We start from the raw sequence: 126584 nt of genomic DNA, 5'->3' as shown, positions 1-126584 counted from the left end.
GCAGCAGGTAATCCTGTAGTCCCCATGGTCCTCCCTCCATCTGACTTTGTCTCTGTCTCTCTCTGTGTTCCCAGGGTGAGGAATCCCTCCTCAGCTTAAAGGTGGAATCCCAGGTGAAACCTCCACGTTTGAAGAGCAGACAGGGAGATCCCCAAACTAAGGCCAGTCAATATAAATGCTTTTCACATAAGGCGTAGCGGAAGTGTGTTCCAGAAGCTGCTCTTGTGGATCTCTCTCTCTCTCTCTCTCTCTCTCTCTCTCTCTCTCTCTCTCTCTCTCTCTCTCTCTCTCTCTCTCTCTCTCTCTCTCTCTCTCTCTCTCTCTCTCTCTCTCTCTCTCTCTATGTACTCTCTCCCTCCTCCCCCCTCTACATATTCCTGGTCATCTTGTCTTTGATCACTCATTGGCAGGAAATGCAACACAATTCCAAACATTTAGAAAATTGCACATTTTGTTCTTCATTGTTCAAGCATTTTTGTCTATGTTACCTTTTTCCTATATTGCTTGATTTTTTTAATCCAGAGAGCATTTTTTGAGCAGCTGTCCAATCAGAATGCAGCTTAGTGCCCGAATAACCCAGTAGCATCTCTTGATGCCTGAGTTAATCTCCTCTCTAGACCTCTGCTGACGGCTAATCCCTTGTTGTTGTTTTGAGAGTTTTTTCTCTACCCCCCCATCACTCTATCCCTCAATCACCCCATCGCTGGATCCTGATTGGCTCAGGCCCGGCTTGGTGTTTTTGGTGAGCGACATCGCCTCTCCCCCATCACTCCCCCCTATTAACTCTCCCCCACCCCCTCTCCCCAACCCCCTCTCCCCCATGGAGGGGTGTGTGTTTGTGTGTGTGTGTGTGCGTGTGCGTGTGTATGTGTGTGTGTTAGAAGCACCTCTCCAGTGCGTCGGACGATATAGGAAGAGGCCATCTGGATAATTGCTGAATGGACATCTGGATTAAGAGGAATAGAATAAAAGAACAGTGAGTGTGTGTGTGTGTGTGTGTGTGTGTGTGTGTGTGTGTGTCTGTGTATGGGTGTGTGATTTGTGTGTCGTGTGTGTGTGTATTCACCCAGATTTAAGTGATATTAAACAAGTCTGTATTGCATCATATAAATGCTGATGCAGCCCTCGTTATCAATGACATAACTCTGTATCAATTTATTTGTTGTATTAATTCCCTTCATAACTTCAACGCAATCAGGCTCGAATACAGGCAATAAACATTATGGCTCTCCTCCTCCCTCCTTCCCTCGAAAACAAACAAACAAATACCCATTTTCCAGGGGTCTCACGCTGCTCTCTTCTCCCTTCTCTCTCTCCTTCTCTTTCCTCCCATCTCTTTGCCTCTCTCCCTATCCTCCTCTTCTCTCTTCCCTAGTCTCTCCTTTTCTCCTCTCTTCCCTAGTCTCTCCTTCTCCCCTCTCAGAAGGCCCCTCTTCTTGCCCACATCACACCTCACTTATCTGATGCAAACACAGCTTAAGGAGAGGATGTATGCGACCTGCCCAGGACTACAGGCAGAAGCTGTGCATGTTGAGAACACATGCTTGATTTGAGATATTCGGAACTGCTTAAGATAAAACAGAATAGACCATTTAAAATGTGTTAAACACAGCTTATTATCAGTCTTTGTCATCTCAATAACTCAATTATTATTCATCTCAAAATGAAATATGACTGGAGGTTACACAAACTAAAACATCTCTAGCTCATCTTAAAGCTCTGGGCGTTTTCTAAAAAGAAAAATGAGTAGGAGAAAGGGAGATGGCAAGGCAGCAAAGCAGACAATGAGTTGATCAGTTAAAAGATGGAATACTAGAGTAATACTAGTGGCGTTTATTCATTATTTTTTTGTTAACTGAGTCGACTTACTTGCTAGCTAGAAGGCTGAAAGAAACTGAAAATTATGCTTGAACAGAATTTAATCAAATCATGAAATCTAGCTACTGGGTAACCTGTAGGTAATCTGAATTACTGGGTAATCTGAATTTAGTAACTTCTAAATACTTTTGACATACACTGAGGTATATTTCAGATATTGAAATCTGAGTATTAACTAATGGCACAAATTGCAGCCAAATAGAAAGTAAGGAGATGAAAAAATATATATTAGTAAGATCTCTGTGTAAGAAAGAAGTGGCTAGTGCTAGGTGATCTGTTGAGGTAGTATGATAAAACATTTTTTATACATATGTAAGAGAGAAAGACAACCTTTAGTCATATAGTTATATAAAATGTACACTTAAAGGTCTCATGGCATGCTACTTTATGGATGCTTTTATATAGGTGTTAGTGGCCCCTAATACAAGACCCATTCCCAAAATTCAGCCTTGGTGCACAATTACAGCCACTACGAGCCAGTCCCACAATGAGCTTTCTAGAAGCGTGCCGTTTCTGTGTGTGTAGCTTTAAATGCTAATGAGGCGGAGAGAGGCTGGTCCAGGTGGAGGGTGAGGGTGTGGTCCTGAGCAGCTTGCAGCCACGGTACCATGCACTAGTGTTTACAGTGGATGGATCACAATGGCTCGGATTCATAATATCATCCGGAGGAACACACAGCTTTTGGCCGTGTTCGGTAAATATTCTAGAACACTCTGGGTGCTCCGGAGGGAGTCCTGGAGCTCTATATCTAAACACTATCATATTATATATAGATTTAATATATATTATCACGGCCAAAAGCTGTGTGCGCCTCCGGCTGATATTATGAATCTCAAACGACTGCGTCAGGTTCTCTGACGTCTCTGGTACTTCCACAACGTGACTCCTAGGGGGTTATCTCGGCCATGGTTGAGTGGGAATTGGGGGAATGGAACTTTGGCTTTGACTCAAGTGCTGAGACTCAAGTGCTGAGATGAGACAAGTGCCCCGGCAACGGGGCACTTGTCTCATTGGCGGGCCAAATTCTCTGGGCAGGCAAAGCAGAGAAAGGGGAGGTAACCTTGACACTTATGACGACATATGGGGCAAATTCCAAATCGGGCCGTCTGAGCTTTCATTTTTTCAAAGGTGGAGCAGGATACCTAGTGCTTGTTTTACACCTAACGCCATTTCTAGCCACTGGGGGACCATAGGCAGGCTAGGGGAACTCATATTATTGTTAGAAAACCTCATAAAGTGAAATTTTCATGCCATGGGACCTTTAACTGAAATCAAACACAGTGAAGCTGCAAACATGTAGCCATAGGAAAACACACATTAGCAAAAATAATTGTGTTTAACACCACAACTGCCATATAGGTATGAACCATTAATCAGCCTCCTAACCCCTCCAAATAACTCTTTCTGCTGCTACACTTGTGGCTGGGTATGCAGAGGTATCTTTTTCCAATATCCGACAGAAGGTAAGTTCACCTGTGCTCTCCACCACTCCAGTGGATTGCCATTTAGGGGCAGAAGGTTTCGCTCTCTGTACCTCAGGATATCCTCGCTGGCCTTCTCTCTGGAGATTCTTGTTGCTGTTCTTACTTCATAGGTTTCTCCAAACAGCTAGTCCAGTGCTGTACTCTTCTTTTTTTTACAAGGAGGATGGCCATTTGATACGAAAAACAATTGCAGTATATTAGGCCATCGACTTGGTTTTGCCATGATGACACTTGAAATCACTTACCATACCATTCGATATCGCATTAAATGTAAATTAATGCATGACATCTACTCATAGGATATAGGAGAAGAATGCAACTCTTGGTTCTTCCCGGACCTGGACTGTGCTGTTATCTGAATCTCCATGAGCAGGGTCTTCTTGCATAGGACTAGGGTGGCTCTTCTTGTCTGTCTCTTCTGCTTTCTGAGTATTACAACATAAGAGGTATGATTAGTAACCACCAACCAGGTAGATGTTTTTAACTGTAACTCACAATTTTAATTAACTAGTTGACTAGTTCAATGCAGCAGCATATTCTCAATGCAATTCATTGACTGACACCAGTCAATGATATAGCAATATACAGCAATATAATGATGAGAGAGATGAAACAACAATACATTCAACTAAAGGTAAGCTTTAACAATGATTTAAGAAAATATTTTGAATAGAGTGCATTTGTTGAGGAGATGGGGGGCCTTACCTTATTATGCAGGGCTGTTTCTTCATCTGAGGTGCACATGAAAACCCTCTCTGTGTCATGTTCACTCAGGAAGCATGGCTTTTGAAGCGTGGACCCATAGCAGATGCAATGTACAACAAGTCCTCAACTTGTGTATTGTTTTTCATAATCATCCAGGAACACATTTTTAATTTCCCCTAATGAGTCCTGTGTCCTCAGTAGTTGCCTGAAAGTGGAAGCTTTGCTCTGAATCATGGAAATAGTGGGCTGCTTATCCTCACATATGACTGTTGTCATAACTTTAACAGGTGTCATCACTTTGAACATGTCCTCAACATTGCAAAGGTCATTTTAACTAAGAGCGCTCACATCTTCTCCTTTCCTGAGCTCCCTTCACAAAAGTGTGGCAAAAATGGCCGGTTCTTGCTGTACAAAACTCTCAAGCGTGTCGTGCGAACTGTTCCACCGGGTGGGAATGTCATAAATGAGCGTGTGGCGGGGCAATGCCATTTGCTGTTGTTTCTGTCTAAGGAGCTCAGCCCCCGTTATGTTCCGATGGAAATATCCGACCACCTTCTTCACTTTTCCAAGCACCCTTGTACCATTGCTCACACAAAAGGCCTTCTGGGCAGCCAGATTAAATGTATGCGCGAAGCACATAAAATGAGGGCTCATCTCAGCCTCCACACCATCCACAATTATGTTTCTGGCGTTATCTGTCACCAGTGCTGGGTCTTTATCAGCAATATTCCACTCGAGACAGGCCTCCTTAAGTACAGCGCCACTATTTTCCTTGTGTGTGATTCATTGAAAACTCTAGTCTGCAATACATGGCTCTCTAACTCCATACCCGAAATAACATAATGAACATGAATCGGTAGCACAAGATGTTCAGGCATCTGTTGTAATTTCCACGCGTTTGGCTCTTATAATTCTCTCCGACAGGTCAACCTTGGTTTTCATGTACAGCTCAGGAATGCATTTTTCACTGAAATGCAGTCTGCATTGGATTTTGTACCAGACTTCACGGAGCATTTTTTTCAACCGGCGCGGCATTGTCGCAGCTTGTCCAGCTTACGTATGTACGTCATGAGGTCATAGCGCTTCACGCCACTCAGCCAATCAAAGCGATTGTTTAGAGTGCGTGGAAAGAGAGGCGGGTAATTGTGGAAAGGGCTCGCTAGAGAGGAGATAACTTCCCCTGCTAAAAGTATTTTATTGCAGTTATACCCAACCGGTATTTGCGAAAAATAAACACTGAAGTAAAAGTTCTGTCACAAAACGATTGATATGTATCTATACGGAAATCCAGGAGTGTTTCTAGTGGGTATACGGCGTATACCTGCGTATCACGTAGACTACACCACTGAGAGAGGGAGAGAGAGAGAGAGAGAGAGAGAGAGAGAGAGAGAGAGAGAGAGAGAGAGAGAGAGAGAGACAGAGAGAGAGAGAGAGAGAGAGAGAGAGAGAGAGAGAGGCTTCAGAAGGGGTGTGCACAGATAGTACAGTGCACCGTCTAGTCCTATATATGTCAATATTCCATTTTTGCCTTTTTGAAGCAGACCCCCTCAAAAACTGAAAATAAATAAATTAATAAAAAATAACCGTGCTCCACAGAACGAAATGTAAACCAATGCATTCTGAAAGGGAGCGTTTCTCCGATGTTTTCGTGCTACACAGAACATGTAAACCAAATGCATTTTGCATGGGAGCGTTTTTCAGACGAGAGTGTGCGCAGACAGTACAATGCACCCTCTAGTTACATATATGACAATATTTCAGATTTCTTTAAGCAGACCTCCTCAAAAACAATTATCGTGCTCAACAGAACGAAAGGAGAGAGAGAGAGAGAGAGAGAGAGAGAGAGAGAGAGAGAGAGAGAGAGAGGGAGGGAGAGAGAGAGGCACTTCAGAAGGGGTGTGCGCAGATATTACAATGCACCCCCCTCTTATGTTTGTGTCAAAACAATAAATGCATCAAAGGGTAAATGTAGTGTACTAGAGATACTCTGATTTCCCCATTTTTTACAGCAGACCACCTCAAAAGTTTTGTCCTCATGCTCACGAAAAGTTAGTAACGAGGAAATAACACTAGTTGTGGGCCAGCAGAGGCTGAATTTTAACTAAATTCGGCCCATAACCTTATTTTTTACATCGTTTTTACATTATGAATATTTTAATATTATCTGGTATACCTGAACCACACTTAAACATTGGTGGAAGTGGATTTTCAACAGTCAGATAGGCTCCAGATCTTGTTATAACGATAATTGAATAAAAGCTACAAGTCTACTTATAATATTATAACTAAATCATTTTATATATATATATATATATGTAACCGGCGCGATCTGCATATCGCCGACTACTGCGTTGTGTTCCGGTGCACTGAAGACATGACACTGACGTTCTTTTATGGCACTTTATTCTGTAGGCTGTACAAGTTCAATGAGAGCAACGATTCAGGACTCTTATCTTCACGGAATGAACCAGCCTAACATAAGAAAAAGGACAACTGAAGCATTTGGGCTATACTACACGAAGATAGAATGAGCGCAACGAGCGCAAACCACGAGGTTAGCTACGTTAACAATCTAAAGCTCGCAAAACATAAATGTTCTCGACAAAACATGACTAAATTTAAGTGCGCTCATCCTGAAATACATATATAGGTTACCATATGCACTAAAACTGAAGTTAGAACGGGAATATTTCAAGTTCACATTGCACTGCTGCGGACAAGTACCTCTCTCAAGCCAGTGGAACACAAACTGAGAAAAGAATGCAAAAATCCTGCATATAGCCACCCCTATCCAATAGAGGGCGCAGTTACACAACAAATAAATCTCCCAATACCTAAAAACTACCATGAACAATTAAAGATTTTGGTGAAATAAAACTCACATAACCACAAAATATAAAATGAAAGGATACAAAAATATTTGTCATTCTTTAATCTGTTACATATATATAATATATATATATTAATATTTAATTACTTCAATATTAAACCAATCCATTTCAATCGGGAGATTTTTTTCGACTTCGAAAGGGCGGCGCAGTGCACGCTCTATATTGCCCCCAATATCGTTCTATTTCCCACAGTTTAGACTTGTAATTAATACGTTTCTTTTGTTATCAACGTGACTCTATTCATTTTTTTATCACTGTCTGGTGGCTAGTAGGCCTAGGCTATAACGTCACTCTGAGAGATGTGAACGGACACATTTAACGAGGCAGGGTTATTTGAAATAATTCATTAAGGTATCATGTGTGAGAGGACATTCTTCCTCCTTAGTGTGTACTGGGTGTGTATTTACAACACAGTCTCACTCCGAGAACGTCAGATACCGACTGTTGACGAGGGCACTTTAGCGTCGGTCGCTGACGGGAAAGGTACCCTTCGGCGTCTGCAGACGGAGAGGGGGTTCAATTCACTACAATGTTATGCCAACCCCGGCGATGTTTGACATTCAGAGCGGGTGCTCCAGCAGCCCATTCACCCCTGTATTAACCCGACTACGGCTCTAATAGACGCTGTGAGCACCTGGATAGTTTTTAGGATATTCATTTATTCATTTATTTATTTATTTATTTATTTATTTATTATATACGGAGACCACCAGACTTCCTCGAAGCAACAAGAATGGTCTATTAAATTCAAGATGGATGTGCGAGAATACGGATATACCGTCAATATGAATTTCATTCAGGCTGTTCAATGGTCAGATACATATCTTGTTATAACGATAATTGAATAAAAGCTATGGTCTACTTATATTATAACTAAATAATTGTATATATATATATATATATTTAAAATATATATATTATAATATTTTATTAATTACATACAATAACGGCTTTAAACATGTGACATGCCTACGTTTTTTTGGCCTGTTCTTTTCAATGGGCCTGCGTCAACGTCACGTGACTCAGCGTCACGTGAACTAGGGTCCGCTGGTTAGGAATAGACAGATATTCCAAGGTTTCCTTTTAAAGGCACTGATGGCCAAAATAACCTAACAAACACACCACATATACAGTACAGATATAGGCACACGTTAAGGCCCATGGTGAAGACATGTCCCAACAATAGAGGCCCACAACTAGATCGTCTCATTTCCTCGTTACACGCTTTAATTTAATTATATTTCAATTATGACCATGGAGCCTTTATTTTCTTGCCGTTATCATTACATCCTTTCTCGGTATACCGATATAAATTCTCGAAACACAGTGGAAAAGAGACAATGAGGAAGCCATAGAGAGGGACACTGATGCACTGCGGAGCCAAGTAACTGATGGGCTTAAGAGGGCCTCTCCTATAAAATGAATATATATTTAAACATACCTGTGTATATTCTGAGAAACGCTCCAATCCAAAATGCATGGGTTTACATTTCGTTCTGTGCAGTACGACTAATGACGGGCAATAGTGCTCTGGGACACGATTCAATAGATTACTTTCCGTGAGCGTGAGAACCAAAGGTTTTTGAGGAGGTCTGCTGTAAAAACTGGGGAAATCAGAGTATCCCTAGTACACTACATTTACCCTTTGATGCATTTGTTCTTTTGGCACATACATAAGTAGAGGGTGCACTGTACTATCTGCGCACACCCCTTCTGTGGTCAAAGAAAATGTCCCAATTGAAAGACAATGGTTTAAATTTCGTTCTGTGTAGCACGAAATAAGTCAGACAATCGTGCTCTGGGGCATGATTCAATAGATTACATTTCATGAGCATGAGAACGAAATGTTTTTGAGATGGTCTGCTTTAAAAAACTGGGAAATCAGAGTATCTCTAGTACACTACATTTACCATTTGATGCATTTATTGTTTTGACACAAACATAAGTAGAGGGTGCATTGTACTATCTGCGCACACCCCTTCTGAAGCGCGTCTCTCTCTCTCTCTCTCTCTCTCTCTCTCTCTCTCTCTCTCTTCGTGGAGCCCGTCAATTGTCTAAGAAGCACGTTTGTTTCAGTTTTTGAGGAGGTCTGCTTAAAAAATCTGAAATATTGACATATATATAACTAGAGGGTGCACTGTACTGTCTGCGCACTCTCTCGTCTGAAAAAAACGCTCCCATTCAATATGCATTGGTTTACATTTCATTCTTTGTAGCACAAAAAAATTCTGACAATCGTGCTCTAGGACACGATTCAATAGATTCACGTTCGTGCGCATGAGCACGAAATCGCGTGATACCGGGTTGTATCTGTGATGCCCACTGATGTGTGCCCACATTTGTGTGTATTGTTTTTTTATATACTTCGCCATTTTATATTGTTGAGGCGCTTTATTTCCTAATGGGTTGATCTTGTTTAGTATGGGCAATGTCTTTTGTGGTTTTGCATTTTTGCAGTGCAGTTGCGCTATCCTGCCAGTGGTAGGCACGGTAATATTGTGGTTTGCCTGAATCCCCGTGAGTTCCTCATAACTAATGAGGATTTGGAAGGACCAGTCACGTCTCCCGTGTCAGCATTCTTTCTTTGTGTTTTTCAGGTGGGTTATGTGTTCAAAATGTAAAACAAGTCGATGTTGGTGATTGGAGAGTGTGTGGTGTGATGTTTTCGTGGAGTGTGAGGGTGAGCACGTGTAGCTAGTGGGGTCCGACGCTCGCCGAGAGATTTGTAATGGCGGCGCCGTTGGAAGTCTTACTGTTAAGCTAGTAGCTTTAAGCTAGCTACAGACCACGCTCATGTCCACCATCTTCTTATATTGTAATTGCACCACACGTGGCTCACTGCTTGGGGGTTTTGTAAAGTGTTAAAACGTTTATTGATATAGTTTACAAGGTACTGTTAGAAATACTAGTCCAGGAAAACTTGGGGGGTTTTGGGAGCATTGAGGATGCATTTTTTGCAGGCTGTTTGTTGTATCAGAGACAGGAGAGATGAAGAAGCAACACTGTGAGAAAAGGTGTGTTTTGAATTGATTTTGGGTATTTTGGTTTGTTTTAAGAACATGTAAAATATGTCTAGTTAGACAACATGTGCAGTGATATGATGCTGAGTTTGGAATGCGTGGACAATGTGGAGATGAACAGTAGCCTTAAGTCGACCAACATGTCGAATGAATAAATAACTAATGAGGATTTGGAAGGACCAGTCACGTCTCCCGTGTCAGCATTCTTTCCTTGTGTTTTTCAGTTATCTATCATCTGTCCACGGGCGCTCCCACCTGGGACCCGTTACATATCCCTAGGTGAAGCCAGTTTGCTTGAGTCATTTTTCCATTTCACACGGAGGTGAATACGACTTGAACTGCAATGCGAACACAAGCAATGCGGGACTCACAAAAAACGTTATTTTATGTAGTGCCTATTGCCTAATTGTATACACAGGTGTGCCTTTAGTTGGCATTGTCCAGTAAAAGTAGATAATTTTCAAAGGCATTTCTTTTGTGTAGTTAATCTATTTGATTCTGAGCTGAGTGAGTTTTGTTTTGTTCAGATAATCAGCCTATGTACTCCATGTAGCCTAATCCAGTGCACGTTCTACTTGAATATGTGGTTCAGTAAATTGGTCGACTAGAGCAAACACTTTAATGTGGTGTTTTGAGTTGTGCTGGGGTTAGGTTGTTGCTCTCTGTTGTTGGAGAAAAGGCACAAAGTACAATACTTGAAATAACAATTGTAGCCTTGACTGTCTGTTCTGTTTGATTGTATACAGTCAGGTGTGTTAACTTGAGGCACTGTGGAATAGCATGAAAGCTCCATGCCTACTATGTTTTCTCACGTGAGAGAACTGGGGAAACCAACATTTGCCATCAAAAATATTAGTGCATGGCTACTAGCTCAGCGTTCTTTCCATTACTTCACAATCAAATCCGTTCCACTTCATCAGTAGGGGGAATACCCATATCAATAGAAATGCACTGGCCGTTTTCATGGTTTCCTAATACACACAGCCGCATCACGCACGCATTCGAAAAAGCACCGAAGCAAGCCTATGTTAAGAGTCGGATCGACGATAGCAACAATTATTAATGATCAGACAAAGTTTTGTCTGATCATTAGTTATCTACCGAACACTAGGATGCATTCAAATACAAACTGGCATTTGTTGTCTGCTCCCTCAAATATTCATGCCTAATAGCCTACTTTGTTGAATAAGGTTTAGCCTATATATCAAGAAATGTAAACATTTTCAATGGCTGTTGAAACACTCATTAATTGGTGAAAGATCATTTTAAATCTAAAATCATGGTCAAATGCACCAGAATGCAGGTAATGCTGCATTGCATGGCATCGCTTCACGGGCCCAGCCATTTTCGTTGTCAAGCCGTACAATAGAGCCGGGCAGTATATCGATATTTGAAATATATAGATATTTATTCAAACGAGATATGGAAAAAGACGCTGTTCATTTACGTTGAACGTACAGCGCATTTGCTCCTAATAATTGCCATTTCAAGCTGCACCTGCCTTCTGCTACTTCCTCACTCTGCTTATCTCTCTCCGTCCCGCTCTGCCTCCAACTCACAGTGTTGCCCGAATGGGTCAAATTTCCCGCCAAATCTGGCAAGACTGGCTGAAGCGCGCTGGTGCCAGGGTTGCCAGATTAGGTGGGGAATCTGGCCCAATCTGGCAACGCTGCTCACACACACTGCCGCAGCTCTTACACTGACACAGTCACTATTTAAATCCCGTTCAGCGCGTAACATGGAGTGTGTGGCAAACACATTTGCCACATCTTACTCTGACTGTTTTTGACATCGTTTTTGACATTCGAGTTGGAGCGCGGCAACGGCAACTATATTCTTGAGTCAACGAATATATATATATATATATTAGGGTGCATCAAAAAACACAATTCTTGAATTTTGATATGGCTGGGGGCTAAAAGTGTTCCAATATATGTAGAAACAACACATGCAAAATATTTTCCCAGTACATGATGATTTAGGGGCGCCACCGCACATCTGTTTTTGTTGGATAAAGTGGTTAACAGGGCTCAATGGTTGCCATGGAGATCTGAGGTAAACAATACTACAGCTTAAGAAAACTGAGGTGATCTTTCTGTTTGAGGTGATCTTTCTGTGTTGGGTATGTATTATTACATATTCCTATCATATCTGTAGTTGTGTCTTTGTATAGTTATTTAATCATAAGTCATTTAAGCCATGTTTATAGGATGTGGTGCTTATTACATCTAGGTAACGTTAGCTAGCAACAGTTTGCTATCTATGTTAGCTAGGCTTTTAAGCTTAACATCAACAGTATTCTAGAGTGGACAATGTCATATTCAGAATATAGAAGCCAACATCCCAATGGTGAGCGATAAGCATGCGTGCCACAAGATGGTAGACTTAGTCAATGCTAACAACAAGCTGCGGAAAATCTCCCAGGCCAAGCGCTCCAATGAGAATACAGCGAAACAATTGGAGAAAATGGAGTGCAGACTTGATGCCACATTTCCGCTGTGGCCTCCAAATATTGAAAAGCTAATTGATAACCAAGAAGACCTAGCTTTCTTGGCCAGCATGAAGATTGACAGAGTGGCCACATTTGGTGTATTGGACAAAAAGCTGCAGCTCAAGGTGAAGCGGCGAGAGGAGCGTCCAGCTGCCGCAGCAGCCAGGCAGTCCCGCTGTGAAAAGGAGCTGGAGGAGATGACGGCAATGTCCATCTTGGAGTCGGAGAGTGATGAGGAGTCAGAGGAGGATACTAACACAGTCTATCCACCATCTGAGGGCGAACCATCCCACAAGCATAAGAGTGGAACAAACGTCTTCATTCCACATGACATCCTTAGCCGACCAAGTGTCGTGTCACTGGCTACAAGGTTGAAGATGTCACCAATGCAACAGGCTGCCTTCACGCGTGGCCTTGTTGCAGAGTCAGGCGGTGAATGTACACATCTCTCTGCATCTTACGCAACAGCTGACCGAGCAAGACGCAAAGTGCTGGAGACAATCAGTGAGGAACAGCACAAGCAGTGGACACCACCTCCATTGTGCACCCTACACTGGGACAGCAAGTTAACACCGATGCTCAGCAATGTGCGCCAGTTGGAGGAGCGTCTTACAGTGGTCGTTGGAGATGCAGAGCGGCTGAAACTGCTTGGTGTCCCGGCGTATAAGAAGCAGACTAATGTGGCATGTGGAGTGATCATTGCCCGGTTGACATGCAAGTTGCTGCAGGACTGGTGCTGCGCTGACCAGGTTGTCAACATGGCATTTGACACCACTGCGTCAAACGCCGGCCATCTCACAGCAGCCTGCATTGCCATGCAGCTCTCACTGGGCCGACCACTGCTTTGGTCTGGGTGCCGGCACCACATTGGTGAGGTCCTCCTGAATCAGGTTTTCACAGACCTGAAGGTGGAGACATCACGCTCGCCAGAGGTTACCTTGTTCACACATCTGAGAGAGAAATGGAACCTGTTACCACAAGAATCCAGCAGCCAATGGTCCCGCTACATTCCTGGCAACACTGAGCAATCAATCCTGGGCAATTTACGTGCTGAACTTGTCAGGTGCACAAAAGAAGTCACAGACCACAAGCGAGGTGACTACCATGAGTTTGTGCAGCTGTGTCTTGTGTTTCTGGATGCAGATGGTGAAGAGCAGACTACAGTGACCTTCCAACGGCCGGGAGCACTCCACAAGGCACGATGGATGGCCAAGCTCCTCTATACTCTCAAGCTGGCTTTGATGGAGCAGCACATCGCGTTGCTTCCCCAGGGCACAATCACCACACGGCAGCAGGTGCCGAAGATTCGGGCATTTGCCATTTTCATTACACACATCTATGCAAAGTGGTGGTTGACCTGCGAGAAAGCTGTAGATGCTGCCTGGAATGACCTGACACTCTACCACCACCTGCAGGCATACAAGGCTGTAGATGAGGGCATTGCAGCATCAGCGATCAAGGCGCTGGAGAGGCATCGCTGGTACCTGACAGGTGAGATGCTACCCCTGGCTCTCTTCAGCAGCAAGGTGCCTAATGATGACAAGCGTGCACTTGCTAGAGCGATCTTGGAGCACAAGCCCGCTGATCTCCCCATGCACATCCCTGAGCAGCGCTTTGGCACTGGCTTTGACAAGCCAAAGTTCCCCACCCTCTTGCCAACCACCAGCTTGGCTGACCTTGTCAATAAGGATTGCTGGTTTGGGATGCACCAGCTGCACATTGATCAAGAATTCATGTATCTTGATGTGAAGGAATGGGCGACCAATGCTGCATTCAAAAAAAGTGAGGTCAATGTACGTGCAATGAACGTGGTCAATGACTGTGCCGAGCGTGGCGTCAAGCTCACATCCGACTTCGTCGCAGTGGCAAGGAAGGAGCAGAACCTGCAGAATGTGCTGCAGGCAGTTGAACATGACCGCAACCAACAGCCAAACCTTCGTCGCTGCAAACGCAAGCTAATCCCTGAATAGGACCGTTACTCTTGGGTGGCGGGTGGGGAGACATATCTGGGGGGAGACGCACTGGTTCAGGTTCCATTTCCTCTCTCTTTCTCCCTGGTGATGTTGCTCAGTGGAGCAGACTCTGGCACAGACTGAGCAATTAAGTTTGAAGTTTAGTTAGTGTCAGCTCTTACCATTAGGCCCTGTTAGTTGCCAGTGAGTTAGCCACTAGAGAGAGTTTGTTCTTTTAAGTGTGTCAGTATCGCCCCTTGTGTTTAACAATAAAGTCAATTAAACTTTATATGTGTGTCCAACATCCATCACTGCTGCACAAAATTCAGGGTAAGGCCACGTGAACATGTCCCATTGACCTCCATTAATTTTGTCTATAGAACAAATGAATGAAGAATTTTGAAAGTTGAATTCTGAGAAATGCCCAAGTTACCCAAAGGGCAAACAAACAACTTTTACTTTGATTACCCTATAGAACATGTTACTGTATAAAATTTCACTGTACTCAACATTTCCAGGTCAACCTTTTGGCAATTAGACAAAAAATTACACATTTATCGAAATTCTGCTAAAGTTCATGTGTTAGGTGGAACCCCTAAATCTCAATAGAATTCCTCAAAAGTTTGCAAAAGTCATTTTTTTGTTAATTGGAACAAAATGCAATGCCAGCCAAATTGATATTTTGCAATTAAAATTTCCCATTCAAATTTGATGCACCCTAATATATACATATATATATATATATATATACACATATATAAAACTTATATCGACATTCTGCCTGAAAATATTGAGATATTACTTTTGGTCCATATCACCCAGCCCTACCGTACGGTCAGCCTCACTGAACTCGGTATACTCCCAGAATTCCGATGAGTTTGGACCTTGGACCGACCAAAAGGAGGCGTTCCTCCGTGCAATGCCGCAAGAAAGCTGGGCGATTTCCCCACTCGCTACTTGTGTGGCTGGTGTATGAGGCATCTGGAACATACCGTCAGACGAGGCCAGAGAAATATCATCAGGGGGGATTTTAGACGAGACCAGAGCGAGAGAGAGAGAATTCTAGAATTTCCGCAATGTTTAACACAAGTTTCTAGATTTCGAACGGAATCAAATTATGGAATATTTCAAAAGTTCATACAGATTGCTGCGTGTGTAGTAAGGGAGTAAGTGGCAGGTGGGGTGATGTGTGTGTGTCTGGTGGTTAGGGAGGGAGGGAGGGAGGGAGGGAGGGAGGGAGAGGGGCTGGTGTCGTATGTCAGAAACCGGATGTCCGTTCAGGGTTAAAGTAACAGGCACAGATACAAACACCCTCACGCAGGTGCACGGACACTCACACAGTGTTACATTATTCCTTCTCCAGGTCGGTGCAGTGTATGGGGCTCTGGGGGGTTCGAAGTATTCAGAGTCCCTTGGAGCCACAGAAAGCACACGCTGCTGCTACTCTGGGAGGTGCCCCCCTCCTCCCTCTCCTCCTCCCTCTCCTCCCCCTCTCCTCCCCCTCTCCTCCCCCATCCTCCCCCTCTCCTCCCTCTCCCCCCCCTCTCCTCCCCCTCCTCCCCCATCCTCCCCCTCTCCTCCCCCCTCCTCCCTCTCCTCCCCCTAACACCAACACCACACTAACACCACCATCACCACCAGACTAACACCACCACCACCACCACCACACTAACACCACCACCACCACCAGACTAACACCACCACCACCACCACACTAACACCACCACCACCACCAGACTAACACCACCACCACCACCACACTAACACCACCACCACCACACTAACAGCAACACCACCACACTAAAACCACCACCACCACCACACTAACACCACCACCACCACCACCCTAACACCACCACCACCACCACACTAACACCACCACCACCACACTAACAGCAACACCACCACACTAAAACCACCACCACCACCACACTAACAGCAACACCACCACACTAAAACCACCACCACCACCACACTAACAGCAACACCACCACCACGACACTAACACCAACACCAACACCACGACACTAACACCACCACCACACTAACACCAACACCACCACGACCACCAGACTAACACCACCACACCACACTCACACCACCACACTAACACCACCACCACATCCACCAACCCTGCCACCACCACACTAACACCACCACTAACCCCACCACCAACACCAGCACCACTTACCCTCAACTACTTCAGCTGGATGTCTGGTACCGCCATCCCACAATTCAATAATCAAAGTCACAACCCTTCTCTGGCACCGCAGTGGTGGAACGAGCTCCCTGCCAACAGCTTCAGCAAAAGACTCAAGACTCACTTGTTCAGAGTTCACCTAGACTCTGCACAGCCTCCCTCTCCCAACCCTCCTATTGATTGTATGTTGTACGTCCTGGCACTTAATGTACGCAATAATTTGTACGTCATACTTAGTTATAGTACTTAGTTGTAAAGCATCTTAACCTAGCTATCTTTTGTATACAGGGAATGGGTTAACCTAGTTATTGTTAATGCTTGGCACTTGGTTCTATGAACATCTTTACTGTACCGACAGCGATATATTGTTTCTGTAACGGGGGGGTTAGGCAGAACCCAAGTGCACAGACTGACAATGGTGACAGGGCAATCCAAAGGTTTATTGATTGCACCGATGATCAGGATCGGGCAGGCCGAGTAAACGGGGACAGGCAAGAGTTCGAGGACCGGCAGATGATCAGGTAGACTGGGGGTACCGTAACCGGCGGGTAGTCGGACAGGTGGGGACTCGATCACTGGCGAGCGATCAGGCAGGCAAGGGCTAGTCGCCGGGCGGGTAGTCGGGCAGGCGAGGGGTCGATATCAGGAGGGCAGACAGGCAGGTGAGGAGCCGGAAACAGGGGAGCAGACAGGCCGGCAGGGACTCGACAACAGGCGGGTGGTCAGACAGGCGAGGGTTCGGCAACAGGCAGGATCAGCGTTGGAGAAACAGTTCTGGAGTTGCAGAAACGCTCTGTGATGTAACGAGAGACGATCTGGCAGAGACTGAGTAGAGAGAGAGGATTGATATAGAGGGAGCACAGGTGAAGGTGGTTGAGCTAATGAGGTGAGCTCAGCGTGGCAGACAGGTGAACGGGAAAATCAGGAGCGGACCATGACAGTTTCACCTTCTTCTTACAAATAATTAATATTAGTCGCTTTGGAAAAAAGCGTCTGCTAAATTCCCTAAATGTAAATGTCTCTATCGCACAGAGAAAGAAAGTAGAGTGGGATAGTGTGTGTGTGTGTGTGTGTGTGTGTGTGTGTGTGTGTGTGTGTGAGAGAGAGAGATAAGAGAGAGCATCAGAAAGAGAGAGACAGCAGGAGCGATGGCGATAGAGAGAGGCCCAGGTTGACCTCAGTAGTGGAGTGAGATACGTACTGACGGGGCGGTCGCTGTGAGCTGCCTCCGGCTCTGGTCAAAATACACACTCATTTGTAGCCATTGACTGACCAGAGGGGTTCCTGTTCGGTTCCCTTCTTCCTACCCTCTTCCTCAAAACCTTCTGAGTCATCCTGACAGGATCTAAACCGGATCAAGCTCACAGTGGACGGAAAGCCGGAAAGAGCCAACCATTACCACACACACATAATCACATACCCAAAAACACACCCACACAAGCACACACACGCAAACACACACACACACACACACACACACACACACACAGGGCTCCTCTACATGTTAAAGATTAATACAGTTCGTTCAGAAACTTGGAAAATGCAGTCACCGTCTGAAATAACCTCATGTCTGAATTCAGTACTTGGCCCCCGACAGAACTCGCCCATTCACACATTTCGAAGCCCACAGTGAAATGTGTGTGAAAACATGCACTGGTAGACCATCAGACTGAGGCCGAAACTCCGAAACTCAAAACATTGGGAGAAAAAACAACACAACATATTGGGAGATCTAGGAGACTTCTCACCTGTGTTGAGGTCACCCCAGGTCCTTGTCGTTGTGGGCAGCTCACCCACGGACAGGTCCCTGGTTGGGTGGCCCTGTCTGTGTTGGCGGCGATACAGGTCCCAGCTACATGTCCGTGATGTGGCCAGGTCTCTCATTGAGGTCCTCCCTTGATATGCCTGGCTGTAAAGAATACCAACTATTTAATCATTCATCAGACACTTTCAAAGGTACTCTGTGATGGAGCAGAACTTCCTTCTCATTACTGACCCCTTTTGGAGGTCTCGAGCGCACAAGAACTGATAATACAAGAACTAATAACACAAAAATAACTAATTACTGTCTGTGAGGCAAAACCAAATGTTTAGAAATCTGAAAAAGATAAAAATGCCAGGGGTCAAAATGTACTTTGATAGAATGGAAAAATCAACATGTGAAAGCTGTTGCTGTAATATGTAACCTTGAATAATTTTACTAAACCTAGGATTTGGTTGTTGTGTTTTTTTTATCTCATACAAACCACTATTATCCACACGCTGAGTGAAACTGGGGGCCAGATTTAGGCAACAGCTGATGTAATCTCACAATAATGGACCATGGGAGATCTTGCCGACGACCAAACTTGATAATATTAAGGGCCAACCTGAAGACTCAGTCCTGCAGAACCTTTTGCATTCATTAGATCAGTTGGCAATATGAAGTATCCTTCTAATTTGATTCTTCTTCTCTTCATCAATTCTGAATGGCCAATCAATTCACATGGAAACAGGTTACGGTGCACTGTCCACCTCATTAAGTAGCCTACTAGCTGGCCTAGTCAGCCGTATGTAGCTAGCCTTCTGTGGATTGCTAGCTAGCCTTCTATGGACTGCTATCTAGCCTTCTGTACCCTGGTAGCCAGCCTTATGTAGCCTACTAGATATCCTTCTTTAGCATGCCAGCAAGCTTTTGGTACCCTGCTAGCTAGCCGCCTGTAGCCTGCTGGCCAGCCTACTGTAACATGCTAGCCACCCACCGCGCAGAGAGGACACTAAAAAGCCATCTCTCATTTATCGAGTGGACTCATTGGTTGGCAAACGACCACAAAGATGCTCCCCTAGGCAGATTGCTACATGACATTCGCCACTTATTCAAATTGTACAAGTTGAAGCAGTCTGCATTTTGGTCACTTGCCATAACACCGTCATATGTTTTATCAAAACACCAGTAACATTTCAATTGAGTTGATGTAGACAGCTCTTTTGTTTGTCCGATCTTTTCAGTGTTTGGTGCCTGTTTGTGAGAAATGCATTGTTTGACAGTTAAGCCTTTGTTTTTCTTTAATTTTAATATGCTTTTAATCAACAATCGTTTGGGGTTTTATAACTAAAATTAAAGTGCTTAAATACGGGTAAACTAATGATTCAAAAAGCTTAACTAGTGGTGAACGACATTGCAGAACATATATGATACAAGTTTGTGTTGATTGCATGGAAAAGGGAATAACCAGTTACAAATGTCATGGTAAGAGCCTGGTAATACCATGGAAACAAACAAGGCTTCGTTTCACAGTACAGTTTCATCTTACTTACTGGGTAAATTGTCATGTTTTACTTGGTAACGTTACATAACATATATGGTACAAGTTCCAGTTAACTGCATGGACAATGGAATAATCTATAACAAAGGTAATGGTAAGATCATGGTAATACCATGGAAACAAACAAGGCTTTCTACCCAGTATTTAAGAAGATGTAACAATAGAAGAAAACTGTTCCTGCGGAGGTTGTTACCAGGTAAGTATTGCTGTAATTGTTCAATTTAAATAAAATAAAATCCATAGTTTTTAAGGTAAATTTAATAAACCCTTTATAAATGGGTGTAGCCATGAACAATAACTTTGTAAGAAAAAGTAATTTACTGGAAAGTAAAATTTTTATTTCTAGATAATCTAGATAATCCCCTTTAGATAATTCAATTTGGGCTGTTACCAACATAAACCTTGGATAACTACAATTGTAACATGAATTGATGGGTAATAGAAGAGGTGTTTGTAAGAATTGGTTGCCTACTCTCCTAGAAAGTACACAATTATATCTGAGTTATTACCAACCTAAAACAGTTACAACTACACGGTACTTAGTTGAATTTGAGGTTTTTCTTAGTACTTTAGCTGTAGTTCCTCTGTATTTACCTTCTTATTCCCAGTGGTAATTACCCAATAATATACTATGATTTACCATATATTTACCGGGTAAATACTTAGTAATTAGGGGACTGCAATTAGGGGACTGGGTTACCCAAAATTGTGCTCCAACACTATATTTCATCATATATTTATAGGTTATTTTGCTGCAATTGAATATGCTAATTTCAAATTAAAAAGTAAATATTCTTACAGATACACTTTCGGTGATTTGACGCGTCATCAAATCACCCAAAGGAAAATGCACGACCACAAGTTCTTAATGGGGGCTGTTCACAAAGAATGGGGCCGAGATGATTGACAGCACAGATGATAGCGCTCTTCGGTTGACAGCGGGAGAGGGAGGGAGAGAGAGAGGAGATGGAAGACGGATCCGCCGGGCTCCCTGCCAAGCAGACACATGGTAAACAGACAAATTAGAAATCTATTTTTGTACAGAATCTCCCTGCTTCTGAAATGCTTGAACATCGCCGCCCAGCGCTCGTCCACATCTTCACAATATTGTATTTATACTCTGAATGAAGGGGGATGGGGAAGTGGGTGGTAATATTCAAATGTGCCTTCTTCCTACGTAAGAGTCCGCACCGAAACTGACTCACTCATCTGGAAACTGTAGGCGGGGTTCTTTCAGAAATGCATATCTCACTCAAAAAAGCATGTAGACTTATTTCAAAGTTTGTATGCGTGTGGCACCACCAGACACCAAATCAACACCCCATATCCCAGGAAAAGGGTTTTTTTCATGATATGTCCCCTTTAAAGGGACACTTCACACATTTGCATTAAGCTTTGTATCAGTCATATTTTTGAATGGTCTTGCATCATTCCCTCATTTTCCCCTGAGACGGGAAAGATCTGTATCTACCTCACCCACTTTCCTGCTTTAAATTACGTAAAATGACTTCATTTTAAGCAGGAAGTGTAAGCTAAAAAACTACAAGCACTAGTTTGTGTGGCGGCGGGTGCACACGCTGCGGCTTCTCTCCCTCCCGTCAGAATGGTGCTTTCATGTTTGTTTTGCGAGTCGCAGTGCTTTTGTACGTCTTTGTTGCCTGTCCTGAAGCACTCATACAGCCGTGAGTATTTGCTCGAGGTCGGCAGATCCACATTTTTTGAGTCAAACTCTGAACATGCTGAAGAGCTACGAGGCTACGGTGTGCTCCGGTGGCATGCACCATCGCCGACTTCCTCTCCTGCATTTCGCCCACAGTGGAGGCGTCACAAGCGGCGCGACAGGAAGCAAAGGAGTGGTAAGCGCAGAGGTATCCGAATGAGGCTAGTGGCTAGACCACACAAGCCGGCTATCCCCACCATCGTAGTGGCCAACGTACGCTCTCTGGACAATAAACGGGTCTACTTACAACTACTACGTACCACTCGGAAGACTGTGGGAGAATGCTGTGTTTTTGTGTTCACGGAAACATGGCTCAACAACAACGTATCGGACAGCGTCATTCAGCTCGAGGGACTTACATGCTATCGAGCGGACAGAGCTCTCATTGAAGGCGGTTAGACCCGAGGCAGGGGGCTCTGTGTTTACATAAATGACGCCTGGTGCCACAGTGCTGACGTAGTCCCCAAACCAGTGTTGTGCCTGAACGCGTTCACTGAACGAAAGTTCATGAACTCGTTCATATTTTGGGCGAACGTGAACTGAACGTACTGTATTACTGCCTGATGAACGTTACTGTGAACTCGTTCATTCTGGTGTCAGTGAACGGCACGCTCACTCGGTTTAACTTCGTTCAATGGGGGGGTTATTTCTCTATCAACACGGCGGATGCGCGCGCAGATCGCCGTGTTGTTTGACCGGTTGCCATGGTAATCTCCGTGCGGTTCATTTGCAGTTGAGGTGTTTCCAGCTTACTGTTACATTAAACTGTAATCAGAAAAGGTGGTTATATGCTATAGACCCTATAGTATCTGTCATATAAAGGCTGGGACGAATTTCATATTATAAATATGTACACTTTAATTTGAAATTATAGACCAACGCGATTCCCATTGAAACGAATGGCGCGGTGATTATTCTTCAAAACGAGAGCTGTTAAATTGTGGGAAATGAATTAAACTGTAATCAGACAAAGCGGTTATATGCTATAGACCCTAGAGTATTTGTGGTATAAAGGCTCAGACGAATTTCGAATTATAAATATGTACAATCCATAACGTTAGCTCTCTGGCTCATAGCTCAGCGGAGTAGAATACCTCCTAGAATCATTGCTTGTTGGCCGGAAACGGAAAGGGGGGCTGTTCACGTTTGGTTGTAGTCTTTTCGCTCGGTTCTCCGTCTCATCAGTAGGGCTAGAACCGAGCGAAAAGACTACAATCAAACGTGAACACCCCCCCTTTCCGTTTCCGCCAACGAGCAATGAGTCTTCCAACAGAAATCAATGGGATTTACAAAATGCGCTAAATGTGCAATAAAACACGATAGAAACTGTATTTCGCTACGATACTTGATTCAACCACTCTATATCATCCTAGACAAACCACAAAGGGGGCTCAATGTTCAAAATACCGGAAAAAATGAAAAGCTCACAGCAACATATTGAAAAAAAGAACTATGAACTAGTTCATTTTTTGGAACTGTGAACTTAGTTCAAAATTTTGAATTATGAACGTTTAACTGAAGTAGTTCATTTTAAAATTTGTGAACTGAACTTTGAACTAGTTCACGAAGAAAGTGAACTTTCCCAACACTGCCCCAAACACTGTTCGCTCCTAGTTGAGTCCATGACTATTAAGTGTCAACCATTCTATCCACCTTGGGAGTTCACAGCCATACTGCTCGTTGCTGTTTACATACCTCCGAGCACCAATAACAACAACAGGAGCGAAGCACTGAATGAACTATACCTGCACATCAGTGAGCAGCAGACAGCCCACACCGATGCTTTTCTCATCTTGGCTGGGGATTTTAACCATGCAGACCCAAAGACAGTTTTTTCCAAAATACACAGACATATTAACTTTCCAACTCGAGGAAATAACATTTTGGATAATGTTTACACCACCCAGAGAGGAGCATACAAGGCCTTTCCCCTCCCCCACCTCGGCGCCTCTGACCACATCACTGTTATGCTGATGCAAGCATACAGACCACTCGTTAAGGTCACCAAACCTGTCTGCAAGCAGGTGTGTGGCCTGAAGAGTCTGCAGAGGCACTCGAGGACTGTTTCAACACCACAGATTGGAATATGTTTAAGCAGGCAGCCCAAGGATGTGTACTAAGTCCCCTCCACTTCACCCTGCTGACCCACGACTGCACTCCATCACACACTTCCAACCTGTTTGTGAAGTTTGCGGATGACACAACTGTGGTGGGTCTCATCAGCAACGGGGATGAGTCCCACTACAGGGGCGAGGTGAGCCACCTGGACTTGTGATGTAAAAACAACATCCTCTCTCTGAAGATCAAGAAGACAAAAGAGATTGTAGTAGACTACAGGAAAAAGCGCACCCAGCATGGTCCTCTGTCCATCAACGGTGCTGCAGTGGAGAGGGTGAGCAGCACCAAGTTTCTGGGTGTGTACGTCACAGAAGACCTTTCCTGGACCACCAACATCGCATCGCTAGCCAAGAAGGCTCAACAGCGCCTTTACTTTCTCAGGAAATTGAAGAAAGCTAAAGCCCCGGGCCCCCATCATGTGCACTTTTCATAGAGGCACTGTCGAGAGCATCCTAACCAGCTGCATCACGGTGTGGTACGGTGCCTGCACCTCATCCTGCCGCAGGTCCCTCCAGCGCATCGTGAGAGCGGCCGAGGAGATCATTGGTGCCACTCTCCCCTCCCTTGAGGTCATATACAGCACCCGCCTCACCCGCAAAGCCCTCTGCACTGCAGGTGATCCCACCCACCCGTCTCAATGCCTCTTCAACCTGCTGCCCTCAGGGAGGAGGCTGCGGATTCCCCGGGCCAGGACCACCAGACTGAAAAACAGCTTTATGCACGAGGCTGACAGAATGCTCAACTCCCTCCCCACTCTGCTCCTCCTTCCCCTTCCACCTCCTTCTCACTAAAAGCCATGGACTCTGCCCCCCCCCCCCCCACACCCCACCCCATCAACACTGAAATCTGTAATTTGCAAGACTTTCTTTTTTTGCGCTATGCACTTTGCACCAATACCAGTCTCGTGTCTGTCCTTGTGTATCTACTATGTATATTTTTAACATTTATTTATTCGATGTATTTTGCACCATTGGAGTTCGAGAGATACATATTGCTGAATTGTCATTAAAAATGACTTTTGACTTCCTCATTTTCAAACCCGCCTAGGGGGTGGGACGCTACAGACCTATTACAGATCAGTGCCAGTGGGTGGGACTTAGGGGTAGAAACGGTATTGAGAGTACACCGGTGTGAATTTACGCTACGGTATGGATTTTGAAATTACGGTGTGACCGGTAGATCACACAAGCGCTGATGTAGTGCCAGAGACGCAGTCGTTTATTCATAACATCATCCGGCGCACACAGCTTTTGGCCGTGTTCTATAAGATATTCTAGACCAGGGGTTTTCAAAGTATGAGAGAGTGAGCCCCACCTCCGAGAACAAATTTCAGCTGAGCCCCCCCCCAATTTTTTTCTCTAAATCCCTGTGTTTTTAAAGATCTTTTAATTATTTTACACATTTTAAACATCTCTGATCATATTTTAAACATCTCTGATCATATTTTACACATTTTAAACATCTCTGATCATATTTTTTTGAATTTTCTTGACATTTTTGAAACATTTTAAACATATTTTTGAAACATTCTAAACATCTTTGTGAGTTTTTAAACACATTTCTTAACACATTTTAACATCTTTATCTAAGCATGTTTTTGCTTAACGTTTTTGAAATACATTTGAACATCTTAATCTGTAAACTGCCAGTTTAGCCTCCTTTTTAGCTCACCTCCACTTTAGTGGGAGCAATGAGTTTGCGTCTTTAGCTGTGTTCGAAATCGTTCCCCATCACGGATATAGTGCACTATATAGGGTGCTCGCCATGTTGTAGTGGTATTCGAATTCTCAGTGGTAAATTTCACGCACTATAAAGTGGACTTAAAATACCCAAAATTTGAGTGAACATACGATGTTCCCTACATGTTACTACCTTATACCACAATGTAATGCGGTCATGTTTTTCCGGAGGAGAAGAAGCTGAATAATAACGAAAACGAATACATTTAATGATGGAGTCTCCGACTTTCGTTAAGAAATGTCAACAATTTATTTGGAATTTAACATAGAAAATGTAACTGTTAACTGCTGTTTTAAATTGAAGAAAAAAACCTTGATCAACGTCAATTCAACATCAATACAACCCCTAGCTTTCCTCGTGGGTGCCTTTTCCTATGGGCGCATCTGTCTGCGTTACACAAATACCCGGCGCATTTACTGACGAAAATGACGTTTAGAAATGTTCAGCGTAGTGTCCGAATACTCGTTTGTTCGTTCCCTATATAGTGCACTATATCATAAACACTATATAGGGAATAATGAGTGAATGAATAGGGAACGATTTCGAACACAGCGCGTCTTCGTCTTTGTGATTTTTCTGTTACTTTTTCTGGTTTATTTTTTTCTCACGTCGCGCCCCCCCTGAAGAACTCTGGCGGCCCCCAGGGGAGGCGCGCCTCACAGTTTGAAAACCACTGTTCTAGACCACTCCGGGAGCTTCAGCGGGAGACATGGAGCTCTATATCTAAATTATAGAATAGAACATGTAGATATCTATAATATAATACATAATATCATTGCCAAAAGCTGAGTGCACCACTGGATGATATTATGAATAAACGACAGCGTCGGGTTCTCCAACGTTTCTTCCCCCAATTCCTTCTCCACCATGGCCGAGAATCAATACACGGGTCTTTTTTTACAAACCCGCACCCGCCCGTACCCGCAAATTACATTCCGCACCTGACCAGACCGGCTATAAATTGATAGCAACGCCCAACCCGCACCGAAAGAAAATTAGACACATTAGATGGAACGCCGGGGAATCAAACTATCTGGATCATAGGCCTGGTGCTTTAGATTGCTGTGCAAAAAAAACACATTATCCACTGTGGACGGTTTGAGTTTACTCCTCCGCTCCTGAATAACATATCCAGCACCGGAGAAGTCTCGGTCGCAATCGCAAAACCCGCGACCGACCTGCGCTGTTCAGGCGTCCGACCCGACCCGCACCCGTGTCTGACACAGTACATTATTTTTCACCGGTTTCATCCAAATTGTGTGGGTCACCCGTCGGGTACCTGAATCTGGCTGAGATATCCCCCACTACGAGTCTTTACTTGTTGTGGAAGTACCAGGGATGTCCGAGCACCTGACGCAGTCTTTAATGCATAATATCATCCAGAGGCGGAGGCGCACACAGCTTTTGGCCATGATGTTATGTATTATATTATATAGATACCTATATATTATATTATATTATTTAGATATAGAGCTCCGGGAGTCCGTAGACGGCAACAATCACCTCTCCTCCATGCTGCAGTTCACTCTGGACTGCAGGTAGTGAACGCTAATTGGCTGTTATGTTAAGTCCCTCAAGGAGTGAACGTTGATATAAATAATAAATATAAGACATTGACAACACAACACAGTGGGGCCCATTGACAGAATACATGGATAGATTCAGTATGGCAGATAAAAATGTAAATGCCTAAGTTAATGTAAGGTGGTTAACTAGACAGGCCACCCTGTGGCGCTGTTTACTGCGACTTGTACATTGTGCCTCTTGTGCGCCAGCTTAGTTTGGGTTTGTTCGTGTGCGCGCCATCTTGTTTCATGTTTCATCTGATCTATTAAGTAGGCTAAGAATTGCAGAGTCGTCTGAGTATTTAAAAATATAATTGTGGGGGTGTTTGGACAAACTCGTTAGTGTATCAGGTAAAAAGAACAGGTGAGCTAAGACAACCTTGTGGAGCTCCTGTACTTATCTGCATAGCCCAAGAAAGACTGCTATTGACTTTCACTTGCTGTGTCCGGTTTGTAAAAATGAGTGAAACCATTTTACCACTGAGGGATTGAAATCTAGCACTCTAAGTTTCTGAAGTAATAAGTGGGGCTGGAGTGTATTGAACGCAGAGCTAAAATCAATAAAAAGTAAATGTGCATAAGATGCGTTATCCTCAAGATGTTTTAAAACATCTTGAGGAGTGCATGATGGAGATGATGGCGTCTTCAGTGCTGTGCCCCTGTTTGTAAGCAAACTGAAGTGGGTCTACTTTACCATTCACGTCTACCTTCAGCTTACTTACTACATATTTTTCTAAACATTTCATCACTACTGATGTTAATGGAACGGCCCTGAGGGTTTCTTTGGCACTGGAATAATAGTGGAGCGCTTCCATAGGAGAGGGACTGTGTGGGTGTCAAGGGACTGCTGAAGGACTGGACACCATACCGGGGTAAGCAAAGGTTTTTAGTATTACGGGAAATATCCCGTCTGGCACTGTTGCCTTATTTATAGAAACCTGTTTAAATAGGTGTTGGACATGTTTCGGCGCGATCAGCAGTCTGCCCGCGATGCAGTTGGTGGGCGGTAAGCAGTCCAACTCCTTACTGCACTCTGCCGAGTATTCATGTGTCTCAAATCTCATATAGAAAGAGTTTAATTCATTGGCCATTTTTGTATCATCAGATGTTATTAATTCTCATGGATTCATGTTTGTGATGGCCTTCATGGATTCCAACACCCTTTTTATATTAGAACTATTAATAGATCTTTTTAGTGGATAGTTTCAATTGAAACTATCCACTAAAAAGATCCTTGTTTTTTCCTGGCACTGCGCAGCTGCTGGTGTTGTTCTTTCTGCCCCAGTTTGATTGCAACCTTGTTCTTACTTTTAAAGGCAAGTTTCTTTCTGTTCAGTCAATGTTCTCACTGTGAAATATATTCCAGTCCGTGCTAAGAAAACAGCCTTTTAGGGATTTAATTTCACTTGATAGTGACCATACAGCTACTTGTTTCGTTGTTGCTTTACAGCTCTTTAAAACAGTCTTATATGAGGGAATCAGGTAAACTGTGTTGTGGTCCGAGTGGGCTAATGGAGGCCTCGGTGTAGCAGTGCAGGCAACTTGCACATTTCCACAGCGCTTATCCAATATGTTATAGTTCTGAGTAGCACATCTCACGTATCGTTCATAACCAGGTAGCATTATTTCCAGTCTGCAATGGTTGAAATTAGAGGTGGATTCAATGATTCGTTTACGTGAACCAGTTCGCGTCAGTCAGTTCGCCAAGATGAGTCGTTCGCGAATCGTTCGTTCGTTCGTTCGTTCAGCCCAGTTTCCGGTTCAGTCCAGTTTCCGTTTCCGGTAGCGGTGAATCGCATCATGCAATGCACCCATTGCATGGTTCTCAGCTGAGTCAGTCAGACTCAGTGCTACCGGAAACTCGACTGAACTGGTTCAGTCGAGTTTCCGGTGAATCGAATGGCGAATCGAATCACTTTATCCTGAAAGTTGAGTCAATATCGTTAATTTTATATATTAAAAAAATACCCGAGATAAAGGAACAATGTGAAACCCTAACCCTAAAATGTAAACACCAGGCTACTTGACAAGAAAATGTAACGGACCACCTGAGGCTTTACTTCACCTCAGAGATAATGCGTTAGTTAATAATGATATGCCTTGCGGCATATCATGCGGCATCACCTGCGCATAGTGCTGCTGCGTAGGCCTACATGGACGTTCCAAGTATGTTTACTTCATGTATCGTTGAAGCTAACTAAGTAAAGCCTAGTTATAACTATAACCTGCTCCTGGTGTAGTGCAAGCAACAGTGTGTGCCGTGAGTCGCCTCGGTCCCTCGTCTTCCTGAACGAACTGTCTGCGAGTCGTGGGTCTGGGAGGAGTCAATTCTGAGTCACGAACGACGCGAACGAGACGACCGACGCGAACGAGACGACCGACGCGAACGAGAGAGAAGAACCAGTTCGGATCGTTCGTTCTAACGATTCGTTCGTTCGAACGAATCAGTTCGCGACCGAACCACCTCTAGTTGAAATCCCCTAGAATAAAAACCGGAGCACCCAATGTGTGCTGTAGTTGATCATGAATGCAGTCAGTTACATTACACGCAGCTTTTGTTGCGTTTGTGCCCGGGGGAAGATATGCTGCACAGATGATAATATTCCCAAATTCCCTGGGCAGGTGAGGTCTTAGCGAAAGGCAAAGAATTTCAGAGTCGGTTACATACCATTGGGCCGCCTTAATGCACAGGCTGACCTGGGCTTCTTCTGCTAGCCATGGAGAAGAGGCAGAAAAGGACGAGCACACAGCAGGAGGACCATCATAGCACTGACCCCGGTTGGGGTAACACGATGGATGAACAGGTACCTGTCTACTGGGCGTAAATGGGACCAGAATGGTGCCAGAACAAACACTCTGAGCACTCTGCCTCAGAAGGTCGGTACAAACTTCAGAGAAGATTCTTCTCAAGGGCATAGGCCTACTTCCAGCGGAAGCTTTGCAATGGGGAGTATCTGCCCAGAGAGTGGCTGTGCTTTCCACCATCCAGAGGTACTGTGTTTTGCTTTGCATGCAAACTTTTTGGCCACAGCATAGAAGAATCACCATTTGGCAATTTTGGGAATTTCTCATTAGAAACATGATACAAAATTCTAGTGAATGTATTGCTGAACATGAAAGTTGTGAAATTCACAGGAAAGCAATGATTGTGTACATTAATCAGACAGCTTACCAGGGGACAGGGGAATCTAGGGGTGTAACGATACACGTATTTGTACCGAACCGTCACGGTACAGGCACTTCTGGGTGGTTACAGAGGTGGGCCGCGGTTCGTAAATGTGGCGTACATAGCATTATTATGGTGAAAATAAAGGCTTGTTTTGCGATGCAGAATTTAAAACTTGAAGTCGCAGTTCCCCCCGGACCGTCTACCCAAAGTATATACTCAGACTCCCTAATCAAACTCCTTAACTACGGAGACCCCTCGAGCGTTCGCAGTTTTCCGTCGGGATGTTGGATAGGCAATGCAATTCGCCGCCCGATCGATCTTATAGGTTGACTACAAACCATGTAAGCAGTGTTGTAAATAAACTTTCAAAGCTTTTCATATCTTATTTGGTGTTTTATTGGTCCTTAATGTTCAAAGTAAACAATGTACAAAGTAAATAAGGTGCAAAGTTAAACCGGAGAAGAGATTCCGGAAATGATTTTGTTAAAGGACCAATCACAGCCCTTGCCGTCTTCGTTGCGTCGATGGATAGTTAAAAAATATTGGATACGCACGTAAGCTACGGAGAGGGCTCTCCGTGTCGACGCACAGCACTTTAACATGCACACGCATTTGAAAAGGCACCATCCAGGTGTTACTATCACCGCTGCTGTGAAAAAAAAAACGAGCTGTGCAAACCCAGCTCACTATTTCAACAACCCCTGTCTGGGAATTCAGAAATACAAATGCCATAACCAAGTTTATTGGTGTTTTCATTGCTGCTGATCTACGGCCATTCTCCGTTGTAGACAAACAAGCAGTTTTTAAAAAACGTCCCTTTAACTATGAACCTTACCGTCCTGTACCGTACCGTGACTTCAAAACCGAGGTACGTACCGGACTTTTGTGTACCGTTACACCCCTAGTGGACTCAGAACAGTTCACTACAGAGAGTTCTACAGAGGGTTGTCAGTGTAGTCAGGTATTTGGCAGAGCGGGGACTTGCTTTCAGGGGTGATAGCCACAAATTTGGAGACAGCATTTACACATTTTTAACCTCTCAGCCCAAGGGCCTAATGACAGGTTAAGGCAGGCCTGGCTGGCACAACTTGTTGTTCACGTAGACCCCACATGCCTCCGACTTTACTTTTTCCCAGAAGCTGCTGTTTTATCCTCCCGGAAAAGGGAGAAATTACCCACCTCAACGAGGGAATCAAAAATATCAGAGTGAAGCCAGGTTTCAGTCAGCATGATTATGCCCGCTTCCCAATACTCGTAGTAGGCTTTGGTGTTATTGCGGAACTCCGCGATTTTGTTTTGTAGTGACCTGACATTGCTCGGTATCATTGGTGGCAGTGGTGGATTGTGTCCGCCCCGTCAGGCTCGCTGTCTGACCCACCCTCGTCGGCCTCTTTCTCCTTCGGTGTCTACCAAGGCCTACCAACTGGGCTCTGATTGATACGGGCAAGTCGGTTGGTGCGTGGGAAATATTTAGATACCATAGAGACAGGAGGGCTTCTCTTGTGTATGAGAGTGATGAACCACTGGTTGATCCAGGTGGTGTCTGTGCTGTCTGGCACGAAAAAGCGAAAACAATGTCAGGAGGAAAACGGGTGTTAAGCCGGACGCCATTAGTCCTTGTAGTCCTTGAGTTGAGCAACTGTGGCCAGGGTAACAATGGGTCACAGAAAGTGATCGCTGAGGACGTATACATGTACGGGTAACAAACAAATATTCAAGCGAATTGTTTACATACATTTCGCCGCATCAACAACAATAAAAGACGAAACTGACAAACAACAGCGAGAGTCCGGGTCCCTGGAATTTTACTGTTTGAAAGTCTTGAATGTCACTTTACCTAGATGGAAAAATGCGGTATGATTAGAAAAGAATATTATTCATGCTCACAATCTGCTAGAAACTGCAATATTGCACTTTATCTTGCATCGAACATTGTACCAAAAGATAATATATAAAACTAGAATAAACATAGAACTTGAGGTTGTATGCCATCAATGAAAAAAAAATATCATACTAGATATTAACAATAATGGAACTAATATTGCACATTACATAAAGGCATTAACAATCACATTTAAATAACTTTTTCAAAGGGGCCCAAATATGGTCAGTTTTAAACCATCAGGTAATGGTTCATCTTTATTTCTTCCTCTGGGTAGTTGGGCTTCGGGCTACCAATGCATATGAAGTGCCTGAGGTGGGCTCTGTGGTGGCAGTGGCACCATGATCTCCAGAAAGAAAGCATAACAGATGAGAAGGAATTATATGGCAGAACTGGGTGATATGGCCACATGTTATGTAGGCCTACAATATATAACAGAGATAGATAGACAGACAGACACACACACCAAAATAAGGGAAATAAGACGCTGGTTTGTAAAAAAAAAAACTACACATTGATCCACCATTCTCCAGGCTAATTTTTAAAACTGTTGTAAAGTTCGGTAGCTAGCAAGTTTGCTAACTAACGATTAGCACATACTAGCGATTTTGTGGTTATGCTTGTTATATAGAATATGGGTCACTTTGGGTCGAAGAATAATAATTGAAGATGGAGAGTAGGTCTTTCGTCGAATCTGATTAGGAGTTTGATTTGATGGTAGTGCGTACATGTTTGAGCCAGAATACACTGACAAAGAAATACAAGACATGGAGAGGAGGCAGAGAGAGGAGCAATTAGAAGAAGCAACTCCAATGGCACGCACTCGTAGAGACTCCTGTGAGTGTTATGACTCTATGCCTACTGAGGAAGAAAGCCTTTGCTGTAAGGAGTGGGACCTCATCCAGTCCAGTCAGGAAGTGTCCCGGGACAGTGCTTGTGTCACCTGCGCAGAGGACTTTCCTAATCTCATCCACAGGGCTGTCGTCGAGACATTTTTTTTGGTACCAAAATTAAACCGGAGGGGCCCAATGGCCAGCTATCTGCAGAGTAAGCCCATAAGTTATTATTTGAATAGCTTGAATTTCGAAACGAAACAGTCCCAACAAAATTGCATGTCCATTTATTTGTGCTGACATTAGATGGGCTACTCCTCAGGTGAAATAACCAGGACATTTGTAATTTCTTTCCCCTCCCCCAGCCAATACAGACTGGTGGCCTACCGAGTTGTTCTGGAGTGGGCTCTGAAGGCCTTGGCAATCGCAGAGCATTGCCTAGCTGTGTTTTGGCAGCAATCAGGCGAAAATACCCCTCTTCCACTGGAAATTACACCGGCTTCAAAGAGGCAGAGGCTTTTTTCTGTTTGACTTGTACAGCATGCATGTAGCTTAGTATTACTGTGGGCGCTTGGTCTGTGATGCTCAACAGTGGGATAACCAATCAGAACAGAAACAGGCAGAAACAGGGTTTGCAGTGAAATCAAACTTATGACATTTATAAAGGTGCAGGGAGAAAAGGAAAAGGGAGGGGGGCAAAAGGCAACTCAAATCTTCACCGGGTTGGCGGTTGATGTCAGGGTGCGCTGTCTGGCTCTTCCTGTTATGGGTGGCAGAGAGAGAGAGACAGGCCAAGCTTAGTGGGGTCTGTGGTCCCTGCCACTGACCTCTTCGCCCTGGCTCGGCTCTTGGCACAATTTACACAGATCAAAGAAACAGTCCTTCGGTCCACTTGGACATAATTTCACAATAAGGGTTCAGTTGGGTCGAGGGTTGGCCACAGGCCTCTTACCACGAGACTGGCCTAGTGTGTGTCTGGTCTCCACACGCTCCTCCAGCCAGTCTGGCTTCAGCATGTTCTGGCGATCTAAAAGGCCTCCTGATTGCCGGGCTAACTCAGCACACCTGTGAGTGATTAGCTGAGACACCTGAGTGGGGCGGGGTCTCTATGACACAGCTTTTAGGGTAGCACCTCCCTTCCAACACCACACCCCTTGCCTGCCTTTGTGGCCACCATTTGGCCATGTGGGGCACTGCTCACCGGTTGGGCCATCATATTACTTACTCAGAATAGATAAAAGCAACACTCATCAAAAATCCAAATTTGGATTTTGTGATTTTACTTGAACCACAATAACAGGATTACAGAAAATGGCATTTTAGTATGCGATTTAAAGAACTATGTACAATATAAAATATTAATAAAGCCAGAATGTCAGTAACAAGAAAACAAATGTCAGAACAGTGCAGATACTTGTTGTGTGGGCCTTAAAGGACAAATCCGGTGTAAAATGGATCTGAGAAATGTTTAGTACGATACCGAGTTGGAATGTTCATTTGGGAGCAAGAAAAGTGTCTATAGACGCATTCTTAAGTTAGCTGTTTTTAGCCAATTCTACCAAAACGCTATAAACTTGGAACGATGGGGGCATGTGGTAAAAACTTAATCGTTATTTTAAACCACTTGAAAGGCTAGAAGTAGCCCGACTCTTCTTTGGTAGTATAATAAGGATCTTAACATATAAAACGAGGCATTGATAACTTTGTAAGTGCACAGATTGTTTATTAAAAAGGACATTTTATACTCACAATACCATCAGTAGTTCACCCGTCGACACCATCTTGTCTTTAAGACTCGATAGGTTGATTGACGAACACAGAGCTTGTGACATCCGTGAACAACACGCAGCAGTGTTCGCCAATCTACTTATCGAGTCATAAAAACAAGATGGCGTCGACGGGTGAACTACTGATGGTATTGTGTGTATAAAATGTCCTTTTTAATAAACAATCTGTACACTTACAAAATAACGATTTAGTTTTTACCATAACACATGCCCCAATCGTTCCAAGTGTATAGTGTTTTGGTAGAATCGGCTAAAAACAACCAACTTAAGAATGCGTCTATACGCACTTTTTTGCTCCCAAACGAACATTCCAACTCGTTATCATACTAAACATATCCCAGATCCATTTCACACTGGATTTGTCCTTTAACTACATGACCATAAAGTGAGATTTGGATTTGGCAACTAACTCAGCCTTTTCTGGCCTTGGGACAGGGGCTATATTTTGCAAGAGTTTCCTTTCCTTTCCTGGTTGATGTTGATGGTGGGGCACGGTCTCAGAGAAAACCACACTCCTGTGTTCTCATCTCTTCATTGACGAGGTCGATAAGGTCATCCCGAAAGGACTGTAGGGTAGGCACATACATGGGCTTTGCAATCCCATGTTTGGTCTGCTTTGAATAAACAGCTTTGTGCTGTGGTTGTCCTGACACACACACACACACACAAACACACACACACACACACACACACACACACACACACACACACATAAAACTGTAGTATTAGCAGAATGGATTTTTTTTGTATATAATAGAAAATATTATTCCCAAAAGGTTTGAACGATAAAAGGTTTACCAATGATTCTTCCCATAATGGAGACCGTGCTAAGTATAACCCGGATAATGAACGTTTGGTCTTAATTTTGTTGTGTAGTTGGTGTTTCTGGACTGTTAAGCAAAAGAGTCAAAGATTAAAATGCAGGTCTTTCTGTCTTCTTGGGAGTAGACTGGGCCATTGCATCAGACTCCATTTCAGACGTACCTGCACTCCCCTGAAAGAGTAGAAGAAATACAATTGTCTTTTCAATGGAAAAACAAAGCTCGCCTTCCCCTTGGGGGGGAGGGGAATCCCTTGTGATATCTCCTTCCCCCTCTTCTTCATCTTGGGTAACACCAAACTTCTCATTAGATTTGCCAGCTGCTTCTCTACTGAAATGTCTCACACAAACAAAATGTAAATCCCAAGTTCTCTTGGGATTTACATTTTGCAACATCAGCAAAAAAAATAAATGGACAAATCCCCACAACCTCAACATCACAATAAACGTCTGCCAAACAACACAATCATGTAGCCTAGTAGGCCCCTAGTGCCAGATTTTGAAAGAAGATAGAAACATGAACTTTGGGAGATAATACATTACCTCAATGGTGTCTGCAGCTGAAATCTTCGGTCGTGGAATAGAATTTTTCTTCAAATAACTACCATTTTTTTGTCGTAGTAGTCCTCTGTCAAATTGATCGTTGCAAACAAGGTAATCTTTCTCAAGCAGGACATGTAACAGAGTTTGCATATCAAGGTGAAGTGCAACTAGCCACAACTGCAATGTATCCAAATGTATAGGTAGACCTGTGGTTGTCAACAGTGCTACTTACTGTTACAGACGTACTGCAGCCCTCCAAAAGAGCCAAGCAGAGTGATCTGTACCTCCTAAGAAGAGGTTTGGGGGACCCTGCTATAAACAAATAATAGCTTAGTTTAAGGGTAAATACACATTCATACACAACAGCATTACGCTGTATATCAGAGGAACATACTATAGTTCTCATAGAGTTCAGCTGCTAGTGCAGTCACTGTTAACGCACACACTCAATTTGAGTTACATTTATTGACATTTCTGCATTAGTGCTACTATGGCTATACATTTTAATTTTATAATTTCCTCGTAGTAATCCTACTACCACATTATTGCCCTAACTGTCAAACTTTGTGGTGGATGTTATCAGGCTGGTTGAGGTCATCTGCTCAATGTTTTAGCCTGGCATCACAGGACGAACTGCAAACTGCAGAAGAGCAAATTAAATATTGGTCTGGTTCCCAGGCTACTATTGTATAGCCTCATCAAACAGAATGGGCCATGATGTCTTATTCCTACTCCAACACGTTGTGGGCTTCGGCCAGGCTGTAGAAGGGCTTTAATTGGAGAGGCTTAGCTAGCTCAGGCTACTGAATAATCAATGTAGTAACTCAGGATACCGTATTACTGTAACACAGGGGGGTCTCAAACTCGCGGCCCAGGGGCCAATTGAGGCCCGCGGGATGATATTTTGTGGCCCCCTACTTGGCATCAAAGTTAAGTGTTAGTGCGGCCCCCGCGTTGTTGTCAAACGCACATTTTTGCTAAGTGGCTTGCCACGCTTTTTTATCACTTGTGATAGGGTGACCAGACAGCCCAATTTTGAGCTGCGTGTCCTGAGTCCCGACAAAAGCCAAAGGACGCAAAAATGTCCCGGTTACCACCAACCACTATGAAATGTCCCCTGTTGTCAGCGATTCCATTGCCAACGTGATCTAATAATAGCCCGATCATTATCTTAGATTGGGTCAGTTGTGCTCTTTTTTTCTGTGGAATAATTGATGCAGCCCAGCCTGACCCAGACTCTACCTCCGGTGGCCCGCAGGTAAGTTGAGTTTGAGACCCCTGCTGTAACACATAATATATCAGTTGGTTTGACTTCTTCGCACTTGCTGGCTCTCCATTTTCTGTTATTATACAATTCATTGTTCATAAACACGCTGTAGAACACTGTTTTTGAAAATGCTGGCAATGCTCTGTAGTGTAGTTATATAGCTAGGTTAAAACAGATGACATAAAACCAGGGATGTTTTGGCCTGTGGCATTACATATACCTTAGAGTAAAATATAAGCCAACTCATGATTGGTGCTGTGGTAATCAGTTAAGTCAGTCAAGCTAACAACTGCTACCAACTGCCAAAACCACCACATGTATCAACCCCTAGTGACCATAACAAAATCACAACAAGAACAAAAAGGTGCAAATTACAACAAATAAACAAAAAAACCTGAAGATAAAACCCAGAGTGAAGACCTCCATCGGGCATCAACAGTATCATCCTGGTAATGGGAACTGGCCAGTGGAAGGTAAATCCAGCAAGGTATCCTCCATTCAGCAAGGACAAAACAAAGCCAAGAGGCCGGAGGTAATTTGATACAAGCCAGCAGGGAAACACTTTCCCCTGGCACACACTAAGGGCTATCATGGAGGGCTGGTAATCAACCTCAAACCCTACCCACCTGGTGGAGGCACACACACAGACGCACACACACAAACAAACACACACAAACAGATGCCGGCGCACGCACACACACCCCACACACACACAGTTAAAAATGTATCTTTCAATAACATTAAATACACAATAACTAATATTTCAATAACATTATTGTCTATCCAGCTTATTCAATAGAATAATGAGAAGGTTGGCCAGCCAAAATGTGCATCATGTTCACCACAATGTTTATCTCCTCTGAGGAGTCAATGGGGACTCAGTACCTCTTCTCCGTTTACTGGCCTATCACTGCCTTTCATTATAATACATTATAATGTTGGCCTTGGTCATACCCTAGTTGAACACACGCGCATGTGTGTGTGTCTTGCAGTGATATGGAGCATGGCGGGTGATGACACACACCTCTGTTAGACCACATAGACACAACAGATTTGCTGCTTATATTCTATATATACTATTGGTGGCCTGTGTTGCTACACACACACACACACACACACACACACACACACACACACACACACACACACACACACACACACACACCTATTTAAGGCCCTTCTAGAGCTTGACGTCCTGTGAGAAGTGGCTGCAGGCAGAGATCCAGCTAAGACCTTTAAAGCCTACTTTCTCTCCACTTATTGTACACAAACTGCCATAGTTTCTCCCCACTTTCCGGGTTTAACACATGCTCCGCTAGCAGCAGCCATTGTTTTGTTTGTCATCCATGTTACCTTTTAAAAGATGTGAATGAATGGCTTCAGTGAGCAGACAAGAATGGATTTGATTATAGTTTCAGTTTCAAAACAAACAGCCAACGGCCAACTAAACTGAACTGAACATCTGTGGGACTCATCTGTGCCCAGAGCAGTCAGATATCGACTGTTGGTTGTATTTGAGAATTTAGGCTGTTAAAACACTCAGTACGTTTACATGCACAGCTTAATCTGATTAAAGCTATAGTTCGACTATGCTCCTCAATCGGACAACTGCAATTGTCCGAGTATACATGGTGGTGAGAAAATCGATTTATTGGCCGAAGCATTTCGGTACGATAAGTGGCACTGTACCCATTTCAACAAGTGGTAATAGAGGTCACCGGTTGACCTCTTTACGTCACTAGCAACAACCAACTCAGGCGGCATTCAAGAGAGATTTTTTCAGTAGACAGCTGTCAGTTCACTTCGGGTCTATGTCATTTCTCCTACGCCCAATTGCTCCGACCCTTCGGTCATATGCAGACTCCTCCGGCGGCGGGAGTCCGCATGCGGCAACAATCCCTTTCTTCTCTATGTCGAGTTTCAATCTGGACTTCATAGAGTCAAAGCCAAAGTTCCTGTCCCCCAATTTCTTCTCCTGCATGGCCGAGATAACCGCTCGTGGGAATTTTCTTAACCCAAAGTTGTCCTGAGGGCAGAAACGTTTTTGATTGGTTCAATCTGACAACCAATCCCAAGACAGGAGAGAATTGTGGAGGCGGGGCCGCTGAACTTCTAACTCAACAACGGAACAAGCCACCATTTGAATCCACCGTCATTATGTTTGGAGCAAGGTGAGCAATTTTCTTTGTGTTTGTTTGTTTTGTATGTGCAGTTCTTTTTCTAACTTCGTTCAGTGTTTCACTATGGGAGATCGCCTCGGCGTGACCTACTATGGAAGCTCCAATTACACCACGTCTGTCCTTGACAGACAGGTCGGACTGTGCCACGGGCCCCCGCCCCCTGCACTTATACAGTCGACCATCCCTCCTCACACCATTCTCGCTTTCTTCCCGTGAGAAAGCTACTCAAGCTCCCTCAGCTCATCTAGGCTAGCTTTAACTGCTTTAAAGTTCACAGACGTGCCGTCAAGGATTCCGTCGCTGAACGCGGTTACAGGCTTTTAACCTGGATCGGTTGAGTAAGTACTTCGTAAGAAGTTATCTGTTTGCTACACTGTATTCTCCGGGCAGTGTCCGCGTAAAGGCAAGCTGCTATTCCGGCTACACTGTATTCATTTACCGGTGTTGCTGGTTACGGTGTAGTTTACATTTTACGGCTAACGTGTCAAAACGAGCCTAATGCGGCACAGTTAGCATTAGCTTGTTAACTGAGCCAAAACACCAAGAGTTTAGCTAACGCATCACGGCAAGCAAACTCCGTCTATACGTTGTTAGCATCGGGCTGAAACCCGTTTACTAGCACTATAATTTACCGACAGGTTACGCATTACGGTGCGCCTAGTTCGGCTACATTTTTCAACTTTTCTCTTCTCTTTCCAGTCGCTATGTCTTCATCCACTACCCCCGCCAAAGGGTTGGGGCTGAAGGTCAACGAGGCTGTATCCCGCCTGTGCCCCGCGTCATGCGGGGTGTCCATATCGGGCAGGGACCCTCACCCAATGTGCATAGCTTGTATGGGCATTAAACACGCTCAAACTTCGCTAGCTGACCCGCATTTGTTACCGGTCCCAAGTGGCCAGGACGGGAGGTAACAAATAGATTGTTTGAGAGCGGATTTTCCTGAAAAGCAGGTAGACGTTAGTACCGGAATGAAGCAACAAAGCTTTGTTCCCCTTTTCCGAAATCCGTCTGGCGAGGAACCGGAAGTGCCCGTCAACCATAGAATTCTGGACTATAACCCACTTTGGTTCCGCCCTTCCGTTTCCCAGTACTAACGCTTTGTCTCACAACAAATACTTACTCCCGGTCCCCACAACAAATATAGTACCCAATAAGTACTCAAAAATATAAATTAATGATCGCAGATTTTACATATAAACTCTTTCAAAATCACATCTTAAATAGTGGTCTGGTTTTGAGTGTACCACACATTCATGCACTCACTGTGCATCAATGCCGGAGAAAATACTGGAAGGAGGCTGAGGGTGACAGTGGCTAACAACCAGGACCCTTCCATGGCGGTTACCACTGCTAAAGCGTCAATGAGCACCCATCAGTCCCAAGCCACAGCTAGCTGGGCGGACATGATAGAGGCAGTATCCCCGCTCAGGCCTCCGCTATTCGAGGAGTTCCTCGAGGCAGGACCGGGCGCTGAGGACGCAGAGGGCGATGTCAACTCTGACCTCCTCAACATGGACGAAATGGAGGAAGAGGAGGACGATTCCATTTTTCCTGCCCAACAGTCCAGACCCCCTACTGCCTCTGACACTGTGCCACCAATGGACAGTAACTTGTATGAGGTTTGCAAGCGGGCTGCAGCAAAATTGTGCATTCAATGGCCTGCAACCCCGGATGCTGAAGGGGAGGAGACAGACCTGTATGACGGCAAAAGGCTCCCACCAGCAAAACCGCCGTCTAAGCAGCTCCTGCCAGCAATTCCCATCTGCATGAAGGAAATGAGCCGCTACTGGTCCAGCCCATTTAAGAGCAAGCTTCCAAACAAGGGCTGTTCTAAGCTGGAGATCCAGGGGATGGGTGAGCTGGGGTTGGCCGAACCCCCAGCCGTTGAGCCTTCAGTGGCGTACCACCTCCACCCAAACCGTCGCTCTCTCTCTGCTTCTTCGGGCATCTCTCTGCCTGATAAGATGGACCGCCTCACTGCATCCACTTATCGAAGGATATATACACACGTGGACAAAATTGTTGGTACCCCTCTGTTAATGAAAGAAAAACCCACAATGGTCACTGAAATAACTTGAAACTGACAAAAGTAATAATAAATAAAAAATTACTGAAAATTAACCAATGGAAATCAGACATTGCTTTTGAATTGTGGTTCAACAGAATCATTTTAAAAAAACAAACTACTTAAACAGGCCTGGACAAAAATGATGGTACCCTTAACTTAATATTTTGTTGCACAACCTTTTGAGGCAATCACTGCAATCAAACGATTTTTGTAACTGTCAATGAGACTTTTGCACCTGTCAACAGGTATTTTGGCCCACTCTTCATTAGCAAACTGCTCCAGTTGTCTCAGGTTTGAAGGGTGCCTTCTCCAGATGGCATGTTTCAGCTCCTTCCACAGATGTTCAATAGGATTTAGATCAGGGCTCATAGAAGGCCACTTCAGAATAGTCCAATGTCTTGCTTTTAGCCATTCTTGGGTGTTTTTAGCTGTGTGTTTTGGGTCATTATCTTGTTGGAGGACCCATGACCTGCGACTGAGACCAAGCTTTCTGACACTAGGCAGCACATTTCTCTCCAGAATGCCTTAACAGTCTTGAGTTTTCATTGCACCCTGCACAGATTCAAGACACCCTGTGCCAGATGCAGCAAAGCAGCCCCACAACATAACTGAGCCTCCTCCATGTTTCACAGTAGGGACAGTGTTCTTTTCTTGGTATGCTTCATTTTTGCGTCTGTGAACATAGAGCTGATGTGCCTTGCCAAAAAGCTCCAGTTTTGTCTCATCTGTCCATAGGACATTCTCCCAGTAGCTTTGTGGCTTGTCAATATGCATTTTGGCAAATTCCAGTCTCGCTTTTTTATGATTTGCTTTCAACAGTGGTGTCCTCCTTGGTCGTCTCCCATGAAGTCCACTTTGGCTCAAACAACGACGGATGGTGCGATCTGACACTGATGTACCTTGACCTTGGAGTTCACCTTTAATTTATTTGGAGGTTGTTCTGGGCTCTTTGGTTACCATTCTTATTATCCGTCTCTTCATCTTGTCATCAATTTTCCTCCTGCGGTCACGTCCAGGGAGGTTGGCTACAGTCCCATGGACCTTAATCTTTTGAATAATATGTGCAACTCTAGTCACAGGAACATCAAGCTGCTTGGAGATGGTCTTATAGCCTTTACCTTTTACATGCTTGTCTATAATTTTCTTTCTAATCTCCTGAGACAACTCTCTCCTTCGCTTCCTGTGGTCCACGTTCAGTGTGGTACACACCATGTCACCAAACAGCACAGTGACTACTTTTCACCCTTTAAATAGGCAGACTGACTGATTACAAGTTTGAAGACACCTGTGATGCTAATTAGAGGACACACCTTAGTTTAACATTTCCCTATGGTCAAATTATTTTCAATCATTTCTAGGGGTACCATCATTTTTGTCCAGGCCTGTTTCATTAATTTGTTTTTTAAAATGATTCTGTTGAACCACAATTCAAAAGCAATGTCTGATTTTCATTGGTTAATTTTCAGTAAATTTTTATTTATTATTACTTTTGTCAGTTTCAAGTTATTTCAGTGACCATTGTGGGTTTTTCTTTCATTAACAGAGGGGTACAAACAATTTTGTCCATGTGTGTAAGTATGCAGCACAGTCAGTATGCTCACTCAATGCCATGACACTGCTGTCTGCATATCAAGCTGAAATACTTGAGGAAATGGGTCACCAGCTGGACTCTGGGTCACCTAACCCTGCCCTCTGGGATGAAATTTGCATTGTAAATGATCTCGTCCTGCGCTCCTCACAGGGCGCAGTTCAGGGCTGTGGCCGAGTTATTGGACTTGCAGTCTCAGGTGAGAGACCGTTATGGCTCAATCTCTCCGGACTGGGTGACACACAGAAAGCTGAGGACATGGATGCAGCATATGACCCAACCAAGGGTCTGTTTGGTCCAGCTCTGGAGAAGATGAGAGAGACCAGCACTCAAACAAGAAGAAGAAGCCTTCGATCTCTGCCTTCCCAGAAAGCAGGCTCCCCACCCGCCCCAACCAGCGAGGTCAGGCTTTGCGGCCTCCGCAGCGGCGGCAAAGGGAAAACAAGGGGGAAGCAGTCCTCAGAGGGCCTACAGACCAGCCCACACAGCTGGCCCACAGACCAACCAACAGCCTATGTCAGAGAACCCAAGGCCATGGGGCAAACACTCCTTTGCTGCTGCGGCAGCCAGGAACCGCTCTCCCCACCCCGGGGATGGGAAGAAGAAGCGTGCAACCTAACGCTCCCAGCTTCTCTCTCTCTCGCACACAGGACTGGCTGGCTCCGCTTGGCAATAAATAACATATTTGTGAATAAATGTTTTGAATTCTGAATACTGGTCATGGTGAGCTTAAAAACATTCAAGTGACCATTAGGGACAATAAAAAATAACAGACAGGACAGATAACGGACCCCCCGCATTTCGCACACTGGTCACCACCACTCTGGTACAGACATGGCGATCTCTGCTCCACTTCACCGCTTTTTTTCAAGGGGAGGATAAAAGCATCGAAAGAGGTGAAAACCATTATAAGTCGGGGCATGTGTAGATTTTCAGTTATGCTGATGAGATTGTCGGTCTTGTCCACGCCAGTCGCAGTGAGCGTGACGTCACATACGAGACGTGTAGTCTTTCTCATTGTGTTTTCTCTACAGCCTTTAACTGAACAATCGCACCAGAAAGGGTCAATCTCTTGACATGAAAAATTATCATTTAAATCCACAAACAATTTATGTGTAATCCAGGGGATATAAAGACTGGGACCAGAAAATAATTACTTTATCTCCATTGAAACCCAATCATATTTTAAGATCTCAGCGGTCCCATGGGGGTCTACCGGAAAAGGACACGATTCGTAATAAAGTCTTTCCCAATGTGCAGGCTGCAGCCTTCACATTGGGTAACAGACTAATACTGTTGTCCTGCGATCGCTTGGCTTGAGTTATAAATATATTATTGTTTTAAACAATAAACTAAATATATGCAGGGCAATCTATTGATGTAAAGATATGAAGTATTTTATGGTAATTCATCTTGGTATTTTAATACAATTTATTTTATTTTGAAGGATCTAATAGACGCGGGAGTTTTCCCTGGGCTCGTCATCGACTCAACCACTTCATGCCGTCGAACTTGGCATCAAGGTGGGTGAGTGCGTCCAGAAATTCTATGGTTCCAGTATTGTTTTATTATTAATTGTTGGGACGTATGTTAACAGTCCACACTGAGACCAAACACGGTATTTGCTTGGACGGTGTCCGCAAGCTCTAAATCACTACTTGCCCTGAGGAATTCAACCGAAAAGAGATGGCTAGGAGGCTAGGAGGATTAGCGGGTTCTTCTCGGCTTGTGGTTCATTTTCGAAGCGTATTGTGGATGGTTGGTGAACTTGCACTAGTACCATATGTGCTCACAGGCAACCGACGAGGCAACCGATGATTTGCGGTGGAAAACACTTGCATACGCAACCAGTCCTCGGGTTGAACGGGTATTCTGCCAAATTATGGTGTGTTCCTGAATCCTCGGACGCCAGCCTTCCGAGTCGGAAGTCGGAAATCTCCCAGCTTTCTTGCGGCATTTCTCGGAGGCACGTCCCCTTTTTGTCTTAATCTCTCAGAATTCTGAGAGTAGACTGAGAGCAGTGATGACGCTCTCAACAAAACTGGCTGCGCCCGTTATTTTACCACGTGGGTCGTTTTAATGTCAATTTTAAATGCTCTTACACGCTTGAATACATTGCTACTTTATTCCGGTCACCAATTTGTGCGTTGCACGGTCTTGCTGTGCCTGCAATACAATGTAAAGTTGTGTTGATTGTTTTCGGGCTGGTTTACTTAAGAGCAGGGTGCGATTTTCCGGTGGGGATGGTGGGGATTATCCCCCCCTCTGGTTTACACGTCCTACCCTCTGCTGAATTATTTTTATCCTCGGTGGGGATAAAAATTATCCCCCCCACCCAAAGTATTTTCACCATTACATCGTAATAATTAACAACCAAAATACACAGGGTCCGTCTTCATTTTGAAACATTTTAAAATGTTTCTCAAAATTATCCCCCCCTCTGGTTTTTTCACAAATCGCACCCTGCTTAAGAGGCTAATGTAGCTAACAATAAACAACGACTAGCCAATTTCATGACACAATCACAAAGTCGAAGGAGAACGCTATAATAATGCGAGATCGGAAATTATGTCAAAAATGCAACTCGGAAGGCTGGCGTCCGAGGATTCAGGAACACACCATAAGGCTACCTATATCAAATCGTGCTACCTAGTCAGGGCTCCAAACTAACTTTTCTCACTAGGAGCACTGTTGCCCCTAACTGAAAATTGTAGGGGCACAACCAGTAATTCAACACGGACGCGGGTTTTGCGATTGCGAGCAAGACTTCTCCGTTGCTGGATGTTATTCAGGAGCGGAGGAGTCGACTAAAACTGTCACCAGTGGATGATGTGTTTTTTTGCACAGCAATCTAAAGCACCAGGCCAATACCACATAGTGTAATTCCCCGGCGTTCCATCTAATGTGTCTAATTTTCCTTCGGGTGCAGGTCGGGCGTCGATATCAATTTATAGCGGGACAGGTTCGGAATGTAATTCGCGCTACCGCCAGAACACGGGTCAAATGCGTTTTTTGCACATGTGCGACCAGATGTAAAATTCAGTTGCACATTCAAATTTTGGTGGCAAAATGTCTGGAGCCCTGTACCTAGTGGTTCTGCGAATGAGCATGTCGACAATATGGATCAGCGGTGTAGTAGTAGGATATTATATCTATTTTGATGCTGTATTATAACGTCTTTATTGGAGATCTCAGGGGTACAGTAAGTGGATTTTGCACCGCAAATCAATAGAGGTCAACAGTGCGGTTCCGGAAGTAAAAATCCCATTCATTTTCCTCATACAGGTTTTGATTAAAAGCCATTATGTCGTAACCATCCAAAGTATACGTATTACGGGTTGTTATATTGTGAAACAAAGGTATATGCTCCTGTAGGAGCCACAAGTTAAAGGCGTAAACATTGAGGTTTTAGAATCCTAAAGTGTAACACGGCTGGTGATGATTGGTGGAGCTCGCTGTTAGCAGGAAACGTTTACTGCAAAGTCAATTCATCGATGACTGCTGCCCAAGAACTGTCGCAGGATTTCCCTTATGGAAAGTTAGAGTTGTGGTAAGAGCTGTAGAGGAAATGAGCTCCACATGTTGGCTAAATATGTTGATATAGAATATATGATAAAAAAAATAAAAGTACAAATATAAGAGATATTACAAGCAGTGCTTTTCTGTAATTTTGGTAGCATTAAAGCTAGGAATACAATGCATAACAGTGTTTCCCCTAGGATGGAGTTGCAGCAGTGGAGGTGCAAAGCGCACCCTGCCGGGAGGTTTCTATGTGTCTGCCGGCACCATAAGGGTGTACATACAGTATATTTGTGCACAGTAATGAGCAGGGGAAATATGGAGAGATTGAACATAATACATGTATAATCTTAAAAACAATTATTTACATTTATTTAACAAAAAATATATTATATCAACAACCACCCTATACTGTAAAATCCCATAACACAAATACAACAATCGAAAAGGTCTGTGCCTCCAACCAATGCATCTTCCCACTTCCTCCCCTCTCCCCAGTGTTTCCCCCAGCCTTAATAACAATAGGGCCCCGCCATGACTGCCAATGTATAAAAAAAGAAAAAGAGAATTATTTTTTAATTATTATGAATTAAGAAAGTACAAAACTCCCGTAGGGAAAGAAGACATACTTCCATCAATACAAAAAAATAATGAATAATGCATCGGTGTAGGGCTGCTCGATTTTGGGAAAAAATTGAATCACGATTTTTTTGGTCAAGATTGTAATCACTATTCTTCAACCGATTCTTTTTGAGTTTGAAAATGAAATGCATTTATTCGGCATTTAAAAAGAAAAACATGGTAACTGAGTTTTCAAAATTCTTAAACGACACAGTACACAAACTGTTCAAATAAAAATATAGAAAATGTTCAAATTGAAAATAATGTAAAAATAAATATGTATCCAGCTGTTCTGTAAATTCTATAAAACTTTCAATGAATAAAATAAATATTGTAGAAAATTAAATAAGACAGAACAATCGGTTGTAATCGACGTCTGTCCTGCTGTCGTCGGGGTTGTGGTCTTGTGCTTTTGTTTCTTTGCCAATTCGTCGTTAGCGACTTTGTGATTGCGTCTCAGGCCCCGTCCACACTAACCCGGGTAAATGTAAAAATGCACATCCGCAATGAAAACGATCTCCGTCCTATCGTTTTCGGAATGTTTTGCATCCACGTTCCAAACTGAAATTATTTTGATAAACAGTTGTTTGTCATGGTTACGCAACTCCGCCACACCTCTCTGTTTAGGTTACAGGCGCGCGATCAGCTGATATTTACAGTTGATCAGCTGGTTAATCATTTTTGACCTGGTCTTGTCCAGAAACGCCACTCCAAGTACGCTTTGAACTGCCGTCTTTCGGGTTTTTTACCATCACTTAAGAACATCAAGTACAGCGCTCGCTTCCGGCGTTGAAGCAAGGAATATGTTTGAGCCAATATGTCGAGTTGTATCTGGAGATAAATTAGTACATTGTACAGAGAGATCATCATTTGCATTTCACCTGCAATTTTTTTGATGAGCGTCTCGGTCTCGAGCGCAAGCTTGTGGCAGCGTCATGGCACAGTGTCATGGCAACCGAACGTCATCGTTTCTGGAAGCCTCCGTCTACCCTGTCCACACTACAACGTGAACCCAGCGTTTTCACATTTATCCACCTCAGCGATCGTTTTCGAAAAGCAACGTTTTCAGTGTCGGAATTCTCAGTTTTAGTGTGGACGGAAGGGCTGAACAGATAAATATTTATGCGTTTGTAGATTTACCCGGGTAAGTGTGGACGGGGCCTTAGGTGATTAAACAAGTTTGTCGTGTTTCCAAGGGGTGCAGATATAACATTGTAGCACTTTTTGCACATTGTGTGGGCTTGTGCCTCGTCGGCTTCTTTGAATCCGAAGTGCTACCATATTAGAGAACTTGTTTTACCCTTTTTATCGAGTAAACGCGGCTGTCCTCCCTCTGCCATCTCTATCGCCCTGTTTTCTGAATAAGGTCGCCACACACACAGCTTGCGGGGCCGCGTTGAATGCTCTTTGGCAGGGACTGAATTGCGCATGCGCGTCTCTTTCACGAAACCTCATAGACAACGGAAAATTCCAAAAGAATGGTTCCAACTCAATTTTATTAATTTGGAGATCGTTTGACCCAAGAATCGAAATCGTGATCAAAATGTGATTAATTGCACAGCCCTACATCTGTGATACTGTTCAAAACAATATCCGTTCGAACTGAAACCCTCATTGAAGACCGCAGCCACTCCCTCTGTTCACTAATTGGACGCACAAAATTTGGACGGAGAAAACCCACTAACATACCGCAGACCCAGACGTAGTACTGAAGGGAAATTAAAATTGAGCGGAAGTACTTAGGTAGGCGGAGCCAGGCTAGTCAATAATGGCAACGCTATTGAAATTGTTCCTGAATAAAAAATCCTCAAAAATAAGAAGAGATGTGTCTTTTAAAACTAAAGGTTGTAGTAGGACCATAAAGAGGCCATGCCTCTATGGAACGAGCTTTAGGACTGTAGAGTCAATAATGGCGACGCCTTTGGAATTTTACCATTTGTGGTACCATTTCAGGTTTGCACTTTGCAGATGGTCCCTAAGCTCGCAGCTGAACGCCGACAGCTCATAGAAGCCAATGCAATTCACAGTTCGGTAAAGACGGCTCGTTTGGATGAAATCAATGTTGTAGATGGTTCTCTAGGTCACTCATTTAGCTTGAGGTGTCAATTGTGTCGCAACGATGTTTCACTGATGATCTATTGAACTGCAAACTCAGAATCTGCCAATTTATTTCCAACTTTACGGAAGTTCCTCTCCGTTTATATGCTTTACTCACAGGTGTGTGAATTTACCTGGATATGAAGGGTCCGTAGCGCAAAATAATATTTGTTCTAAAGAGAAGACGGAGCTCTCCTCTTCTCTCTGTTTATATGCTTTACTCAGGTGTGTGAATTGACCTTGATATGAAGCGTCCGTAGCGCAAAATAATATAACATTCTTTTTTTAAAGAGATAAGACGGAGCTCTCCTCTCCTCTACTCTTTGTTTGTATGCTTTACTCACAAGTGTATGAACTGACCTGGATATGAAGCGCATATCCAGCGTCCGTAGCGCACGGGATGTTATATTATTTGCAAAGCGCCAAATAATATAAGATTCGTATTTAAAAGAGATAAGCTGACGCTCTCCTCTCCTCTTGTTAAAAAAAAGAAATTCAACAGCGGCGGTCATGCTGCTAGGTGCATATAGGGGAAACACTGCATAATGTTGAATGAAATATGTAACTGAAATATTAAAAAAACAAGTAACAATTTACGTGGTGATTACAGTCAGGAACGTACCATGTCGATGACAACGCTATACTCTATATGAAACACTATACATACACACACACACAATATATGACATAGGGGTGTACGGTATAAACGGTATAGAAAGTACACCAGTGTGAATTTGCGCTACGGTATGGATTTTGACGTTACCGTGAGACCGGCGTGGCCGGTAGACAGTATTGTGTGTAACGCGTTACAAAGTAAGTAGCACGTTAATACAGTAACTTAACTACTTTTTCATGCATGCGTAGAACCACACGCATGCGCCGAACCACTTGGTAGCAAGATTTGCTAGGTAGCCTAGACAGCGCTGTGGCTCTACAGCCACAGCTCTTCCGCCCTGGCACGTTGTGTTTCACCTCACCCGCCCTCATGTGGAATATTCCACACAATACTTTCTACCCGCATTCTATTTAATTTTAAAATGTGCGATTGTGTATTTATTCGCTCAGACTTTGTAACTTGGTTAAGGGAGAATGATGAAATGCATTCAATATTCTTACTTGTATTTTGTTAACATTGTCCATCCATCCTGTAGATATAATGCCACTGCCGAGGATGATGCCACCTCCACCAGCCAGAACCAGGTGTAAGCTGCCTGTATTGGTTTCTGAAAGCAATCTGCCCAAAGTTATTGTGTTGGATGAGGAAGTTAAGAGGGCTGTCAACACCTCATTGGACAGGTTTCACTACAGTAAACAGAGAGGTATTTTATTTCAAATAAATCTCTATACAAATTGAATTTTCACATTTGCACATTTCTCTTTCTCTTATGATCTAAATGTTCTTCTCTCATCAGAAATGGAGTTTCCATCTTCCCTGTCGAGCACTGAGAGGGCCTACATCCACCGTTTGGTGGTGTCCTGGGGATTCATGTCCAAAAGCAAAGGGTATGAGTATTGTTTCAAGTTTTTGTTGGTCCTCAGAATGTATAACTGCCATTAACAATATAAAAATAGAGGAAATCGAAAAAGAAAGATACTGGAAGCCATGTTGTGTTTCAGAATATTGCCATCCGACGATGATCTCAACTCGATCAGTTTTGTTTAGATATTGACCAAACTGTTGGCATTTGGATGCCGCTGTTTTTTTTAAAATGTTAAACAAAGCTGATTTGTGCTCAGTGTCAACTGGGGTCAAATTTTTAAATAGTTTGAACTTCAAGCGCAGTTTCAAGGTGGAGAACTAAGTGGTCCACTATGCTGAGGTATCAATCTTAGGTCGGGCTTTGACACTCCTCTCTATAGATAGCCATGGCAACACTGGCATCCCTGATGCTGATGCTGAAAAGTATTGTGGGTTATGTAGGGAAGCAGTAATAAGGGTTTATTAGGCCAATAAAAAATATTTTGAATGTGTAATCAGCCGATCCGAACTGTTTAATATTGAAATATATATAAATAGGATGTTTCTTAAGAAAATGATTCTGTGCCGTTTAAGATCCTTTACGTTATTGATACCTGTTTATGCGCTGTTTCTAGGAACTGTTGAAGTCAAAGTTTTTTTCCCCTTTGACTTCCATTGTAAAAAATTGCTTGGAGATCGCCAGGGGTAATTAGAAATTGACCCTGTGACTAGTTTGTTAGCTATCAAAAGATTCCCTATTACCTAAGGGGGAGGTCCATGATGGGCACTAAACATTTAAGGCTTTGGGGTTCTCTGAAGCAGACTTGGTTGAACAATGGCAGGTAATTTGCATAATATTTTATTTTGCCTTTAACGCAGGCACTTTTTATAGAATATAAAACCCAAATATTACCATAAGTTTAAGTATAAAGTAGTATTTGTTTACGGGTCAGTTTTTACGACTTTGTTGAAGGTTTTTGAAAACTTTCAAGGGACAGCAAAATCCATCCCGATGGAAGGATCGATGCATAAATATTCAGCATGTCAAATAAGGCCCAGATACCACGTTTCAATTTTTTTTTACAAAACGGGGTTAAAATACCCATTTTGCTGCTCTACACTATCAAGTTTTACTATAATTTATATCGATTTATTTCACCATATGTACTCTCTACTACAATGTGGGAGAGTTACCATATCCCATACATTTTATGCAGCCCCTTATGAATAAAACAAAGAAAGAATAGATTGCCACAATTATGGTGTGTTCAAGATGCCTCGTACACCACCCGCACGAGTTGTTCTTGCGACGTAATTTCCTGGCTCGTAGTACTTGTAGTGTTCCCGTTTTTCTTTGCGATTGTGTCATGTCATTGGCTAGTCATTGTTATTGTTAGTTACATTAACCTCTTGAACCTCTAACAATTGTTATTGTTAGTTACAAACCAGCTCGAAAACAAACAACACAACTTTACATTGTATTGCATGCATAGCAAGACCGTGCAATGCACAAATTGGTGACCGGAATAAAGTAGCAATGTAATCAAGTGTGGAAGAGCATTTAAAATCAACATTAAAATGACCAACGTGGTACAAATACAAAGAAAGTAAATCTCATTACGGGCGCAGCATTTTTGTTGTGGAAACGTACTGTCAGCCTCACTGAACTCGGTAGACTCTCAAAATTCCAAGAGGGACCGACCAAAATAGTCGTTACTCTGTGAAATGCTGCAAGAAAGCTGGGAGATTCGTGCGGTCTGTGTACTAGGCATCTGGAACTGATTGATTGCTGATTGATTGAAATTTATTTCGAACATGTAAAAGAAAACAGAAAATATCATACAGAAAATAATGATGTTACACAAAATAGAATGCATAGTTAGATACATGAATGACAAATGCTTGATAATTGTAACTACGTGTTTGAAAAGGAGTGTGAAGAAGTTTACACTTATTTAATCCCACCCCTTCTCCGTAACTCATTGTAATTAAGCTTCCTTAGTCACTATAATAATTATTAATAACATTTTCATTTATTATTATTAATTATACATATCTTGATATATATATTATTTTTTCAACGTATCCAAATATATCATTTTCTAAAAATAAAATGTGTTAATTGTATGTTCATATCAAATATATACTTGTATTGTATGTCAAATATATAATATATAAAAAAAACATTCATGTATATTATCTCACTATTGATATATTTTAGTATCAAAACTATAATTGAATTCTGAAATTCCCCAAAAAATTATTTAAAAAAACATACAAAAAAAGAATAAATAAATAGCTAAATAAATAAAACAATAAACGTATGATCCCTATACCCAGCATTGAAAATGGTCTATATAGCTCTTTTCTGCAGAATAAACAGTGAATGTAATGTACTTTTATAATTATTGGCCCAAACCTCCACAGTAACTTAAATAAGGTGAAACCAGTGAACAATAGAGGATGTGTAGTGATTTTTGATCCAGAGCCTGTTTAGCTTTATAGAATACTGCAATGATTCTTGACAACTTGGAGTGTATATGTTTTATGTGAGATTTCCAGTTTAGTTTCTCATCAATTGTTTCACAGAGGAATTGTATTTGACCAACTCGTTCAATGTCTACGCCATCAATCTGTATCTTTATTTCTTCATTTTAAGTTTAACAATAATTTAATATAATTTAATTTTATATTAAATAATAATTTTAATATCAAACCATAATTTTAATTTTCTAATTTCTATATTGATCACCTCTACTAATTGATCTAAATCATCACCTGAAAAAAATATATTTGTATCGTCAGCAAACAATATAAGTTTCAACATATTAGATACAAATGTAATTTAAAATTTGGCCCCAACACTGACTTCTGGGGGACACCACAATCAATGTCCAAACACAGAGGAGCAATCACCAAGTGTCACAAATTGTTGCCTGTCACTCAAATAACTCCTCACCCAGTTGCCCACTATACCCCTGATGCCGTAACGTTACAGTTTTTTTCTTAATCTGTCATGATTTATTGTGTGAAATGCTTTTTTTAGATCTATGAATATCCCTACTGATTGTTGTTTTTGGTCTATATAATTTGTGATTTCTTCAATTGAATCTAATAAAGCCATTGATGTAAATCTGTATTGATTATCAGTGAGCAGTTTGTGTTTATCTATTTTTTTGAATCGATTATTGAATAGTTTTTCAAGAATTTTGGAGAATCGTGGTAATAATGAGATCGGTCTGTAATTTGTGAAGTAGTGTGGGTTCCCAGATTTGTACAGAGGTATGGCTTTTGCTTTTGTTTGGAAATGTACCAGTTTGGAATGATAAGTTACAGATGTATGTGAATGGTTTTGTTATTCCATCAATCACTTTTTTTTACCACAATCATATCTATCTCATCACAATCATTAGATTTTTTACCCTTACAATGCAAAACAATATCAACAATTTCCCATTCATCCACTGCTGTGAGAAACATAGAGAACTCATTTCTACTAATTGATTTTTCCATATTTAGCTCAGATGTCCCTTGATAAGGAATTTTTCTTGCTAGGTCCAGACCAATATTAACAAAAGACTAGTTAAAGCAGTTGGCCACAACATCCATATTGTACTCCTCCTTTTCATCAACCAAAAAATACTTAGGGTAATTAGGAGTCCAGAACCATTTTTTTTAACACTGTTCAGTATGTTCCATATTCCTTTAATATAGTTTTTTTTCTTTTCCAATATATTCCTATAGTAGTCTTTTTTTATTAGTTCTTATAATTGTACTTAACTTATTTTTAAATGTTTTATATTTGTTCTCAGCATCTTCAGTTTTCAGCCTTATAAAATTTTGGTACCGTGTATTTTTCTTTTTACAGGCATTTTGTAGACCCTTCGTGATCCATGGACATTAAGAGTATTTAATGTTTCTTGTTTATTGTGTTATTGGACAGTTTTTATTGTATAATGTTTTGAATATTCTGAGAATTTTTTATATGCACCGTTAATGTCTATTAACGGTTAAGTCTATTTTCTGATACATTTCATTCCAGTTCTGTGCCAGCAGTTCATTTTTAAAAGCAATCATCGATTCTTCAGATATAACTCGTCTGTATTCTTTATTTTTGACTGGCTTATTGTTCTTATAGTTCCTGTCATAAACTGTAAAAACTGGTAGGTGGTCGGTTATATCATTCATCAATAGTCCGCTTAGTGTACTGTTTTCAATGTCGTCAGTGAATATATAGTCTATTAGAGTGGCACAATGTGATGTGATTCTGCTAGGTCTGGTAAGGACGGGTGTGTACTGTGTACTGTTTTCAATGTCGTCAGTGAATATATTGTCTATGAGAGTGGCACAATGTGATGTGATTCTGCTAGGTCTGGTAATGACGGGATAGTAGCTCATGCTGTACATTGTGTTTATAAATTCATCTGTCATTTTGTGTTTATTTGTATTAAGTAGGTCAATATTGAAGTCTCAACAAATGAAAAAATGTTTTTGTTACCCTTGTTGGAGAAAATGTCTTCCATCCAGTCTTTAAAAACCTCTATATTAGAGCCAGGTGCCCTATATAAACAACTAATCAGATTATTATTTTTTTCTTTGCAGATTTCTATTGATATGCATTCCAAAACATTGTCCCCTACTGTTGTCATATTGTCCAGCACCTTGAAGTTTAATATATTGTCCACAGATATGGCTACTCCTCCTCCTCCTTTATTTAGTCTATTTGTATAACTAAGTTCATAACCATCCATGTTAAAGTCCAGTTCTCTGTCCTTATTGATCCAGGTTTCAGATATTGCGATGACATTGAATGGTTGTGAAAAAGTATCTAAGTATTCCCTGATAGAAAAGTTTGCGTACACGCTTCTGCTGTTGAAGTGAATAATTGACAATTTGCCATCGGTCTTAATGCTCCAGTTGAGAACTCACCATTAGAATGCTGTATTACTAGTGTGGGGCTTTTTTGATGATTGGTTTATGTTGTTCAAACCTCTTGGAATTTGCATTGGGACATGCTCTTATGCTGCTTTAATGCTACTATGCTACTATTTGTTTTAGGGAGGGACCAAGCCGTTTCCTTACTGTCTGGAAGAAGAACAGTTTGACAGCCCTCCAGTCTGCCATGACATTAAAAATGTCTCCCAATTCTGTGCATGCCTTATGCCGCCTGCTCCAGAGATATCCCGTCAACAATAAGGATCGCGCCGACCTTCAAGTGACCTCAGAATTCAGCCCATCTGCTACAGCTGCAGGTTAGTGGTTAGCCTCGCTGGTGCCACAGCACAAAGGTGGAGGATTATTTGCATACCGACCTTGACCGATCAGTGTTCAGATAATGTGCTATCTGAGCGACAAGAACTCACAGGCTGATTCCATGAAGGCAAACACCATTCACCATTTATAAGCAGTGGCTTAAGGCTGTACGCTAAAATTGGAATAGTAGCAGGGGGTTCCAGACTGCGAACAAATGTTTGCATTTTGCGACCAAAATTTGAGAGTGCGATTGAATTGTACGTCTGGTCGTGCATATGTGCGACCAGTAAATTGTCCCTTTTTTATTTTTCTATTTTGACATGCTAAACGTGGAAGGGCCGCGTCAGTAAATCCGGAATCTGGCAGGCCAATGAATATGAGAAGGATAGGGGATGGCCACTGTTAGTGGCTAATGTGTGGAGGGGGAGGGTCCTAAAGATTATCGAGCGCGTAAACGTGAGAAGGAGAAAGATTTGACAACCTGCTACGTGCATTTGAACAATGAGCAAGCAAAGACTCATACTTCCGACCTTTGGCAAGTGTGCCAGTTCTATTCAGAGTCCTGCACAGGTGTAATTTTGCAAACCCTTACCCGCCCTTACCCGTAAAACTGCATCCGACCCGTGTTTCGACAGTAGCGCGAATTACATTCCGCACCCAACCAGACCCGCTATAAACTGATATCAACGCCCGACCCGCACCCGAAGGAAAATTAGACTCATTAGATGGAAAGCCGGGAAAGTACAATATCTGGTGTTTGGCGTGGGGCTTTAGATTGCTTAGTTGACTCCTCCGCTACTGAATAGCATATCCAGCACCGGAGAAGCGTCGCTCGCAATTGCAAAACCCGTGACCGCGACCCACGCTGTTCTGGTGTCCGACCTGACCCATGTCCGACACAGTACATTGTTTTTCACCGTTTCATGACCACTGGTTCCCATAAAGGGCTTTTCACACAGAAGGCATTTGTCGCGCCTGCTGCATTCTCAATGGAGAGGCGAGCGGGCAGACAGGAGGCGCAGCGTCCTGTCAAGCGGCATGACGACAAGCGGGCGCATTCCCGTGAATTTGAAACAGCACATTGTAATTTCTGCATCTTTTATCAAAATATTTTTCAGTAATACAGTGAAAATTAGGAGAAATGTGAATATTTGTATGGCATGTTGATTTACAGTGTGCGCCCCTAAGATTTCTGGTTGTGCCCCTAAAATTTCCAGTTGGGGGCCACAGTGTAAATTTTAGTCTGGAGCCCTGAGTAGAGTCATCGTTCAAAGGAGAAGATGAATAGTGTAGCAGTAGTGCTAGCACTATCCTGTACCACATGAAGAACAGTTTAGTATTAGTACTAGCAGTACGCTGTACCACTTTAAGAACAGATTATTAGTAGTACTAGCACTATGCTGTACCACGTTAAGAACAGTTTAGTAGTAGTACTAGCACTATGCTGTACCACGTTAAGAACAGTTTAGTAGTAGTACTAGCACTATGCTGTACCACGTTAAGAACAGTTTAGTAGTAGTACTAGCACTATGCTGTACCACGTTAAGAACAGTTTAGTTGTAGTACTAGCACTATGCTGTACCACATTAACCTGTTAAGCCCTAGGCCTATTTCACAGGCCTCCTGCCCGAAATGACATGCCCAAAATGAGTATGCCTCTACAACTACAAGGGTTATATGAATAAAGTTGGGTTACAAAAAGAAGGTAACACCTGTGAGCAGGGCCGGATTAACACTTTCTGAGGCCCGGGGCTAATTACCCGGGTGAGGCCCTTCATATCATGATGTTCTGACGCATGACCTCACACAAACCCACTAACACATCAGCGTACACAGTAGGCCTACCAATCTATGACAGACTATTTAAAGTGAACTGGTAATATGATTTCAATTTAATTAAATTCATTTCAATTCAAGGGTAGCTTTATTATAATTGCAGTAGTGTTGACAAAGCTGACAGAATGAGGATTGGGAAACAAAATGTATCTGAATTGGCCTACTTGAAAATGTAGGAAAAAAGAAAGTATGAAATTGGTGATTCGGTGACTTTGGCAAATCATTACAGAAAAAGTAATAGGCCCTACAATGCATTTGCTATCAAGTACAGCAAGTTAGGCCCAGACAACATAAATGAACTGTTTTTTGAAAGTTACTTAATTTATAGAAATGCATCCTGTTTTTGTAAACTCATCAAAAACTATAAAACAATGTAGGGCCTATTGTAGGCTATTAAACAAAGGTCAATGAAGGCCCCGGCTATGGCTCAAACGGTTTGGGCATTGAATGGTTAATTTACTCCGGGAGTAACGCCCTGGTAGGCTACATGTCCGGTTACGCACAACAAACCCCAAGCAAGAAGACAGGCAGGAATGTACGATGCAACATATTTGGGGTGAACTGTTTGAAATGTGCACACAAACAAGCTAAAACTATTTTACACATTAATGGGGCTGGGTCATATAGAGGAGGCCGCCGCGGCAAACATGACTCACCAAGGGACTTCAGAAGGTCCGTCTTCTGCTCTTCTTCCGTGCAAAATCATTAATGAGCTCCTCAAAGTCCATTTGGGCCAGCATGTCGTGCTCAATTGACATTAAAGTCAGATTGTTAAGTTTCTCCTCCATCGTTCTCAGCCTGTTCTTGATAATTCCAAGTTTGGAAAATGACCTCTCCCGCTGGCATTGCTGACAGGCAATGTAAGGTAGATCCGCAGTGCTATGTCGACATTTGGAAAAACTTGTTGTAGATTCCTTTCTCGAATGAATGACAGTAGGTTCATCGGCTGCCTGTTTACAGTGGAGACTTTTGCGAAATGCAAAAACTGTCCTAGTTCATCAGGGAAATCATCAGCCAGGTCTTCGTGGTATTTTGCCTGCAGGTTGACGCTTTTCTCGCATATTTCACTGAGAGACAATGTGTCCAGTTGCGTTAGAAATCCGAAGTAGGTGGACGTTTTTTTGTACACTGCGTGTCTCTGTTGTAATGCACTGATCAGTTTGTCTATGATGACAAAGAATGTCTCCCGAAAGCGATTTTCTCCCGCATTGGACACAAGGGTTGGTTCGTCTGTGTCATCAGCCGGGGTGGTGCGCTTCACCTGTCGAGTCACAGTGTACTGCTGTGACAGTGATAGTGATTTGGCCTGGGATTCCAAGTGTTTGTACTGGGAGCGTAAATTGGACACAAAGTCTATGAGGGACTGGAGCAATTCCACAGCAGTAACTAGGTCCAACTCCACCTTCTGCAGGGCCCTGCTTGTGATGTCAAATCTTTGCAGCATGGTATCCCATATGATGGCGAGGAATGCTGTCTCGAATCTATTCAATTTTTTTGCTAGAGACTTCGCCTCATCTCGTGCGGCTGATTTCTGATGGTCGTCTTCTGCTATCTCGTTTAAAGTGTCGTGGATATTTTTGAAATTTAAACGGAGAGCTTTTGTAGCCCGGGCGTGTGCTGCCCATCGCGTCGATGAAAGTCCCTTGACCATCTCCATGCGCTTGTTCTCGTTAGACTCCAGTCCATCCATTAATATTTTCCAGCGGCTAGGCGAAGCTGAGAAAAAAGTGAAGATGGATTGAACTAGCCTAAAAAAAGAGCTGGCGTCACAGCAACAATCCACACTACAGACCCCAACAAGGTTCAGGGAGTGGGCCGCTCATGGAATCCAATCAGCAAGTGGGTTTATTTCCTGAATTCGGGCACGCAATCCCTTGTATGCACCTGCCATGTTAGACGCGTTGTCATAGCACTGTCCCCTGCAATTTTTAATGTCTATGTGCATGTCCTGCAGCGCATCTGTGACTGAGTCAAAAAGGGACTCGCCTGTATGGCTAAAAATGGGCAGAAATTTCAAAAATCTCTCAAAGATCTTGCCCTCCTGAGACACGTAACGCACCACAAATGTTAGTTGGTCAGTGTGACTCAAATCCGGTGTAGAATCCACAATAAGTGAAAAATACTTTGCGTGTCGAAGCTGCATTATTATCTCTGATTGTACTCGCTGGCCCATGAGTGCAATAAACTCAGTGCATACAGTCGATGACAAATATGAGGGTGTCCCCCGCCCCTTGTTTCCAAAACGTTTTAAGTGTTCATCCAAAAAAGGGTCAAACTTGGCCAGCAACTCTAAGATGCCCAAATAATTGCCGTTGTGCACTGAGCCCAGTGTTTCATTTTCTCCCCTGAAAGCGAGCCCACGCTCTGACAGAAATTTTATCACGGCCACAACTCTCCTCAATACCTCCTTCCAGTAATTCCCCTCATCTTTCAGTTGATCCTGCAGGCCCGCGTCGATCCCACGCACCTAGGTGCGCGCAAGCCAAGTAAGAACAGCCTTTCTGTGGGGCTGACCCACTTCGTGCATCTCGACTCGGTCAACTGAGTGTTTCCAATCAGAGAATCCGTGCTTGAAAGCGGACGAATCGTTACTGAATAGTTTGCAAAAAAAACAAAACACATTTCCAGTAGATGGGGAGTAAGACACCCATTCTCTTGCCACCTTCTCTCCATTTCTGAGCGAGCGACAGAACAATGTTTTGCTCAGACATCGCTTCTGATTTTTATAGCTCCTTTCAGAAGCCGAAAAATCGACATCTTTATGTTGACATTGTGTAGGTGCTTCAATTCCCTTTCCGACCCAATAGCTTTGCGTCTCCTCATTAACTTCTCCCCAGCAGGCAATGTCTGTTGATATATCTGTTTTCGCCCCAGCCTCAGAATCAACAGGCTCATCTGCTACATTACCCACTGCTTCTTCTCCATCCCTTGTTTCCTCAGAGATTGTAGCACTATTGCTAGCAGACTGGCTAGTTGGGCTGGTTAGTTGGCTAGCGGTGGTTGGCTGCTCTCCGTCACTGACAGTTGTATCTTTGTTGGTGGTAGCTGCTACAGCGGGCTGATTACTCCTCCACATGTTGGTTAATTTGGGTGTTTTCTGTAATAATTCTTTCGCTCTTTCCTTTTTTATTTCATCTAATTTTCGTTTTTTTGCTCCGCTCTCGTGTTTCCTTTGGCCCGGCATTTTCGCTCGTTTTTTTTTATGGATTTTTGTCATTTCACCTTCAGCGACCGGAGGCCCCCCTAGCGGCGAGGCCTGGGGCTACAGCCCGGTCAGCCCATTCGTTAGACACGGCCCTGCCTGTGAGGTGGCTGCAGAAGTGTCAGAATCAATACAGATGTTACTGTAAATTCAGTAAATTCAGCTAGAACATAGTAAGAAATGTCAATTTTCAATTTTTGCCTAGAGAAAACACATTATTTAGAGTGAATACCACCTTGAAACTATGGGATAGTAGCGCAGAACCTTTAGGGAAACATATAACAACATCTGATGAGTACCCTGTTCCAGGATAAATGCTTATAAAGTGAATAAAGTGATTTTAGAGAGGTTGTAGTACAGGTAGGACCAGGTGGACTAAATGGGGCCATTTGGGCACTTTTGGGCACCATCAGTGTCATTTGACCTTTCTAAGGTACCAGACTGTAAAACTAATTTTATTTCACTGACATATCACTATAGGTATTCATTACATCCAAATTCAACAGTTTTGACTTGTTGTGATTCAATTCACCCAGACCTCTATACATTTCCCATGTCAAAGAAAACCATACAATCGAAATGAAGTTTGACTCCAGCTGGAGCAGATATATTTGAGAACAACATATAATAAAACCAAACTGTAAAAACAAAGGTAAAAACACAGCTAAAGACTACAATAACTAGGGATATATATATATATATATATATATACGCTGGCAGCAACTTTGAACAAATATAACTAACTAACTAAAAAACTATATACACTAAGGGCTGTCATGCCACTGCTGGTAGCAGTTCTTTCTGGAAGTGAAGCACAAAGGGACCTGGCACTTCCTGCAGTACAATTAATCCGTGTCCAGTTCTGGCAACAGCAAGTCACTGTCGTCAGATGAGGAGGTCTTTCTCCTGCCTGCCATTATTGATTTGAAAAGAATAACAAATGGAAAAAAAAGGCAAGAAAATACAAAATAACTAGCTAACTACTAGCTAACTAGGAATGCAAACGTTGTAAGAAGCGTGTTGTAGGAGCGTATGTCTCTATCTAGCCGAGCGAGTGTCTGCTCTGAGAATGTTCTCGGCGCTTCTTGCGCGAATTATGCTGACCTTCCAGTCAAACGCGGGAAGATATATTAGGTATGCATTGGTCAATTTGGATGATTGACCCCTCTACCAAACCGTCAGAGCCAATAGGGTCGAGGGACAGTCAAATCGAGGGACCCAAATCCATGTAAAAAAACACCATTCGCCAATCAAAAGTATCACACTGTATAACATTTTTTATTTGTTTATTTTGCTCTTCTTTGGCTGCTAGTTCAGTGAGTTTTCGTCGTAGAGTGATGAGAGTGATATCATTGGAATCCGTGGAGCAGCTTTCATATGACATATAGTTTGTTTGGGTGGCATGAAGTAGCGAAATCGGCTGCGGCCAGTATGCGCGCATGCACGTTTTGCGTGTTCTGCTACGGGCTCATTTAGTTGCTTGGTGTTAGAATTGTGTTTTGTTTAGGTAAAAATGGTTATCATGGGCTTTTAGCCGAGCTTCTTCCCGTTACGTGGGTATGCACCATGGACATGTTGGAGCATGGTGGTGCTGTTTACAGCTGTTTACAGCACATGTTGGGTTTAAGAGGTTAAGAACAGTTTAGTAGCAGTACTAGCACTAGGCTGTACCATGTTAAGAACAGTTTAGTAGCAGTACTAGCGCTAGGCTGTACCACGTTAAGAACAGTTTAGTAGCAGTACTAGCACTAGGCTGTACCACGTTAAGAACAGTTTAGTAGTAGTACTAGCACTAGGCTGTACCATGTTAAGAACAAGCATCCGGGCGGCTCACGGCGCCAAAGCTCATTGAGTCAACGGAGCGCTGAACTAAAAGGAAAGTGCCACTTTCTTTTTTCCTTTGTCTCTTATCATTATTTCTGAAAAAATAGCTACTGGTAAATGAGGATCTACATTTAGGAACCAAACATTGCTGACTTTTTATTTTATTAATAATATATATATAATTATTAATTATTGAAAGTAAATCGGTCAAAAACGCTAAATCAACCACTCCAAACCTAAGCACTCGGGAGTTGACTGAAATTAGCTTATGTAGACCGGATGTACGGAGGTCTCCAAAAAGTTTTGTCTCATTATGACCACAGGCAGCGCTATAACTCGTAGTGAAACCAACTTGTGATCAAACCTTATCTTTTTAGGGATGTTTCACATGACTGCTTTCTCATGATTTTAAATGCCTTAAAACTTCTTTGCAATTGTGGGGGAGGGGCTTTACCCCAGATACAGGTTATTTCGGGATAAAGAGGTTAATCAACAAATGTTTTCATATTTTTCTGCTGTATAGTTTGATCAACATCTTCTCATTTATTATCCCCTTTGTAGATGGAAGCCAGGGCAAGAATAGAAGTGGCCGGCTAAACAATGGCGTTCCACAGGTGCCCCAAAAAGCAGTTTCCTCTGCGCTGGACGACCAACATGGCTCCCTCCCTTTACATGCATACCGGGAAAAGATCCTCAGGCTAGTGAAGGAAAACAGTGTGGTTGTGGTGGTGGGAGAGACCGGCTCCGGGAAAACAACACAGGTAAAACAGTAAACCGCATGTCAAGAATCACATTGCAAATTGAGCTCCTGTGTAACACACAGACTGATTATTATAATAATACAGATTCAACTGACCAAAAATTTTCATACCAAAAAAGGGCCGTTCCAGGTGTCCAAATCGATCACTCTGTGACCAAAACTGCTGAGCTAGAGGACTAAAACTATCAAGTACAAACTCCACTTTTCATAATTACAACCAAATATTATGTCTTTCCTTCATTTTTTTGTCCTCAATGTTGTATTTGATCCCATAAAACCCACAGTTATCATATAATAGCCAATTTAACATCTATTTAAATCAAATCCTTCTTTATGCTGTCTTTTAGTAAAATTCTGCCTTTATTCACTCTAGCCCGTGACCCAGTAGCATCTACATTGGATATTTTGTTTGCACAACAATATCACATATTTTGGTACCAAGATAACACATTGGAACCTTTGTTGTTGTGGAGATATCTATATCTATAGATACTCTATTTAATTTGGGTATGTTGTTTTCAGAAAGAACCTGACAGAGGCCTATTGATAATGAGCACTATTGGCCAAGGCTTAAAGGGACACTGTAGGAATTACTCCCATCTAGTGGTAAAATTGTACATTGCATTCAAACGATTTCTTTCAAATGTGCGTTGCTACCTGGTTGCAACTACGGTAGGTGGTATGTGCCAAGAAGCTATGACATCATGTAATCCAATACTACCTCATCAAGTTTTCTTTCGGATGATGAGATAAGTTATTTCAAACAAACTGCAAACTGCATTGGATCATTAGTGTGAGCATGTATAAGTAATTACTCTTCGAGCAAGATAGTGAATTATGTTGCTTAGGACAGAGAGGCAGTGGATCTGTGGGAGGAAGTAGGCATGAAATGCGACCTTTATTCAATCAAACATAGCCTATGCTGCTATCCACCAACGAGGCTGTTGAGGCTTTTAACTATACATGTTCTTCTGTTATGCTGCCTATGTAATGAATTAAACAACCAAGAAATGAGAAAAGCTTGTTATTTAGACAGTAACATTGACCTACCTACCTATGAAAGCAGGCAACTTCAGCGTCCCTTTGAAAATCGTAATCCTTCATTAGCTCTTAGGTATTAGGAAAAGCTACTCCGATGTTTACCCTTGTGGCAGAAGTATGATCTTGCATTATGAACTAAAGTGCAGTGCAGGCTTTCCAATTTGCTGGGGCAGTGACAAGCGCGTCCTGCTGAGCTCCTTCTACGTTTCACTCATGCCGGCTCTGAGCGAAAACGCTTTGAGCCTGCTAGTACCACCTAGTGCTTTATTTCCCTCTTGGCCGTTTTAGTTTTTCATAGTCAGGAAGAACATGGAAGCCTAAGTCCTTACCCGTGGAATGGGTAAGGACTTACCCGTTCAATGTAAATAATCTAAAATTAATATTAGAAATTCTTCGCGCTAATACATTACTTAAAATGCTACAGTGTCACTTTAAAGAACTTTATGGGTTAAATTTGATTTGTGCATAGCCTAGTGGCTTAAACAGATTTCCCTAACATTGGTTATGTTTAGTTATTTATGAGTCCTCACTAAAATAATAAGGTAATGCAGTTTAAAAATAAATAGTTCTGATAAATAAAATGTATTAATGGCTTGGGTAGAGGTGTTGCTGCGCTGTCCCCACAGAGACAACGCAGCGATATCATCATGAGCAGTTCTAACTGGAGAGAAAGTGAAACCGCGAGCTGCTGATCATGTGAGAAGATGATGTAGTCGAAAAAAGAAAAGACGTTGAAAGATTGTGCGATCACAACCAAAATTTGGAATTAATCAAATAAATTACAGATAAATAATACTGAAATGGCTACTTTTTGGTTGAACACATTTGAATTAAATATTTATGATCCCCCAAGTGGTAGACTGTCGGAATGGTGGTAAGACTACTAAAAGTTGTCCGAATTGGGGCATGTTGGAATGGCCGCATGTAACCATAACAAGGGTTATAGCCAACGTGTACTGTGGACAGTACGGGACCGGGACGAATTAAGGCCGTGACGTACAAGTTGTTCTGTGCTGTGTCCTGATTGGCTGAAGAGAAATAGCTACATCGTTGCGTTCTTTAACTGGACCTGGCAATTTGACATCAGTGTTCCCCCCAGCACTGTATGGTTAAGGCCGCCTTAACAACAATAGGGCCCCGCCTTGACTACCAATGTATAAAATAATTAAAAAATAATAATGATATATTATTTTTTTAAATTATTATTCATTAACAAAGTACAAAACTCCCGTAGGGAAAGAAAACATACTTCCATCAGGTACAAAAAAATAAAGATAAATAATGCATCGGTGATACTGTTCAAAACAATAGCCGTTCGAACTGAAACCCTCATCGAAGACTGCAGGGCCACAAGACAAACCACCCCCCCCCGCTCTTTGACCACCTTGACTAAGACATTTTCTGGGGGAAACACGGGTTAACACTGCTGCAACTTTTCCCCTGCGACGTTCCAAAACAGTCTCGTTGCGAGGCGAATCTTTGGTCTGAACTGGGCTAAGATATGAAACTCAAAGTCCTTTGAACAAAAATACAATAACCCCAAATTATTTATCTTTTGAAAATATTCATTAATTGGCCATTATAAATGCTGATACAGATAGTTTGGAAAATGCCTAATATCGGCCGATAATATCGGCTGGGCTCTAGTCCAGAGTCTAAGGGCGTATTCACACCTGCCTTGTTTGGATCGAACCAAACCCAAAAAATCGCTGATGCGGACTAGTAATGCGCAATATAAACAATATACGATATAAATGATAAAAAAAATGGCCTGCGATAATGCATGTTGATGACGCAAAATACAATGTTTAATTTTTGGTTTGGTGCGGTTCCATTTCACATTGCAATTTTCGCAACAGTGCCAGAATTTGTCAACAAACCCGCATGTGTGCAAAGAACGTTGAATCATTGGACAAAAAGGTCCGGGGGGTGGGAAGCACCGGTGAAAGTAAACAATCATGGATATCCAGCGTGATAAACATTGATCTGCGGAGCGATCCAACTCCTTCTCCCTCATGTGTTAAATGCATCTGCATTTTTAAGTTATGTTTTCCAGCATACTTTTTACTTTCTTTTGTCAGACCATCGGGTGGTGGCTCAACATGGAGCAAAGAGGAGACGGAATGTCTTTTGGATATCGGACCCAAATATCCAATAGATGTTCCGTCTCCTCTTTGCTCCATGTTGAGCAACGTCTCCGAGACCACCTCTCCGGCTGGGTCAACCTCCTTTTGATCCATAAAAAATATCACGTAATCGACAAAAATCGTAACAATCAATGATCGATCATCAATTAATCATGCCCATCCCTAATTGTCAGTGTCTGTTCCTTATCTAAAAAGACACCAGTTTTTCCTGTTCTCTGCATCTTGGGTGGCATTTAAGAACCAAGGACTTAAACTAAGTGTAGTGCCTTTTAGAATGGTTTGCACTTAAGGAAAGAAACCCAAATTAGTTTTATTCATCTGCAACATTATGTTGAATGATTACAGTGTTTCACAATAAATGTTCTCGAAATGACTCTTCTCTTTTTTTTAAATACATTTAGCAGTTTGGCTTTCCTTAGAGTCTATGTAACCTGTTTTGAAACGGTTATTTTATGATTTTATATCGTGATATATATCGTTATCGCAAGATGCTGCAATGTATATCGCAATATGGATTTTAGGCCATATCGCCCATTCCTAATGCAGACCTTTTGGGCTGGTGTGAATACAAACCATCGAACTCTGGTGCGGACCAAACAGCCGGTCCGAGACCCAGCCGGAGAGGTGGTCTCGGTTCACCTCCAAACGAACCCTGGTGCGGTTCGCTTGAGATGTGAATGCGACCGTGCTCGGCCCAACCCAGTTCTCAAAATAATATGACTTATTGGACGCAACAGACTCCCATTGCTGCTTGTTTATTCATTTATATTGTTTGATTATCGCGGTAAATTCAAAGATCAACGTGACGTTATCAGACTGGCACCACGTTATCAGACCCGTTAGAATGAGTCGTGGTTCAACATGGAGCGAAGAGGAGATGAAATGTCTTTTGGATATTTGGGCAGACGCCAACAAATAAAGTATGTTGGAGAACAAAAATTCCAATGCATTTATTACATTCAGTACAAGGTCTGCAGATAGAATAACATCATAAAATCGCTGTGTGCCAAACGCCTCTGATGCTCCAAAAGTACTGCAAATATTTGTAACTGAATGAAACCAATCAGTATAAGCACAACGAGGGAAGCACGCTGAATCTCCATAATCTCCATAGTTTGTTTACCTTTTTTTTTTGCCTTACCCCGTGTTACGCCGCCCCGGACCTTCTTGTCCCAATGATTGAACGATCTATGCACACACGTGCTGTTGACAGATTCTTGGACTGTTGCGAAAAATTGCAATGTGAAAAGGAACCGCACCAAACCAAAAAATAAACATTGCGTTTTGGTCCGTACCAAAGAGATCGAACTAAGGACTTTCCTGGTGTGAATACCCCCTAATACTAAACCTCCTCTTCTTGGGAAGGAGTTTGCCACACATTTTGTAATGGGCTAGACATCTGAGAACACAGTCATCATGTTTCTAATGTCTTCTTATGGATCTTGACCTCAAAATGTAGAAATGTAGTAGATAACCCTTGTTGATGTTGACCTATTTGGTGGCAGTGATCTTTAACATTGATGCCATATCTCCCCTTAGATCCCACAGTTTCTGCTCGATGACTGCAGCAGAAATGAGATTCCTTGCAGGGTCTTCTGTGCACAGCCACGGCGGTTGGCTTCAATTTCTGCAGCAGAGCGGGTTGCGGAAGAGCGTGGGGAAAAAGTTGGTCAGACTGTTGGCTACCAGATCCGATTAGAAAGCAGGTAATTCAATTTCAGCCTTTTTACAAATGTTGCATATGAGGACATTGGGTCAACAATTAAATGCATCAGTGTTTCATCTAGAATATCTTTTTAGCACCAGGTGAAATGGTTTGTTGTAGGCTCGCCTGGCTGGTGTGTGGGTGCTGCTAGTGGTCAGAGTGAATTATATCTAATTCTTAAAAAATATACAATTAGGACACTTGACTGCAAAACAAATATATTTATTACTGCAGTTTCAAAGCATACACACTACTATTACTGTGTCTTATTAGTGTGGTTGCAAAGAAAGACACACTACTGTTAATATGTGTCTTATTAGTCTGGTTGTAAAGCATGGCACACTATTGTCGCCAGCAGATAGTACGAAATCCCACACAAATGGCATCTACTACTAAACCATGTGTGTTATTAGTAGTAGAGTAGTATTAGTAGTAAAATTACTGACTACAGAATACTGACTTGTCAGTATTTTTATATGTAATTTTTTTTTAAATTTGGAAAAATTGAATTGGATGCATTTATTTAAAGTTGGCTTATCCACACCATAGCCTCCCTCCAATGCAGGCTTTGCCTTAAGGGGTTACACACTAGAGCATGGAAACCCGACCCAAGCCCGACGGGACCCGTTGGTACCCGACGAGCCGCGTCGGGTTCTGACAAATATTTAGAAATTATACTTGGGTTCGGGGCGGGCTCGGTCACATCTGCGCAATAAGGCGTTGGACATTGGAAAATTAAAACAGCTTATTATGCGCTTGTTTCAGTTGTTGCATATAAGAGTTTATTTTTATTTTAATAACCTGCTTTTGTGTTAACGTTCATTTTACTTGGCTGGGGACACTCGTGTTAATTCGAATTTCATAGGCTACCTGTCCAACAGAACCCTCTTGTGGAATTTTTTATCGTGGCCTTTTTTGTGGGCCTATGTGAATTTCAATTGGTTATGATTGAGCCTCTTGTGGTCGGTGTGAACCCACGCTGGTTGCGCTCATCGGTTGACATTTCCAAATGCCTTGCAGTTGTTTAATAAAGGTGTGCTTTAATGCACACAAATGTAAACATGTCATTAGTATGAGAAAACATTGACTTTAACTGTAACATACCTACCTTAAGGAAGACTGCTCCATCCCTTCAAAATATAGTGTAATTTACTCATGGAATTATGCATGTTCATGGAGTGCATCGTTGGCCACATAGACATCGAGACACCGGTATGAATCCGACCTCGACCAAACATTTTGTGAGACATGGCATGAAATCAAAGCATTTTTACTGTGCAAAACCTGGGATTTTCTTGAAAAGGGCGGACACTGGGATAGGGGATGTGGGCTGTGAATGCCTCTTGGACTGCTTGTAGTCCTAGTTGTTGTTTATTATTCTTCCCAATATTTTGGCAGACTACTCCTCACAATCCTTTTAATGTTCAGCCTTTATTAGAATTACAGCACCTACTTTTCAATATAAAAGATTGTATACTTTTTGAAATATCCTACTTTTAAACATGACATTTTATAATGGAAGTCCAATGGAGACTTTAAAGGGATACTTCACAGGTGGATATTTGAAGGTTATATGAAGTAAATAATCATATGTATTATAAATGTGCTAAAAAAATTGAAACCGGTTCATCCTAGCCTGAGAAAAGGCAGAAAGTGTCTCTCTGGCACAAAAGTAAGAAATCCTCCAACTAACACAGTGCATTGCGCTCACCTGTTTCCATTTGGAGGGGGAAGGACCCATGGTCCTAGCGCGAGTGTTAGCGCGAGCAAACTTTGTGTAAACATATCCCCGTGATACGTCTTCTGCCCTCGTTTTTTCAAACGCATCATTTGTATATTACTGTACATCACAAAAACATTTGCTAATTGCAGTAGCTCAGCATAGCAAGTATTTGTACTCAACCTTTTCTCCCCAGTTGAAATAAGTGTTTGTCTTATACAGTAGGCCTACTTTAGTATAACAGCACTTGGGTTAGTAAACAAATCACAACAACCAACATGAATTCGAAGTTTTATTCGTGAAACTTCATCAAACAATTTACAAAAATAAAACGTGTAGTCCCTGAGACGGGACTTTTGAACCAAAGAGACACTTTCTGCCTTTTCTCAGACTAGGATGAACATATTTAAAAAAAAAAAAAAACATTCACATTTATAATACATATGATTATTTACTTGATGTAACCTTCAAATCTCCACCGGTGAAGTATCCCTTTAAGAGGTAACAGTGTCAGAATGGGCAGACGTCTTCAATGAAAACAGCTGAAAACGAAGCTGGTATGAAACTAAAACTGTGATTCTGAAGAAAGTTTAAATGATATCGAAATTCCGTTTAGATATTATTGAAAATACAACTGTGTAGATTTGTGAAATGGTTTCAACCAAGATAAACGGTTAAAAATTGATTAAGTTACGTCTTAAAGAGTTGAAGTACCAATGGGAGGATGGCTCCGCCGTCCTCCCATTGACTCCCCTGTTAAACAAAAGATAGTATTTTAAAAGTAGAATATCTTGAAAAGTATCAAATATTTAAAAAATCTTGAAAAGAAGCTTGCGATTCCAATCTATTCTGAACATTTTAACATTTGAATGGAGTCTCTAGGTGAAAAATTGAGGAAGGAGATAGGTCCCAAAGTTTGTAAAGAATAATAAAGAGGAAAGAAAGAATAAAACAGTATACAGTAGTAGTTGAGCGCTGCATGCAGCCGTCACCTAATTATTCTGCCAAATCAGTCATAATTTCACATTAATATAACAATACTATTTCTCTCATTTACCTCCCTTTGAAATAAGTTTAGATTGTTTCTCTTTAGTTCAGCTATTCTATGTTTTTGAAGCTATTAAACCCTTTAGGCTAAACATTTTTCCAAAATAAATAACTAACACATCAACGCTGATACCTGTAGAAGACAATTGATGAATTTAATGAATGAATCCAACAGACAATTATTGATGTATTATACACTTAAGTCCAGTCAATGTTAATTGTAGAGCCCTTAATCACAGTTACTGTCTCAAAGGGCCAGTCTCTTCATGGCTACATTTTATGACATTGCCCGAAAAAAAATCTCCCCTAATGAGTGAAAAAACGTAGGGAAGGAAGATAGAAAGAGGGATCCCTGCCTCTAGGGAGGGTTGGGAGTGCAATGGGTGCCACAATGTCAGCATATTGTTAAAACATGGAAAATAGAAAATAAGGAGTGTCTGTGGTGGTGTAGACGTACTGGTGCGTTTTTTGTTTCGTCATTGTGTAACTGTTATGAGCGTTTTAATAAGCGCTATTGGAAATGAAATGCCCCACACACCGTAAACCTAAAAAAATGCTAAACATATATTTATTTGTATATACTAAGTACATACTCTGATGACTTGCACTGAATGGAGTCAGCCAAGGTTGAATAGTCCGGTAGTAGTAGTCCGGTAATAGTACATTAGCTGCTGGTAGCTAGTCTCAAGCAGGCCTTGAACAACATGGTGGAATGGCTTTTAAAGAGCCGTATGTGAGTAACCATTTCCTTCAACATTGAACAAGAACAAAAGTTTTGGCCTACAAGATGCATGTACTATGTATCTGCTGCTCCGGGTATGCCGGTGTGCATGTGTTCACCGGCTTCCGGATGGGTCAAAAGCAGAGAAAGAATTTCCCCCAAAAAGGGACAATAAAGGATTACTTAACTTAACCTATTTAAAACTCTTCCGGCTTGTCTCTCTTTTCCCCACTTGATAATCTTCTTGTGGTAAAAGGTTGACTGGCATAAATAAGTAAAGCCGAATAATGCAGTCAAGGAGGTAGAACATTTCCCCATGTTTGGATACTTTTCCTTTGTTAGTAAGTTCCAAAATTATCCATGAGCCTTGGACTTAAGCTCAAGCACGCGATCTACCCACACTACCTTTGCGATCAACCGGCCGATGACAAACAACGTATTGGGCACCCATGTGTTAATCAATAGGTGTCCGGGAAGCCTAACCCTCACTCGAACGCGGACATTAAACACATCGCTGCTCAGACGGAGCACTCATCGTAACGTATGCATATCTCCCCCCCCCCCCCCCCCTCTCAATAAATTTTTCAAAAGCATTACACACTTTTAGAGAGAGATCGCTTCAGTCAGATCATTCAACATAATGTTTTGCTATGGTAACAAAGTTATATTTCTGGAACAGTTGTTTACAGAGCCAGTTCCGACATTGAGTTCTGGAGCTCTCAATGTAGTGCCTCACTTATTTATAATCCAATTGGCTGGTTGGTGAGTTGGGAAGTTGAAGAGCAGAATCGGTTTGACAAATGTCTACCAGCTGACATTATTATTGCTCTCATTTAGATCGATTTTATATATATATATATATATATATATATATATATGTGCTGGGTGATATGTTTCTTCCATTGTGATTAAAAAATAATCTGTTATTTTGAATCCATCAGGGTTTCTCCTATGACCCTGCTGACGTTCTGTACCAATGAAGTACTGCTCAGGACTATGATGGCTGGAGACAACACTTTGTCCACTGTAACGCATGTGATGGTGGTGAGTATAAGATACATGTCTTTTTACATTGGTGTACTTAATATTAACAGTATTTTTATTGAGAGTTTTGTAATATGTGAACGTTGAATTGTTGTGCAAAAGAACAATGACAATCTAGGACTGCAAGCAGTCACACAAGGTATTAACTAGGGATGTGAATAATTCTAATTTTTCATGGTCGAATAATCGGTGGTTGTTATGAACGAATAATGGATTATTCGATGTGTGCCGACATGTTGCGTTTACTTCACACAAGAGCAGCCATTTCCCCCTGTTGCCATGGGAACGTTATGAAGTGACGTAATTACGCGACGTCAACGTCATCGAAAAGCTGCATTTTTCGCAAGTTCCCGCATTTTTTCGCATTTTCCCCCAATTTTTGCAAGTTCCCGCAATTTCATCGCATAAAATTGCATAAATATGCCACATATTTCATCACATTTTTTAAGAAAACGTGCCGCATAATCAAGGTTTTTTGGCTGCAACAATCACATAAAAACGCTGCATTTTTCTCGAGGGACTGGCTAAGTAGTTCCAGTCAAATTGTCTGTTCAGCCGTCGAAACGAAATGCATTAAACTGTAATCCGAAAACGCGGTTATATGCTATAGACCCTATAGTATCTGTGGTATAAAGGCTGAATCGCGACGGTCTATACTTTCAACATAAAGTGTACAATTCGAAATTCATCCCAGCCTTTATACCACAGACACTCTAGGGTCTATAGCATATAACCACGTTGTCTGATTACAGTTTAATTCATTTTTCACAATTTACCAGCTCTCGTTTTGAAGAATAATCACCGCGCCATTTGTTTCAATGGGAATCGCGACGGTCTATACTTTCAACATAAAGTGTACATATTTATAATTTGAAATTCGTCCAAGCCTTTATACCACAGATACTATAGGGTCTATAGCATATAACCGCGTTATATCAATGAATCAAATGGCGCGGTGATTATTCTTCAAAACGAGAGCTGGTAAATTGTGAAAAATGAATTAAACTGTAATTAGGTTTGTTGATAGGTAAATTCGAACCATTAACAATGTCCAAATGTGTGTTGTTTGAAGTGATTTTTGTTCAGACATGCATATGCTTAAAGTCCTTTTCCACTTCTTTCATTAGGATGAGGTCCATGAGCGGGATGGACTCACAGACTTCCTGCTGACTAAGTTAAAGGCGGTGGTGCAGACGATTCCCACATTGAAGCTCATTCTGTCCAGTGCTTCCTTAGATATCCAAGTCTTCAGACGCTACTTCACCTCATGCCAAGTCATCAATGGTAATACTCTTCAACAATATCTTTATCCTGAGCCTGTTGTATTGTTTAACTTGTTTGTCGTTCTTAAATGCCATACTTATGTCGTATCTCGATACAGTAGTAACATTTGATTATATTATATCTAGTTTTAACCTAAACCTCTAAATGGCTTGGCCAAGTATTGGATTGACAGATACAAACAAGCAGTGTTGTTCAAGTTCACTCTTCCAAAGAGCTTGCTTAAAGTTCAGTTCACACAGATTAAACTGGAGTTGTTCACGTTCATAGTTCACAATTTAGAATTTTGAACTAAGTTCACAGGCTCAGAAAATGAACTGTGTTTTTGTAGAACCTCCTCCTACCCATTCACCCCCAGCTCCCAAATCATTGCCACTGCCAAAGCTAAATTAATTAATGTTTAATGCTATAGCATGGCAAGGCAAAGGCGTAGTGGGTAGGCACACGTTTAATCAGTCGTTGTTCAGGCAAACAATCCGGCATGGAGAAGGCAAAGGCCTAGTCGGGAGTCAACAGACAGGAATCAGGAACCAGGAACAGTGGATATCGCTTGGAAATTCCTGGGACGCTTGATAAAGTGAACGAAGACGAACTGGCACCGAGGAGGGGAATCACAGTGACAAAATGCACCAGGGCTGTTTCCAAATGTGAAGGAAGAATGCTCAACAGCCGCCCTTTTAAGGATGCCGCGTCATAGAACGCTGACAAGCACTGTTCCAATGTTGAGAACACTCGGAAATTCACGCCCTTTTCGCATCCTTTGTTTTTTTACAATTCAGAGAATTTTCATGGATGCATCGCTTGATCATCAACTAGCAAAAATACGCTCAATCCTCTGCCTTCACATGCTGCGCAGGGTATTTAAAAATTGTGGCTGGAAAGCAATACACATTGATTTACACAAGTTAAGTTATTTGAAAGTTTTCAGAAATATTTTGTGTCGTATTGTTTTTTATAGATTCACCATGTAAATGCCAAAATTAAGCTTTAAGACCTGTGCGATTTTCAAAAGTTTTTGCAACGTAATGATAGGCTATATTTTGCTGATGGATTGATTTGTTTTAATATGTACGTAGCTGGTGTTTAAACAAACTACTAACAATTTCAACAATTTAAATATTAAAATATTTACCACTGGAGTAGTATTAAAAAGCGGACGCGCTTCCACAATAGCAAGTCGTTCCAAACTCTGAACGCTCAGAAACGCCAGGACAAGTACTCTAGCCAGCCTCATCTCCATAGAACGCGTCTCAAAGTGTTTTAGCGAGACTACAGCCTTCACATTGGAAAACAGCCTAGGAGTGGATTATTGATGAGGGACAGTTTAAAAAAATTGAGGTCATTGAGGACAATCACAGAAACATAAGGACAGGGAGTGAAAACAATTAACGAAGGGGGCAAGATGTTACGGCTTAGGGCTTGACATCTAATACAACTGTTAATAACAATAGGTGCTGAGCACACTGAGGTTGGTTCCCAAACAAGTACAGTAGGGTGCCTCGCACACTGGTTGTGCTTCTAATAATTAAAATACTAACCAATACAATGGGTTTCCTGCACACAATGCTTGGCCCCCACCTAATAATAATAATAAATATAGTTGCAAGCAACCATGACGGGGTTCTACGGTATGACGGTATGACGATGGCCAAATGAATACATGATGGTAAACATTTGATGTCTCGGAGAATAGTTGGTCATGAGTCCGACGCAATACTACTACACTACATGTACGTGTTGACTGCCAAAGGCTGAACAGAGTATATTTTGAGAAAAATAAGTATTCTGCTGGAGTTATGGTGAGCTTGGTTGGTAAGGTAATATGGCATTGGTATGCCTTAAAAACTGGTTTACCACTTTGTCGGTGGGCTTTGTCAAAGCCCACCGACAAAACAGACATTTGCGAAAATTATGTGTGTACCTCGTTAAGGCCCAGCCTGCATTTCAGAGAGGGCGCGGTTCAGAACGGATATCCTGCACATAAAGGTGTTGAGGGCAATGAGGAAGCAGAAAAGCTTAAGTTAAGCATTCCACTCAGTAAATCAGGAATCAAGGTACTCATCAAACATAAAGTTAATATAATGTGGCTGACTGAGTGGGATAAGGAGATCTCAAGATGCCAGACCAGTTACATAAATAGACAGGAGATTGTCTGGTTCTCTAGAATGAGTATAGGTCATACTGGCCTAAACAGCGGCTTATTAGTCATAATCAAACATGACGATTGTGGATGATTTGTGGGGTAAGAGTGGATGTGGAGCATGTTCTCTTAAGGTGGGAAAATTTCTCTAGGCAAAGAGAAAAACTGAAAAGGGCAGTTGCCATAGCTGGTAAACGTGTTGTAGAGCTGTTTAGAAGTGAAGAAAGTTTTTTTTTTTTCCTGGAAACATTATTGGGTGAGCCTAGATCAGAAGATATCACTAGTTCCATAATAACATTTATGAAAGATACACAGTTAGCAAAGAAGATTTATTATTCTTTGTTTTGTTTTTATTTGTGTTTTGTTTTATTTTGTTTTCTTTATATTTTTTATTTTATTTTGATTAATTTTCTTTGAAAAGTTACCCATTGTATTGCACCTCAGTAGATGCAGTAATACACCTTGCTTGTAAACTGCCATTAAACATCACAGAAGAAGCTATTTTCCAGCTATAGTTTGGCATGGGTATACTATGGAATCACCTCTTAAAAGCCATATTTGATAGCTGAGCCTACGTGTTTTTGATGCAATGCTAGCGCTGTGTGGCGACCCGGCCCCAGGAATGTCTCGGTCAGGCAGGAATTACCACACGTGACTGCTCGTTCAAAGCCCGGAAGGGCATTTATTCGTGCTTGAACAGAAAAACGCGTGGATGAGGGTCCAACGCGGGGAAAACGACAATCATACTATGACTCCGTGAGACATGAAAAAGGGTCAATGTTCTGGTCTCTCCGGACCAGCCGGTCTCGTCCCGGAAGAGAGAGGTCGCTCCGGTCTCCTCCTGTGTCTCCAACTTCTCCCGTTAAGAACACGAGACACAGCCTTTTAAAGGGTACCTCTTCCTCCTCGTTCTCCGCCGCAAGTGTTCTCCATTCGGCCGATTAGGGTGACGTAATGGAGGCCCTCTGGCTCCGCCTGATGGATACCGGCGGCACACGCCCTCCATAACCTCTACCCTGGGCCGCCTGGCCCGAGGGGTTGAGGCCGGGTTGCCACAGCTGATAAACGTGTTGTAGAGCTGTTAAGAAATGCATGTATTTCACTTTCAAATGTATATCTTTGCCGTCTTTCGCCTTAATGCTATGAATTTTACACCATATATTCCCACAGCACACAATGTGCGCAGCTTTTCAATTCAATTCAAATATATATATTTTTTCCGTTGGGGAACTTGAGATGTGGAGGAGCAGCAGGGTGTGTCCAATACCCAACAGTACATACAATAAACAAAAACACGCACACGCGCACACACACACCATCAGCCCCGCAGAAAAAAATAAAATAAATCCTTGCCTAAGCCTAATGAATAAAATGTATTACCTCCATAGTGGAGGAGAAATAAATAATTAATTTTAAAAGATTACAGGCATTTAAACGAGAGGATACAGTTCAAAAAGATTACAGGCATTAAAACGAGAGGATACAGTTCAAAGAGGGGTTCAACCATTCAAAAGTCTTATGGATGGCGGGACAAAGCTTGACAGGGCTCTGTTTGTCCTTACTGTAGGGGCTGTATCTGCGGGCTGAGGGTAAGAGGGAATACTGGCTGTGTAGAGTGTGTGTGATGTCAAGGGTGATTTGTGTTGCTTTTTGCTTAGTCCTTTTGTCGTATATATTGATGAGTGATTCCTGCTTTTGTCCGATTATTTTGCTGCTCAGTTTGATGATTCTGTTTAGTGGATTCCTATGGATGTTGGACAGTGCTCCAAACCAGGAAGTGATGTTAAAGGTGATTATGGGTTCAATGAAACATCTGTAGAATGCTGTCAGAACGGATTGGTGGACCTGGAGTTTGCGGAGTTTGCGAAGGAAAAATAGACGTTGCTTGCACTTGGAGTTGTGAAGTTGAGTTTGTGGTCGATTGTTGTCCCAAGGTATCCATATGTGTCAAGCCTCTCTATCAGCTGTTTGTTAACAGTCAGAGTGGGGAGGGTGGAGAGGGCCTTACGGAAGTCTATTAGTTCTTTTGTTTTGGTGATGTTGAGATCAAGGCAGTTTTACCATCTACCAGCAGATATGTTGGACTGTGGGTTTTTTGTGAAGTTTTGGTCACTGTACTATATACAAATGGTCTGACCATATAGGTTGTGATTTGACAGTTGTTCATCATGACGAATGGTAGAAGTATAACAAGTTTCATACATATTGCACCTTCCTAGTGGTAATAGCAGCCTGCTGCGCAGGACACCGCATGCATACACTGCAAACACGCACACACATGCACGCCAACCAGCCTGCAGCTCACACACAGCACGCGCGAACGCACGCATACACCGTACGCACGCACGCACATACACACCGTATACACACACAAACACGCACACACGCACGCTGACGCATACGTTTCAAGACAAAGGAAGCACAGGGCACCACATACACACACCGCGTGCACGCTCGTACACACATGCATGCCGAGCGGCCTGCAGCTCACATGCACACACAGCATGCGTGAACGCACACATACACCACACGCACATACACACCACAAACACGCACAAGTGCACAAACACACACACGGGCGCTGACGCAGACGTTTCAAGACAAAGGCAGCGCAGGACACCGCAAACCCGTCCTTCCACTCCCAGTTTTCTCAGTTAAACACAGAATACAAATGCATTCTTCCAAGTGTAAGTTATATGTGAAATGAAGCCAAAAAATATGCTCTCTTTCTCCTGTAAAGCAGTCGTTCACAACGCCTTTCTTCTTAGTCGTTTCTTCTATTTGTCTCTAACTCATGCTCCAATCTTTCATCAATCGATGCTTCGGATGTTGTGGATGAAACGGAATATATGATGCATTTTTAGCAACAATTAAGATGATTGCGATGAGTTCTGCCTGTTCTGCCTCCATTTTGTCTTGTCAAATCAAAACAAACTACAGTGACAGCGGCCACACTTACCCCGCCTCTTGCAACCTTAGACGCTACGTAATATCCCGCCCCTTGAAAGCCCACCCCCCTAAACCCCTCGTTGATTCTACTGATGTCTAAGTGACATCGATGTCTGCATATAAAGCATCAAGTGTGAATCACCCTCAGGGCCGAATCTCCTGATATACAAATGCGGCAAAAATCTGTGAAAACGGCTTATAAGTAGAAATTGATTATGCTTGCTTCATAACGTAAGGAGGAAATGATTATGCTTGCTTCATTACCTAATAGGTGAACCAAAATGTTGTAACATTATGGGCAAAATGTTATTTTATTATGCGCTCAGAAATTTGTTACATTATCAAATGGGGTTTCCACATTATTGCTATGGGTTTAATCACAATTAGAGATTGAGCGTGCGGAAACTTTCGTAATAATAATAATAATACTAACGATTACAATACAGTTCCTACGGTTTTCGTAGGACCCCTAATAACAATAGGACAAACTGGCCTCTGACTTTTCTCCAACCTTCACCTTTTATCTCTACATCTCATTATAAAAACATTTTATCCTTGCCTGACACCCTATATCTACAACCAAATGAGTGTGAAGTTAACAAGTAGTGGAACATTAGGGCGTTGAATCTTTCCTCAACTCAACTGACTATATTCAGCATACTCCTGCTTCCTTTTCTGTATTTAAAAAAGATACATTTCATAAAGGATTAAAAGTTTGTACACGCCTTGGTTTTCGCGAGAAAACGTTAGTTACCATGGATTCTGTTTCAATCCATCAAACACACAGATTATTAAATAGTCTTTGACAATTTCTGACTGTATTTTATATTGACATTTATATTAAAATTTGTGAAGACTGGAGACAGCTGTGCTGCAGTGGTTTTGAGGTCTCAAACAATGCCCACTGTTTTGAGAATGTTTACTTAACGGTTTGTTTTCAAATCCAGATTGTTTGATTTGGAATAATTTACCCCTCAGCATCAGGCTCGCCTCTGCATTAGAAACTTTAAAGGAGACATATTATGGTGTTTTCCCAACAAGTAAACATAGTATGAGTTCCAGAAAACATGTTTTTGAAGCTGTTTGCTGGAAATAGCTTTTAGGAAAAAAAATCTCGCCTACCGCTATTCCCCTCTGATTCAGTCCCTTCAGAATGCGCTGTTTCTGGTGTCTGTAGCTTTAATGCAAATGAGCTGCTGCCCATTGACCAATGAGCTGTCAGACTGAACCACAGCATGGAGGAGAATTGATTGTTCCAATTTGCGGACTCCTGGCGCTCTATATCTTTATAATATAATAATAATAATAATATTAGATAATATATCGGTATTTATATGATATATCTAATATCACCGCCAAAAGCTATGTACGCCTCGGAAGATATTATGAATCATAATAGTCAGACTGTGTCTGACATCTCTGGTACTTCCACAACAAGCAAAGACTCGTAGTGGGGGTTATCCCGGCCATGGTTGAGAAGAATTGGGGGAAAGGAACTTTGGCCTTGACTCTCTGAAGTCCATATTGAACTGTGACATGGAGGAGAAAGGGATTGTACTCCGGGAGCTGACGGACTACTGCTGAGCTCCCCCCGCCGGAGCTGCTCGTCCGCTGGTCCACAAAATCGTAGCTATGCTCTGATTGGAGGGGGGTGAGGAAGTGGAAGGTAACACTCAAATGTGCCCCCTTCCTACGTAGGAGGGGGCACCAAAACTGACTCGCTCGTTTGGCAACTGTAGGCGGGGTATTTTCAGAAATGCATATCTCACTCAAAAGATCCTGTACAAAATTCTTTCAAAGTTTGTATGTGTGTGGGAGCACCAGAGACCCAAAACAACAGCCAAAATCCCAGGAAAAGTGTTTTCATAATGTCCCCTTTAAAATATCTAAGAATACTGCACAAATTGCTTCATTTGTAATTCTTTTTTTGATACAGTGCAGAGGAGGATGTTTGACGTTGAACAACTATTCCTGGAGGACATCATCAAGTTGATAAATCATCCAAGTGAATGTGGGATTAATCCCAATAAGAAGACTCAAGGAGGTAACTAGCCTTTGCTGTCTTAAAAAACAAATAATACTGTGGTAAAATTATACTGCACAGCGGTATTAATCATTTATTTACATTTGAATACTGTCTGTGATTTGTGTGGATCAAGCTACTAGTTTATCTATTTTGATGAAAGTACAGCCCAATTTAGACTAGATGGGGGACAATGTAATAGTTTAATTTATAAATAATCTAAACATTTAGAGCCTCATCAAATCATTATTTTCTTTTGATACTGCTCCTGCAATTAAAATGTATTTTGAATCAAGGAGGTAACCTTTGCTAGCTTAAAATACGAATAATAGTTCTGTCAAACTTTATTGCAATGCTTGAAAGGTTGTATCAGTGATGTTGGGTGATGTCACTTCTGTTGGTATTTGAAGCGAGATCCCAAACCAACAGATCCCACTCGACCCTCCCTTCTGGGTTTTGTGCATCCAGAAAAAACTATGATATACGCAGCGCAAAACCGACCACCCCTTGTCCGTGATTGGTTGTAATACAATTAATTTTGGTTTTGAGTGGTTGGTAGTACCATTTATTCAATTCAATTTTATTTGTATAGCCCTTAATCACCATTACAGTCTCAACGGGCTTGACAGGCCAAATATTTACGACACCCCCCTTTACCCAAGCCCCCACAAGGGCAAGAAAAAACTCCCTTGAATTAGCAAGGAAGAAATCTTGAGAATAAACGCATAGTGGGGGATCACTTCTTCCAGGGATGGTCAGGAGTGCAATGGGTGCCATAATTGACATACAGGTAAATATATGCACATCGTATTAAATTGGTGATGTGGTGTTGGCCGGTTAAACATGAGGAGATTCCAGGCATCCAGTCCAGTCACCGCAACACGCTAGAACAGACGGATTAGTGAATTAGAACGGAAAAGTACATAGTGGAAATGTATACTGCTATTAATTTAGTAACTGTATTAACCACGGCCATCGCCTGCGGCTTTTCCACCTCCAGACAGCCCGAGGCCACACCACTGACACATAGGTACAACGTTATTTTCAGAGGGAGTCTGGTTAATACTCGGTTCTGAAAGGGTTGTTGACATGCGACCCGACATTAGGGCTTTGACTCCAAACTTTGTTATTCGAATATAATAAGAATATCTAAAAATAAATCAATATTCGAACGAATATTAGGCAGCCCTTAATATTCGAACCTGTTATGGGCATTATTTTTTGTAAATGTCTTTGCTTGAACATTGTTTTCATTTCAGATTCCGAGGCTTTTTCACGCCTGGTGAAGTTGTGAATCGCGAGCTCATTAGCAAGGCTATCATTGGTCATCTGGGCTCCTGTAGGTAGCAAACTAGACCGCTGTCAAGGAAAGTGGATTTGTTGCCTGATTCACGTCTTTCTTATCACTCCGCAAGTAGTCCGGTAACTTATCAACCCCAGCGTGTCCGGTTGCTAAGCGACGTCAACATCTTTGGCAGACTATTCCTCTGCTGATCAACACTACGAATGGTAATTGTAAAAAAGACACACCGTGTGAAGATATTGTTTGGTTTTGGCAAGGTGCCGTGTAATAAGCGGGACAATGTATAGAACGTCGCCGGTCGTTATCGAAAATTATACCCTTCAGGGTGAAGCAAGACACCTCCGCTTCGCGTCGGGGTCCGGTTCGCCCTGTCTGGGCTTATTTTCCCAATAATGACCGGCGTTCTGTACAACATTATCCAGAGGCAGAGTGGCCATCGGGAAGATCGGGAGTTTTCCCGGTGGGTCGGTCCATTTATGTGGGCCGCGACAGTAATTTGGGGCACCCCCTAGCGGGCACCCCCTAGCGGCCGCTGTACCATAGGTCACGGGAACGAGCAATCGCAAAATGCACGAGAGATCCCCGTTAGGGCCTCTTCCAGAGATGCTGACACATCTTTCTGGCGACGTCACAAAGCCTAGCTAAGTTGCCTTTTGTGACCTTGGTTTGTCTCGTACTAGTTTCGTTGGTGCCGACATGAACTACGATGTTGTCGAAACTAGTGTTGGTCTTTGGTGCATCTAATCTAACTCCGTATGTGGTCTGACCACAGCCAGCACCCTAACATTAGCTTCAATGTCGGGAGCCCAGGCCCCAGGTAGGCAAATAACTTTTGCTGGCGTAAGTCGCCTATGACTAGCAGTTTCACCGCCGAAAAAAGACTTAAGTGGTGCTGCCGACAGAGTTGCCTTGACGGAGTTACTGTGTATGATCTCAGAGCACGCAGGCAACTAGCGGATCGTGAGGAAAGATCAGATAAATGTGATCATTTATGTTTCGGCCTAGCATCGCTGATACAACCTTTAATTTTAAAGGTCCCATGGCATGCTACTTTGTGAATGCTTTTATATAGCTTTGAAGGTGCCCCTAATACAAGCTTTTTTGCAGAATTACAGCCACTATGAGCCAGTCCCACAATGAGCTTTCCACAAACGTGCCGTTTTTTAGAGGCGGGTAAAGGTGGAGGGTTGGAGTGTTGCCCTGAGCAGCTTGTGGCCGTGGTACCATGCGCTCGTGTTTACTGTGGATGTATCTTAATTGCGAGCCGCACACAGCTTTTGGCCGTGTTCTGTAAATATTCACCACCACTGCGAGTCTACCGTCTTATTAAAAGGGTAAACATATTTTACCCTTTTAATGTTTATTTCAACAACTGCGCCATCAACATTCAACATCAAAATTATTTCAACGTGCGCCATTTATTTTACTGAACACAGCCTGCATGATGGTGAACTAGACACGTCTTTAGCATATGGAAACTGGTCAAAAAAATAACTTCACACTGTGTCTTTTTACAATTTATTTGTTACCAGCATTCGTAGGGTTGATCAGCAGAGAAATAGTCCGCCAAAGACGTTGACGTCGCTTAGCAACCAAGGACGCTGGGGTTGATAAGATACCGGACTACTTCCGGAGTGATACGATAGAAAAGAAAAATCCACTTTCCTTGACAGCGGTCATTATATGCTTAGCAACGGTGAATTATCAAAAAATTATTCTCCACCGGAAGTTGTGAAGGCCCATGCAAGTGAACCGAGCATACAACAGCATTGAGAAGAGCTGTGTAATAAATAACGATAGTCACATTCATTATTTGATATTCTACATGACACCAACTATTCGACTATTTGACCATTGTTGCCCATCCCTAATGGATATCCAACTTCACCAGAAGCTTTTGCATGAATTTAAAGATGCATTTGATCCCTTTTGATATCTTGATAACTTGGGTTCATCAATGTAAGATGTTTTTCAATATATTTTTCAAAAAAGGGAATAGTACAATATGGCAGAAATACCTTTTTGTACATTCAAACACCTGGGATTGGATTGTAAGACATGTAGACTGTATTGTTTTCTCAATTTCTTTCTCCGCCTGTCATGAACATGTATGTTTAGAAGATCCTCAAGGACATTTGAAACAATGGTATGGGACCTTGGAGGATGCTCCTCAGTTGGAATGGCACCATTCAGTGCCGGATAAGATTGTTGGGGACAACAAAATGGTAAACTGGATTTTTGTTCACACAATCCTCACCCTTAATAACATTTGAAAGTTTGGTATCAATACATTAAAGTGTAATTCTGACAATTTCATTCATACATTTTTGTGATTAAAAGTAAAAAACTACAGTTATGTTACCAGGTATTTAACTGTCAAAGGGTTTGTATACAAATATTGTAATCGATATTTACACATGCAATGACTCGACCTTGTGTTGTGGGTTGGTGTGGTCGAGCTTCATGCATGAAACAGGAGGGTAGTCGTACAGACGAGTGTTCGGCAACAGGAGGGTAGTCGTACAGACGAGGGTTCGGCAACAGGATGGTAGTCGTACAGACGAGGGTTCAGCAAAACTGTTCACAGGGAGGAAATTGTTAGGGCAAGCAGGGGCTAAGCAATCTGATCTTGAGGGAGTTTTATTCACTCACTCAGTGTGGGTTGAATGGGAAACTTACGGAACACCACAGGTTTGGGAATTGTAAGCAGCAGTTAATAAGTGAAACTGTAAACCAACAGTTGCTATAAGTTTAGTTAAATACAAATAAGTTAAATGCACCACAGATTTGTCACTTACTGCAAGTGTTAATTAATGTAAAGTAAGTGGAACTAAAAACAAAAATGTTTTCTGATATGAATGTTGACAATCTGTGAGAAAAACCTTTCAAAATCATAAAAGAAAGGATGTGCGTTAATGCGTCAATTGTTATTAACAGGGTTAAAATAAGATTGCGTTAACGCATTAACGGGCTAATTTTGACAGCCCTAATATATATCTATATCTATATATATATAGATATAGTTATACATATATTATAGGCCCTTTTGTCATCCCCTGCTTTACCAAAAACTTAACATACCAAACTCAAAACCGCGACATGAATCGAACAGTGAATTTTATGAACTGTCACAGACCTAACATACATAAAAGTTTGATCCTTGTTTTTCTTTGGGGGTTTGAAATCTTTTCTTCCTTTGAATGTAGTATGGAACTGAAGCAGCGAGTTTGGACCTCCAAATTGAAGCCGATGCCTGCATTTCCAACATCTATTCAAACGAAGACCCCAGTGCCTTTCGCCATCTGATTAATCTCATCCTAAATCAAAACCTTGGTGGTTTGTTGTATTAATGTCTACTTTATGTGAATTCCAGTGGAATTGTTGTGGCTGCCAATTTGTCCAAAATAAACATGTATTTAACTATTTAAGTAAAATTCAAGTAGAAAGTGAAATGTGGTTTTGATTTTGACAGTAGACTACAAGCACAGCAAGATGAGAACCACATCATTGATGATCGCTGCTGGCCAGGGATCTGTCAGACAGATGGAGGAGCTGCTGGACCTAGGGGCCAGAATACATCTCACAGACTCCAACGGCTGGTATATACGGCAGATTATAACACAAACACAATGGTAGCATGAGCCAACTCTTCGTGTGCGCAATATTCAGTGAGCATGCTAACTACCCTGGTCATTAAAAATTGAGCCTGTGACGCAATTTCTTAAGCAATCAACACAAAACTCCACATTACCTATCCTGGATGGGCCCACCAAATCATAGGTCCCTGGGCTTTTCTTAAGTGGGTTTGTGAACGATTGAATAATGGCGAATAATTTGCATAATTATATTTGCGCTTATGTCAGACATTTTTTCAGGGTTAAAAAATACTTTTCAGCATTAATTTCAGAAATGTAAATGCATTTGGGCGGCGGGACTGATGTTTAACTTTGACCGTGAATTATACAGATAGCAACCCCAAAACGCACACGCAAGCACAAACCCACATGCACATAAACATTAACACTAATAAGCTGAGTTTACATACAGGCTGGGAATCAATAGATTAGATTGGAACCATGGAACTGGTTAATATATTCTTTATATAAATTTACATACAAGTGTACATTCATACATATACATAGCTAAACATACGTACACATACTCATACATACGTACACATATTTAAGCTATGTACACATATATAAACAAATAAACAAACGCAGGCACACATAAGCATGTAATGGCAGTGGAAGTACAATTTCAATCTCAATCACACAAATGACATGCTCAAAAGTTGTATAAATTGGAAGGTTTATAGAACTCGCTAAACGAGTATGCAAGGGATTCAACCAGCCCTGGTTAGTTTAATATATGGCTACATGGCTTGGGTGTTCTCATGGTAGAAACAGGGTGCACACCAGCTCCTCCTAACGGTGGAGCTTAAACAATGACATCATTTTTACTTTACAAAATATTTTAAATATTAATGGCTAAATACCTTTTAAGACGTAGTTATTACATGACTATTGCATTATGATTATTATACTCATAGGGAAATTATTTCCTACATTATGATCTTTCCTCGACAGTAGCTACGTTTTGGCTTTAGCCAAAGATAAAGAAGTACTTTTACATTGCCATTGGCTGAAACGTTATTTCTCAATACTGGACCAATGAAGAAGTTGTTGTCCAGTTAGTCATTCAATTATGGGAAAATAGAGTTTATTTTTTTACAAAAAATGGATTGTACTCATATATTTAAAATGTGTTTTTTCTATCTTATGCCTTTGCTAGATTTCTATAGGTTTTGCCTGAGCATTGTCATTGTTTCAGGACAGCACTGGACTGGGCCAAGAACTGCCAGCAGAAGATGGCCGAAGATCTGCTCAAGTCCTACATGTAAAAGCACTGTTCAAACACGGATATAGAGTCAGTCCATTAGTACTTATCTTAAAATATAGTTAAATATAAAATATAGTTAAATATAAATGTATTTATATTTAACAAAAAAGTGATTGTTTGTGCCTCTGACAGGCTCGGGTCATATTATGGCACAATAGTAAGTATACCCTCAAAGGAGTAAAACTTGTGTCTTTAGCTTTCGCTGGTCTGTTTGTTATTAGGCATTTTTACACAGTGAAGCTGAACGGCTTGGCACACCGTTCAGCTTCACTGTCTTGCCTGTGTAAAACCGTGGGGGGTATATTCTGCCTTCGTCAAGGAGCCGGCTTTCTTGGTTAATTGGAGTAGGCGGGGCTACGCATAGAGAGTAAACTTCTTTTGAAAAATGTGCATGTTTTTTTATTATATTTATTCAAGCCCCTCGCATGCATGAATGAGTAGAGGACATTTGGCAGTGTAAAAACGAATATTGTGTCCAACGAAGTCTTGATCAAGAAGAAGTCTCAGCCTGAAATCTGGTTGTTGCGTTGTTGAGGGTATTTCCCTACTGTCATTAGAATCTCAATTTTCATTCACCTTAATAACACTAAGCTACACTTTCTCTAGTCCAACACAACACACTCTACCCTCTCAAGCTCTCCCTAAAGTTTTCACCCTTCTCTTCCTGCAAAAACTCAACCTTGTGAGACTTCTCTTTGAGCGAGACATGATTGGACGAAATATTAAATGGACTGTGATCAAGTAGGGCTTTTCGAGGATGTACAATCCCTTGAGGCTATTGCCTCAAAGGATTACATTGCAGCCCATTCTCACGGATGAAGGCTGCAGTGTTCTCGCGGAATACAGGACCAATTCAAAATTTGTCTGTATTAGTCCCAAAATGATTCGAAAATAGGGTCCAGGTTGTAAAGACTTGAAAAAAAAGAAAGTTGAAATTGAAGTATCCGAGAAGCCTAACCCCCTGTCGAACACGCCTCATATAGCCAGTGTAGACGAGTTTATGATCAGTCCTTTCACCAAAATGATCTTTGTAATTAGAGGATTCTCAATTGAATCCTCTAATTATGATGATTCTTAACACTGGATCTTTAAGGTATGCAATAAGTTCCTGCATTTTGTGAATAATGAATAAATAGGGGAGGCGATCCGGAGTCATTGAAGGAGCCCCGAAGGAATATGGAGCTCAGCACTCAAGACCGGAACTACCTTCGGGATTACCACTGCAGCTTAACGAATGACGAGATCCACCTGGACATCATTGTTGACCTGCTCCATCACATCTGCTCCAGCTCTGACGATGGTGAGTAAGGAGGCAGTCTACAGAGTGAGATACAACACCAACATCACCAGGAATAAACCAGTCAACACTGGTTTATTAAGAGTTTGACGGAGGTTATTAACATGGTTCTTTATTTAGTTACTCCTTTACTTTAATTAACTTTAAAGTCGAATTCCAAGTGGGATTGAAATCCTTCTGGCCAAGTAATTTTCCTGACATAAAATTCCCTATGGGGGTTAAAAAGGTATGTGTGTATGTGTGTATTTACGGTAGCCGGGTATCGACTTGTGTGGACTTCCTGGAAACATGGACCTACCGGTAAGGCACAGACTTTTTAAGTCTGTGCCTGTGGAAAACAGTATTTTTTTAAAAACTCCTGGTATGCCAACAAAGTTGTTGATGCTTTGTTTTATGTGTAGGGACCCTAGTTATGCTACTGCAGAGGTTTGGTGTAAGGCTGTCAGTGTAAGGCTTTCCTGCAGTTGCAGCTGTCAATGTTACATCAGAAGAACCGGTTCTGTCACCAACAGTGCATAATGCCAGGGAAAATTGTTCTACTGATAAGTAGCATATATGACATGATGTACAAAAACCTCCTTCGTGGGCACAGGTTAGCTTCCAAAAGACATTATCCAAAGGTTAAACACATTTAATAAGTGAATTGCGTGAAAGCCTCCAATACGTTGATGAGGTAGCTAGGCTGAGTGGGAGGCCGCGGTACAAAAAGTTATTTCTGACAAAGTCAAAGTTACGGGTATTGAGCTGGAAAGAGTGCATTTGACTGGACGACAAACTGCTGAGAACCCAACCGATCGCAAAATCTCGAAGAGGGCAAAGAATTTAACAGGAATGAAAGTTTAAATCAACAATGAATTTTCTGAAGTTCTTAACTAAATAGAGTATAGAGAACTCATACCAGCTTTGAAGGCCGAGATCAAGGGGACATAGTACTCCTATGCGACAACGTTATTCTTTACCCTGCCTCCCAAGAGTGAGTGATCCCTGTGAGCCCAAGGAACGGGCTTATCAACAGTGGATACATTTGACCCTTAAAAGGTCAAGGTGAATATAATTGGAGGATACCAAACCAAGCCATTGCAATTGCCCCATATCTCCACCAGATAAAATTTATGACAGTGTGTTCTGATTGAAGGCAATTTATCCATGTCCTGTGAGACTCATGGCTACTATACATAGATTGTTAACACCTTGTGAGGTTTCAAAATAGTGTCCAGACACTGGATTATCCGTAAATGGTGGTTGCAAAAACACCAAAGGTAAGACATTATTTGTGGTTTTAACTAGGTATAGGGAAGTTTGTTCTTGAAGGTTTTTAGCCCAGAATAAAGGTCCTCTTGGAATGAACATCTTAAGGATTTTAGGTCTGATATTAACATAACAACGGTAGATTGCAGATTTGCCAAAGCTGAAGCCAGCCATGGCAGGAGTAGCAAAGACATTTGCGATATGCTGTCGGGGGAAATGAACCAGATTATTGAAGGCATTGATATCACGATATAGAATTGATATCACGATTCTCTGCCACAACTTTTTTCTCACGAAATGTAATTGTTATTGCTACGGAAGAGGATTAGGGCCACACATAAAGAAAAAAGTCAGAATTCTGACTTTAATCTCAGAATTCTGACTATAATCTCAGAATTCTTAAAGTCACTTTAAAGTCAGAATGACTTTAAAAAAACTGGCACCAAAACAACACACTCACCAAAAGGTGAGTGAAACTGGAACATCTTCTGGAACCCCTCGAACCCGCAAGAAGTCGCTAAGGGAAGACATTTTAGCACAAGTATGCTAGGGCTACTGTTTACTCTGCCCGTGGTTTCTTCCAACTGCATAAAGCAAAGTGTCTCTCCCAGGGAGGTTGGTCCTTACAGGTAGTTCTGACTTTAAAGTCAGAATTCTGACTTTTTTCTCAGAATTCTCAGATTAAAGTCAGAATTCTGAGATTAATGTTAGAATTCTGAGTTTAAAGTCAGAATTCTGACTTTAATCTCAGACTTCTGAGAATGAAGTCAGAATTTAATTTTTTTTAATGAATGGCCCTAATCCTATTCCATATATTGTACACATGAACCATTACAATAAAAAAAATGGCAGTACCAAACATAGTTGTTTTTTTTCTAGCACGTTGCGTTTCATATGGCCCTTTATAACTGATTAAAACGCAGTATCAAAAGCAGATTGATCTATTTTGTACATAGCAGCACAAAAGGGCGAGAGGGGAAGGGGGCGAATCGAGATCGCGATTTTATAATGATTTATTGTGCAGGCCTACCCCCCCCCGTTGACAATCAAGTGCCACCCCAAATATAAGACTGGCCCGAGCTGGCCGCAACAGTAATAATGTCCTGGCTACGCCCCTGACAACGATGATATATACAAATGAGTATTAAACAACATAGAATTAATACGCAATAATAAGAGTTAAATGATTTGTAATACAAGTATTCGTGTTGAAACAACAATACATAATGCACCATTTGCCTTTGTGGTCAACCTGCTTCCTTTCTGTATAACAGTGAAGATGTATTTCCCTCTCTGAAGGCGCTGTGCTCATCTTCCTGCCTGGGTATGATGAAATCGTGGCACTCAGAGATTGTATTCTGCATGATGACAGGCGATTTGCAGACAACCCTGAAAGGTAATTGTACATTGTTAATCAATATCTTCATGATAAACAGGTTTTAGAAAAGCTACCACCACTCTTGACTCTCATGGTCACCCCATCATAATGTGTTATTATTATTAATGGGTCATATGAAATCCGTAGGAATCCTTTTATATTTGTAAGTACTATTATTATTTATTATTAGGGGTACTACAAAATCCCTTGTAAAGAAAAAAAAAAGGAACCCTTTTTCTATTTGTTAGTATTATTATTTAAGGAGAAATCCGGTGTAGAATGGGTCTGGGATATGTTTAATATGATAACGAGTTGGGTTGTTCGTTTGGGAGCAAAAAAGCGCATGTAGACGCATTCCTAAGTTGGCTGTTTTTAGCTGATTATACCAAAACGCTATAAACTTGGAACGATGGGGGCATGTGTTATGGTAAAAACTAAATCACTATTTGAAACCACTTTAAAGGCTAGAAGTAGCCCGACACTTCTTTGGTACGCCATCTTTAAGACTCGATAGGTAGATTGACCAACACAGAGCTTGTGACATGTCTTAAAGATGGCGTCGACGGGTGAACTACTGATGGTATTGTGTGTATAAAATGTCCTTTTAAATAAACAATCTGTACACTTACAAAGTTATCAATGCCTCGTTTTATATGTTAAGACCCTTATTATACAACCAAAGAAGTGTCGGGCTACTTCTAGCCTTGTAAGTGGTTTAAAATAGCGATTTAAGTTTTTAGCATAACACATGCCCTCATCGTTCCAAGTTTATAGCGTTTTGGTAGAATCGGCCAAAAAAGCCAACTCAAGAATGCGTCTACATGCGCTTTTTTGCTACCAAACGAACATTCCAACTCGTTATCATACTAAACATATCCCAGATCCATTTTAAACCGGATTTCTCCTTTAAGGCTCCTGGGAAATCCTTAGGAAGCCTATTGTATCTGTTTTATTATTATTTAGTTGTTTTGCCTCACAAATTCGGATATATAAAGAAGACGACATGGTCAAAAGTTGTATGCATTGGCAGGCTTGTAGAACTTGTCAAATGAGTCAGGGATCCATAGGATAGGCCAGACTTCCCCATAGGGGGCGCAAAAATCAATGCTGGAATGTAACGAGTTAAACTGCCATTTCCACTAGGAATGTGCAATAGAGTGGCGAAGTTACGCCCCTCCCGGTAGAGTCCATAGGACCTATGAGTTCGAAAAATATAATTGGGTTTCAATGGAGAGAAAGTAATTATTTTCTGGTCCCAGTCTTTATATGCTCTGGATTACACATGTTGTTTGTGGATTTAAATGATCATTTTTCATGCAAAGAAAACTGAAAAATTTCACGAAGAAGTTTGATAATGTTAGGTTTTGTGTGAGGCCGCTTTGTGAAATACAGCTCTTCGCTGCTCTCGACGTGAATGTTATGTCACCACCCACACTTAGAACTCCGGTACAGACATGGCGACCTCTCTGCTCCACTTCACCGCTTTTTTCTGAAGGTAGGATAAAAGCATCGAAAGAGGTGAAAACTATTATAAGTTGGGACATGTGGAGAGTTTCAGTTATGCCGATAGAGAGATTGTCGGTCTTGTCCACGCCAGTCGCAGGGAGCGTGACGTCACATACGAGACGTGTAGTCTTTCTCATTGTGCTTTCTCTACAGACTTTAACTGAACGATTGCACAATAAACAGTTAAACTCTTGACATGAAATATTATCATTTAAATCCACAAACAACATATGTGTAACCCGGGGCATATAAAGACTGGGACCAGAAGATAATTACTTTCTCTCCATTGAAACCCATTCATATTTTTCGATCTCAAAGGTCCCATGGGCTCTACCGGAAGGGGCGTGACTTTGTCACTCTATATGAATTAACCTTTGTGTACGTTCAACATTACTCATGATGAACAACTTTCTAAACGCACCCCACACCCACCATGACCTGATTCCGAGGCGCTACAAGCTGCAAACTTGTCACACATGTAGGTGACACTGGGACCATTTGGACGAACAATCAAAGCAAAAATAACTAATATGGGGGAAACTGTCGTGGATAATCACAACTAGGCCTGTTTCGGGAGTTGAGTATCATTAGAATAGTAAAACAATCTATACTATTCAAATGCAGAGATTTCTATTTGAAATATATTTTATTCGATTTTTATCAATGTGTTGGCTAATGTAAGCAAATCTCGCCCTTCTCGACTTTGTTTCCCTGTTCAATAACTTAAACAGGCTATCACCCTTTTCATAGAAAGTCTGATCCAAAACTAAACTGTTGCGAATCAACTGCACTTCATGTTCTCAAAGGCAATTTGTTCACGTAAATTGTGTAATTAAACAATTGCTTGTACTGCCGACTGCTATCGAGATGAATGATCAATACATATAACAGATGGTGATAATTATAGGCTTATGATTGTAGTTTACCACTATGGATGATCAATACATATAACAGATAGGGATAATTATAGCTCTCTGATTGTACTTTACCTCTATGGATGATCAATACATATAACAGATAGTGATAATTATAGCTCTAGGATTTTATTTTACTACTATGGTTAGTATACCAAATAATAACAATATTGTGGCAAACGGCACAAAATAAAATGCAATCTGCAATGATATATATGATAGGGCCATGGTAACCATACTCGTCATACCATGTAAGACCTATGCTGTGTCTGAAATCGCACACTACTATACTTACACTTACTTTTTGGGTGCACTTTGCGCAAAAAAAAAGAGTGTGCCAAAACGCAGTGCACTGGAAGTACCTCGGTGGCGCACTCAAAACAATTTAAAACTTGAGTGTGAACCGATGGACACTTTCCACCCTCAATGGCCACCATCTTGTCTACGTTGCGGAGGGGGCGGGAATTTCAAATCTGTAAATGGAGGACATTGTAACAGTTGAAAAAAAACCAATCTAAATATTTACAGTTTGAGTTGATTAGTACTATACAGCTCTAAAATAAATACAGAAAATCGATAGAAATTGATTGTTGGTAAGTGAAATTGATAACTATTAAAATGATGGGCGAATTATGGAAATGATCAAGCAGAAAAAAAAATACCACCGAAGAAGAACCGTCAAACTACAAACTCATTTCTGGTTGGTGCGCGAAGGCTGTTTTGACAGTGCACTGTAGAAATGAGAGCATTGCTCCTATAAGTAAGTGTACTGCAGGGATAATGAAGTGCAGTCAATGTAAGTGCACTTACGTAAGTGCACGATTTCAGACACAGCACTATATATATTGATATTGCTGTCTTCCTGTATTTAAATTGTGTCCCTGGCTGCATAACAATTTCCCTTTTTAGGGACAATGAGTAACTTGAACTTGATCTGAAAGAAGCCTTGTTTATAGTGCATCTTTTTTAACATTCAATATTTCAGCCTACTATGAACCATAGCAACCCAAACCCTTTCATTGACTTCATGTCTTGCATGCTACCATCTACCATCTAGAAGGGAGATGTTTGCATAATAAGTTCCTGACCATTTAACAATAATTGTCACAGAAGGTTTCATTCCAACTGTTAGTTTCTAACAACTAACTTTATGGTTAGTTATTTTAGCATTCGTTTGTATACTCCAAATTGAATGATTAATATGGATTACAAGAACCAAAAAATAAAAAGTATTCAAATGATTTATAATGTTTGGATAGGTGAATGTAATCTGTTACATTTACAGGTACCAGCTATTCACACTCCACTCAAACATGCAGCCACAGGACCAACAGAAAGCCATGCAGAACTCTCCAGAAGGTGTCCGCAAATTGGTAAATATGCATATTTGTGCCAATCCTATGCTGGAAAGTGCATTTAATTGCATAATCCACCTAACCTGCCATTTAGCCGGGTGATATGTTCTTCAGCATGTGGGATGCATTTTTGTGCCTTGCTTTTGCATGAATAACTTTAAAGGTCCTATGGCATGCTAGTTTATGGATGCCTATATATAGGTGTTATTGGGCCCTGAATACATTATGTGAAGACGTTCAAGAAATTCAGCCGTGGTGCAGAATTACAGCCACTATGAGCGAGTCCCACATGAGCTCTCCACAAACCTGCCGTTTTTTAGAGGCAGGTCAAGGTAGAGGTTGGTGGTGTGGTCCTGAGCAGCTTGCTGCCACGGTACCAGGTGCTCTGTTTACAGTGGATGTATCGCAATGACGAGGCGCACACAGCTTTTGGCCGTGTTCTGTAAATATTGTAGAACACTCTGGGTGCTCCGGCGGGAGTCCTGAAGCTCTATATCTAAATAATATCATATTATACATAGATATCTATATCATATAATATATGTTATCACGGCCAAAAGCTGTGTGCGCCTCCAGATGATATAATGAATCTCAAACGACTGCGTCAGGTTCTCAGACGTCTCTGGTTCTTCCACTTCCACATCAATCTGAAGTTGACTGAACCACTTCATGGAGGACAAAGGGATTGTGCCTGCGATTGTCTCCCACCGGTGCCCTGCTGCCTCGCGGCGGCGAGCAGCAGGGCTCCGGTGGGAGACAATCGCGGGCAACAATCTCTTTCTCCTCCATTTCACGGTTCATGTTCTTCAGGGTGGCAAAGCCAAAGTTCCTTTCCCCCAATTCCTTCTCAACCATGGCGGAGATAACCCCCACTACGAGTCTCGTTGTGGAAATATCAGAGACTTATGCGCCATAAAAAGCGGTTATCCAAATAACAAAGAAGTGTACAACACTTGCGTTACAGTGTATTGTCTGTGTGTATTCACACACAGACACACACACACACACACGTGGGGCTCGCACAGTCGTAGCTCATTGTCTCATTGGCGGGCCAAATTCTCTGGGCGGGCAAGGCAGAGAAAGGTGAGGTAACTTGGCCCCTTATGACGATATTTGGGGCCAAATTCGAAATCAGAGTTTATTGAGCTTTCATTTTTCAAAGGCGGAGCAGAATACCTAGTAGTCGTTTCACACCTAACGCCATTTCTAGCAACTGGGGGACCATAGGCAGGCTAGTGGAACTCATATAAATGTTAGAAAACCTCATAAAGTCACAATTTTGTGACATGGGACCTTTAAAATGTATATTTTATCATTTCAAGTCGTTCTTCTCAATAGTGTTGCACGGTATACCGGCACTACAACTGTATCACAATACCCTGGTACAAAACCAAATTGTATTAGTACCAGTACCGGAATGAGTCCAGAAAACGTAACGTGTCTTAAGCCTTATTTGGTGTGTGTAGCGCATGTCATCAGTAATTATTTTCTCTCATATGCGTGCTAGAGAACCAGAGGCAATTCTGCAATTAAGTAAGCAAGTTTGTCCTAATGAAGCACTGTGCTTATTTCAATCACCGAACATCCAGTCTTGAATATCTATGAAAAACACAGAAAAACATGACTGCGTTTGTTGCGCTGGCAAGTACAGGAAATGGCCCTGAATGGTACAGAAGCATGCTGGATTGCACCTGTTATCAACAGGTGCAATCCAGCATGCTCAGCATGCTCAAGTGGTCATGTGAGCTGTGAATTAGCATGATCGATGACACAAAATACAATATAAGAAGGCATTACGCCCTATTTATTCGGAAGCTCCATTTCTGAAAGAAATAGTTGAGTGCGAAGCTGGCCTTAGAGCAACAGACTTTGGTAAAGTAGGTTACAAAGTCATCGGCTGTGAGGGAGGAAGGAACGTGATGGGTGGGGGAGGGGAGAAGAGAACACGGAAAACAGTTTCCTTGGGTAGGAGTTGATTTCGGTCTGGTAGATGGCAGATTTTTCTGTTGACACAGTGGAGGTGAAGTCTGAGAGGAGTTGAAGGTAGTAAGAGAGATCATCAGGACAGTCTGATCTTTCCCATTTCCTCTCAGCTGCCCGCGACTCTGCTCTATAAGCAGAGATTTAGACAGCCATGGGGGGGGGGGCAAGGATCGTGCTGGTCTAGAGTAGAAGGGACCGAGGGAGTCCGAGGAGGAGAGGGAGGATATCATTCTGTTGGAGGCTTCCGCGGTGGACATTTGAGAGAATCGTTAGTGATGAGAGATGGAAGTGAAGACAGGACAGTTGATGCAAAAGTAGAGGAAGAGGATTAAACCTCGCCCTAACATAAGGGGACTATCGGTGGTGGAAAGGCGAGCCGTAACTGATCTGCGCCTAGCCGCACCTACACTACCGGACCTAATCGCACTGGGCCTTACCGCACCCGCTGGTGGAAACGCGCCATAATTTCCTGTCCTCGGATAACATGCTACGTGATAAATGGTTCCCCAAACTCATCTATTCCTTTTCCAAAAGGGATAACGTAAAGGAAATGACTATAAACATATACGTACTGTAGGATTACTGACTTAAGCTGTTGTACAAAGGTCTGGGCTGGTTAGCAGTCAAGAAGAAATGAGAGAGAGCGGATGAAATATGCATTAAGTCAATTGACTGGAATTATTGGGTGCAACCAATCATCCAGGTGGCATCTGGATCCCTATTCTGAATGCTCTGGATATTTACAGAGAGAGCCACAGAAAACGAAAATATGGGAAGAATAACAAAAACAAAGAAAGTGAATGATAAGAGGCCCTGCATGTAACACAGAGGCAGCCCGATGTTGTATGTATTGTGTTAGTGGGTGGGGACTATTTCAAACAGGGTTAATGATTTCCCTTTCGATGTTTGTAAAACATGACTCAAATGATAATAATGCATTTGTGTACTGACACTATACAAGTCAATGAAAGATTTAAAATAATTAACTTGTTGAACTCCGGTTTACAGATTCTTTCTACGAGTATAGCTGAGACAAGCATCACCATTAAAGACGTGGTCTTTGTCATCGACTCAGGAAAAGTCAAAGAGGTCATATAGTAGATTTTCAAGGAGATGGTTTAAAAAAAGATATGGTTTATACAATTTGATTTTTTTTGTTTATAGAAATTGTTTGGGTCCATGGCACAAGTGATTTGGATATCGAAGGCCAGTGCTCTACAAAGAATGGGAAGGTGAAGTAATCAACCTTGGTTATTATTTATGTCTTGCATGCAAGATCTTATTTTTTGAGCTGTGAATCTGACATATTCATTTGATTAATCTAGCTAATCCATTTCTTATTTGTTGACAGGGCTGGGCGATGCAAGTCAGGTGTGTACTTTTGCCTCTACAGCCAGGCCCAGTTTGAAAATATGACAGAGTTCCCGGTTCCGCAACTTCAAAGGATGCCTATGCAGGTAGATGATGTGTACATACCATTGTCCTTTTGGCACATTTGAGTGCTAGCCTATTAGCCTGCTAATAGGCCAGAGGTTTTTCAGGCATTAGGTGTACAAGGTCTATGCATTACATATTAGCCACCTACTCATGATGGTATCGCCATAAGAATCTTGCACAATAAAACTCTGGGCAAGATTTGAGGACTTGAGTAATTTGATCCTATTTTGTCAACCGAACAATTTGTGTTTGTCAGGAACTATGTCTCTACACTAAACTACTGGTTCCTGTTAACTGCTCTGTGGCCGAGTTCCTGTCCAAAGCACCAGAGCCGCCACACATTCACATCATCAATTATGCTGTTCAGATGCTAAAGGTACGTAGAGGTAGCGAACATGTGTCCGAACAGCCCTGTTTATCAAGCCAATGTGATCACCACTCTAATCTGTGCGTAGCGGTCTCGTCAGTATGCCAAAGGTTAAAGGTAAGTTAAGGTAAAATATTACATTTCTGTAGGGAGGGGTTTCTCAATCAAAACAGAAAAACTAAACAAAATACATTGTTAAATGACATTGTGAAATAGAGTGGAAACATGGGAGATGTCCTTGACCTTTACTGGTGAAAACCTGGTTGCCATTGGCCTGCTTGCAATGTTGGTGCCATATGGGGCATTAGTATGTGAGATTGAAGTTGTTTTAAGGTGTGAAAATCTGATCCAGGCAGAATCCTGTTCATGGATGAGTTAATGTATTAAAGTTTTATTGAGCTTACATTTAGTCATGTTTATTCACCTTAGGCCTTTTCATTCTAATGAAAAAGCCACAAGTATCACAACTTGCATTAGAGTTGACATACCACACAGCTGTAGATTGTTATGTGGGGTGGCCCAGCCCTACCATCCATGTCGAAACAATCATAGAAGAAATAACCGATTCGTAACGTTTAAATCGGTACATCAACAGATTCTTGGTCATTTTAAATCAATTCAGGGTCCCATGTACCGATGTAGTCGCATCTGTGTTAATCCAACCGGCTACCGATTCGTATCAGTGAATCGTTACACCCAAGAAAACACTATTTAAAGCTCTATTGTTCTAAATAGAGTCCTAACTGTGGAACTATGGAACAACTATACCGTTGGTTATATAGAGAGCTGCCTCCATGTAACAGAGCTAGGTAAAAGGCATGAGATGTAAGAACAGAGGCTCAGAGTTTGGCAAGTTATGTTATATAACTCCATTGTTTAATCACTTATTCAACCTATTCAGGTGGGCCTTAAGCAGATCATTTGAACACTATAATGGTAGGTATTAAGTTAGCCGAGACCTACAGCCAATAGCTACCTTGTTTGTTATGTTATGTTATGTTAACAGAACAAATCCAAAACTAAAGCAGACTTACAGGTTGTCATGCTAAATCTACAGCTCGCGTGTCTTCAACGACCTGTCGTGCTGGCCGTTCTTTATGTTCATTCGCAGTTAGATAATTAAGAGTTTCTTTATGTTCAAATGCAGTTACTACGCACAGAGACCTCTTTAGAATAATTTGCATACTCTGAATGATTTATTTATATTTTTATTCAAGGCTCTCGCATGCAAGAATGAGTAGACTACATCTGAGTGTAGGCTACAAACGCCATTAACTATTTCCAAGTGCAAATTCGCCAAGTGCAGTGCAAGGCCATGATTCAGTGTAGAACTAGTTAAGCAGAACTACTAGTAGAACATTTAAGAAAATTAAACGGAAAAAAACGACTACCCAAGTCCTGCCCCTGGAACCTGAACGCCGTCTAATATGTGTAGGGTTCGAGAGGGCCCATTCGGGAGTGAAATCAAGACGGTATATTCATTCGGACAGTGTAAACACTCGGACCATGCCAGGAAACAGTTTCAAATTAGAAAAAAACGCTTTCTGTATCTCCTTCAGTTTTCTCGACAACCATTCAATCAGCCACGAGTGTTCTAAAAAACGTGACCAAGCCTTGTTACCCCTCGCTACCACGGCTGGGGCAGTGGTAGCAAACTGTCTCCTTCCTTCTCTCTCCATCCCCCCAAAGCTTGCCAATTATGTGACCGCAGAGTCTGAGAAATGGACCTAGATCTCTAGCCTTCCAATGAGCATTTTTAAGAAACAATGTGTTTTAGAGTTTTTTTAAAAAGTGCATATTGTACCTTCAATTGTCATCAAATTAAACACTAGTTTTAATTGGAGAAACAATATGGACAATATTGTCCTACAATAATCAGAAAAATGAAGTAGACAATTACAGCAGAGCAACAACACCCATTATATTTTATAATAAGCGTATTGATTGAATGTGTACACAATCTCCCTTTAAATTCAAGGCTTAGGTAAAGTACTTCTTGTAAAAGTGTCTCTCTGTGCTCCCCTGCAGAATATAGAGGCCATGAACGCATGTGAGGACCTGACCGACCTCGGTCACCATCTGGCTGATCTCTCCATAGAGCCATACCTTGGCAAGATGGTGCTGTGTGCCATAGTGCTCAAGTGCTTGGATCCTGTCTTGACCATCGCCTGCACATTGGCCAACAATGAACCATTCACACTTCCTACTCAGGCCTCTCAGAAAAAGGCTGCTTTTCTCAGCAGAAAGTGGTTCTCTGCCAATACCTTCAGTGACCACATGGCGCTTTTGAGAACTTTTCAGGTCAAATAAATATTGCATATTAAGGGGAATTGAATGTTCATTATCAATCTAAATCCATGTAAATTTGAGGGGGCTAGCATTGAAAATAAGTTGTATTTAACCTTTTGGTTTGATTGCTCATAAACGTTGCTCATTATGTCTTCTGTACTTAGGCATGGCAGAAGGCCCGTAGTGATGGCTGGGAGCGATCATTCTGTGAGAAGAATTTTCTGTCACAGGCAACCATGGAGATCATCATTATGATGCGAACACAACTGCTTGGACAACTCCGTGCAATTGGTAAGTGCTATTTTTGTCTTTTTATCTATAAACCTAATCAAGATCATAAAGGGATAAAGATATTAAAGCTAGATAAAGATATTGAGTATCAGCCTTTTTGTCAGCACTACAAAAAGGCGGCAGTAGCTCAGGAGGTAGAGCGGGTTGGCTGGTAACCGCAAGGTTGCTAGTTCAATCCCTGGCTCCTCCTAGCTGAGTGTTGAGGTGTCCCTGAGCAAGGCACCTAACCCTAACTGCTCCCGACGAGCTGACTGTCGCCTTTGCATGGCTGACTCCGCCGTCGGTGTGTGAATGTGTGTATGAATGGGTGATTGTGAGGCAATATTGTAAAGCGCTTTTGGTGGCCACTGGTTACAGAAAAAGCGCTATATAAATGCAGTCCATTTACCATTTACTACAGGTGTGTCTTGCTGCAAACAGCTGATTTACAGCAATTATGTTTATTGATCATTCAGTTGTAAAATATAGATTGCACGAAGTTGAGCGAGAAGTAAACTGAATTCCTACAACAAAGAAAAGATTAGCTTGGTTGCCTCTGAAAAGAAAATACAGTAGCACAATCAGTAAATCTTAGCATGAGTAGGAGGATGCAGATTTCGATTGCCCATTTTCACAATTAACGTCTCCCAAGTGTTGCATAACCTCCCAAATTCAGATCACCCATAATTCATATGCAGAGCATCACGTTAGCATTTACAGGGTTTCCATGGGGTTGTTAAAGGTATTAAAAGGTAGTTAATGAAATTAGCCCAAATTAAGGCCATTAAAAAGTATTAAAAAGTAATAAACGTCATCTGACGAGGTATTAAATTTACAACAAGGCCTATGAGTTTTTCAATTTGTGTAATTTACGTGCAGGCCTATCTCCTAAAATTACTAAAACTCGCGTGGATTTATTTTTATGTTGCGAGTAGGACCTGAGTGATATCAATGATACCACGTGGTGCGTGCGCTGAAACAAACTGGATATACCCGGCTGGCTTGCTGCCAAACCACTTCGCGAATTCGCTTCTGTTAGTTCAAAGTCATTTGAAAGACAATAATGGGGAAATGCACATTTTCGGACCTCTGGCTGAAGGAATCAATATTTAAAGACTTGTACGGTATAAACATATAGGGGGATTATTTGTTCATCAACACGGCGGATACGCAAGCGGAATGATCGCAAAAAGAACATTTGTTTGACCAGTTGCCATGGTTATCTCTGTGTGGTTAATTTATAGTTGCGGTGTTATTTAGCGATGTTGTCAGCTTACTGTTACATTAAACTGTAATCAGAAAGCGTGGTTATATGCTATAGACCCTATAGTATATGTGGGATAAAGGCTGGGACAAATTTGAAATTATAAATATGTACACTTTATGTTGGAAGTATAGACCGTCGCGATTCCCATTGAAACTAATGGCGCGGTGAATATTCTTCAAAACAAGAGCTGGTAAATGGTGAAAAATGAATTAAACTGTAATCAGGCAACGCAGTTATATGCTATAGATCATAGAGTATCTGTGGAATAAAGGCTGTGACGAGTTTCGAATAATAAATATGTACACTTTATGTTGACAGTATAGACCGTCGCGATTCCCATTGAAACGAATGGCGGGGTGATTATTCTTCAAAACGAGAGCTGGTAAATTGAGAAAAATGAATTAAACTGTAATCAGACACCGCGGTTATATGCTATAGACCCTAGAGTATCTGGTATAAAGGCTGGGACGAATTTCGAATTCTAAGTATGTACAATCCATAACGTTAGCTCCCTGGCTCATAGCTCAGCGGACTAGAATACCTCCTGTTGCCAAGTCATAGCTAAGGTCCGTCCTATTTATGTGAAAAACTTTATATTTGGATTGTAAAACGCTTGAAAATATAAATCAATGATCTTCATTTCTTTTCTTTGGCCAGTAACCATGGTATAAGCGGAATAATGCCCTTTGAGGTGTCAAAAACATGTTTGATCGATCGTAATTAAAGGGGACTACTTTTGAGGGAGATAAACTCAAACAGAGTATACATTTAATAAGCATGCAATAAGACTAAGAAAAATCATAATTATTAAAGTATTTGAATTGTTTTATGTCGGCAAGAAAGAAGTAGAATAATGGGATAATCAGTCTTATTAAAAAGGTTTGTGCAACCAACCGCACAACAAGACATGATTGCGGCTCTTATCGCTCTCGTCTCTTTCTGCATATGACCTGCGCGTGGAGCGGGGAGTGACATATACTGATAATCCCTCTATAGAAAGTACACTGGTGTGAATTTGCGCTGCGGTATTGATTTTGACGTTACCATGGGACCGGTAGACAGCCACGTTGACATGGACACTTCTGATCCGATTAGAAGTGGAAGAACAGCTCAATCTGAATAAAAAAACACACCTGCAAACTTGTCGCTTTTCGGCGACAATCGCCGTTTTCTTGGTCAATTGGGTAATTCACGTAGAGATGGAGTTTTTTTTAAGGGGGGGGGGGGGGGGGGGGGGGGGTGCGGGGAAGGCTGTCCTTAATATGAAACATTATTGGATAATTGTTATAATTGACATTTCTCTGGGCCAATCGGAATCTCAGCACTTGCTTCAGAATCTTGAAGCACACAGCGCCAACTGAGACGCCTTTGGCGCCTTTGGATGAGACGCCTGGCTAGCGCGCGAGTCTGATGGAAACTCTTAACGTCAATTTGAAGTAGGGGCTTAGGCCTACGGTATTAACGGTATAGAAAGTACACCAGTGTGAATTGTGCTACGGTATGGATTTTGACGTTACCGTGAGACCGGTGTGACCGGTTTGCGCAAGCACGCAGGCACGCAGCAAGCGCTCCTGCGTGCCTGCGCAGTAGTCCCTTCACAAGCTGTCATTCCACACCGTACGAGACGGACGCTGGTAGCGTGAAGCTGTCTCTGCAATCAGACATTGCTTCCGCAGGTATTTTGAAAGCCAGTCCTTACAACAAAATGCCAGCGGTGGAATGTGATAACAAATGCGTCACTGTTTACCTGTCTAAGGACATGGTTCCCTTTCAAAATGTCGATAGAAAGGGCTTTAAAGAGATGGTCAAAACACTTGTTCCCAGATAAGTGTTACCTGCCCGCACACACTTCAGCGAAATTGAGATGCCAAAACTCTACGGCAAGGTCCGCAAACAAGTGGAGAAACAAATCCATACTATTAAACATTAGTGTTTTTCAGAGATTGAAGTAACTTGAGAAAATATTTTAATTTTTTTTATGCAGTTTTGCTGCCTTTCCAGTATATACAGTGGGGCAAAAAAGTATTTAGTCAGCCACCAATTGTGCAAGTTCTCCCACTTAAAAAGACGAGAGAGGCCTGTAATTTTCATCATAGGTAAACCTCAGCTATGAGAGACAAAATGAAAAAAAAAAATCCAGAAAATCACATTGTCTGATTTTTTAAGAATTTATTTGCAAATTATGGTGGAAAATAAGTATTTGGTCACCTACAAACCAGCAAGATTTCTGGCTGTCACAGACCTGTAACTTCTTTAAGAGGCTCCTCTGTCCTCCACTCGTTTCCTGGATTAATGGCACCTGTTTGAACTCCTTATCAGTATAAAAGACACCTGTCCACAACCTCAAACAGTCACACTCCAAACTCCACTATGGCCAAGACCAAAGAGCTGTCAAAGGACACCAGAAACACAATTGTAGACCTGCACCAGGCTGGGAAGTCTGAATCTGCAATAGGTAAGCAGCTTGGTGTGAAGAAATCAACTGTGGGAGCAATTATTAGGAAATGGAATACATACAAGACCACTGATAATCTCCCTCGATCTGGGGCTCCACGCAAGATCTCACCCTGTGGGGTCAAAATGATCACAAGAACGGTGAACAAAAATCCCAAAACCACACGGGGGGACCTAGTGAATGACCTCCAGAGAGCTGGGACCAAAGTAACAAAGGCTACCATCACTAACACACTACGCCGCCAGGGACTCAAATCCTGCAGTGCCAGACGTGTCCCCCTGCTAAAGCCAGTGCATGTCCGGGCCCATTTGAAGTTTGCTAGAGAGCATTTGGATGATCCAGAACAGGATTGGGAGAATGTCATATGGTCAGATGAAACCAAAATAGAACTTTTTGGTAAAAACTCAACTCGTCGTGTTTGGAGGAGAAAGAATGCTGAGTTGCATCCAAACAACACCATACCTACAGTGAAGCATGGGGGTGGAAACATCATGCTTTGGGGCTGTTTTTCTGCCAAGGGACCAGGATGTCTGATCCGTGTGACGGAAAGAATGAATGGGGCCATGTATCGTGAGATTTTGAGTGAAAACCTCCTTCCATCAGCAAGGGCACTGAAGATGAAACGTGGCTGGGTCTTTCAGCATGACAATGACCCCAAACACACCGCCCGGGCAACGAAGGAGTGGCTTCGTAAGAAGCATTTCAGGGTCCTGGAGTGGCCTAGCCAGTTTCCAGATCTCAACCCCATAGACAATCTTTGGAGAGAGTTGAAAGTCTGTGTTGCCCAGCGAAGGCCCAAAAACATCACTGCTCTAGAGGAGATCTGCATGGAGGAATGGGCCAAAATACCAGCAGCAGTGTGTGAAAACCTTGTAAAGACTTACAGAAAACGTTTGACCTCTGTCATTGCCAACAAAGGGCATGTAACAAAGTATTGAGATGACCTTTTGTTATTGACCAAATACTTATTTTCCACCATAATTTGCAAATAAATTCTTTAAAAATCAGACTGTGATTTTCTAGATTTTTTTTTTTTCATTTTGTCTCTCATAGCTGAGGTATACCTATGATGAAAATTACAGGCCTCTCTCATCTTTTTAAGTGGGAGAACTTGTACAATTGGTGGCTGACTAAATACTTTTTTGCCCCACTGTATGTATATACACACTAAGAAATCAAGGTACAGGAATTGTCCTAAAAGGGTACAAATGCTTTGTCCCCCCAGTGGTACCTTGGTGGTACAACACTGTACCTTAAACATTGGTACATATTTGTACCTTCTTGTCTGTACCTCTAAAAGAACATTTCTGTACCCCTAGTGACAAGAATGTACCCATTGGAAAGGTACAGAATTGGTCCCTAATGAGGTACAGCTGGGGGACAGGCCATTATGTACCTTAAGGAGGCAAAGTATTCCCATAAATTCAAAGACAAAACCAATTACAATTATTCAGAATACACGTTTATTTAACAGTCAAGTTTACTTTCTCAATTCATTGTGCCTTTCAAGCAATTTTTTTTTAAAAAAAAACATTTAACCAGTTTTAAAATGCTGAACAAGCAGTGCAAATTACACTAGTTAAAACAGAAATAAATTAACTTCATAACTCAACTTCAGAGCTTTAACTCAAAACTGAAAGCATCAGGGCCAATGAGCTGCTCATAAATCAGTTTTGAATGAAAAACAATACTTTAAGGTGGGGTCAGTGATTCTGGAGAATGTTTGTTGACAAAATCACTGTTTGTGAAACCACTGGATATTTCCTCATGATCCACTACCTGTCTACATTGTGTGCTGAAAAAATATCAAGTGTTAATACACAGGCTTTCTAGGCTTTGTAAACTGTTATGTAAACATAGGAAATGTAAAGAAAAAGGGGGCCCATCGAAGCAAGCAACATTCCCGTTTACAGAGCCTAGGCTGTGTATCAACACCAGATTCTTTTTCAGCACACACAGTACAGACAGGTAGCAGATTGTGAGGAGATATTCATTGATTTTGACAAAAAGTGATTTTGTCAATAAACATTCTCCAGAATCGCTTACCCCACCTTCAAGTTGAAAACACATTTCGGGTGACCGGAGACTTATGTTTACAGGTGACATATTATACCACCAGGTGTGACTGTGATTAGCAGTTACAAGCCGTTGTGAAAATCTCCGTCTTCTGACATCACTAGTGGGTGTGTCCACCAAGATGTGTGCTGGATAGATCAGTCTACCAGCCTACCCAGTGGACTGAAGCAAACATTGCTCATCTATCCAGCTCACATCTAGGTGGACAAGCCCACTGGATGTGCCAACATTTCTAAATGAGGACAAAACCAAGATAATTGTATTTAGTGCTAAAACGGAAAGGCTTAAAGTTACCCAACACCCTCACTCTCTGTCCCTGAAAATCTCAGTCAAAGCAAAAAAACTAGGGGTCATTATGGATTCAGATTTACATTTCGAACAGTCAAATGTAAATCTGAATCAGTTACAAAATCTGCCTCATATCAGCTTAAAAACATAGCAAGACTTAGAGGGCTCATGTCCACCCAGGACTTACAAAAACTTGTACATGCCTTCATCCCTAGTAAGCTTGATTACTGCAATGGTCTCCTTACAGGTCTCCCAAAAAAAACTAAAGCAACTACAGCTTTTTCAGAACGTATTACACCAATTCTTAGATCGTTACATAAGATCTTCTGAGACTTAATTATTTATTAATTATCCCCTGAGTAAACCAGAAACATGGGAAAGCAGGATTTAGTTACTATAGCTGCTTTCACACATACACGTAAGTCCTGCTATTCTCCCGCTATTCTCCCGATGGGCCGCATATGTGAAAGACATATCCTGACATTGGTAACCTGAAGACATCCTGAAAAAATACTACGCCTGAGGTAGTATTTTCGCCGGAGGAAATGTCAATTAGCTTATATGTGAATGTGAAAGTCGGCATTTTACACCATTTGACGCTTCGGCCTGCAATTGCATGTCATTGAGTGGTCCCCTAAACGATAATCAACCTTTTGCCTTTTGTTCGCTGAATGTTTAAAAAATATTTTAATGTTGCCACTGCTAAGTCATTCGTTGTGAACGCTAAAAGATCAGTCTTATCATAACCTTAAAAGTACACATCATGCAATAAATTACAATGCATGAGTTCTATATACGCTGCACGCGTATATAGAAAATGTTTTTTATTGTTATTATTTACAAGTTAGCTGAACCTTTTGGGGTCCTGGCCTTCCACTCCCTGTTTTCTCAGTTAAACACAGAAATCAACTACATTGGTCCCAGTGTCTGTTAAATGTGAAATGAAGCAAAAAAAAGACACAGTCGTTCGTGAAGCCTTTCTTCTTTGTCGTTTCTTCTGTTTGTCTCTATCTCTTGCTCCAATCTTTCATCGATCGATGCTCCAGGTGGATGCAACGAAATATAAGATGCATCATTTAAGATGGTCGCGATGAGTTCTGCCCGTTCTGCCTCAGTGCTGTCTGCGGTCAAACCAAAACAAACTAGAGTGACAGCAGCCGCCCTTATCCCGCCTCCTGTGGACTTAAACTCTGCGTCATATCCCGCCCCTTGCAAGCCCACCCCCTTAAACCCCCTGTTGATTCTACTGATGTTGTAACGACATTGATGTCCACATTTAACATCAAGGGTGAATAAGTGTGAATCACCCTCACGGTCGAATGTCCTGATATACAAATGAGGCGAAAAGGCAAAAAAAAGGAAGGAAATTGGCTTATGCAACAAATAGCTGGGATAAACTCCCTGAGGATTTAAGACCTGCCCCAACTCTGATCACTTTTAAAACAAGACTGAAGACTTTTGTTTGCTTTAGCTTTCTGCAAAATCTTAAATATATTGCACTTTCTACAATGCATTTTTTTTACCTTAGCCTTTATTTTCTTTTATGTATCTATTTTATTTTATTGCGTAATTTTATTGTATGTTTGCTTTAACTTTCTGCTAAATCTTATTATCTTATTGCACCTTCTTTTAACTTTGCCTTTGTTTTCTTTTACTTACCAATTTTATTTTATCATTTCATTATATTTTATGACTATATTTTAATGAGAAGCACTTAGAGTCTGCCTCGTGTATGAAAAGTGATATATAAATAAAGTTGGCTTACCTTGCCTTCATAATTGTATTAAATAGTCTTACATTTACTTATTTACTTGTTGAAACCTTCAGAAACCCTGGATAGGATTTTTTGGGGGGAAATGAAAATGTCTTCTCATGGGGAACACAAACAAACTTCATGCATTTCTATAAGATTAGATAACGATACAAGGACCAATATTGATAAGGTATGACTTACTCATATAAATTGTTTTTCTTCAGGTTTTGTTCGAGCGCGGGGCCGCAGTGACATCCGTGATGTGAACATCAACTCTGAGAACTGGGCTATTGTGAAGGCGGCCCTGCTAACTGGCACCTACCCCAAACTGGCACACATTAACAAAGAAAGCGGTTCCATCTCTTGCAGTGGCCAGGCACAGCTTTCCTTCCATTCGACTTCAGTTTTGAGTCAGCCACACTACAAAAAGGTAAGAGCTGATGTTGCCAGCCGTTAAACCACCAACTACCAATAGCGAAAAACTATTTTGTCGCTATATCCACAATTTGGAAAATGTACACAACATTGTTAAAAGATCAGTGACGCTTCATAAGGAGTCAGTACTGAGAAGATTGCAATTAAGCCTTTAGCATGGCTTCTTTATTGTAAGTGTGAGTCAATCTGAACATTGTGGGCTGATAAATGCGCTCCAGGTCCTATTTTCATTTTTTGTGTAGTAATCTACTTTCCTGCTCAACTTGATCGCTGTAGACTATATGTTACACTATTTATAAAGTGTATCTCATTTAGTGAGTAAGAACAAGCTCAAGACTTGTCCTTACTGTCTTGAGCTGTTTAACGGTCTTTCCCAGGACATCTTCCGCCATCTTGGACTTTCTCTCCGTCGAAAACTCTGGATGTCTGAGGCCTTTTATCCTCACATCCACTCAGCTTCACGCTGGCTTTCAAGTGTCAGGTTCTCCAGGCTTTTCTCCCTCAATGTCTGCCCTCAACTCGAAAATGGCATAGAGGACATAGGACGCAGTGCACAACTCGTTTCCTTTGACAACTTCTTTTGTTTATTTTCCAAGTTTTTCCAGTGTTTGTTGGAATTTTGCTGGATGTTTTCAGCAGGTTTCAAGGTTGAAAACCTTTCAATAAAACAAATAGGAAGAAAAGAGGAGAGTAAATATTCACTATTAACCTAGTCAAAATTATCAGTAATTTCATTCAATATATATATTTTTTCTTTTCCATCAAATTTGCCACATTTTATCTCCCAACATTTCAAAATAATAAAATATACCAAAGTAAGGTGTAATCATGTACATACCAATAGCGTCTATGCGGTCATCTTTACATTGATGCGCACCCAGTTTAGTGCATTTGTTCCTTTGTCTCGCCCATTCAACATATCTCAAACAAAGTCCGCGCAAATCACTTCCATCTAACCTCACGTGACCTCCAACGCTCAGTGCTGCCCTCTGGTCGAATATTATAACAATTACTTAAATGTATTAAATTAATTTCCATCCATATCTTTGACCACTGTCCTTACAGACACCAGGTGGGTTGTGTTTATTTATTTGCCCCTTAAAACATCCAAGACCATATACCATGTTCTCTCCCCGTATTTTGCCTTTTAGTGGTATCAACTCAATTATTTCTTCCTGTGGTCCTGAGTTCCCATATCGGCAGAACAGCACTATTTCTTCAATGTCGCCTTTGTCTTTGGACTTATCACAGGCGATCGCCGCAGCTGAATTGCTGTCTTTAATTTGCTGTCTGGTGATGTTTTCTGCCATTTTTATGGTTCTGTCTTTTACAGTCTTCACAGAGAGTCAAATCTCTGATTTTCTGCACAATTTTGCTGCAGAAAATCACAAGTCTGAATATATTTAATGAAATCCTAATGATTGATCCTTTTGTAAATACTCAATGTGGGAGCTAAAAAACTAGCATATGTAGTTGAATTTGCAGACTTCGTCAACCTCTTCAAATGATTTTTGATCAGATCAACCTTCCACATCTGTTTTTTCTCATTTCTATCCTGATACTTTTCAGCAAAGGCTGTGTGTTTATTCTGGAAATGTCTTGCAACATTTTACTTTTTGTTGTTTGATAATTTCTCACCATATACTAAGCATACTGGTAAACCGGTTTCGTCAGCAAAGAAAGCAAATTAATATGCCCACGTAGCATTAAACGTTCAGTTTTCTTCAAACCACCAAAGGACGAGATTGTGGGTACAAGCGGCCGAAATGGGTTTTCTCAGGAGGGTGGCTGGCGTCTCCTTTAGAGATTGGGTGAGAAGCTCAGCCATCCATGAGGAACTTGGATCAGAGCCGCTGCTCCTCTGCTTAGAAAGGAGTCAGTTGAGGTGTTTCGTCTGTTAAGGATGCCCACTGGGCGCCTCCCTAGGGAGGTGTTCCAGGCACGACCAATGGGGAGGAGACCTCGGGGAAGAACTAGGTGAAGAGATGGGCCCTATTTTAACGGTTGATACAAAACAGGTTTAAAACAACCTGCCTAACCCTAAATATAGCAGAATTAGAGCTTTGCAACAGAGACATTTGTGATCAAGCAGAGGACCTTAGTTCTGAAAATCAAAATGATCTCCTGGCATATCAAACAACAAAAAAAAAAAAAAGATATATATATACTTTCTTTTTTTATTTTAGGATAAAGCACATACATTTAAAAAAAAATGAACAAAACAGTTTTGTTCTATTGTTCTGTTGCAGGGAATATTAAAGCTTTACATCTAAAATCAATACACATGTTATGGGTTTCCTCCGTAGTATTCCTAAGAGGGGATGGGCACAAAATCAAAGTATCACCAGCATGTCATCACAATTCAGAAAAAGTCCTTAGAGTCCAAATTAAGTAAATCCAGCATTGGAAACCAAATTGGCTGATTCTTTATGGCTTTTTTATCCAAGAAGCATGCATCAAAGTCCAGTGTAAATTTGATCAGACCGGACACAGATGAAGTAATTAGGAAAATCAAATCTAAATAATAACCATTTTAACCAGTACTTCTATAATGTATTAATGCAAAATCTAAGGTTGAATGTAAGTTTTTCCATCTCGTATATTTCTTTTACAATTGCTGACCACTCTCTTTTGGTTGGTGGTTCTTTGTTTAGACACTTTTTGGTGATTGCTTATTCACCGGCTACAAGTACAATTTTGAGGAGATATCTATCTTGGTTGTTAAGTTCAGTTGTTATATTACGTAAATATACATTGCCAAAATTTCAATTGATCTCAAAGCCCAAAATAGATTTTATTTCTGACCCTACGTCTTACCAGTAGTGCTCGATTGCCGTGCAATTCCAAAATGCATGATAGTGATCAGATATTGTTACATTGTCTCCAGCAGTGTCCGGAATCTGCTATGTCATTCTGTAAGTACTTTCATCTTGGAGTAATAAAAAACCTTACAGCGTTTTTCCCGGAAAATTCTCTCCATTGCCCCGAACTGGTGGTGGAAGAATTTATTTGACATATATTTGACATAATTTATTTCAATGATATTTATATTTTGACATATAAATATAATTTATATTTAATCCAAATCAGCTTCCTCATCAATTTTAATGTTTCTGTCAAAATGATGCCTAATCTGTAAATATCTGTAGAAGTCCTGCCAATTTGTGGGATTCTTGAAGATGTAGGACGCTTTCTAAGCCTATATTGGTTGAAATTATGCAGTATGATCTGATGCCCTTCCTGTTCAGTTGTTTAAACCTCAAGTTCAGCTGTGCTGGTTTAAAATCATCATCATGTTCAACCCGTCTCAGCCTTCATGCTTTTCTCTTCAATTTTAGATTCCTACATTCTTTAAACCAGATATTGAGAGGAACCTTTGTAAATGTACTAATTTTTCAAAATAAATGGTCTTAGACTTTGTATCATCAAGCAAGGATTGAAGTGGGATATCAAGTTGGTTTGTTTCTAGTTCTTTCCTTTTTGCTTCATAATCATTTTATACACCAGTAAACTTAATATTGTAATTGCGCTACCTTATAATAGTCTTCTAGACAAGGTAGAGACATGTCTCCCTATTCTTTGGATAACCGTAGTGTTTTAAAACATACTCTTGGTTTCTTATTCTGCCATATAAATGTAGAAATCATCCGATTCCATTCAGTAAATTGTTTAGTCGATATCTGTAATGGCAGGGATTGGTAAAGAAACAGCAGTCGCGGCAAAATGATCATCTTTATAGTCTCTATTCGATTATGCATACTAAGGGCCCTATTTTAACGGTCTGAAACGCAAGTGAGAAGCGCCAAGCGCAAGTAGCTTTGTGGGCGGTTCTATGGCGATGTCGCTAGTTTACCGGCGCAAATCTAAAAGGGTTGGTCTGAAGTAGCCTAATTACTCGTAGGTGTGGTTTGGGCGTAACGTGCAATAAACCAATGAGAGTGCCAGCTCCCATCCCCTTTAAGAGCCATGAGCGCATTTGAATCTGACGAGTTGATATTTTGACAGCGCGTCTGCAGTCTCCGAAGAGACAGATGCACATGAATTTCAAACTTCAAATGCTCAGTTTATGGCCAAATAATATGGCCTAATTCACATATGGAATAAGGTTTTCTTCCACAACTTCAGAAATACTGAGTCCTCAAATAAATTTTGGCGAAGAAAACTTATAAGATATACGAAATACATTATAAACATTGTTTCTTATCAGTATTGTATGCATTATCGTTATCGACTTGTGTTCCTAATATGCATGTGTCCCCCCGTTAATATACATTGCCATGGACTGTATTATGCGTTAAGTGTTTAGTTTGCGTGTGTTTAAACAGATGGACGCCCACACACGCGCCCACATTCATTAATTCTTTTACACATACACAAACGCACGCCCTCATTCATTCATTCTTTTTTTTCCCAGAACATCTCTCCTCCTTTCGTCGAACCACCCCTTGGGGCGCAGATCATTCCCTAATTTACCGACGCGTGGCGTAGGAGGGAAAAGAACACTCTGCGCCAGTTGCAAACTAGCAACGACACATGCGCCAGTGAGAAAGTCAATTGCGCCGGATGCAAGATAGGGCCCTTGGTGATATGTCCTCATTACTATTAAATTCTAGGTAATCTTTAATTTCCTTTTTAATAAACTCACGTTGATGGTAATTTAGGAGGCTGGTTTTAAGCCTCCAGATGGTGTTTCTGGGCTGGGCATCCAAATTTAGTCTCAAATACACTCCAGAGTGATCAGACGCATCACTAACCCCAATATAGCACTCCACTATCCTATGTCTCTCGGAGTTAGACATAAAACAAATAATCAATTCTCGAGTAGACAGTGTGGGAGTTGGAGAAAAAAAGTATACTGTTTTACAGATGGGTAGAGTTCCCTCCTTATGCCAACATGTCAACATACGAATCCCTTTGAGCATTTTCCTTGCATATAATGATTCAGAATTAACCTGTTTAGATGGATTTGTAGAGTCCCTATTAGGGTGCAACTGTACGTTCCGAGGCAATTAAATTAAATATTTCTTTAATCAATAGTTTCTCCTGTCCTGTTGGTCTGTAGATAATAAGTAATGTTACTTCTCTTGAATCTATAAACCCTTTCCCCAGGACATAACGCCCCTCCTTACCTGTAATCTTTGTAGAGAGCTGGATGGCCACTTTGTTTGAAATGAGTATTGCAACTCCCCTTGCCCTTCCTGTTGTATATGAAGAATAAAATGTTTTTTTAAAACCTAGCCTTCGCTATGACTTTCCCCCTTTTAATCGGATTTAGTAGCCCGTTAACATTTAGTGTTATAATTCTATGTTCTTGTTGAGGCATACAACAGCCAAAACAACTTCCATAACTGTACTGAAGACCCAAGGTGACCTTAACATTCGAATGTGAACATTTATAACAAAGAAATTCGAAAAAAATAACAGATTCACAAATATCGACTTCCATGACAGACTTCTTCATAAAAATGTATCGAAATTGAAAAGGAAAGCCTTTGATTTACTTCAGTGCAACCCCCGTGCGGGGTTGACTCATCTCACCCTGCAGGAAGTTCAAGTTGTGTCCCCGATATCACGGTGAAATCCGCGGAGCCACCTCTGTGCTCTATCTTGGCTTGCTGTCTGGCTCCTGCGCTTGGCGTTCCCCAGCTTCCAGGAGTTTTCCTTAGCCTCTCTATCGCTGCTGGTGCCAGAGCGTTGTGTCTTTCCTCTCAGTTGCCGTCCTTTGCAACCCCCCTCTTCTTCAGATACGCCATCGCCTCGTCCGTGTTACTGTATCCATAGTTTAAATATGAAAGATCAATATTTCAGGGTTAAGGAGTCATTTTTTGGTCAAAACTAATGTCTGGGATAGAGTCAGAACCCCTTAAAAAAACCTAGGTGGACACCTCAAAAGCTAATATTAGTAAAAAAAAATATTTCAACTATTTTCACCCAGGCCCTCTGGGCACCCCAACTTTGATTGGCTCTCCAGGCAATTCCCAGAGTATTTGGCTGTGGATAAATTGTTAGGTCTTATTAGACACCTATAGGAACACATGGTAAAAAAAAAGCTAATGGTAAGACATTTTTTCTTACCGTTAGTGTGTGTATATATATATATGTATAGTAGCGGGCCAGTGGGTGTGGGGTTTCCACGCCACCAAGTTAAACAGATAAAACCACACAACACACAGAGCATTTCCAAGACAGGGTGATTTATTTACCTAGTAAACAGCAATCACCAGGGTGGGAAAAGGTCATCCACCTCCGTCAGGGCCTCTGCCCAACCAACCAAATGGTATTTCCACCTGTCTCTCTCTCGTCTGTGGCAGTACCGCAGTCCCAGACAATCAGCCACCCAATATCTGTCCTTTGCAAGCCTTTTTAAGCCCAAACACTCCAGTTTAATGGCCTTCATTTTTCACTGCAGAACAAAAAAGATTGCAATTCAATTTTTTTTTTTGACGTTAAACGGGGAAGGGGTGCGTCAACAAATCCGGAATCTGTAGCAGGAGTGTGAGAACTATAAGGAATGGCCACTGTTAGTGGCTAATATGTGGAGGGGGAGGGTCCTAGAGATTAAATATCGAGTGCACGTAAACGTGTCTGTGAGGAGGAGAAAGATTTCACAACCTGCTACGTGTGTTTAAACAATATTGCAAATATTGACTCGTTCTCCCGAACTGCAGTCTTATTTTGCAAACCCGCAACCGCCCGTACCCGCAATGCTTTAAACCGCATCCGACCCTTGTTCCGACATTAGCGCGATTTACCTTCCGTGCCCGACCCGACCCGCTATAAATTGACATCGACGCCATACCCACACCCGAAGGAAAATCACACCCATTAGATGGAACGCCGGGGAATTACACTATGTGGTATTGGCCTGGTGCTTGAGATTGCTGTGCAAAAAAAGCACATCATCCACTGTTGACGGTTTTAGTTGACTCTTCCGCTCCTGAATAACATATCCAGCAACGGAGAAGTCAATCGCAAAACCCGCGTCCCCGCGGGTACCCGAACCCGGTCAGGACTTCATGTGCCATAAAGGGCTCATCACATGGGAGGCGTGTTTCGCGCCTGCTGCGTTCTCAATGGAGAGGCGGGCGGGCAAAGAGGAGGCGCAGCGTCCTACCGCTTCCGTGCTCGTCGAACGCATGCGTGCACACTCGGAAACAGTTGGTATGTATGGAAATCACAATAAAATGTGACACTAATTTCATTGTAATTTCTGCATCTATTATCTTAATATTTATTAGTAATACAGAATCCCATTGGCATGTTGATTTACGGTGTGTGCCCCTACAATTTCTGGTGTTAGGGGCCACAGTGCTCCTAGTGGAAAAATTTAGTCTGTAGCCCTGAAGTTCAAAGCACATTTGCACAATGATCTGGTCTCAGCAGATACCTTGACTCTGTTGGTTGTTATGTCATATTTGGAAGCTCAATCTGTACATTTTTCCCAAAAGATCTCACCAGAAGTAACCATTTAAAGGGTTATTTATTTTTTAATTTCTTTCCACTGCTACCAAAAAATCGAGGGGGAAACACTGTCCCGCCAGTTCGGTCGCGGCCCAATGAATGAATAAAGATCGTAAACACGTCGGAAGGAAAATACTTTTATTTTGACAGATGTGCCCGAAGTTACTTCTTAGCGACCTTGCTGATGACCAGCATTTAGTAAAACATGTACTTTTAATTCAGCCTTGGGTGAAACCGAAGCGTAGTGTGTAGTGTACTGAACACATGCTGATGATACACTTCTTACAGGGGGTCACTACATTGGCACCACACCGGCTCCCTCCATCTTCTGCACCACCTTTTGAAATAAATCTGCGTTTCTCCTTTTCCGACGGCGACAACAACACGACTACCGTCTCCTTCCACTTCCGGCTCACGGCCCCCGGAAAGGTCTCGAGCATGCGCAGAAGGCAAAATTCAATTAACCGTAAACATGCACGCTTAATGCGACTATCAATCTAATAATCTAGGGGTCTTAATACGACTATGAGAAATCCGACTATGATTTTAGTCCGACTAAGGTGTATAGATGCATCTTAATAATCCAATCATAGTCGGACTAACCCAATCATTTGATTTTCTTGAGTGTTAGTGTCTTGCCTGTGTAAACCGAGGGGGTATATTCCGCCTTCTTCACGGAGCCGGCTTTCTTGGTTCATTGGAGTAGGCTGGGCTACGCGTAGAGAGTAGACCTCTTTAGAATCATTGAATACTCTGAATGTGTTGTTTTTTTTTCATGCTGCTTGCATGCAAGATTGAGTAGATGATGTCTCAGTGTAGGCTACTATTTACAAGTGAAAAAACGCTAACATATTCTTTATTTTGCTGACCACATGTTTTTTATCGAGACGAAAGCCTCGTAATGAAAGTTCCTCTGCGTCTTTCTTGTAGATCGCACCATCTTTCCCTGTCTTCGTTATATACGATTGCATCACCATTTCTCCCATGATGGTCAGCTGCTCGCAGATTTCACCGTCTCTCCAGTTAGAACTCTTAATGTTGATGTCGCTGCATTGCCTCTGAGTCAACGTAGCAACACCTCTACCCAAGTCCCGCCCCTGGAACCGCGGAGCCGTCTCATTGCATTTACCTGAAAATGAAACCCCAATATGTGTAGGGTCCGAGATGGTAAATTGGGGTGCGAAATCAAGCCAGTATATTACCTTGGTCAGTGTAAACGCGCGGACCATGCTGGGAAAAGGCGGACATTAGACAGGCATATTTGGCAGTTTCAAAACATTTAATGTTTATATAAGACATATAGAAAATTAGACCCCAGCTGGCAAATTGACATAAACATATGACATGTATGTTTATATGTCAATAGCTGTGTTTTTGTTCTCTCCTTAGGATCCGACAGCTCATGGAGATGCCCAGTCTGTACAGACGCTACCGACGGACTGGGTGATTTATGATGAGCTGTTCCAGGTGGACAGAAGGACAGCCATCCGCTGCTGTTCTCTGGTGACTCCTGTCACCGTGGCTGTGTTCGGTGGCTGTGCCAAGCTGCCCAGCTCTGCGCTACAGACCACCAGAACTGGTATTGTATTCTTTATGATCGGCCATGTATCGTCTGCATTGGTGATTCTTAGACCATTTGTGATTATTTTCGATCCAAAGGTTATTAAGGTCCTTCAAGGATTTCATAAATAAGTCATAACACCTTAAAATCCAACCGGATATTAAAATGGTTGTGATTATCTTCAGGGAACATGCTGTGTTTGACTACGCTGTTCACCCAGCGTTTCAACATGGAGGACAAGTTTTAAACTGAGGCACTTGGATCTGTCAAGATCCATGAGGATTGTGAGGATAAACAATAGGTCACACTGAGTGCGTAGCTATAGTCTATAAAGAAAAAAAAAAATAATCATTTAAACTAGGGCTGGACAAGTTAACGTGTTAATTACGCGTTAACGCAATCTTATTTTAACGCGATTAATACAAATTGACACATTAACGCACATTATTTTTTTTACTTTGATTTTGAAAGGCTTTACTGACAGAAAGTCAACATTTGTATCAGAAATCATTTTTGTTTTTAGTTCCACTTACTTTACATTCAATTCCACTTGTAGTAAATGACAGCCTGTTAACAATTCCCAAACCTGTGGTGTTCCTTAAATTTCATATTCAACCCTCACTGAGTGAGTCAATAAAACTCCCTCAAGATTACTTGGTCTAGTTTTTGCTTATTAAGTACATTTGGTATGAATGATAATGTGTCATTCCATTTGATTATCTCATTTAACTTTAATTGGAGTGGATTTAAAATATAATTTTAAAAGTGTGATTAATCGTGAGTTAACTCACCAATCCTATGCGATTAATCGCGATTATAACTTTGAATCTTTGCCCAGCCCTAATTTAGACTTAATAGTAAACGCCTCAGCTATAATTTTCAGTTTATATAATTTGCCGGCGGGGATCTCGGCGGAGTGAATGAAGATGGAATTACAAGACCCTACACACTCATAAATGGAGAAAATGTGGCAAACAAATTTGCAACCATACGCACATATTTTGGAAATGCCCTAAATTACGAAATTTGTTAACCCAAATTTCACAAAAAATCCAAAGATGGCACTACTGGGAGAATAAGCGGAAGGCATCGATGGAGGAACTAAAAAATATTATACATATATTGTTACCACCACCAATTAAATGCAACACAATTCATTTGCTAAAACCTGCCCCCCCCCCAACCCATTGTATTTGATTGTTTCATATTTAAGGGATCCATTTATCCTACATTTGGGATATTGTCGCTGAAACTAAAACATTTCCTAAAAAAACACACATTGTGCTATCCTAATAGGGTTGTTTACCACGTATTGGCTAGAATTAGTTTTCAGGCAAATGCAAACATACTTAGAAACTAGAAGTAGTATGCAGCAGGACTTATAGATACAATATGTTTACCATTTTTACGCAAGGGTTAACCGTACCTCTGAAGGGGTTGTGTTGGTTCCAGCGTCCAAAATGTGAATGTTAAAAAAGTGTGTGTGTGTGTGTGTGTGTGTGTGTGTGTGTGTTTGTGTGTGTGTGTGCATGTGTGGGGGGGGGGTAAAGCTGGTGGGATGCATGACAGCAGTGATAGTGAGGCTGATGAAGCGACTTCCATAATGCATCTCGCCAGGTTGAAAATCAATGAATGGATCGACTTCCAGCTGGAGAGTGAGGTAAGTCATTACTCAGAAGTTCTATATAATACCTTATGATGATTGGAATATCTGATACATATGCCTAGTGGATCTTTACCGATATAGTCTTCTGTGACCTCTTGTTATGTAGGCCATATCCATATCAGGGTGCCCACCAAACTACAATTAATAAAAATAAAGATATTCTTTAATCAAAGATTAATTAAATATATATATTTATATCTTCAATTCTTTGACTTTGACGGCGGAGGAAAAATAAACCTCAGCAATAAATGAATTCTGCATGAAAACACTGTCACTCGTTTGCCCAACGGTTCGACCCAGTTGGGCCTTGTAGATGTCAATCAAACTGTCATGCTTAAAGCTCACACACACACACACACACACACAAACACACACAAAAACAAACAAACATACACACACAGTGCCTGTCTGCGGCCTATGCCAGTGAGAAGAGTGGTGTGCAACACTAGGCCTACATTCAACTCATCATCAGCAATCTTGTACACACGTCATAGGCTATTCCCATTACTAGAGTTTACTTCCTGATGCCAACCCTCCCCATTAATCCGGTCTTGGGACCGGCACCTGGTTGAGCTGTTTTGTCCGCTAAGTGGCTTGGTTAGGCTAAACGATAAATATATACAGCAAAGATTCCAACAAAATAAAGCCAGATACACACTACTGAACCACATCTGAAATATAAGCCTATTGAAATACGACAAATTATAAACAGATTAGAAGACTTTGGGCATAATAATAAGCCTTAACTGTTTTATAGCCTATGATCTAGCCTAAATATTTTGTGTTAAAATGTTGGTAGTTTGAGGAAAAGTCAAAATGCCATTTTGCAACCTAAAATGTATATAGGCCTCACTCTATCTATTCATCGTGTAAAAAAAAAAAAAAAAAGGCATTCAACGTGCCTTGCGCTCAGCAAAGTCATTGACAATTTGTGTGTTGAGCATGGGAGGGGCCCCCTGTGACACTGCGGAGGGCCCGGGCCTGGGGGCTGCCTCTAGTAGAGTGAGGCACGACCATTGTGTTACAGAACTTTGAACAGATTCACGCACTCGCAGGAAAGCTACGTCATTCTTCAAAGGCAGCAAAGTGAACCCTTGGGTTCAGACAAGCTCCTTCCACACGCACAGTGACGTTATATTCATTTTACCAAGAAGTTTAGCCCTCTCTAGGACACCCCTCAGGGAGCCAGTAAGGACAAACATTCTTTCAAACATCAGGATTTTGGAGACATTCGTTTTTTAGGTTCTTCGATCACTGAAAGTAAGCAAATCACTCTTTTGGATTAAGTTGGGAAGCAAAACGAGAATGTTGTGATACATCTGATAGAGATAGGGGTGCCCAACCAATGGTCTACTAGTTGATCGTGGGCTGCGTTGCAGTTGATTTACTACGGATCCTCGGACCCGCCCGGTCCGAGGTTCAGCGGGCGGGATGCCACACTCCTCCACCGCTTGCTCAGGCCTCTGGTCGTCGGTGAACCCGCTCAGGCAGGCATCCCGGCGTGACAGGGCGTCGGCATTGGCGTGCTCCCTGCCCGGTCGGTGGTCCACCTTAAACCTAAAGTTTTGGAGGGCCAGGAACCACCGCGTCACTCGTGCGTTGGTGTCCTTGGCTCCGGCCATCCACTTCAGGGGGGCGTGGTCGGTGACCAGGATGAACTCCCTCCCTAGGAGATAATACCTGAGCTTTTCGAGGCTCCACTTGATGGCCAGGGCCTCCTTTTCCACCGTTGAGTAGTTTCGCTCGTTGGGGAGGAGCTTCCTGCTGATGAATGTGATGGGGTGCTCCTCCCCGGCCTGGGCTGAGTTGCAGTTGATTGCGAGAAAAGTTGTGCCACTCATGTGTTGTGTGTAGCCTAGTGTTGTCAAAAATATCGATATTTCGAACGCTTTCAATAATTATTCTCTACAGTATCAATACACAAATACCAGCTCCGCTTGTTGCTCTCTTCTCTCGGAAAGTAAGTTAACAGACACACATCGCTACGGCGCCAACGTAGCCCAGCCTCCTGTCAGTCACTCACAGTCTCTGGCAGTGCACTAGTCTCAATGCTCTGTGTGACGGTGTTAGCTAAAGGTTAGCCAGCATTGCTATCATGTCAAGTGTAGCGCCTCCCCGACCGGTTTTGGTAGAGAAAGAAAACCGCAGGAGTACTTTGGGCTTGAGCCAAATTAGTAAAAAGAAGCATGTTTACCCATATGAAAGAACAAGGTTTCGGATTTCATAAATGTGCAAATGGACAGCAATAGTGATCATTGGTTGCCATTGGCCTGCTTGCACTGATAGTGGCGTATGGTGGCATAAGTATGTGAGACTCAAGTTGTTTCAGGGTGTTTTGGTGAACTACAAAATAGCAGGGTGGGATAATTATGTGAATTGATTCAAATCCACCAGTGGCAGCATTGTACTTTGAAAGCTGGTGGGCAGCAAAATCAGGCGTACTCTTCATTTGTAAAACTAAATAAAAAAATCTGGGCCTATCATTGGGTCTATTTTTGCCCTCAATGACTGGTGGTTGTAATTTGGCTATGTTTATTTTCAGCTACAATTGTTTTAAGAAAAATGAAGAGACAAGACCAAAAGTGATGCAATTTAAAATCCATCATGCTCTGAATCACTCACTGAAATCCTTTCCACAATATCAAACAGAACGGTCGGAGTAACAAACAATTAAAAGAACAACAAGAACATTATCTCACAACTATTTACATGGGCTATAAGCCTAAAATTGTTTGAGGCAAATGTGGATGTTAATGGATGTTTCAGAATGTTGGTCATGGTGTTAAGCCAATTAAGATTGAGGGACTTCATTTATAGATCAAGTCAATCCTCCTCGCGGGCTCCACAGCTCGGCCGCAGGCAGCCCTGCCCGGCCACGGGCTACAGAAACATCAATATAAAGCGAACAGAGCCGCAACAAAGAAATACGACTGAGCGGGTTTGTTGGTTCTCGGAGGATAGACTCAAGGGGATAACCCCTCCCTCCGGGCTGCTCCACAGCCAGGGCTCCTGCTTATTGGTTCATAGCGCAGCCAGGGCTCCAGCCTATTCGTGAATAGACGTAGGCAGGATCCAGATCCCTTAGCTAGTCACACCCACTCAGAGGAGGACTTTCCTCCTCTCTCCTATTGAACCCCATGTTATTCACCGGCCGCCAACACTTTCAGAGAAATGAATGGGAGTCAATGGAGGCTGAGGGAGGAACGTCCTCCCTGAAATAATTGACCCTCCGGGGGTTGAGAATGCGGTTTTCTCTCGGGCCGACCGGGTCAGCGGTACTTGCCAGTACCCCTTGGTCAGGTCTAGGGTCGTGAGGTACCGCGCCGGTCCCAGGCGCTCTATGAGTTTGTCGAGCGAGTTTGTCTGAACGAGGCGTCGAACTCGGACGCCTCGTTCAGCCTCCTGAAGTCATTGCAGAAGCGGTAGGACCCGTCTGGTTTGGGCAGGAGGACTACCGGGCTGCACCAGGCGCTGCGTGACTCCTCGATAACCCTGAGTTGTAGCATCCGGCGTACCTCGGCCTGTATGGCCTCCCTCCGGGCCTCCGGGATCCTGTAGGGATGGACCCTCACCTTCACTCCCGGTGCCGTCCGGATGTCGTTGCGGGCGATCGTGGTCCTCCCTGGTAGCTCGGAGAATACGTCCCGGTGTTGCATGACGACCTCATCGAGGTCGTGCTTCATTCAATTTATTTGCCCTGACCTTTCAATAGCTGGGTCGAGTATCAAAATTGTACAATGGGTTCTCAAGATATCTACCTGTTTGTGTCTCATAGTACTACAGGGCTACCAAATGATAATGACCAACTGATCATTATTTCAGGAGGAAAAATGTTATCTTCCACTTATGCTGTGTCCTAGCTTTATCCACTCTAATCAAGTAGTTTCCACATTGAATATTTCACTTGCACAACAATCTTGTTTTCCCTGTCGTAATGAAAATGGTATCGAATATCGATATTTTTCAAGGTATTGTACAAAAAAAATGTATACAATTAGTTAAAAAATTGTAAAAGTTAAAAATCCATACACTAGCCTACTCCTACTGTTATGTAAAATACATCAAATCTTCCAACTTTCTGTCTATTTAGTTGTTACAGGTAAGTCCTAGGCCTTCTTCTGGTTATTCTTTCAATAAAGGTATTATTATAAAAACGTTAACTATGTGTTAGAAAACAGTGACCTATATAGGTGCACAATAAATTCTGGCTATGCTACGGCTTTCGATATGGCTTGGTAGATCTCGATACAGTATCAACTTTAAAAAGAGGTCATGGTTCGAAAAAGGTTGTGATCTACATTACAAAAGGGGCAGATACCTTCATTGGTTTTCAACCTGCGAATAGGCATGATAAACAAGCAGGTGCCAATGCATGCTGCAGTGCTAATGTGATCATCAGGAGCCATGGTTACATTCAGAACGTTTGTTTTGTTTTCATGTTTTTGCCATGTTTTTCCTTTTTCTTCACTGATTTCCAGACGGCAAAATTGGTGTTCCAGCTCAGGCAAAAGTGGCACAGCATGTTTCTCAGAAGAATGCGATCCCCATCAAAACCCTTGTCCCAGCAAGATGAGGCCACCATCTGTGCCCTGGTCTCGGTATGTCTTCAAACTGAACTGCCATGCTCAATGGTTTGAGTGGATCTGAATGTTGAATCTGAGAAATCTCAGACCCTGTGTGCAGGTTGTGAGACTTAACCGATATTTCTTCATCTCAGGTCCTCACAGCAGAGGAACAAGCGTTGGGCCTGCTCCAGCCCACTGGTATTGGTCAGCGCCCCTGGCCCATGCTGTCTGAGGGGTCTCAGGAGGCATCCTCCTCGAGGAGTAGCAGTAGAACCACCTTACCCAACCTAGGGGCCTCTCAGGCTCCTGTCTGTACTCCAGATGCTGTCATGCAGGTATGTTTATTTAAAGATCCTCCAAGGAAAAATTAATATATAATATATTTGTACACAAATAATTATGTTTGAAGCAGCTTCCATGTCTGCATTCCTCTCTGTTTACATGTAATAACAGGAAGTATGTTGTGTGCTTTATATATTATAGAATAAAGAAGACGAAAAAGAAGGCAAGATAACTGAAGAATGGCACTGAATCACTTTGGGAATAAATTGGCAAATTTGTTTTTCAAAATTGCAATTTGATATATCCACCGGATATTACTTCATATCCGGTGGAAATCTATTTACTATGTGAGATATAACTGGTTGACACTGTGACACATTACTCTAATTTGATTACAAAAACAGTGTATATTTGTTTGGATTTGGAAGTTGAATTTTAACTGTACTTCTTTGATTAAGACTAACAGGCATCGTATTTAGCCTGTTTTTAGTTCAATACTCAATAAGTTTCTGCTGGATATTTTCTAAGTTGTGTTATTTTCCTAGCCAAAAACTGTTTGATATTTTATTGAATAATAATATACTGAAAAATGTTTAATATTCTGGATCTGTTTAATTAATATATTTCTTCAAAAACAAGTTTCTTTTTGAACTATTCAAACCTTTTAAATTAGTTAACAATAAATCATTGTTTCACGTTGTTGGCCTGACTATATCTCTTCCTTTTATATATATCTTTGTCATTTTACAATAATAACGAAGCCGGCCCAGAACAGACAAAGAAAATAAATAAATTGACGGGGTCCTACTGTAGGCCATATCTCACAGAATAGTTGGTTGAGGTTGGACGTGAACCTGCGACCTCATTATCATGAGTCAGACGCAATATCACCACACTACTTGGACATGTTGAAGATAAAGGGCAGAATAGT

General features: G+C 41.8%; 1 protein-coding gene across 1 annotated transcript; it reads left to right on the top strand.

Moving 5' to 3' along the window:
* Window positions 1–50599: 50599 nt before the first annotated feature.
* ythdc2 (YTH domain containing 2) lies at window positions 50600–125902 on the top strand (the record flags this gene model as incomplete). Its single annotated transcript, XM_079751144.1, has 27 exons — window positions 50600–50762; window positions 50856–50946; window positions 55961–56154; window positions 63579–63778; window positions 68505–68671; window positions 73100–73202; window positions 74330–74486; window positions 81509–81616; window positions 85017–85123; window positions 86105–86234; window positions 86371–86497; window positions 87732–87797; window positions 88937–89100; window positions 91645–91741; window positions 95429–95516; window positions 98490–98570; window positions 98646–98713; window positions 98833–98938; window positions 99175–99294; window positions 101314–101586; window positions 101739–101865; window positions 109908–110113; window positions 118969–119158; window positions 120691–120800; window positions 125285–125404; window positions 125524–125706; window positions 125855–125902. The coding sequence occupies 27 exons, from the start codon at window positions 50600–50602 to the stop codon at window positions 125900–125902; spliced, it is 3594 nt and encodes a 1197-aa protein (XP_079607270.1).
* Window positions 125903–126584: the final 682 nt, after the last annotated feature.

The sequence above is a fragment of the Pollachius pollachius genome, assembly GCF_949987615.1.
Source record: "Pollachius pollachius genome assembly, chromosome: 14".
NCBI lineage: Eukaryota > Metazoa > Chordata > Actinopteri > Gadiformes > Gadidae > Pollachius > Pollachius pollachius.
This window is presented reverse-complemented; position numbering and strand designations above follow the sequence as displayed.